This window comes from Rutilus rutilus, assembly GCF_951802725.1.
Source record: "Rutilus rutilus genome assembly, chromosome: 17".
NCBI classification, from domain to species: Eukaryota; Metazoa; Chordata; class Actinopteri; order Cypriniformes; family Leuciscidae; genus Rutilus; species Rutilus rutilus.
In genome coordinates this window covers 22,929,008-23,042,651 of record NC_140230.1, presented here as the reverse complement: position 1 = coordinate 23,042,651, position 113,644 = coordinate 22,929,008, and the positions used below count along the sequence as shown (strand labels likewise).

Sequence of the window (113,644 nt, the reverse complement as noted above, 5' to 3'; positions counted from 1 at the left end):
GCTTTACAGAAAGTGCATTTCAGAAATGTACATAGAGAAATACAGTTAGTTAATCATGTATTGATTTAGGGCATAAACATCGCCCGCGTCGAGTCGTCTCAACTGTAGTATAAAATGTAAGTATTATGTGAATGCCTGGCTGAAGAGATGCGTCTTTAATCTAGTTTTAAACTGGGACAGCGAGTCTGAGCCTCGAACAATATCAGGAAGGCCATTCCACAGTTTAGGAGCTAAATGTGAAAAAGCTCTCCCTCCTTTAGTGGACTTAGATATCCTAGGAATGACCAGAAGCCTCGAATTTAGTGATCTTAAACAGCGCGATGGATTGTAGGGCGATAGAAGTTCCGTTAAATACACGGGAGCTAAACCATTTAGGGCTTTATAGGTCAGTAGCAATACTTTGTAATTGATACGGAACTTTATAGGTAACCAATGTAGAGACGACAGAATTGGTGTTATATGATCGTATTTTCTTGATCTAGTAAGAACTCTAGCGGCGGCATTTTGGACTAACTGTAGCTTGTTTATTGAGGATGCAGGACAACCAGCTAATAAAGCATTACAGTAATCTAGTCTCGAGGTCATGAATGCATGAACTAACTTTTCTGCATCAGAAACAGATAGCATGTTACGTAGCTTAGCAATGTTTCTAAGGTGGAAAAAGGCTGTTCTTGTAACATATGAAATATGATTTTCAAAAGACAAGTTGCGGTCTAATATAACACCCAGGTCTTTTACTGTAGAGGATAAAGTAACAGGACACCCTTCTAAATTAAAGTTGTATTGTAAGAGGTTTTGTGGGCAGTTTTTTGGACTAATAAGTAATACCTCCGTTTTATCTGAATTTAATAGCAGAAAATTACATGTCATCCAGTATTTTATATCTTTAACACACTCTGTTAATTTAGATAATTTAGCGTTTTCATCTGGTCGTGATGAAATATATAATTGAGTGTCATCAGCATAACAGTGGAAATTAATTCCATGTTTTCTTATAATATTACCAAGTGGCAGCATATATATTGAGAATAGCAGAGGGCCTAACACAGATCCTTGCGGTACACCGTAGTTTACTGACGTTATCTTCGATTTTTCCCCATTTACGCAGACAAAATGGTAACGGTCTGATAAGTACGATCTAAACCAGTTTAATGCCTGTCCCTGAACACCAGTGTAGTTTTGTAGTCGGTCTAAGAGTATTGTGTGATCTATAGTATCGAACGCAGCACTAAGATCAAGTAAAACTAGTATTGAGATACAGCCTTGGTCAGAAGCTAGAAGTAAATCATTTGTAATTTTAACAAGCGCAGTTTCAGTGCTATGGTGCGGCCTGAATCCTGACTGAAACTTTTCATAGATATCATTTTCTTGCAAGAAAGAGCACAGTTGAGCGGACACCACTTTTTCTAGTATTTTAGACATAAATGGAAGATTTGAAATGGGTCTGTAATTTGCTAGGTTATTATGATCTAATTGTGGTTTCTTAATAAGAGGTTTTATAACTGCCAACTTGAATATTCTTGGAACATGACCTAAGGATAAAGACGAGTTAATAATATTGAGAAGAGGCTCTTCCACTACAGGTAACACTTGTTTCAGTAGTTTAGTTGGTATTGGATCTAATAAACACGTTGTTGGTTTAGATGCAATGATAAGTTTATTTAACTCTTCCTGTCCTATAGTTGCAAAGCGCTGTAATTGTTCTTGCGGGGTGATAATTGAGGCTGAATCATAAGACACCATTAAAGATTGTACATTTACAATTGTGTTTCTGATGCTTTCTATTTTCTCAGTGAAGAAATTCATAAAATCATTACTACTACACTGTGACAGAATATTTTGCTCCGGTAACGTCTGTTTATTTGTTAGTCTAGCGACGGTGTTAAATAAAAACCTTGGATTGTTTTGGTTGTTTTCTATTAGTTTGCGGAGATGCTCAGCCCTGGCTGCTTTTAGGGCCTTTTTATAACGTGACATACTGTCTTTCCATGCGATTCTAAAGACCTCTAGATTAGTTTGTTTCCATTTACGCTCTAAATTACGAGTTTCTCTCTTTAGAACATGCGTAACACTGTTGTACCATGGTGCTTTAGTTTTCTCTCTAACCTTTTTTAATCTAATTGGTGCAACGATGTCTAATGTACTAGAGAAAATGGTGCTCATAGTGCTAGTCATTTCCTCTAGTTCATCTGTTTGTTTGGGTTCACTGAGCAGCTGAGACAGATCAGGTAAGCTATTTGAGAATCTATCTATAGTGGTTGGAAGGATTGTTCTGCCTGGTCGATAACGCGGCGCAACATGACAAATTTCAGCGGTACGTAGTATGCAAGTGACCATGTAATGGTCAGTGACTTCATCACTTTGCGGTATAATATCTATATCGGTTGGATCGGCTCCATGTGATATAATTAAATCTAGCGTATGATTAAGACGATGAGTGGGACCAGTTACGTTTTGCTTGACCCCAAAGGAGTTTAATAAATCTGTAAACGCAGCCCCTAAAGCATCATTTGAATTATCTACGTGTATGTTAAAATCTCCAACAATTAATGCTTTATCGACATTGACCAAAAGATCTGAGAGAAAGTCTGCAAACTCTTTTAGGAAATCAGCGTAAGGCCCAGGCGGTCTATATACGGTAGCCAAGGCTAGAGATAATATGGATTTCTTTCTTACATCTAAGAGAGTAACATGTAGCACAAGTACTTCAAACGAATTAAACCTGTGACCTGTTTTCTGAGTAACAGTAAGAATATCTTTATAGATTATAGCAACACCACCGCCACGACCAATCAGACGGGGCTCATGCTTGTAACAGTATCCAGGAGGAGTAGACTCATTAAGACCGAAATAATCATTTGGTTTAAGCCAGGTTTCAGTAAGGCAAAGTACATCAAAACTATTATCTGTGACCATTTCATTTACAATAACCGCCTTAGGTGTAAGCGATCTGATGTTTAAAAGACCTAGCTTTATAAATTGTTTTTGTTCACTAATATTGAGATTTTCTGGTTTAATCACAATTAGATTTTTCTTAGATCCTGCAGTAGATTTATTATTTGATCTCACTAAACGAGGAATAGACACAGTTTCAATATAATGTTCTACATTGGTACTTATATCAATTAAGTTTGGACAGCAAAGAGTGTGATTTGGACTTTGACTTACTAGTCATATGGTGTGTAGCGTCTTGGAGATGTTGTCCGACAGAATAGCCGCTCCGATTCTGCTGGGGTGAAGGCCATCAGCACGGAAGAGCCTAGGTCGCTCCCAGAAAAGATTCCAATTATTTACAAAGAGCAGTCTCTGTTCATTACACCATGACATTAACCATTCATTTAGAGCAAATAATCTACTGAACCTTTCGTGTCCTAGTCGGTAGGTGGGAAGCGGTCCAGACACGATGATCGTTGTTTCAGGCGATGTGCTGCGTACCGTCTCGATCAGGCTCCTGTAGTCCTTCTTCAGAACCTCCGACTGCCGTAGCCTGATGTCGTTCGTTCCCGCGTGCAGCACGACAGCTCCGACGGGCTCGTCACCGTTCAGAATCCCGGGAACCTGTGCAGCGACATCGAGAACACGAGCACCAGGAAAGCAGTGAGTGCGAACCTTACCTTTACCTATGGTAGCACGGACATGCCGGACGATGGAACTGCCGATGATCACAGCGTCGCATTCCGTCTCGCGTAGAGGGGAGAAGCGGTTCTGGGTGGAGATCTCGAAGGCCGGGAGGGGCGGAGAGGTCCTAGCTCTGGTCCTGGCCCGCGTCTTCCGCAGTGGAATCATCCAGGGTCCATGTTGTTGTGTCGGTGCCGGAGTGAATGAAACCAGGGATGATCGCATCCTGGGCAGAGAAACACATGGAGTAGACGAGGTCGGAGTCAAAAGGTTACTAACCACTGACTTTTGAGCATCGGCGCGTGATGTTTCAAGCGCGAAACATCGATCTCGTAGCTCGGCCTGTCTCTCTAGTAGGTCGCGGATCTGCTTCTCCACGGATTCCAGCTCTAACTGCACAGAATGCAGCTCGAAGGTGTCCTCACCTGCACTCAAAGGTAACGTTAGACACACATCCGTTATATTCGCCATTATAGCAGATGTGCTATAATGGCGAATTATAGCTTTCAGTGATACGGGTGTAAATAAGTCGATCGATAGGCGCGACCACGCGTGTAATGCTAGCGGGCTAAGGCTAGTAGCGGAAGTTCGAAAGGTTGGATATATGTAGCGATATCAGAGCAATCCGATTGTTTTTTAAGGAGAATAGTATTCCAGATATGTTCACACGCTATAAAAATGAAAAAGTTCGTTTGTAAAAGAGTGTAAAGAAGAAAAACAAGGTTTCTGAATTAATTCGACGGAGCTCCAAACACAACAACGCACTCAGTCGTCATGCTGAGAGGCTCATTATATTTCCTGTGCATGTGCAAGCATGACAGTCAATTTACAATGCTTAAATGGAGGCTTAATGTATACAGTATAAAATGATGGCATGACATAATTCTTAAAATGGATGACTGTAATTCTGGGGATCTAAATTAACGTTTCTTGGAGTGCGTGTAATATCTGCGATAGCCCCTGGTCTTTGACCTCTGACTACTAGGCCTCTGTTGCTAGGTGACTAGAGCATTTCTGATGGAGGTTTGGGTTGTGGGGTGACAGTGTAAAGGGGGGGGTCAGGGGGCAGTGGTCACTCTAAACCTCTCTAGGGACGCTCTCACACACACACACACACACACACGCCAAACTCGGAGAGAGCTTTGAGCTGAAACACAAGCTTGCATCAGTGCCAGAAATATGATAGGGCTTCTGTTATATCAGAGATTTCTGGAACATGGCACTTAGGCTTTTTCAATTAGTCATTAATAATTCCAAGCATGTAAAGAAGCCTCATTTGATGGGTAAAGCTTAATGATACCGTATATGTAGAAATAAGAAAACTTGTCTTGTACCTTTTACTTAAAGGGATAGTTCACCCAAAAAAGGAAAATTCTGTCATAATTTACATGGCTTCGAAATATATTTTCTCACCTATTGACATATTTAAATTTGTGTTCCACTGAAGAAAGTCATACAGCGACATGAGGGTGAATAAATGAAGACAGAATTTTCCTTTTCAGAATTTTTCAGATATTACATTAAAGGAATATTCTGGGTTCCAGAAAATATATATTTTGACTTGTCCCTCCCTTTCATTAAAAACAATGGAAGCAAATGGGACCAATCTATAAACATTAAAAACAACTCACTGTTTCAAACGTTTAGCCACAATATGTAAATTATATGCGTTACTAAACTTGAGTTGAAAGTTATATTCAATTTTACAACTTTTTTGCCATGACAGAATGCCTAATACCCTAAAATGGCTGTAAAAATAACAAGAACAACTTTACAGCTCAAATAATGCATAAATTTGACCAGAATAATTTATTTAAGTGCTTTTATAAGATTATAAGCTTCACCTTTCTGCTTTTAAATCCTCCAAATTTGCCCTATCTAGTTATATTGTAAGTGTTTTACCATAACCATGAGTTTTGCTTCTTTTAAATAATAAATTAATTAATAAAGCAAGAGACGAGTTAAATGTGTGTGTGTGTGTGTGTGTGTGTGTGTGTGTGTGTGTGTCAAAGTCAACCAAATGCAAACATAAGAGAACTTTGAAGTACTCTGCTGTTGTTATTTTGTGCTTCATTTGGAATGATTGTGCAATGTAAAAGTAGGCAGAATCATGCTAAAGTGTAAGTTCAGTGTTGTGAGGCAGAATTTTTTAGCATTGCTTTAGATCGTGTGTGCTTAACTTGCATTGAACAGAATATATTTTTTTAAAAGCGTTGCCTTTTATCCTGTATCAAAAAAAAAAAAGCATGCTACATATTAGAATGCAAGAAAAACACTTTATCTTTAGAGGAATGCACAATCTAGGTACTCTGATCTGGCAGCACAACATGCAAACAGTCAAAGTCAACCAAATGCAAACATAAAAGAGAACTTTGCTGTGTACACACTGCAAAGAAACTACCATGAAGGAAAAGCAAGACCGCAGGTCTGCAGAATGTCAGCTTTAAAGGCCATTCAGTGTTTGCATGTGTGTTTAATGTTTCCCCCCCCAAAACACGTTCTTCTGTGAGGGAATTCTCTTTATCCTCTGCCATTTTTCTCTTTCCGCCCTGCTGGATTTGGCCATTTGTAGTAGAAGACCTTACCCTGGGGTGAGGAACACACATACTCACTAAGAGATATTTTTACTCTTGGTGTTGATGTTAGGATTCAAGTGTATCGCTTTATGCTTTGATATAAGGGAAAAAATCATTCCTTTGTGTTTGCGGAACCCTCACATTTAATAAAGCAAATTCTTGAATTCCCTCTGAAATACCCATTTCAGTTCCCTTTGCTCTTCAGATTCCTTAAAGATGCCAGTATCAGACAAATCACTGGAAGATGACTGAACTAAAACTAAAGAAAGTATTCTCTCATCGTAATTATATTTATTTCTGTTTATTGTAGCCTCTGTGCTTGTGTAGTGTGTGTATGTGTATGTGTGTGTGTATGTCAAAGAGAGAGGGGAGGGAGGCTGAGATGGTATCAATCGCCAGGCCATTGAACGTATTGATTAGTTACCTTTCTTATTAACATGCTGATTAAAAAGAGCAGGAACAGAAACCGCATCTAGCCACACGCACACTGAGACAGAGAAGACACCACATCGCTGGGCAGGAAAGCAAAATGGATACAGGACGAATTGTGTGGAAATAGATGGACACTGAGTGGGACTTGCAAAACGGGGGATTTCTGGGGTCTGGAGAACGTTGTCTTATGATAAAATTGGAGATGTGATGGAGAAGATGGATGCTAGCATCTGCAGAGAGGAACGGAGAAACAGAAAAAAAAAATGGATGACAGAGGGGCAGGGAAAAGGATGCTAACCGATTGCAAGGCAATTTCAGACCCTCCACCCACCCACCGAGCATCTATTAGACTGGATATACCCTTGTGCAGAACACATCTTATAAACACACAAACAATGCTGTGAGACCCTCACTCACAATCTGAGAATGTGTGGCTGTTCTGCATGGACAAAAAGCAGATCATTGTGTTTGCATAGATGTGTATTTATATTGTGCAATGCATGTGGGTGTTTGTTTGAAGTACTCGGCTGTTGCTGTTGTTATTGTGTGCTTCAATTGAAAGTGCAATGGAAATGTAGCAGAATCATGTTAAAGTGTTTGTATGTTCAGTGTTGTGAGGCAGAGGCAGGGATTTTTTTAGGCATTGCTTTAGATTGGAAATGGCTGCTCCTTTAGCCTATTTAATGCTGCTACCTTTGATTTGGAGAAGGCCTTGCATCTTAAATTATTTTAATAACTAAAATGTAACGCTATTTTTATTATTATAATTATATAAAATAAACCTAAATTTAAATGTTGTTAGATTATTTAAAAATGATTCAAATGTATTTTATTCCACTCTGATTAATCTGGATTGCATCATCGTGTTGTGTCAAAATCTAAACTATAAGGGCTAAAATGCTATTTTGTTTAATGCTTATAATTTTAATAGGTTCACTTGAATTTAAGCGCTTTGCAGTATGTAAAAAAAATATATATATATTTTAACAATTTATATTAAACGTGCTGTATTATATGCAATGCCAGTTGTTATACTCCGATTGCTAATAATTCACAATAGTAATAATAAATTGCCATCCTGCATGTTGGCAGCACGCCCACGTTTACCAATCGATAAACAGAACCAAATACACGGGCGCGCGCCCATTTGAATGCGGCTGAACACTTGCTGTGGCTCAGAGGTTAAATCGTAAAATCATAGAAAAGATTATCCTTTAACACTGTGGCTGAGTTTGTGAATGTGACTAGTGAAACGTTACTGAAAGCTGAATATGAGCATGACCTTAATAATAATTCAGCAGACTCTCTTAATACAGTCTTGTCATTTGTGAGAATTATAAATCTCTCAGGGTTTGTCTGAAAACGGATTTCTCTTTATATTGAACCTTTATAATAAATACCTTTACATAAATAAAATAGGCTAACTACATGTATAGGCCTAGGTTGGCCTATAATATAGGCTATTGTATTCTTTATATAGCCTAATTGTGAATTCTAGTGAAGAATTTAATTTCATTATTGACTTGCGGGACAAAAGCATATGTATGGCATATGACCATAATCATATTATTTTTCTAAACAAAATAATGCATCCAGTGGACATAAACACCGGTATTGTAGATGTAAGATCATTTTTAATGTAAGATGTACTGTACATAGGCCTACATTTTATTATTATTTTACAGTTAAAAATAAAGATTTACACGTCAACTTAAGTTTAAACTTTAAAACGCAAATTCAAGCAAAGAAAGTTAAGTGCAGCCTATACGCCTTTAGGTTCTTGGACACCAAGAATAATTAATAAATTCCTGTACTTTTTTTTCTGATGCAGTTTGCTAATCTTATCTTCCAGAAAATAAAATAAAATACAAAATAAATAAATATATAATTTAGAATATTTATAGATGTATAATTTCACATTTTTAAAATGTTTTTTTAAATAATCCCCGCGGTTAGAAGTTTGTAATTGTAAAGTTACAGTGTATCATTACAGTCAGGCGCACAAAGTTTTATTTTTCAAATTATTTTCTTTTTCTGTTTCATAAGGCCCTGCTCTCCGTGAGGTTGAGAATGTTAATTGAGTTATTGACTTTTTTTATCGATCGAGTTCTTTTTATTATTCACCATGCGTCCTATTATTTTTGGACGAAATTAATTTCTTTACCCCCCTTGCATCTGAACGCACGGTTTAGGTTGTATGATCGTTTTATTTCATTTATTCGTACTATTGGCCTGTGCTTCCGAAGCCAAAATATTAATATTGATATAAAACATGAACACTAAAACAGGAGATAAAAACATATGATAACAAATATTGCTGAAATGTAAATAATGTTGCTCACAGTTAGTGACCTAAACACTTCTAAATGAAATTGGTTATAATAAGCGACATAATTGTAGGTTAACAGTAGTAAAATATTTGTTTTATTTTTTTAAGCTTGTTGCACAATTTCATGAGTTGTTTTGCACGACGCATTCATCACAGTGCATGAGCAGATTTGTGTTAGTTGTTTTTAATTTGTTAGATTGCTTATGGTTTTTAAAAAGGGCTTTGATTAACTGTAATATTTTTTTCAGGCTTTATATTATAGTGCCTTAGCGCTGCAATCCGAGGACAAACAGAAAAACTTGGATGGAGATGAAAAGCTAGATTTAGCTAATTATACACCTGTAAAGAATATTTTTTATTTTTTTTCAAAACAATGTTATTTAAATATTTTTTTTTTCATGATATCTGCAATCAGGCTATAAACACTGGTCTCTAATTGTCTATTAAATATGTATATAAATATTTCTCAACATATATTGTATGTCTTTTCACAAAATAAATGAACAAAAAAATCTTAATATTCTGACACAAAGGTTTCAAGAACGACACAAACAAGACAGTTTGCAAATGTGATCAATAGCATTTATCTCCATGAGATTCATCAGGAGGCCGAAAATCCCAAGCATGCAAACGGATCTGCCTAAAGGCAACCTCGTAATGCAGATTACATTTTGCGTGTTGCATTGAATTGTAAAAATATTCCGTAGAAACAATACAAATATAGGCTACGTGTGTGCGTGTTTATTTTTTTCTGCAACAATTGTGGTTCTGTCGCATGTTCATTATTTAATCTATTCCGTTTTACGCATTTAGGCCACTACATAAAATAATATATAAAATATAGGTAATTTTACTGACGTTATAGGCCTACTGAGTGATATGAGCTAATTACGGCGTCTGAAAGACGAGATAGCGGGCCTAACATTATGACGTGAAGGGGTTAAACTCTGCAACAACTTTCCAAGAACACACACTGTTAGTATCTGTCTGCTTAGCTCTGTACGTTTAGCCTCATGTACGTGTTAACCTGCAGGCCTCCTGATACACCACTCGGGAGGAGGACGTGGCTCGACCAAAGGCTCAAAGAACTCAATAGACGGGTATAAATAATTTACCAACTCGCTGGCCGCTGTTTTGATTTCCACGGTTTGTTTTGAACAATGTTTGATCATTGATACGCGTCCCAGACAGAGAAAGGGAAAGAATAGGTGAATAATAATCTGCAATGCCTTACATGTTGCTCTCAGATAGGCTCTTTCTAATTCATGCAAAATCTCAAGAGCATATATAGGCTACATGAAATTATATTGAAATAATATTAAAAATAAACCTTATTGATGCCCCGGGGTAAAAAAAAAAAAATGTATTGAGGAAATGTCACTGTAACACAATGATGAGGATACTGATGATCATTGACTATTGTTTAGCCTATCTATATTATTATTATTTTTAATATTAGGCTATTTATATCGCGAGCGTACAGTAAGCTAGCCTATATAGCCTACTGACACAATTGAATTTTCCAATTTAACCCTAACGCTATGCTGCTTTTTCTAGATGCCCTAAAATGCATAAGAACATTATTAAAAGGTTTAAGGGAAATTTGTATGTCACTATTATGAAAATTACAAATTATGAAGGGTGTAAAGGGTTATCAGTGCACTCTGGGTCAGGTTGTTTTCATTCGAGTGTTCTATCTTCAATCAAGCTCTCCAGCCGCAGTGAGTGAACTTTCACCTCGACCCTCAAACAGACCTTTTTTGCGGTAAGGGCTGACCATTTTACCTCCAGCCACACACTCTCCGCACGCACGCACACACACACACACACACACACACCCCTCCCTCCCTCCCTCAGCCCTGCTCGGCGCGGATCGATAGTGCAGCATCTGCTGCGGGAAGACAGCGGTCCCAAATCGCACTGGAAATTTTTTCAAGCGCTAGAATTGCTCATCTCTAAAAATTAAACTGACAGACAGATATGATTAATATTCCAAGTTTCAAACACCTACTCGCTTCAACTCCCATCTCTCTCTCTCTCTCTCTGCCTGATACACACAAACTCACAGCGTATTAAATGCCTTTTTTTAATGGAAATATGACAGAAGTGTAATTTTGTTGTGTATTAGGTCGCGTGTTTTAGGAAAGGTCGCGTGTACTCTCAGAAAGAGGGTCATAGGTGCGCATTGGATCAAGTGCATTGATCTTGTTTAGCACTTCTGTGATTGAGGAGCAAACTATTATTTTAATTGTCCACTACACTGTAAGCTGACAGCTGATAAGAACCGCTCTCAGGCCGTGCGCTTTGTTGCTTCAGTTAATTGCCTTCTGCTTGGGAAAATAAAAACGTAGTTAATAGTAGCCTACATAAACGTTTTGGCCTTTTAATTGGATTAAACTGTGTTCGATGTAGCATATTTTCCTGTTTAGCCTATTTAAAATGATAAAAAATTCTAAATGTAGGCGAGGCTATTAGGCTATATCAACAAAATAAAATAAACCTGATAAATCATTGAAGTTATCAGTTAACGTTAACAGTACGAAATACAAAATATTATAGTAATGTCAAAATTTAATATTTGGCTTCAAAATATTGTTGCGCCTATTTTCAGTAGCAACTAGCAAATTCAAAATCGCGTTGATTTTAGGGGTAACCATAGCAACAGTAGAAAATTGACCTAATACTAGAAAACATAGAAAGCCTATCCATCAGTTTATTAAATAGCCTACATTACAAATGACAAAAGGTCTTTTGGGTTACTCGAGAAACTCAGCAGATTGCGCCCTAAAATGTTCTTATTGAAATCATTTTTAAGTCAACTAACTCTGAAACTATATAATTCGTACAATGTCACGAGCTAAGACAATGGCTTCTTGAGGTCCGCAGGAGGGAAGGAGTTAACGAGGGTTGTAAATTCACCCCACATCTGTCAGATTTTAAGAGTGTGACGTACAGAGGAGGGGGGCTGGGGGAAGAGAGAGAGGAGAGAAAGAGTTGGGGCCGAGATCGATGAGGATACAGAAGGGCAAAACCACAGAGATAATGACAGCGACTGAGCGCGATGCTTAGACATAGATCGGCGCTTATTTTTGACACGATTGCAACATAGCGAAGTCCGGACATAGGACGAAATCATACGGCCTTACGCATGCATCATTTGTGTTGCATCCTCGGCAGTTGTGGTCCAGCGAGAATCTAGCGGATAACGGCGGTGACGGACCGGACCGAGCCTTTGCTTCTTCTTCTTTTTTTCTTTTTTTTTCTTCTTCTTTTTTTTTTTTTTTAACACTGAAATGTGCTGATGACACACAGAAGTCGCTGTTACACAAAGCCGATTGTTGTGTGATTGTAAATTCGGAATTTCTGCAGGTGTATAGAATATCCCATCTCATTATCGTCTTTTGGTTGCGTTTTGGAGAGGCTGATTCGCTTCTCTCTATCTAATCGGATAAGCTGCGTTGTGAGGTAAGCAATTGTAACTTAATTCTTTTCCACCTTTTTTTAAACGTCGATATGATTGTTGAAGTTAGTTTGGAACTGAAAAAATTTTATTAAATAGATAAGCTATAATAAATAAGTATGCTATTAATAGACAATAAGTTATTACTTAATAACGGAATTAATCATCAGGGTGGTTCAAGTAGCTATTTTAATATTTGTAACGAATCAATACAGTTGAATAAATTATCAATAACAAATCAGTGATCATGGTCCTGTCTCTTTTTCAGCATTGGTCGCCAAGGCAAAAGCAAGACTCACATGGATAAATATAGATGCATTTATGGAACACAGAATTTGCTTGCATGACCCAAGATGGTGCCACTGTGATGAAATGTCTCTGAGAGTACACTGAAATCAGAGTTTGAGATATAAACAGCATCAGGAACTGTTTTTATATTATATTACAGTAATCACACATTAGACTGTTAGAAAAACACATCAGCTGGAATTTAAGGAAGAAGTGGAGTGAGGAAGGTAACGACATGGATGGTAATATGGGTGAGATGTCCGTGCACAGCCACGTAGAGCTGGCGCACAGTCAGGACAGCCGAGCCATGCTGCACTCTCGCGATCTCGCGGCTGCTTTCCCTCGTCCCTCTCTGGGAGGCCCCGCCATGGGCCTGGAGTCCGACCACCAGAGCTCAGCGTACGACCACAGCATGGCAACTCTGGGGTATGGTAGGGATGCACCAACCAGCTGTGGTAGCACCTACACCACACTGACACCCCTACAACCCTTTGATGACAAATTCCACCATCATCACCACCACCATCCCTGCCTGCCTGTCAGCAACGTCATCGGCAGCTTCACTCTCATGCGAGAAGATCGAGGTCTAGGAGGAAACTACTACACGTCGTATGGAAAAGACTTTGGTTTGGGACAAGGTCTGTCTCCACCTCTGGGCAGTGCGGGCCTGGAGACCGCCATGCATGGCTATGGTAGCCTGGGAAGTCAGAACGGACACAGTAGCCAGATGCTTCCAGGTGGCCATGAGGTCCATATGGGCAGCAACGGGGGGAACATCTGTCGAACAGCGGCAGACTTTGTGAGGGAGATGTCACCACCCTCTTTGGGGGGCGAGCATGGGGTCAGCCACCAGCTAAACAAAATGGATGCCCATCAGCACACTCCCACCTACCACCCCCATTTATACAACCAGAGTTATCAGCACCACCTCTCCAGCCAACAGGCTTCCAAGCTTGGGGAGCTCCCTTCTTCTTCCCCTTCCTCCTCTGGCTCCAGCCTGGGAAGAGAGGGCATGCTGGCTGGCTCACAGAATGGCGGCGGAGGGGAGGAGATCAACACTAAAGACGTGGCTCAGAGAATCATCACTGAACTGAAGAGGTACAGCATCCCACAGGCCATTTTTGCAGAGCGGGTTCTGTGCAGGTCTCAGGGCACTCTGTCAGACCTGCTCAGGAACCCCAAACCTTGGGGGAAACTCAAGTCTGGCCGCGAAACCTTCAAGAGGATGTCCCGCTGGCTACAGGAGCCAGAGTTTCAGAGGATGGCCTCCTTACGCCTGGAAGGTAAAAGAGCTTGTTCAGTTGAATTGTAGTTTAAATGTATTGTTGTTGTGAAACAAAACAAATGCCCAAAATTAACAAGTCGATCTGGACGAGTATTGTTTAAGACAATAACAATTGGTACATATATGATCAAAGTAAAAATTTCCATTACAGTTAGTCAGTCACAATACATGAAAAGTACCACAGGTACAACAGTATTTTTGACCAACATTTGATCAAATTACAGTTAAAATGAGCATATCAATTTGTTGCAATAAGGCTAAATAAACATTTTTGAGAGACATTATTGAGAGATTTCACCTCAAACCCAGTGCATCTTGCCGTGTTACAATGTTTTGACATTGAAGAGGCTGAAACTTTAACTGTTGTCCAAAGCACACAAAGAGATCTAGAGAAAAACAGTAACATGAGAATGGACGATGGTGGGGGGGGGGGGAGGCGGTGCGTTTGGTGATGCAGGGATGGGGCGGTTTTCAAAATGTCGGCTGGCGTGCTGCAGCAGCCACTGAGGATTGTGGGGTGGGAGACAAACAGACACGCAGATTCTCCCGAAATCTTTCCGAATCCCAAGCGATCAATCACCTAAGCATGAAATACGCTTCAGAATGAATTATTCTGCTTGCATTACCACTACAGATATTGATTGGTGACCACTGTGTCCTCAGTCGTAGGGGTGTTCCATGCAACGAAATACATGGAATCAATCAATGCCCTGTTGGCCTGAGTGGTACCATGTCCTGCTGTTGTTGTTTTTTTGTGGTAGTCGCTAAACATGCAATTGTGGAAATCTTCGTGAAATGTTCATACAGGATGATGAATGTAAACAGTGTTTTGTTGGTTTCTTTTTGAGTTGAGTTTTTTGTTTTATTTTCATGCATAATTCAGGCTTGGGTTGATTTTTCCTAAATTTGAATTGATATGGACTGAATTTTCTGTTGGCCAATTACTATTTTATGGATTTCTTCTTGAGGCTTTTTTCACAGCTTCTATGCACAAAAGCATAAGTGGACACCTCTGTATTTCCCTATATAACCCACTTTCCATGAGTGTTGACTTTTCTCACCATGCCCTTTGTTTAATTACTAGCTGGTATTGATTTCCTTGGGAAAGCAACGCAGAAGGCTCCTGCACACACCTCCTGTGAATAAGACGGCATGAGCAAACATTAGAATGCATGCGGCTACACGCCTCCTCTCTCAGAGGCAGCAGGAGTTCAACTTACCGACACATTTAATGATGATTCAGCTTAATGCAGTGTTTTTAACCAGTATTTACACAACAAATACCCATCCTTTAAAAATCCATCAGCACTTTTCAGATACTTGTTATAATTAGGACTCTTTTTTCTTTTCTTTTTTACAAGCTTTCATGCATATTGCAAACAGGGCCTGCGATCACACTGCATTTGTTGTACAATAAATGCATCTTTCAATATTTCATAAGCAAGATTTATTGACCTAAAATGAATATCCTGGTTTTTGGAGATATCACAAATCTATTTTCTCTTTCTCTCACTCAGTTTTTCCTCAGGTCTTTTGTGTGGATGTGTTCTGTTTGTTTTCGCAAACTGGCTGAGCTTTGATTGGGAGAGAGATGAAAAGAGAGAAATTCAGTCGCAGGGCAGGGTAGAGATCATTACTCTAAAGCTCGGTGTTCGGACAGCATTGGGATTTCAAACACAAGCACTGAAGCCTAAAGCTCTTGTCTTAAGGAATCACAGAGATATAATCGGCTTAAATAGCAGAGGCTCTTTCACTGATGCTGTTACTTTTACATTTTTAGCCCCAAACTATTTTTATATAAAATTGCATAGTTACGTTTAGATCTCTGCCGCCCTGCTGAGATTGACAACAAATGTTGTTTGGCACGCAGAAGCTCCCCTTTCATCCAGCACTAAAGGGGTTAAAGCTCCTCTATAGGTCGGGGAGTCTGAGCAGCACAGATTTAATCAATAATTTCTATCAGCCTGTGGCTGAAAAAAAATCAGCAGGGGGGTGGAGTAGGCAGGGAGTACGGCTTCGGGGGGAGAGAGGGGTGATAGGCAATTGGGGGGGTGGGGGTGGTTTATGAAAAAGGCTTTCGATCACGTTTCAGCTACATGAGACAAGTGGTATACATCATGATTAGGGCCTGCTCCCACGATCATAAGAACTCTATGGGGGGAGGTTTATGTCTCAGAGTGTGGTGGATTTATAGCATGGTAATTCCTACCTTTTACACATGATTACAACATCAGGAAGCATTTAGTTAATGGTCGCCGTTGTACTGCCGAAAGCAGGTTGGGCCGATCGAGAGGATCGGGAGTTGCTTGAATAGGAGACAGGGGTAAAACGCTGAATTGAAACATTCAAATGTGCATTTTGAGGACAACAGACTTTCTTCTGGTTTGTTCGCCATCTATTTGATATAGATGGTTATTGTTCAGCACGTTTACAGTCTTTCTTCATATCGCTTAATCTCCCTTATCCTGAATTTCCACTCAGGAATCAATAAAGTACATTTATCTATCTATCAAGTTGGCAGTTGTCTGATAGAGACTCTCTCTGGTTTTCAGGCAATAGTCTGGTCAACACCCAGTGCGGTATTTAATTAAGCCGTGTATTATATAACAATAATAGCTGTATATGATAATTATATAACATAAAAATGCAGAGTATTGACAACATTAGCTCTAACTGATCTTTTGCATCTTTTTTTGAGTGTGCAGGACTATTCCGTTTCATTTGACATGCAATGTTTTCTTTTGTAACGATTTTGAGACCTTTTTAAGCCTTTGACTGTCATTTCCTGATTTTGTTTGCAGATTTTAGAACTTAATCGTCATCACTTGTCATCAATTTTAAAATGTTGAGATCTTTAACATGTGAGATTTTTTTTCATCTTTTGACTATATTTTCACTTGCTGAAACTGCAGCCATTACTTGCTCATCTTTTTTTTCTTTCCAGTTTGAAATTATTTATATTAATGTTAAAGACAAAAGCCACTTGTTAAAAAATCGACACTGAAAGAGGCGCTCTTTATTTTCTCTGCGATTAAGAAAGTGTAGAGATTAGATAACAAAGATAAATAGCCAATAATGATGAAAAGACCTAGCCTATTCATATTTCCAGGTCTTTTTTTGTAGACTAATGTTTTTCTCTCTCTGCCTCTTTTTTTCCTAGCTTGTAAGCGTAAGGAGCAGGAGCAGTCCAAGCTAGAGCGCAACCAGGGGCCCAAACGCACCCGGCTAGTCTTCACAGACCTGCAGCGTCGCACTCTCTTGGCCATTTTTAGAGAGAACCACCGACCGACCAAAGACCTGCAGATCACCATCTCTCAGCAGCTGGGCCTTGAGCTTTCCACCGTAAGCAACTTCTTCATGAACGCTCGCCGCAGAAACGTCAACCGCTGGACCGAAGAGGGCCGCCCATCCTCCACCGGCTCGTCGGGGTCCAGCACTGCATCTCCAGCTGTGACCTGCTCCACGGCATGATGGGAAAACGAGCCGTTTTCCGCTCTGCACAGCACAGGTTTACCTGTAGCTCCTAGAGTTTTTAATCAAGGGTGTTTTTGAATACAAATCAACAGCATTTGAAACCAAAGATGAAGTCTTTAAGAGGGTGATGTCCGCAATGTCTAGATGAGACAGGCATTGATTGTAGTTTTAGCGTTGGTTATTTTAGCTTTAATCGTGAAGGACGAGCCCAACACTTTAGGGCTTATGAAATCATTCACAAATCAACATATTGAGGGTTATGAATAGATATGGAAACGGTTTATTTTGTAATTTGTTACAACGTCTAAAATCAGTGCAAGGTCCAAACGTTTCTGGTTTTTCTTTGTTGATCGTGACAGACGGAAAGTGGCAGAATGATATTTTTAGGGTTCTCGAGAGAGATGATTTTGCAACAAATGGACAATTAATGACCAAAGAAACCAAGAAGGATGCAAGCGAATATTTCAGAGATTCATTTAAAGGGAAAAACTACTGGACAAAGAAGCTGAAACCAAAATATGAACATTTTTCGAGAGCTTGTTTTCTTTTTATACTCCTTCGTTACAAAATGCACAGGATGGTGTCGCATCCAGACAACATTAGGAAGAACTCAAAACAAGGTGGTGGGGAAAGTGCAGCCGTGACACTTTTTGCAACAGACTTTCAACTTGTTGGTGAGTTTCTGCTGACAGAATGGCTGCAAAAAGAATCCAGAACGCTCTCTTCTCTTGCAAAATCTGATTTCAAAAAATGATTTCTTAGATATGGAGATGGAGAAATCTGGTTTTTGTTTGTATTTTGTACAAATTTCAAGCACACAATCTGGCCGATGGCTGTTCGTACCGGAAAAAGCTCAAAATCTCAATGATCCTGATGAAAAATACTTACAAAAAGCTTGAATTGAATATGAAATGAGAACCACTTTGTGTATTTATAATTATTTATGTATTTATTTCTAATCTTCTAGCTATTTATTTTATTTATTTGCTAATTACCGTCAGTATTTATTTGTTGTTTGTACGTGAAAAACGACCCTATCTCTGATAGGAGTCCCAATACCAAAGATGAATATTTGTCCTCCCTGAATGTCCTACGTTTCTTGTCTCCTGACCGCCGTGTTAGTATCTCGATAGACAGACTAGCGTACCCATCCATGTTCATCATTCACATGCTGCATGTTTAGACCCTTTAGGCCACATCCTGACTGAACAGATCGAGACTCAGCGTGATCGTACAGCGGCACACAAGTGGCTATGAAGTCGAGATGCTTCTATATTTAGGCTGTGTTGAACTGTGATCTCCTCACTGCAGACCACATTTACTGTACGACGATCATACATGCTGCGCTGAAGTCTCTCGGGATGGGCAGTCGAGGGAGAGATCGTCCCCTTTTCAATGCTCTTTCTCGTTCCCCTGTGTTTAACCTTTGCAGGGCATGTAGTGAGGCCCCTTCGCAGCACGCACTTGAAAGAGGGCCCATGAAAGAGGCCATCGACTTTTGCCGACTTCAAAGAGGCCCTTTTTATCTGTGTTCTCTCGGTGGCTGGGGCCGGCGCTCGGCCAGGCCCATGGGCTTAGGGCGTTCACCAGGAGGGCAGATCAGAGGAAGGGGAGGGGTGGTGAATGGGAGTTTGGGGATGGAAATTAAAGTTTAATGAGCGACAATTGTAAGCGTGCTGCGCGCAGGGCAAAGGGTGTCAGCTTGTGCGTCTCAACTCTCCAGGTCACCCTGTTGCAGCGCTAGTAGTTAACTGGGTGGGCCTCTCTTTTCGTAGAGATGTAAGGATTTAGGTTATTATAATTTGCAAAATTACAGCGGTAGATGTTTAGAGATCACTCGATGACCTGTAGTGTCCCGAAGATCACGTTTAGCAGATGATGGTTGACGTACGTTAGTGTTTGGCGCCTCCTGGTGGACACATTGTTCACACAGACTTATTGTCAATGAAGAGGGGGACACATAAATAGCGGCATATTCTCGTAGTTTTTAACCTCTTCAGATATATTTGGAAGAGTTACTACAGCTTGTAAATCTGAAGTGATAGTTCCATTCCGCTATCCCACCGAGGGGAACCCGTTTGGCCCTTTTTGTTCTACCCGACAGCTCTAATTTCATCTACCTCAACTGTGTGTGATGATGTGTCGTGTAGCTGAGATGTAACTGTACCAAAGATCCCATCCATTCAGGGAGCGTCTACTCTGTGCGTTACTAAGTTTTTATAGCCAAATGTGCTGGAATCAATCCGTGAACACAACTAAATCACAGCCCTACCTGCAGGCAGAAAGAACCTTGTTTGTGTGTTGAGCTTGTGTGTGTGTGTGTGTGTGTGTGTGAGAGAGAGAGAGAGAGAGCGATTGAAGAACATTTATCAATTTAAAGACCAAATGGGAATGACAATCGGAGCAAGAAAGGGGATCTTGCTGATCTTATGATTGCTTATCCCTCCAAAAAGAAAAAAATAACCAAAGTGTTACCGTGTAAAAGTGATAGAGACCAAAATAAATGTTAAATATGTTTGTCTCTACAAATATGATGCAATTATGTTCTAGCTGTATCATATGAATCACCCAAAAATATATATGATTTTAGCAAACCTGATTGGATCACAACATAAGCTGACAGAATTCACTCTCAACGCTTTTTTTGTTTGTTTGTTTTTTTGCATATGGGGATCCACTTATTGACGGTTCAGATAAGCAGACTGAAAAGGTAGCAAGTGTTTTCTTTTTTCATTTACCAATCACTCATCTGAAATCTCTTTCTGCTGGTGTGAACATCTGTGTCATTTTATGTCATTCTCTCCCTTGTGTTACCTTATGAATGTGGCTAATCAACCAAAGGTGTAAAAATCACAGCAATCTAAATGTCAATCATAACTGGACATTGTGTGCTGATCTTGAAAAATCCTTTAATACCTCATGTGAAACTGTTCGTTGTGATGTTGCACTGAATAAAACCAAGTCATTTGTAAACATACTGAATAGAGTGAAAGCATATTTCCTTTAAAGTTTCAGAAATAGCCAAAGAAAACATTTACAATTCAATATTTATTTTGTAAGATACTCATAAGATACATTTGGGATTTTGTTTAAAAGAATAATAAAAAAAACATAGAACAAATTTACTGATAAGAAAGTAGATTATAAAAATGTGCATTTCTTGTTTTGATATATTCATATATTTCAACAGGGTTTCATTTACATAACCGGGTAGCAGGCGTATGAGGCGATGCCACACATGTTGTTCTGGTTTCTGGCCATACGGATGTAGCCACCTTCTCCAAATGTGGTACCCCAACTGTTAAAGCAAAAGAAAACAATCAGCATCTGCATTTATTCATCTAAGGCCTGGTTTTACAGACAGGGCTTAGATTATGCTTTAGTTTAATTAAGACATTTAAGTAGATTTTTATAAACATGCCTTAGAAAATAGCATGACTGGTGTGCATCTTGAGACAAAACAATGGCTCTGACATATTTTCAGATATGTCAGTGCAAGTTGCTTTCAGTTAAATCCCCCCCCCCCCCCCCCCACACACACACACACACACACACAAAAGAACCAGTCAGGTTATGCCAACAAAATTTCACAATCATACTGATTGTACTGCACCTGTTTTTGACCAGCCAAAAGTCCTGCCCTGCATTTGCACCGTATCCCACAGCCAGCACTGCATGGTTTGTATTTTGGGTGCAGGATGGATCATTGTAAACTCCTATGGAGAGATATGAGATAATATCATAATAGTTTCCAATAAAAATAAAAATAATTTCAACCTTCAATTTCCAATTTAAAATCCTAATCTGGTAATCGTTATGACTGAAATGTGTAGGAAAGAAATACTCACCACTGTGATACAGTATAAACTTAGGGTGGGTGGCATCAATGGCCACTGAAATAGGTCCGACACTGGCCACAGCCTCCTTCAAGGCCTCTTCATCTCCCTCAGTGACAGAATAGTACTTGGTGCAGTTTGCTGCACGCTGGGATGGATTGTATCTGCACTGCCCTTGCTGTAGGACATATTTATTTATTAGATTATACTCATAATGATAATGTATTGCAGCTTTTAATGTGCCAAACACTGACAAATCCAGTGATGTATTGTGACCTGACATGTATTGCTAAAATTTAGCAGTAACAGTTATTGTCACTTCTAATATGGATTGTTTTTTCATATTCTTTATTCTGTAATTATCACTTGTTTTTTCTTCACTTGGACCCACACAAACAACTTACCACTGCTTCATATGGGTAAGATGAATCTGAGTCTATTCCGCCATTATCAATGACGTACTGGAAGGCCTGGTCCATATAACCACCATTGCAGCCCAAGTTTCCATATTTGGAGGAACAGTCCACCAGGTTCTGAGGACTGAGGTCGACCAGCTTCCCTGTGGTCTTCATCAGCTGACCTTCAAGAGCCCCAACAGAGCTGAACGCCCAACAAGAGCCACATGCACCCTGACAGCAGAGAGAAAAGCATGATAAAACTACTAAAACAGGAAACACATGAACTGAGAAATAGTTTGCCTCCATGCTACATATAATGCATTTTAGGTTGGATTTATGAGAAATACTACAATGTGAAACTTGACAATTTTAAAATTGCTTTTGTCTCTTGTCTATCAAAAGAAACAAAAATAGCTGTCCAACCAAATAAAAAGGCTATGCAGACACAAATCTAAATGACCAAAAATCAGATTGTATTCTCTCAAAATGTACGGTATAATACCTGTGTCTTCACACTGGAGACATATCCCTTCTCTCTCCAGTCAAGAGAGTCTGGGATAGGAGCCCCAGAAGAGCCCACGAATTCTGCCGTTTGCCTCTTAAAGCCAGGAGGAACACGAGCAGTGGCTAATGTTTGCAGGATCTCCTCCGTTGTCTGTGTTTCAACATGACAAACAGAGAAATGTGAGTTTTAGATGATGAATATGTTGCTTGCTTTGCAGAGCATATAGCCTATGCAGCTATCACCCTGTAGCACAAGACTGGTTGCCCACTGAAGCTAAGCAAGGTTGAGCCTGGTTAGTACCTGGAAAACTAGGTTGCTGATGGGAGAGGTGTTAGTGTGGCCAGCAGGGGGTGCTCACCCTATGGTCTGTGTGGGTTCTAATGCCCCAGTATAGAGATGGGGACACTATAATGTCAAAATCACAATCCTTCGGATGAGACGTTAAACCGAGGCCCTGACTCTGTGGTCATAAAAATCCCAGGATGTGCTTCGAAAAAGAGTAGGGGTGTAACCTCGGCATCCTGGACAAATTTGCCAATTTGCCTCTGTCCATCATCATGGCCTCTTAATCATCCCCATATATATATATATATATATATATACACTCACCTAAAGGATTATTAGGAACACCATACTAATACTGTGTTTGACCCCCTTTCGCCTTCAGAACTGCCTTAATTCTACGTGGCATTGATTCAACAAGGTGCTGAAAGCATTCTTTAGAAATGTTGGCCCATATTGATAGGATAGCATCTTGCAGTTGATGGAGATTTGTGGGATGCACATCCAGGGCACGAAGCTCCCGTTCCACCACATCCCAAAGATGCTCTATTGGGTTGAGATCTGGTGACTGTGGGGGCCATTTTAGTACAGTGAATTCATTGTCATGTTCAAGAAACCAATTTGAAATGATTCGAGCTTTGTGACATGGTGCATTATCCTGCTGGAAGTAGCCATCAGAGGATGGGTACATGGTGGTCATAAAGGGATGGACATGGTCAGAAACAATGCTCAGGTAGGCCGTGGCATTTAAACGATGCCCAATTGGCACTAAGGGGCCTAAAGTGTGCCAAGAAAACATCCCCCACACCATTACACCACCACCACCAGCCTGCACAGTGGTAACAAGGCATGATGGATCCATGTTCTCATTCTGTTTACGCCAAATTCTGACTCTACCATCTGAATGTCTCAACAGAAATCAAAACTCATCAGACCAGGCAACATTTTTCCAGTCTTCAACTGTCCAATTTTGGTGAGCTCGTGCAAATTGTAGCCTCTTTTTCCTATTTGTAGTGGAGATGAGTGGTACCCGGTGGGGTCTTCTGCTGTTGTAGCCCATCCGCCTCAAGGTTGTGCGTGTTGTGGCTTCACAAATGCTTTGCTGCATACCTCGGTTGTAACGAGTGGTTATTTCAGTCAAAGTTGCTCTTCTATCAGCTTGAATCAGTCGGCCCATTCTCCTCTGACCTCTAGCATCAACAAGGCATTTTCGCCCACAGGACTGCTGCATACTGGATGTTTTTCCCTTTTCACACCATTCTTTCTAAACCCTAGAAATGGTTCTGCGTGAAAATCCCAGTAACTGAGCAGATTGTGAAATACTCAGACCGGCCCGTCTGGCACCAACAACCATGCCACGCTCAAAATTGCTTAAATCGCCTTTCTTTCCCATTCTGACATTCAGTTTGGAGTTCAGGAGATTGTCTTGACCAGGACCACACCCCTAAATGCATTGAAGCAACTGCCATGTGATTGGTTGATTAGATAATTGCATTAATGAGAAATTGAACAGGTGTTCCTAATAATCCTTTAGGTGAGTGTATATATATATATATTGATTGGATGCTGGACATTGATGGATGCTGGACATTCCCCCCTTCCATATGTAAAGCTCTTTGAGTACCCAGAAAAGCACTATATAAATGTCACAAATTATTATTATTATGCTTATCTTTATGGCTGTATACATTCTAGATACTAATACAAATTAAATCTAGAAATTATTGTAAGTAAAACATAATAAATGAAGAAGAAAAAAATTAACTGCAAAAAATACACTTAATCATTGTATTCGGATGATGTATATTGTTCCCTTATTTAATAAACAATGCACACAGTAGTTTAATGCTAAAAATATAAACAAGGAAATAAAAAAAGTATTGCATGCCAGGAGATTTTTGTCTGACAAAAATCATGAACAAAAAGACAAGGCAAAAAGGTTAATTGGACTCATGTTCTCACCATGTCACCCATGTGGTTCATGGCCAGGTCATATGAATGCATGCCCATGGAGGCCTCCAGGTTATGAAGGGTGATAATTTCAAGGTTTTTCTCCCACAACTCCCTCCTGCCCAGATCCTCAACCTGCCAATATGAACAAAAGACTATTCAACAATTTAATGCAGCAATATATGAAACTACTGACGTCAAAAATGTATTAACTATTTATATAAGTCTCACATGAATACAAATAAATGATCTATCAAAAAAGCCCATGAAACAAGCTTTACCAGTTGGATGAGTATCAAGGAAGAGTTTGTTTTCCTCATTGAACATGTGATAAACAAATTATGATTCTAGCAGTGGGTAAAAGATCAGCTGTGGGATCATCAGATGGATGCTTATGAAACTCATGTTCTCACCTCGGTGGAGTAAAACTTGTCATGCGTCTTTTTCCACAACTCCCAGTGCTGGTCTAGATTTGAGTTGAAATGGGCCAGTGCTGCGCTACAACACACGGCAAACAGCAAGCTCCCGAACATCATGGCCTGAGTGACAAGAGCAAACCGGTCCATGAAAGTTACTGGCATGCATTAAAACATCAATATTTTTTCTGTTAATACTGTATATGCTCACACATCAACCACAGTATGAAGAGATTATTTCATGAAGGAGACTTCTGAAACATGAACTGAATCATGTGTCACTGAAGACTGGAGTTGAGTAATGACTGCTAAAAAAAACCCCGCTTTGCATCACAGAAATAAATTACATTTTAAAACATATTACAATAGAAAAAAAAGTTACATTAAATTGAAATAATATTTCACAATATTACTATTTTTCAGTATTTTTTTTATTCAGTATTGGTGATCATAACAGTTTTCTTTCAAAAACATGAACAAATCTAACCAACCCCAATCTATTGAACAGTAGTATTTATATAAATAAATACTTATAATTATATAATACTGAACATATTTATATAAATATATACACATATCTATAGAGTGAAACACAAATCATCCTGATTTTTCTATAAAGGAATCAAATCCATACAGCGTCGTTTTAACTCTCTTATAAAACCAATACCTCAAAACTGAAAGAGAAACCTTTTGAGAAAAAATATCGGAAAAGAAGATACATGATACAAAAAAATATACATACATATTAAAACGATACATGAGTGAATAAGAAATGAACTTAGATGTGTCTCGTCTCACCTGTAGTGTACACTCTCGTAAACTGCACTTCTTTGTCGTCTGTAGAGGAAGTGATAATGAATCGGAGTTCCTGGTTACTTTGCTTTTATTTTGTTCCATCACGTGCTATTCTCTGCCCATAGTCATATGGCACAGTCTTAATTTTTGCTTAGCCCTGTTACATGAGTAAAAAAAAAAAAACCTATTTAATTAAAAGGAATAAATTATTGTTGTTGGATCACCACAGAATTCGCTCTCTCCCCGGAAAACCATCTAGGCTACATTTTTGGCATCTTGAGATCCACTTAGTTGAGATTAGACAAATGAAAATGTAGTTTGAAAAGAGTTTTTTAACTAATCTAAAATCTCATTAACTGATGTCTAGTAAAGTCAAGCTTTTCATTAAATCCTTTGACTTCGGCCATTTAATCATAAAGGCAATTTTTATAAATTGATAGATAAATGGTCTTGCATATTTTTTTCTGAATAACATCGGAAATGGCACATCAATTAGTGATTTAAACTAATAACATCGCTAGTAAAACTTATAAAACAATATACATTACATACACGGAATGTTTTTATCCTTTTTGAGGCGGTCTGAACAGCCACAAGCAAATTAAATGTAGGTGAAATGCCCCCATCTAGAGGTGAACTCAGTATTAGCATCAACAAATCAAATCAAAAAATATATATACAGTAAATCAATTACCAATTTTGATTTCATGGTGACTTTGAGGTATGCTAGTGGGTAAGTTGAACACTTTAATTAATGACTTGGGCTTTTTACACAATTACTATCAATACATCTCTGAATCAAAGTGCGCAACTTACCCACAAGTATGTCTCATTAATGTCACCATGAATTCAAAATGGACAAATTTAGTTTATGCAATATTGAAGTATTTATCAATGATTTATCTGTGCACATCTTTTTTTTTTATTATTCATGTGGTTGGACCCTCATAACCTTTAATCAAAACAACATTCAGAGACTTGCAGAGACATCTCATCTCTTCATCAATGACAGGTTTACTGGTGCAAGAGTGTGGCTACCTGTCACTCATGAGGTAACAACAATAACAAACCACAATTATCCAGTCAAGTCCCAACGAAAAAATTCAAGCCACACCCTAGATTTGTTTCTTGTTCGTGAAGCAATTTATGGGACGACTAGAGGTCGCACATCGGACTGAATCCTTCCATGCCACATGGTTTTCCATTAAATTAATTGTCCCAAATCAGACAAGGTTTTACAGTCTGTGTTTTTTAGTCTTTTTACAGACAAGTTTATCTTTCTGTGGATTGACATGAGTATATAGATTTAAAAAAAATATATATAATAATAATAATATCATCATCTTATTATATCTTACTTTCAAATACTTCCATTAAGCTTTTTTCCACCCCTAACAGCAAATTTCGACGCCACTATTCATAAAGTAAAAATTTTCCTGCAAATAGTAGATTCACCGTTTTGGACTTAAGCACACAAGTGCAGAATGACACATAACATATGCGTTGTCCTACCCGCATCACTGCGCGGAGTTTCAGAGAAACCCTTTAATACCTCATATGAAACTGTTGTGATGTTCCACTGACCAACAAAACACATTAAAAATTCAATATTTATTTTATAAGAGATAAAATACATTTGTATATTTAAAAAAAAAAAAAAAAAAAAAAAAAAAAAAAGACAAATGGAGAAAAAAACCATACAATTACGTCCAAGAAATCAGACTATAAAACAGTAAATATCTTATTTTGATATGTTCACACATTTCAACAGGGTTTCAGTTAGATAACCGGGTAGCAGGCGTATGAGGCGATGCCACACATGTTGTTCTGGTTTCTGGCTATACGGATGTAGCCACCATCTCCAAATCTGGTACCCCAACTGTTAAAGCAAAATAAAACAATCAGCATTTATTCATTTCATTGTTTTGACAGAGACTGTCTGCTTTTACAAGCCTTTACAAAAATGTCTTTCTCATGAGTGGGTACATTTCCAGAACCAGACCATTTATGATCACAAAACTTCACAATGATTCTGATCGTACCTGTTTTTGACCAGCCAATAGTCCTTCCCAGCAATCGAACCGTATCCCACAGCCAGCACTGCATGGTTTACTTTTTTGGTACAGGTTGGGTCATTGTAAACTCCTGTGGAGAGATGCGAGATAATGTCACATGATCCCTAACAACAAGAATTTTATCTGATTTAAAGGTAAAGAGAAAGAAGTAATTACCACTGCGGTACAGTATAAACTGAGGACGGGTGGCATCAATGGCCACTGAAATAGGTCCGACACTGGCCAAAGTCTCCTTCAAGGCTTCTTCATCTCCCTGACGGACGAAATAGTACTTGGTGCAGTTTGCTGCATGCTGGGATGGATTGTATCTGCACTGCCTTTGCTGTAGGACACATTTATTTATTACATTACACATTAGACCTAGAATGACAATGCATTACAATATTGCAGATTTTTTTTTAAAACACATGCTCCATCAAACTCTGACAAATGTAAATCAGAATCTGCGGTAACAGGCCCTGTCAACTCAAATATGCAACCAAATATTTGTGTGCTTAAAGTTTCTTTAAGTGTAATTATTAGATGACAATTTAATTATTAGATGTAAATGTTTCTTTTTCACTTGGACCCACACAAACAACTTACCACTGCTTCATATGGGTAAGATGAATCTGAGTCTATTCCGCCATTATCAATGACGTACTGGAAAGCAGCACTCATAAATCCACCACTGCAGCCCAAGTTTCCATATTTGGAGGAACAGTCCACCAGGTTCTGAGGACTGAGGTCGACCAGCTTCCCTGTGGTCTTCATCAGCTGACCTTCAAGAGCCCCAACAGAGCTGAACGCCCAACAAGAGCCACATGCACCCTGCCAGCAGAGAGAAAAGCATGATAAAACTACTAAAACAGGAAACACAAACTTTTGGATCACAAAGGCTTATGAGGCAGCAGAAACATCGGTCTGACAATGCGGTTGGTGGTTGCTGATTTTTTTGGATTTCCAACTCATTGTAGGAGGAAGTTACAAAAAAAGGGGAAATGAAATTCCCTCAGACACTGACAGGACAATAAGAAAAACAAAGGAAGTGAAACTGTTTTTTTTTTTTTGGTTTTTTTATAATGTATGTGACAGTTCTCTGACAGAGAATGGGGCCAATTCATTTGACATCATGAGAGCTAAACCACAATCAATGTCTCAGCCATTTTCCCAGGGTTGTGTACCGAAACCCGGTGCCAACATGTAACTGGTATGTAATCGGACCGAATCAAAAACGAATATTTGGTGCCACTTAAATGCCGGAGCGGGCAATTTAAATATTTGCCCTCTGGTTCTCCAAAACGGATGTAAGAAGCATCATCACCGCATGTGATCGCTAGTTAATCCTTTGAGCGTACAATCTATCACACCGGTGTGATTAGAACGTTCGCGGAATCATCAACTGTTAAATTCAAATGTGCTTTCGCGCGCTGTCATACATCACAGCTATTCAGTGTCTCCAACCACATAAGATTTATTTTAGGTTTCAGACATTTAAATACTCATAAGTACTAGCAACACAAGACATTTTATAGTTTGTAAAATACACACTGATGTCTATGGAACAATCCTTTCCATTATAAATTGATGACGTGTTTAGATACACATTGTGTAGACAGCAAAAAAATTACTCTGTTCTTCTCACACTTCACTGGCCATTTACTTTCATGTATTTTGGGAGAAGTGGATGAATTGACATGTAAATCTGACAGATGCAATTCTCTGAAATGCCACTAACATGGTGCCAATCGTGCGTTATAGATCAACTAACATGAATCATGATCATTATAAAGGTTTCTTAAATGACAAAACACATTCACTTACATGTATTTAAGAATAAAAATATCAGCCAAGGACTGACATGTAACGCAACCGTCGCAGTCCGTTTTATTCCGCGTCATGTTTAGTGTGAAAATGTAAAGTCGACGTCCCTAAAATAACAGACCAGCGTACATCTAATAAATGAATCATTCAAGAACATTGTGCAAGTTCACTGCAACAATAGAGCCGCGAACTTCAAATACTTTTGAAAATCCAGCATTCAGTTGATCCTTATCAGTGCTTATTGTCTCAGTTGTAAACATGACGGCGTTGTTCTTCCACAAGGGGTTTCGGGTCACGGCATTTAAGGTGATGCATTCTAAAATAACGCTCATCTTGAGCAGGACATGCAATAGACCAGGAGAGGAGTCATATTTTGCCAGAGAAGGCAAAAAATGTGTTCATATTTCTGCAAAAGAATTGTTACAATTTAAAGCTGGTTTGCTGTTATTAGCACTGTAACTTATTTAGTGTTACATTACTGTAGTTAGGTTAGGTGGCTTAGGTTATGTAAATTTGTTGTGCTTTGTATTTAGGCTACTTATATTTATATATTTAAGTATACTTTAAAATTTTAATATATTGTTCAATTTCAAGAATCTTTTATTCCATTTTTTTTTCCAATAAAAAAGCTGTTCTTTAAATGTCATTCACCATAGTTATGTTTTTTTAAAGGGCCCCTATTATGGATTTTTGAAAATGACCTTTCATGTAGTGTGTAACATAGCTCTAAGTGATGGCGCTTTTCCACTACACAGTACCAGCTCGCCTCGGCTCGACTCTGTTTGGTTTTCCACTGTGTAAAAGTTGTACCTGTACCTGCTTCCAGGTACTTTTTTTCGTACCACCTCCGGCGAGGTTCTAAGCGGGCTGAGGCGATACTAAAATGTGACGTGAAAACACGGCAGACTGCTGATTGGTCAGAGAAAATCGTCACTATTCACTGCGTCATCATTGCACGCGCCAGACGGAGTATCCTGAATAAAAAACAGCAAAAACAAAAACATCCAAAAACAGCATACACTCAATTTCCTCCTTTGCCCTGTGTGTGTGTGGGTAGCGGGTGTGTCTCGCGTAAAAGATTAAGTCACGGCAGTTTCCTGCGGCGTCGCTATGACGTCCAGGTACTATTGTGGAGGTACTATCTGCAATGGAAAACGGAGCGAAAAGCGAGCCGAGCCGAGCTGAGTCGAGTCGATACTGGTAATGGAAAAGTGCCATAAGTGAATAAAACATCCTGCAAAGTTTTAAATCTGAAAGTGCAGCGTATATAAAGTTATTGTCTTTCAAAAGTAAGAGTCGACTCCGTGTCAATGAAATTAATCGTTTTTCAAACGAGTCATAAGCCGTTTCGTTGTGACGTCAAGACGAAACATTAGCATATTGCCCGTCCACTTATTGCACGCGCAGACACCAGGGAAAACTTGAACCTCAAACCAGCAGCTGATTCCTGTGGATACTGGATAGCATCATGTCGAGAATACGCTGTGCTCTATAATGTGAAGGTAAAGCCAGTTTTTTTTGTTTTTTCATTGCCCAAGGACGAGCACGTGAAGAATCAGTGGTTAAAATTTGTTTTTACCACGATTACACAGCAGTATAATCCTAAACTTTTGCTGTGTTCCCTTTATTTTACTGACGACTGCTTCACAAATCTCAGAGTTCAATGTAGAATTCGCAAACCGTTTGCTCTTGAAAGATGGTGTTAAAAATACTTAGTTTTGGGTTTTATATTGTGTAGGTCTCCTGCTAACTGGTTAACTCACATTATTACTGTCTTACTGAAATGCTTCTGCTAATCAGTTGTGGGCCACTATTACCTAAAACTGTGTCTATTAATGCAGAATGTCTGTCATTCTCACTACTTTGAGGAAAAATTAAACATGGAGCAAGATTTGTTTTACCAACGTTTGTTACATCAGTCATTCATGCTGGAGCTCGGCAAATGTATTGCATACTTGCACTGTTATTGATACAGTTTCCAAGAAAAATACTCAGTAAAGAAATTGGCACAAGTAAAATAATCAGTTTGTTGATGGACATTCATTTGTTAATGGTGATGGTGAGGAATTGCATTTGCAACATCTCATAATGTACCTCAAACTGAGTAGATCCTTGCGATGGAGGTTCGGTTTGAATAACTAGTTCTTCCAATGTTTCATCATCGCGCTCGGATTGATATAGTCAAATCGACGTCATTGTTCGCTACTGTGTTTAGTTTACGGTGTAGGAAGCCTCAGGACACGTAGGGCTGACGTTATGGCAATGGGCGTTTTTGTTTGACACGCGCTGTATGCGGTAAACCAATCACAACAGACTGAGCCGTCTAGCCAACCAGAGTAGCTCGCGGAAAGGTGGGATTTAGAGAGAGATTGATTCGTCTGACGAGTTGTTTGAGAATCATTGAAAATGTGGTGATGTGCAAATGTATATTATGAGAAAATGAAACAGTTTTTTTACCTTTGATGAATGTAAACCATGCAAGACTCCAAAACAACATTAGGAAACTTTAAAAATAGCATAATAGGCCAACTTTAAAGTATCAGTTCAGGCACCGGTACAGTTTTAAAAGTATCGATTTGGCTCCGGTATTGAAAAACACCCAAACGATACCCTACCCTATTTTCCTTTGGCAAACTTAAAATGTAGTCAGTCCAGAAGCTATATAAACTGTCTTCATGGCATGCTACATAATAAATTTATATAGATGAATAGCAAAGCAAAGGAAATTGAGCAGAGATCATACAATCATCTAGTACATTAATACCTGCATTTTCACACTGGAGACATATCCCTTCTCTCTCCAGTCAAGAGAGTCTGGGACAGGAGCCCCAGAAGAGCTCACGAATTCTGCTGTTTGCCTCTTAAAGCCAGGAGGGACACGAGTCGTGGCTAATGTTTGGAGGATCTCCTCTGTTGTCTGTGAATCAATGACACAAAATAGAAATATTTGAACAGGAAGAAGTTACACTATAGCTGTACAATCGAGTAAGGAAGAAATAAAGTTGATCTTACAAATCTTATAATCTCTCATTAGCTTCATGCTAGATAAATAAAGCAGTATCACATGCCAGGAGAGATTTTTTTCTCTTGTGAAAACTGAAGAGAATCTCTCTTGCGCTCTCTCTCTCTCTCACACACACACACACACCATGTCACCCATGTGGTTCATGGCCAGGTCATATGAATGCATGCCCATGGAGGCCTCCAGGTTATGAATGGTGATAATTTCAAGGTTTTTCTCCCACAACTCCCTCCTGCCCAGATCCTCAACCTGCAACACATATTACAGGGATCACACGTGTGATACGTTTGTGTGAGACTACCGTCACTGCATTTATTACAAATATCCTTTGTTAATACTTCCATTTTAAAATCATTCATATTTCAATATATTTACATAAATGTATGGATACCATCTCCATCATTTTAAGCTAATCATGAAATGATTAGTCTCACAAGAACACCCCGGATAACCATTATGAAAATGAAGCTGTAAGTATTGTAAATGAAAGATCAGCTGTGGGATCATCAGATGGATGCTTATGAAACTCATGTTCTCACCTCGGTGGAGTAAAACTTGTCATGCGTCTTCTTCCACAACTCCCAGTGCTGGTCTAGATTTGAGTTGAAATGGGCCAGTGCTGCGCTACAACACACGGCAAACAGCAAGCTCCCGAACATCATGACCTGACAAGAGCAAAATGGTCCATGAAAGTTACTGACATGCATTAAAACATCAATATTTTTTCTGTTAATATACTCTCATTGAATTATGTTGACACATGACCTAAATGTTCAACCACAGTCAGAAGTGATCAGTTCAGTGAAGCAGACGTCTTGTTTATTTGTTTTATATGTATCCAAGAGAAATGCTGTCATCCTGATTTTAGGACGGAAGGAAACAAATGTAGCAGAAGTGGACCAAAGTTAAAGAAAAATCAATGGAAAATAATACTAAAAAACGTTTTAACCAGTTAGATTAGGGAGGCAAAAAAGGCAATTTTACAAGATAACCACATAAACGGAGTAAGAGAACACATGTACCAGTATGAGGAAGAAACGGAAATTAAACTAAGATGGGGGTTTGATCGACTTCAGCTGATCCTTCATTCAACAACACAATTTAACTCTAATTTAAGCAAGCATTTTTTAGCGTTTAACCTTTAAACGCAGTTACTACAGACGACCAATAAAACACTGACAACATTTCAAATATTTGAGGAAAAGCGCTCATAAAACCACAGTAACCACCTTGATTAAAACCGAAAGAGAAACATTTTGAGAGAAACCCAAACTGCTACAAACACTATAGGGTACGACTTTTATCAAAAAGATACGACGTGAAAGTGAACAAGAAATGAAATGAGATGTGTCTCGTCTCACCTGTGCAATCTCGTTAAGCTACACTTCTTGGCGTTTGTCGAGTAGTCGATGAGCGTCTGTAATTTCCTGGTTCCTTTGCTTTTATTTTGTTCCATCACGTGCTAATCTATGCCTATTGTCATTTTGGCACAGTTGTCTTAGCTTACTTTTTGCTGCCCTGTTACATGTTAGATGTTACATGTAGGGGAAAAAAAGATAATTTAATGGGGGGAAAAGTTATTAATAAATAAACATAATCGGCTATTAAACGTTGGATTAATACAATGTATGCTTATAGTTAAAACAACTATCCCTTATTTTAAAATATATATTTTTTTAATATTTTTTTTTATTAGGCAATGAATTAATCCTTATTTAAGTGAATTATATAAAATAAACATACTTTTAATAAATGTTAAACTAATATACAATTAGACTAATTAGATATAGATTAATGGTGTCTTATGCAGTAGGCTAACCTAAAAATGTGTCCGATGTGCTTTATTTGATTATAGTTTGATAGGGGTTTTCCAACAGCGAACATCTTTTACTCTGAAACTGTTAAGGAAATACCAGTAGTTTACAGCTGAGCTGCTTAGATAGGTGTAATCTACGTTGAGTAGAAGAAATACTTAGCATACACGTCGATGTCGGTATCAAAATGTTGTCTAGGTAGGCAGCTCACTATAGGTTCTAAAGACAAGAAGGTTTTTATTCTATTTTCTCATGTCGTGTTTGTGTCGCCATCTAGCGAAATTAGTATTAAACACCGGAAGAAGATAGGTCTACTCGAGTGTCTTCACTTGACGCACAGTAGGCTAGCTATTTTTGTTTCAGACAAGATATAGAACACTTGATAACAACGTGGTAGTTGAGGCCTAAAGCCATAATTAGCATGTATTACATGATATATGAAAGTACACTGAAAACAGGAAGACAGCCAGAGGAAATCATGTGGTTAAAAACACCATCATTTGAGCACACAAGCATAACATAAACACCTGTTTGGCTTGTTTCAGAGAATGTGGGCTATTGGGTTCTAGAAGAACATGTTTTCTTACCATTGCCCAAATGCTAAAAAGCCACATAACCACAATAGGAACAATGAGACCTATTTTTTTTTTCCTTTCATGATGCATTTGCTGATCACTTACAAAATGAGTCATCGTCATGATTCAACAAATATTTGTGCTGAACTGGTGCTGATTTCGATGGAATGAAAATAATCACATTTAAAAGTAGCCTATTAAATGTGTGTTGCTAAGGGGTGCTTTAACATTAATTGAACTTACAATCCAAGCTGAGAGATAATTAGTATTTGTCTCTCAGAAAAGATAATTTAGTATATTGTTATGGTGTTTTCAGAACATTTATCAGCTCAGGTCACATTTATCTGTGGTCTGTGGTTATATTTTGGAACAAAAGCTTTATGGAACATTGTGAAATTTTCTCTGAACAATGATGACTGAAGATTTCAGTCATCCAGAAAGTATAGGCTAGGCTTAGTTTGCAGAATTGTGGTGTGCATTCACCCTTTTTAATTTCATGCCATGCAAAACTTCCTGAAATAAATTATTAAATGAAAAAATATCCATTAATGCCTCTGACAGACAGAGCCCTCGTGCTAAGAATCACACAGAGGCCTGACACTTGAAATGTGGCACTGCACATATTGTACCAATTGTATCTAGACAAACTGACCTTAAATGTGATTGATTCACTTTTAGCAAATGTGAAATAGAATACATTTTTTAAATATAGTTTATCCCTCTTTAGCACTATATAGTGGCATGTATTACTATGTATGTATATGTATTACTGAAGTTCTGATGTTGTATTCTTTGTTTTCAGGTTGAGTTTTTAAATAGTCAAAGTTCAAAGATTTTAAGTTAAAATTACTAAATGTGAACACAAAAGGGGAAAGCTGGGTCATTCATGTGACGAGGAAGTGGTTCAGTTATGGTCATATGATTTCTTACTACAGAACATAACTGTCATAATTTTTGTTTAAACAGCATAGGATAGTTTAGCTCTTGATTCGACTGTATGTGCTATCTTTGATTTCTTTTCTTGGCTTCTCTTGGTTTCAGCTTCCACAAATAAATTCTCTGATGCTTTCTCTTCCACCTCAGCAAAACTAAAACTAAGCCTTCATAAACACAGGAACGTCTTACGGTTACCATGGTTTATAGAAATGTTCTCAGAATTCAAAATAAAGGGGTTGGCACTGATGTTTTATTCTCTGAATTTTAATTTACATAATGTTTCATGTACATTGACGTGTGGTATTGACTTGAATTTATTAAAATGTTAGTAGTGTGACCTTTTTTACATTAGAATTTTACATTAGAAAATGATCATTTTGAGGTAAACAGTAAGATACCTTCACCCAAGTATGATGTACTCAAAATTAACAGTTTTATTTAATATGGTAATAAAAAGCCCTTGGTAATTTATATAATCAAAACATAAAACAGAGATCTCAGATCCCACCAGGGGAGTAAGAAAAAAAAAAAAAAACACATAGCAGACTGAATAACACAATATCAAAACTTCCCTTTTGAATTTCAAATATTGCACAAAACAGTTTCGACTGCATGGGATTAAAAACAAGACATATAAGACACAAGAGAAAAAATACACAACCTTGTGATATTAAAATGAATTGTTTCTTTTAGAGAGTGTTTCCCAATCATTATTATATGTTGGAGCACATTGATAGTGATAATGAGTCCCTTTTATTATTGGTCAGCAGCATACAAGTTCGGTCCCTTGTGAGCTCCCTGCTTCCAGCTCTCACATGACTGGGTAACTGGCAAGGCTGGCAATACCACATGCATTGTTACGGTTACGAGCCATCAGGACATACCCCTTCTTTCCCCAGTCTTCACCCCAACTTCAGAAGCAGAAAAAACACACAGATGGATTAGGAGAAGACGCTAAAAGCACATTTATTTATTTTTAAACAACTATTTATTTTGAACAGATTTTTCTCACCTGTTCTTCACAATCCAGTACTTTTTGCCTTTCGGTGTGACTCCGTAACCAACAGCTAGCACTGCATGGTTGACATCATCCTTGTTGCAGTTGGGATCATAGTACACACCTAGAAATGGACATAATAAAGGTCAAGCTTTTAGTCTTATTAGTAACCTTTATTTTAACACAAATCAGACAATATAGATGTAGATGTTAATTACCGCTTTTGTAGTAAAGGAAGGAAGACTGCATGGCATCTATACCCACTGACACAGGTCCCACCTTTGCCACAGCAGCAGTCAGTGCTCTCTCATTACCCTGAGGAATCTCTTTATACCCTTTGCAACTGGCTGCTCTCGCTGAACTGTTGTAAGCACATTGCTGATCCTGCAGGGGGCAGTAGTGAGATGAACAAAATTATGACTGTCAACAGGTAAATCATTGGTTGGCTGTGACCTTAATCCAATAATTTAAATTAATCATTGAAAAAAATATATATATTTGCTTAGCGACACGAAAAAATAATTTGCCTTCTAAGTCAGTTAGCATAAAGATGTGGTCACATTTACCGTGACTCGGCGAAATTTTGCAGGTGAAATACAGTCATTAAAATAGGAATCAACACGATTGGAAGTTCCGCATGAGGGCGAAAAAATTCCCAATGCAGATTACGCTCAAGTTGGTTACGTGAATTTGCTGTGCTGACCAACAGAAAGCTGCTTGGTTTAAAAGTGTGTGAACAGTGCTTCATATGTCGCTACATTCTTAAAACAAAAGGCTCTATACAGAACCTTAAAGGGTTCTTTTAGACACTTCATAGAACTTTTCAGGGTTTCCCATCTTTGGATCATTTTATGGATTTAGTTGTAATTAATTAAATTTTAATTCTTAATTTTAATTAAATTTGATGAATTAAAAATCTCATAAACATAAACTGAAATATCCATTAAATATTCATATCCATATCCATTAAACGTGAAACATAAAGAGGGAAAGTTATTCTGATAAAAATACGAGAGCACATGGATTTAAAAAAAGAATGATGTGCATTTATAACAAATACTGCAATATACCATAAAAAAACAAGATTTGTCAATTTTGATTTCATGGTGTTTTTAAGGCTGACTAATACCGTTCCAACATAGGGGTAGGCCTCCTCTGAATCAATGCCTTGGTTGTCTGCGACGTATCTGAAAGCATTTGTCATGTATCCTCCACCACAGCCGTCATTGTCAGTCACACAGTCCACCAGGTTCTGAGGACTGAGGTCTACCAGTTGACCTTTGGTCTTCTTCAGCTGACCTTCCAAGGCCCCAACAGAGCTAAACGCCCAGCATGAGCCGCACGAACCCTGAGGAGAGCAAGAGAAAAACAGCACTTTACTAAGAAGCAGACTAAACTCTACTGATTTAAAACTATAAGCTTACTCGTTTTAACCACTAGATGGCGCCCAAGTACAATGATAACTGTAGTTGGTTTGAAATTTAAACAGATGATTATAATGATAACCCTCATTCTGTGGAAAAAAGTTTGAAAGCACATTTCTTACAACCAGGAGTTAATGTGAGGATGATGATTCTCTGAATGAAGAAATATTACTGGAATATTTTGTAATTTCCTCACTTGGTTCTTGACAGAAGTGACGTATCCCAGTTTACGGTAGTCAATTGATTTGGGCAACTTCTCCATTGTGTCACCAGGCACGAACGTGTTTGTTGAGTCCCGGTCCATGGGCATTTGGAGTCCCATCACATTCTCTGCCACTTCTTCTAATGTCTGCAGAGAGATAAGAATTGGACAAAAAGGATCTCACTTCTAATTCCTGATTAGTCCTCAAAAACGTTAACAAGTTAGATCTAGTTTCAGTAAACAGGCTTTTAAAATATATATTTTGTTGATGAAACATTCCTGTTGTCATTCCTGCCTTACTTATCAGCAAACAGGTTTAGCAAGTAAGATAACAAAACAGCAAAACAATGTTGAATTTTGACAACTTAATCTTAAGCTGGGCAGTTCCACACATACACATACACATACATATATATATATATATATATATATACATATACATGGGTTAAATATTTCACAGCAGTCAAATATTAGTATACCGATATACTGACCATATCTCCAAAATGGTTCATGCCCAGATCATAGGTATGAATCCCCAGTTCATACTCTTTGTTATGGGCCTCAATAAGCAGCATGTTCTTCTCCCAAATCGTCCGTCGAATAGACTCTTCATCCTGCCCACCATGAAACACACGTGTAAATACTTGACACAAACAATGAGTAATACCGAATCAAATTATTACTGTAGAGCATGTAAAAACAAAGCCCCATCAGAAAGGGACTTAGCCAGTACATTTCAATCAATGTAGTCATAAAAACAAAACCGATACAAACTAGCTCACCAACCTAACTCAAATCCCCCTGTGGTGAAAATCAAGCTTTTAATTTATATGACTATGTGGTGTTTTTAATATGCTTTAACACAAACCATGTACAAATGCATAAATCAAAATAATTGCTGAGTATTTTCTCCTTAAAACTGTATTGAACCAAAGACAATCTCAAAAACACAGTTTGAAATCGCTGGTGTTTCTGTCAGTCACAAACAGCTGGTGTGAGTGAGTGGAGATGGGACTAATTTGCATATTCATAGAACCTCATACATTAAATGAGGCAAGGGTGTAGAGTTACATTCAAGCTATTTTAAGGCATGAAGAATTTTTTTTCAAGGAAAAACATTTAAATATAATTTTGGTGATCAAAGATGAGTTTTAAGGGATAAAATTGTTGAGTACAGGGGAACTTTAACTCTTATTATCATCCTGAGGAAACATAATTTGACTTTTTTTTGTTAGTCTTTTTAGGATGCTACTCACCAGGCCATTGTACTCCCTCCTATGTGTGATTTTCCAGCTCTCCCATGCTTCATCCAGTGAGAGATTGTCCAGAGTGTGAGCTAGTCCACACCACACCACCAGGAGAATAGGAATTCCACCAAATGTATACATAGTGCCCTGAAAAACAGACACACAGCAGATGTCTAAACCCACTATACTATAACATGCTCGTGCAACTTACGTGCGTGTTAACCGTAAACCACAAGCAAAAACGACACCCCCACTGCAACCTATTTAGGTCAGTTTAGAGAAGTAAGGATTGAGTGGTTATATCCGATGAAGAAAATTACTGTCTACATTCACAAATAGCGTTAAAAGGTTTTCATTTTAAAAGTTGCGTAAACAAAAAGAAAGCGAAAGTACAGCAACAAAGCTGCACATAAATCTTCAAATGTTTCGATTTTTAATAGCCTATTTTACGAATGTTAAATCATATTAACAATGTTAACTCTATTTAAGATGATAGAAAAATAAACTACAGAGTGACGGTGAGGAACGGTTACCTGGATGATTTCCAGAAGTTCAGAACAAAAGATAGATGCTGGTTTACAACTGGTTACTCGACGAGACGGCGACCTTTTTATGTGCTGGAGTTTTGAGGAAGTTACTCTTGTTGCGGGAAAGGGAAGAAGTCACGCTGCATCTGGAATCGCTAAAACACGTACCAGCCAAGAGCGATGATGTCAGGTGTCGAGTTACAGTTTTAGGAAAAGTGGGAAGTTGGGAATAGTGTATCCTACCAAGGTCGTGAAAAGGAGATTTAAAATGGAATGAAATTCAAATGTATCTAACACCACCACCACTAACAACAAGATAATATTTTAGAGATCCCTTAATCATTAACTAAACCTTACAGTTGCCAGATAGATAGATCCATAATTTTACACAAATAAGAAGTTTTACATGTTGAATTTTGTGCAGCGTTTCCTAAAGTTTTGGTAATTGCTTATATGTTGACGCCAGTTTTTTTTCTTTTTGCCATTGATTTTCATTAGCATTTATACTTCTGCTGGGCTAGTCATAGGCCTACTAACAAAAGAAACAGTCACATCCAGCTTTTCAGGCAATTACATTTCTGTTGGGGATCCTGCAAAAGTATGGATGTAGTGAAGTAATGCACATTTTCTCATCTTAGTTCATAACCTTCTTCAGTAAGTTCATCTTCAGTCATCTCACATTTCCAGTAGGTCAGGTTGTTTTTTTTGCTGGAAAACATATGACTTAAAACTCAACTGATTTGATGGTATCAATAAATAGCACCTCTTTCTGAGCATCATTCTCATGTGGCCCTGTTAGCTTGTCATGAACACCTCCTCTTGTTAGTCAACAACCTGAGTTCCCTGCACAATGTGTCAGTGTATGAGGTCTACACGAAAATTGACACATGATGTCCTATAGGCATGCGGTCAGCACTAAGATATAAATGTATGTCGAGGAAAGTCCCATTAGTGTTAGTTGCTCGTGCTATGTGCAGATTACTCACAAACATACAAGCAAATCCATAAATATCACAGGCCAAAAGCATCATAGCCTGCTGACATGGTGACAAGACTGAGCAGACTAAGAACTATTTCAGCTTTTGTATATGGGGAACAAAAAACATGTGCCAGATTTATTCAATCCACTTTAAACAATGATTAGTTAAGTTTGCACAAATGTTTTGTGTAGTTGCTACTAATTTCAATTCATTGAGCACTTCCCAACTGTAAAACACAGCACTTCTATGAACTCAACACTTTTTGTAGTGTAACAAGACTCTCTTCCTGTACCTTTTTCTGCATTTAAGTAGAGTAAGATTAATGTACACTAAAAAGAAACTTTCGGATATCTTGTTAAATGTAATTTCTTTGGTCAAACACTGTTGAATTAATTTGATATTATTACATATTAACAATACCTGGAAGGAAGGATTGACTTTGACCCAGAAACATTAAATGATTGAAGCATTTGTCAGTAATACACACCTGCTCATTCATGCGTTCACAAAAAATGTGACTTTTTTTTAATCTGATCCTGATCAGAGCCTGTGATGGTGTGTGCGTGCTTAAGTGTCGTTTTTCGAAAGCATTAAGGATTAAGCCTTATATTTCTAAACGTTTTGTGAGTGCAGATATTGTCGGTGTGAACAATTAAATTGTTGTGAAATTATTTCATGTACAATAAACATTATTTTTATTATTTCTATATAGAATTAAAAAGCTCTACGCTTCACAACTGTTGAGTCATGTTACACAGCAAAGATACCTCCCTCCGGTAGCTGTTAGCAGCAAACTCAACATCTGTTTCCTATTACTTTGCATTCCAGTCTAAACACACAGCCAAAGAAGCCCAGAATGCCTTGCTGCAGTCATGTGTCTGTTCCCATGACTATCACGAGACTTTTGATTCAAAGTTTTTTTTTGCAGATTATTGTTCAGAATGAGAACAACAGAACCATGCGTCAAGCTTCCCTTTTTGTATACACGATTGTATATGGTTTATACACTACCAGTCAAAAGTTTGCACACAACTAGCTATACTTTTTTTTTTACATTTGAGAGAAACAGTAAAGTCCTCAAAATTATGAAATAACAGAAATGCAGGTGACCGAAAAATGTTAAACAAATCAAAACTATGTATTTAAGCTACCTCGAAGAAGTCAACCTTTGTTAAGCTTTACACTCTGGGCTTCTTTCAACCAACGTCATGAGGTGCATTCATGATTTAATATTAAATATATAAATATAATATTATATATTATATATTTTAAATATTATTTTCTTTTCTTTTTTCTTTTCTTTTCTTTTCTTTTCTTTTCTTTTCTTTTAGTAAAAAAAAGTGCTGCTGAGGCATTCCATTCATTAATCCCATCACTGGAGCTTGCTTTTGTTTTCCAGTGCCGCCACCATTGATGCATAGATGTGCACATGCTGGGGATTAGAGTTGAGACACAGACGGCCTGGCAAACTATACATTATTGTAGTCTTTGAAGAGCAAGAGCACATTCACAATTTCACAACTGTACCATCTGCCACGTGCACAGGGATCTGAGGGTTTGTGATGGCAGGATTTGACCAATACAAATCAGTGTGCAGCAATTCTAAGCCAAGGTCAGTACAGCATTTGTGAAGGCAGGTCAGAGAGAGTTGTGTAAATGGATAAACAGTAAAAGAGAGAGAGAGAGAGAGATTCTGCTGGGAATGATGTAGATTTCAGAAGGTTGTGCTGGGATAGGAGATAAACATCCTTTTACAATCCTTTTTAAATGTACAATAAACAAAAGCGAATAATCCCAATTCCTGGCTGAATACCAAGGCAGTGCTGCAGAAGACGTGTTAGAAAGGAGAAAACGCTCTGAATGAGAAGTAATTCATTAAAGGGCTCCCATGCATTTTCTGACAAAGCAAACTAAGACAGTGGCAGACAGTACGACATCTTTGGATATAATTAAATATTTCAAATAGATTAATAAGGATAAGGTTTAATATTTTAAAGCTAAATATCTCCATAAATATCTAAAGATAGCTATGTCTGTTAAAAAAAATGTAATTTTCTGTCAGCACCCACTAAGAAAAATGATGTCCGAAAGACGTCTTTTCAATGTCTTTGTTACAAAAATCGGACGTTGAAATGACGTCCACTGAGGAGCCAGAATGAAAGTTTTTATGACGTCTTTTTTTGACGTGTTCTGCACGTCCGATATAGACGTTCATCGAACCTTCGTACAAGGTTAAAACTAGTTCAGATGTGGCCATTGTGGACATATTTCAACATCATTTATGGTCTCATTTAGACATAATTACTTTGACTATTGCTGTCAGATGATCTCAGTGAGAATTAACAGAGGTTTAGATGTTGATATTTGTTTAATTTGAAGTGTCACCATTGTGGTGATCAGTGTTTGCTTTAGTTGGGCTCTTGGTCCCCTTTCTTTTTACTTTAACTTTTATTTGGCTGCTGTAACAGTGTGTTTGTGTAACACAATTGTTGTGGCAGAGAAAGCCTAGAAAAAGTTTGAGGTGTTATCTGCTCAATGTTGATGACGACATAATCATCACAAAATGGGCCTTTAATATTGTGTTTAAAGTTTTGTGTTTATATTTGGCATTCGTAACCACCAACCTTGTGGAACTGCATTATTGGTGCCAAAAGCATTAAAATGATCACTTATTTGAAGGTGTATAAAAAGCATTTGCACATGATGTTTAGAGCAAGTGTATCATATAGTCACACACAGACATCAAGATTGTGCATATGATTCACAACAACGGTGACAATCAAAACAAAAAAGCTTGGGAATTAAGGATGAGTTTTGTACTACGAAAGCTACCCATCATGCATTGCAGCATGAAGCTTTTTTTTTTTAAATTGTCACCATTGTTGTGAATCATATGCTCGCATCAAGTTCAAGGCATTGACGCTTGCTTACAGATCTATCACAGGCTCAGCTCCCTCCTACCTTCACTCACTCCTACGAGCCTACATCCCCACCAGACGCCTACGATCAATCAACAAGCGACGTCTCGTGGTTCCATCACAGAAAGCCACAAGATCACTTTCCAGATCATTCTCATTCACAGTTCCATGCTGGTGGAACACTCTCCCCACCCTCATCCGGAATGCTGAATCCCTGACAACATTCAAAAAACAGCTGAAAACCCATCTCTTCCATGAGCACCTAAACTCATAAAAAAAAAATAATAATAATAAAAAAAAAACCTTTCCCTTAAAATCCCACTTATCATGCTTATGCTACTCTGAATAATGCCTGAACTTCGTATTCTGAACACTTCTTGCGTTGTTGTTGTCTTTTGCCTCTTCATGATGACTCGCTTAATTTAGTCCTGATTTGTAAGTCGCTTTGGATAAAAGCGTCTGCTAAATGACTAAATGTAAATGTAAATGTAAATGTAAATATGCACAATCTTGATGTCTGTGTGTGACTATATGATACATTTGCTCAAAACATCATGCTGTTGAGCACATGCTATTTATACACCTTCAAATAAGTGATCATTTTAATGCTTTTGGCACCAATAATGCAGTTCCACAAGGTTGGTGGTTATAAATGCCAAATATAAATACAAAATTTTAAACACAATATTAGATGCCCATTTTGTGATGATTATGTCATCATCAACATTGAGCTGATAACACCTCAAACTTTTTCTAGGCTTTCTCTGCCACAACAATTGTGTTACACAAACACACTTTTACAGCAGCCAAAGAAAAGTTAAAGTAAAAAGAAAGGGGACCAAGAGCCCAACTAAAGCAAACACTGATCACCACAATGGTGACACTTCAAATTAAACAAATATCAACATCTACCCTCTGTTAATTCTCACTAAGATCATCTGACAGCAATAGTCAAAGTAATTATGTCTAAATGAGACCATAAATGATGTTGAAATATGTCCACAATGGCCACATCTGAACTAGTTTTTAACCTTGTACGAAGGTTCGATGAACGTCTATATCGGACGTGCAGAACACGTCAAAAAAAGACGTCATAAAAACTTTCATTCTGGCTCCTCAGTGGACGTCATTTCAACGTCCGATTTTTGTAACAAAGACATTGAAAAGACGTCTTTCGGACATCATTTTGCCTATTGGGCAGTTTCCAGGGAATGTCTATTAAAAACTGAAAATACATCTGAGTTAAAAACACAGATAATAAAAAAAAAAAAAAAAAAAAATTCACTGTTAATTGCCTTAAACCATTTAAGTTCAAAAACTTAAGTTAGTAATGTGGGTGCATTATTACTATTAACTAAATTAAATATTTTAGTAATTACTATTAAAATTAATGCAAATCTAGTACAATAAATAAAGAATGAAAAATATAAACTAAACAATGCTACTTTGAGTATCTGAAACTCAACTGATTTAAACAGAACAATTAAACCAAAATAAATCAATTTAACTAAAATATCTTGGAGTTAACCATAAGCTATAGCCATAACACATGCATGAGCTAATCACTGCATTGGCAACTACACAGTTACCGCCTTTAAATAAAGCAACATGCCGTCCTCGACCTAAACACAGGCTCTACTCTTCTGCACAATGATAACCTCACAAAACAAAAGAAACACTTTAAATCTCAACAGAACAGAACATTAAACACTAACAGATCTCCCTCATATTCAATAAGGGAGAGTTGGTATAGAGCTAAATTTAAGTGTATTAATGACAAAACACTTTTTAATTAGTACAAAGACTTTGTGGGATCTGAGAATTATACCACTTTATGATGATATCACCATAAAAAATAGCCAACATAACCTTATAAACTTTGAGTTTAGCTTCCTTCGCAGCAAATAATGTTTTTTTCTTAAACACAATGTTAGAAACAGAGAGAAAAAGCTAACAATAAGACAAGGGTCAAGAGCCCAATTAAAGAGAACACTGATCACCATTATGGTAACTTCAAATGAAACATTTTCAGTAGCACATCTAAACCTATGTTAATTCTCAATAAGAACTTTTGTAGATGTATGGCAGAAATAAATTCAAACTGTCCATCAATACATTCATAGCTTTGGAACCGCAAGCTTAAAGGTTGTATCAGCGATTTCAGGCCCAAAAAAGGCCCAAACACAAATGATCACATTCATCTAATCTAACGATCCACTAGCTGCCCGCCCCATAAGCAGGCCGTCAAAAAAACGCGTCTCTGTAGGCAGCCTAGGCTCTGAGATCTGCACACAAAAACAATTGGTTTCACCAACCACTCAAAACCAAAATAAATAGTGTTCCAACCAATCACCGACAGGGGGTGGGTGTTGTGAGGTTTTGCAGCCGTGCACGAGCGGATCGTTAGGAAAGATTAGATGAATGTGATCATTTGTGTTTGGGCCTTTTTTGGGCCTGAAATCGCTGATACAACCTTTAAGCCGAACATGCAAACATGCAAGGACAAACTTTCTGAAACTAACGTGCAACACATAACAACACACATAGACATTTTAAACCTTATTCCGCCCCCAGGCTTTTATCTCCGCGCCCAAAATCTAAACCATCTGTCCCCAGTGTCTGAGGCATTTAATTCAGACAATTTGATCATATTACAGTATCTCTATAGTTGATAACACTATAGTTAGACAGACAGTAACATGAAACGACAAAGGGTTTGGTAAAATAGGCCAGTCTTGTTGTGATGGATTACTTTCGTGAAGTTTAAAGAACTTAGAGCTGCTTAATGAGGATAAAGGTGAATGCTTCCTATATTAGAGACTTTTCTGCACTCAGTCCCTTCTTTCATTTGAAATGTTTTCCCTCTAGTGGCCAGATTTAATTAAAATCTTACAGGCAATGTGGAGAGTGTCACTGTTCTCCCAAACCACTATCTGCTATTCCAGTGCAGATATCTCTGTTTCTATTTTTCTTGCGCTATCCATGGATTGTAATATAAGTAAATAACCATGTGAAAACCTGTTGTCATTTAGGAACATCCTTACTATTATTTTGAACAAATGACAATAACATGACCTGCATGATTCATTGTTTTTTTAGACTAAATATCACACCCCTGTTATGTCATTCATTCATGGTTCATTGGCTGTACAATCCTTGTCATCCTCACTAAAAAAATTGAATAAAATAAAGGATAACATATCATTTTGGTGCTGGTTAATGTTGTGTGATGTCCATTAAAAAGGCACTGAAGTTAGTTAAGAATAAATGCATTCTGAATGTTAGCGATTATGTGGATACTCATGGTTTTTTTCATCATGAAGGGTAAAATCTAGCACAGTCTGATTAACCACAGAGATGTTTTAAGGCAAGTTATATAACACTGTTGTCTCTCCACAGATGGTGAACTCCAAACTTTGTGTATTATAAAATGAAGGTGATTGGCTGTTCTTAAAAATCATTTATTAAAAGCTATTTTAGTTCCTGGGAGATCTGACCCTGATTAGAGGATCTTGTTTGCAGGCCTGCACACATCTGACTTAAAGCCTCATGAAAATAAATAGTGTGATTTATCATTATCTTATCTGCACTGTACTTAGCAAACACCATAAAAAATATAGTTATTTTAACCAAAAAGTATAAAAAAAATAAAGAAAAACCTTATACAGTTAAAAAATATATATTATATTTTAAAAGACAATGAAAATGATTTTTTTTACAAAAAATATTGTTAAATGTATTAAAAGTATTAAAAAAATTCTAATATACTGAGAGAATGTACAAAATACAGTAGGCTATTTAACAAGGCAATAGGCCTACATACTTTTACAGTGCAACATTTTAATATATAAGAGTAATAATTAATAGCAATAAATAATAGGCCTTTTTAAATAAGTAGGCTATATGCAACAAGTAGCCAAGTGATTGCATATTCATGTGGAAATGGGTATTCCCAGAATTCCCTGTGGAACCACTGCAAAGCAAACAGAATTTATTTTAAATGTTGGTCGCCCATTTTTAGACAATTTATGTGCCCTGTTGCCTTTTAGTTGATGTTTATAGCATGTTATGACTAAATCTGAGTCATTCCATAATTCTTGTAATATTGTCACATTTTTACAGTAGGCCTAAAGGTCTCTCAACCACGGATGCCAGCCTTTTACTTTTTTTTTTCTTTTTTTTTAAGTAGACTCATTTCAGTTTGGGATTTTGTTCTCTTTTCTACAAAATACCAAGCAATTAAAACCAGTTTACCACAAAAAGTCACACTGTGAGCATTTGTATCGAATAAATCGACTAAAGTAAACATGTGTCCCATGAGATGTTTTCAACCATCCACAAGCCACGAGTCTCACTCAGGCAACCATCTGCTGCTTTACCTAAATCCGGAGATTTGGCCAAGCCTCACAAATATCTGTCATTCTCTCAGAGTGCCCTCACGAGTGTTATCCTTCATCAGCTCTGCTGAATAGACCAGTAAACACCGATCTGCTCTTTAAACCGCTGGGGTTTGGATGTTCACTCGTATTGAAACGGGCAGGTGGGAGTTGGAAGTTAGAGGAGCGAGTGCAGAGGAGCGTCAGTACGGAGAACAGCCTACCTAAATTAAGGTTACAATTATCCTACTAGACCCCGGAGGGATGTGTCGTAGACAGGAGGAATTAATGAAGAAACAAAGCGATTAAAAACATTCGGGTCTTGTCTCAAGACAGACTCGTCGTCTTTCTGAGCACGATGTTAGAGGACATTATGCAGAAGTGAGGAAACTGCGAACCGAGATGGACAAAGACTTGGAGAGCTATGAAATCGCTGCCATGCAGATAATGTGAGGGGAGCGGGTGAGTTCCGCTTTGTGTTTTCTTCTGATAGTTTACTTTATATTCAAAGTAATGTTTGTTTGGTGTTCTTCAAGGTTATGACTAATTTTGAAGTTTGGATGTCAAAACATAGCCCGTTGTCTATTACATTATTTTAAGCTGAACAACAGACATTAAAGTTAAACGACTCTTGCTGTAGACTCTTGTTGTAATCACAATATGTGAGGAATTTCATTCTAACACTATGGTTCCCAATGTAAAGACGATATTGTGGATGTACATGGTCAGTTTGATGTGTTCTTATACATAGGCTGTTAACGTTTCTTTAAAAAACAAAAAAATATGATTCAAAATCATTTTCTTAAAATATCAGGTAGTGTGTAAAGCTGGAATAGTAAATTGAGTAGAGATGGATTGATTAATTAGACTCAATGACTATAGATAGATAGATAGACAATGACAATAGATAGATAGATAGATAGATAGATAGATAGATAGATAGATAGATAGATAGATAGATAGATTGACCAATCAGACTTAATGACAGATAGATAGATAGATTATTGATTGATTGATTGATTGATTGATTGATTGATTGATTGACCAATTAGATTCAATGACTCTAGATAGATAGATAGATAGATAGATAGATAGATGATTGATTGATTGACTGACCAATTAGATTCAATGGCTCTAGATAGATAGATAGATAGATAGATAGATAGATAGATAGATAGATAGATAGATAGATAGATAGATAGATAGATGATTGACTGACCAATTAGATTCAATGGCTCTAGATAGATAGATAGATAGATAGATAGATAGATAGATAGATAGATAGATAGATAGATAATGACTCTAGATTATATATATATATAGACTAATTGATTGATTGATTGACTAATTACTCAATGACACAGATAGATAGATAGATAGTTAGATAGTTAGATAGATAGATAGATAGATAGATAGATAGATAATGACTCTAGATTAGATATATATATAGATAGACTGATTGATTGATTGATTGACTAATTACTCAATGCCACAGATAGATAGATAGATGATTGTTTGACTGACCAATTAGATTCAGTAACAATAGATAGATAGATAGATAGATAGATAGATAGATAGATAGATGATTGTTTGACTGACCAATTAGATTCAATGACAATAGATAGATAGATAGATAGATAGATAGATAGATAGATAGATAGATAGATAGATAGATAGATAGATAGATAGATAGATGATTGTTTGACTGACCAATTAGATTCAATGACAATAGATAGATAGATAGATAGATAGATAGATAGATAGATAGATAGATAGATAGATAGATAGATGATTGTTTGACTGACCAATTAGACTCAATGACACAGATAGATAGATAGATAGATAGATAGATAGATAGATAGATAGATAGATAGATAGATAGATAGATATAGTTGTTTCTTAGTTTGTTTAAGCCCATTTGATAGGGCCAGATTTTTTTTGGGAGGCAAACAACTAAAAATAGCAGTCAGGGGCACCATGGTCAGCTGGCATTGTGTGCAGCATTCGCATTCCCGCATGGTCACTGAGGTTTCAGAGGCCCCTGGCAGTCATGGCTGTCTTAATTAGAAATAATCAATCTGAGCAAGTTCTGTCTAATGAGATTTCAAACAGGATCCCACATCCCGCATGATGTGCAGCACTGTAAATTCCTGTCGTGCACTCGTGAACCAGCACTGAAGGAGCGCAAGCTTTGGGGCCGGTCCAGACGAGCACTTTAATCAGAAGCGTTGTAATGCACAGCAGGGCCTGATTTATCACCAGTTGATGGGGCGGAGCGGTAAAAGCACTTACTTGATCACTGGTTTGTTTTGCTTGGTCACTCGACATTCTCATCATGCCCTCATATATCGGCATGTGATTTATGAGGTCTGCCGCTATGAAGTCATTTTGGAGTGGGGTTTAATATCACTGAATAGGTGCAGATGCCCTGTCTTTTTAATAATGCACAGCAGTTACATTTGAACTAAATTTGAGATTTGTGGCCCTGATAAGTCCGCCTCACATTGTGAGCATCATCCTGGTTCTTTGTGTAATCCTGCTGCCCTAAAACGGACCTATTTAGGACCGCTTAGACAGTGAACTATCCAGGCCACCATATGACCCTGCTAATGGGTGTCCTGTATTACAGCACACAACCAGATGAAGAGATCTCACTGGTGAACTCTCCCTACAGACCAGACCCATCTTTTAACTAAGCAATAGCCGTGCTGTTTCATTTTTTTATTTTTTATTTTTTTAAAGAATGTTTCATTTAAGAGCTGGATCTGTGACCCTGGATGGTAGGCAATCTGTCAGCACTACTGGGTTTCAATGCCAATTGATGGATTAAAATCTATGGACGTCTAATACATGGGCGAAGCAGATTCTGTGCTTTTCACAGATGACATATGAGCTTAAACCACATCCATATGTGTGAACTCTCACAATCACACAAAAAATCAATGGACTCGTATACTTGATTTATACTCTCTGCTTCAAGACACGTTGCATCAATGGAATGAAATCTGAATCCAGGCCCTCACTAAACAAATTATCTCCATCCCACCAGCATGTCCATCTACTGAATTTCAGATGCTTTTGGCGCTGCATGTTTCACAGGTTTATATATATAGTATAAATGCATATGTTTGTAATCTTTTGTCTTTTAAAATGAACAATTAACTTGTGCAATGCACATATGCAGTGACCTAGTTACATTAATGCATTCAGTTTAGCCTGAAGTGACCTCATTTGTGTGTCCTTGAAAAGTTACTGTTAAAGTCATTTTAAAACACTCATGCACATACAGTATGTGTGTTGCCTTCTGGCAGGCAGTAACATGTGAGATGATGATCTCGTGTTCATTTTTCCATAGATACATTTATTTTGCTTTACATTTTAATGTCTTTGGGTTACACAATGTACACGCACTGAATGAAGTGACCAGCACAAAGCTGAATTATCATAATCTGTCCTTCAGACTGTTGTTATCCCAGCGTGACCTCTCTCAGCTGCTCCACATAATCATAAAAAACAGTGAAAGCATGAACATTTTTATTGGTTTGACCAAGTAAAATATACACAACATATTAGATATTGTTTTCTGTGCTAAATACTTATAGCAATTATTTGTCTATAATTGTCTATCATTTTTAAATAGTTTTATTTCTGATTTCTGGCGCAAATTTAAATAATGATTATATTACAATAACAATACATACGCATAAAAATACACAATAACAATACAAATGTTTAAATTCCAAAATAATCATTTCAAGGGATACACTGAGATAATCATGTTCATGTTATGGCTGATAAAAGATAAATGTTACAATATCAAAACACAATTTAATATTTAATACTTTTTTGTCTAAATAAATAAACCTAAAAGACCTAAACATTTTAAATGCTACAAGTGGATTTAGGCATCACAAAATTATAATGTACAGTATATGAAAATCTGATATTTTTTCATTTTAAACAGTGTTATTAAATGTTTTTAAAGTTTAACTTAAAGTGAGCATTAGATGATGGCAAAGGCAATCTAAATGTAAAAATAGGGAAATGAGCAGGCTCATTATCTTTAAAAAAAAAAAAATCGAAGTTGTTAACCATAATTCAATCAATAGTTTAATAATTAAACTAGTAGTGTGCATGGTGGTTTGCTGTTCCCAGGGAAACTATAATCTGATAAGGTGTTAATGGTGTTGTACACAAAACCAAGACATTGGCAAACAACCACCACTAAGGTAGCAAAATCAGTCACACTTTAACAGAGGCTGAGACTATAAATGCTTGTTTTATATGCTACACATGCAAACACACAATGGATATGTTTTGTAAACTTTCAGCAAAGGTGGATTACAGAAGGATGAGCAGAAGCGTCTTGTAAATTCACTGTGGGCTTGAAATGCAAACACTTTGAGGAAGCATCTGTGTTTTGTGCATCCAAGTGTGAACCTCACCTTCTCTGTAATATTTATTTTTCCATTCCCCGGGCAAGCTCGAAAGGGAACAAATACTCCATGTCCTGAAGATCTGTCATCATGTCCCATAGCTAAACAACACCTGTTTCTGAAAGCTTTGAATACTTGCGTTCATTCCCATGGCTTTATTCTGTGGCGGGGTTGGAAGGCCAGGGGCCATAAACAGCCTCTTTCTCACTTTGATGCAATTGTTGCTGTGAAGAACTGATGTGAGGAATTCTAATTGGAGATTGGAGAGTGGCTCAGGGTAGTTTCCCCCCCGGCTGGGACGAGAATAGCACGGGCTCCAAGAGGCAGGTGAACCACATTCCCTGGCTGCACTCAGAGGTTAGAGGTCATGCTAAACATGCAGGTTGGAGACCTCTGATATTGTCACTGAAGAGGTCCTGAAACTTTAGACACTGTTGTAAGGTAAAATAAAGGGTAAAAATAAACTATCTTGTGGTTTTGGCTGACATTTTGTGAATATCCTGTAATGTTGAAAGTTAATTTTCATTTCAAAATGGCTGGATTCCCTCATCCTTTTGCTCTGCGCATCCTTCCCTTGACCTTTCTCAGTAAAATACACAGTTAAAGCTCAATAATACTTTATTTTCTTACTGTTATAAGCCCTTCTGCATGCCTAGAGCCAGTGAAGTGCAAATTGGAGTCTGTCTGCAGAGGCTTTAAGTGTTGTGTTTACTAATGGAGTCAGGGGAACAGCTACAGCAGCAGTGGAAAGCTTTTGCCCCCCTTTTATAGTATCTGGCAGATGTCCATGTCAGTTATTGTAACCTAATGAAGCCTGTCTGACCCTGATGAGTTTTGACTGTTGATGTGAAAGTATGAAAATCCGGCCTGAAATGACTAAAACAACACATTATTCGGGTGTGTTCAGCTTAGTGAGGGCTGGCTAACTGTGATGACATTGCATCAGATCGACAAGGGCACACTCAATGTTTGGCAGAGTGTTGATTGTTAGATAAGAGCATTGCCAAAGCTGGAATGTAGGACGGTCCTGTATGTGATTATGCAAAAGGCATCTTATTGGGTTTGGGCCACAAATTAGAATTTTAACAATGTTAATGAAAAAAAATATGTGCATGGTTTAAAGGGGTGGTATAATGCCCTTTTCACAAGATGTAAAATAAGTCTTTTATAAATAAGTGTGTATGTGAAGTTTTTGCTCAAAATACCCCACAGATATTTTTATGAAGCATGTTAAAAGTCGCCACTTTTTGAGGGTGAGCAAAAACACACCGTTTTTGTGTATGTCCCTTTAAATGCAAATGAGCTGCTGCTCCCAGCACAGAGGGCGGAGCTTCAACAGCTTGTGTCCTTTTGCCTCACACAAACATGCACTGGAAATTTCAAAAACTTTTAACCTTTTATGTTCAAACCGAAGTCAGAAAGATGAAATGACTACATGTAGACAACATTTCTGAATGGGTAGTTATGAATTTGTGTAGCTTATGTGTAGTTATCCTCTAGTCATTAATTAGCATATTCTGTCTTGATAATCTATAAATCGCATTCCCGGGGGCGGGTTTTATTTAAATTTTAGGGTTAGTGATGTCACTAACCCGGTAGGAATGTTGTGTAGTCCCTACCAGCCATTGTTGTAGTCCTTAAAAAGTCATTTCTTTAAAAGCAAATATCTCCCTTTGCTTTGAACTTTGTGCGTTGTAACTTTGCAGATGTTGTTTATGCTCAAACAGCAACATGATACACTAACTAAAGTTAAAAAAGTGAAATCATATTCAACCACCCCTTTAAAATAAATAAGAATATAAAATATTTATATTTTATATAAATGTATATTAATGTATTTTATAAATTAATATGCAGTAAGAATAAAGCAAAATATAAACACACAATAAATACACACACACACATATATATATATATATATATATATATAAAAAAAAAAAATTAAAATATGGATATTTAAAATTTTTATTTATTTTAAAACACAAATACAAATAAAGGCATAGGAAAACGGTTTTACTATGAGGCATCTTGGGTTTGGGCCATCAAAAAGTAATATATATATATATATATATATATATATAAAAATATGAATAAAATATAAACAATTTATTTTAACCATAAATGCTATATATAGAGATTTTGTACAGAACAAGAAAAATATTTTTCATTGAAAGCAATCTCAAAGCCAGCTGTCGAGATGTTTTAGCATTAAAATCATGAGATCAAAATCACTTATGCTAAGTTTTCTTGCTCTTATTAATAGCAATCAAGATGAGCTTAGTTGTCAGACAGTGTGAAAATGCCATATAGGCAAGCAGCAAGACACAGAGCAAGAGTTTTGTCACCTCCATGTTCAGATCTCCTACACCTGCTGCACTGTGTCTTTCACAAGACGACAGAGAGGGATTCACACCCTTAATTTGTGTAAGCCAGGCTCTCTGCTGTGTGGAAAACCAATATGGTGTCAAAACAGCCAAGCCAATAGTGATTCTCTCTCCCTCCTTTGGCTATAGATACGCCATTATGAGTCAGCTTAGCTGGCCAGTATAAGGCCTTTGTGTGGAGACTGGGGACGACACTGAACTGGAGAACTCAGAGAAACAAGTCAACCTCATTTAAGTGTTTTTTAGCAGGAACAGGTTCAAAATAGAGGCTTTGTGTGTAAACAGGAGAACAAGAAAATCCCAGACCAATGTGAATAGGCTATATTAAGCAAGCAAGCAGTGGGAGAGGTGTAATGCAAGGCTGGTAGGACTTTGTCACGACAAGGTAGGAGTTTGTACCCATTTCATTCAGTTAATGCGTATGCAAAAATGTGTACAAATACTGTGTATAACTATGATATATTAAGCATTTTAATTCCAATTTAGTTCTTCTGTTAAACACAAATAGAAGATATTTTGAAGAACCAAGCATTTTCTGGTCCCCGTTGACTTCCATAGTATATATTTTTTTTCATACTATGGAAATCAATGGGGACCAGCAGCTGTTTGGTTACCCACATTCTACTTTTGTGTTCAACATAAGAAAGAAACTAATACAGGTTTAGAACAACTTGAGGGAGAGTAAATGATGACAACATTTTCATTTTTGGGTGAACTATCCCTTTAAGTAGTTTGTTAATTGTCACCTTTACTGAGGTTTATGTGTGAAGTATTGAGGTTGTATATAATAAATTGAAGCATCTTTATGATGCAAAATGTTTTCTGAGGCAAAGACTCGCAAGCTGTATTTCCCTTTAGAGGTGATTCATGAATAAAAACTGCATGATAAAGATAAATAAATTCTTGTGCTGCTTATTGACATTTGACAGGAGACATTTAACGTCCAGTGAACAAACAAATCCAAATAGGCTAAATTACTGAGGATAACTGCACTTATTGAAAGAACAAATCTCATTCTCATCTCAATCACGTTGCCTTGATTTCCTTTTTCAGTACAAAGCTAAACATCCTAGGTGTGTAAGGTTCTCTCAAAACCCACATTGCTATAATATTACATTATATTTCAGATAATGAATTACTCTTGATTTAGACTGCATGTTGAATTCAGTCCAGTGTGTGCAGTCCAGTGTTTTTCTCTGGGCTCTGATGGGTCGTTTGGCTCAGCTCAGTCCATTAAACTGAAGCAGAGTCAACGTCTGTCCATGCTGAGTGGGTAATTCCTAATTTGTGTCTAGGTCTCTGCACCTGCGCCCTGTGACATAAGGTTAAGCTGGACTATAGTGAAAGTGCCCTGCACACACCTGTCCTCTCACATCAGACCCTCTAGAGAAGTAAATGCAGAGGGCTGGAGCGAAATAAGCATGTTACCGTGCAGCTGTCACCTGTCTCATCATTTCTATTTACTGTCAGGGTTATGTTTAGGTCTGTTTAGTTTTGTATTCAGTCAGTTATTTGTTCCCGTTTTGCCAGTGTTCTCTGTTCCCTAATTAGTTTCCTTATTTGTTTCTACGCACAGTTCTTTCTGTTCAGTGTTCGGTCTCGTTTACGTTTACGTTTAAGTGTGGTTAGACTTGTTATATCTCCTGTGGTTTTCCTGAAGTGATTGTTGAGTTTATTAAATACTATTTCCTTGAATCTCATTGTGCCGTGCGCCGTGCGTGTTAAGCCACACCGAATCGTTACATTTACCTAATGAGTGCGCATTTAAATGACACACATACATTTTGCTGTCTCGTACTGTTGTCTCGTCACTGTTGTCCTTCATCAGAATTGGATGAAAAGCTGTTCTACAACTTCAGTTGTGTCTGGATCAGTCGGTCTGTCTAAAAGCAGAGGATTAAAGAGATTGTTAGCACAAATCATCATAAATCAGTCTCAATATTTCTTGCTGTTTTTTCTCTTCTCTCTGCTTTAGGCTTTTGGAAGTGTGACGTAATGTCTAAATGTGACTAAATGCATCTCCAACGAACACTGAGCCCGACATAGATACCATCCTGAAAATATCTGGTTATGAGAACTGGCACTACAAAAGTCCCTTGGTAAGTATAACTAGACAAATAAAAAATATGAGTTATGGGTAAAGCAGCAACGTTTGTCTTCTAATTCAATAATTTTACATCTATAGCTCTTGAAAATGCTTATTTTAGATGCAGAATAATACTTAGTAGTACTTACAATAGTACCGTTCCATTGTGATTGATCAAGATGCATTTGGGTCAATAACAAAACACTCATTTTCATTTTTTTTTTTTTTTTTTTGGATATCTATTAATTTATTCAAAAAACATTATAAAAAATTTCTAAAATAAACATATTATGCATCTCAAACATACAATTACTTCTCTTCTATGATGAGCATATTTTCAATTTCTGAATTTAAATTAACACTGATATTTTGGGGAGAGATAAAGTCAGATATGTCAGGGTAATAAAACGTGATGAAAATAATGTCATAATGAAAAAAAGCCTAATTAAAATAATGAAATTCTTGAAAAGAAAACCTTATATATCTATTGCTATTCATTTTTAGAAAAAATATTTTAACAAAACTGATTCAATACTTATTAACAGTTAAGAAGATCGTTTTTAACTTTGGTGAGATTTTTTGTGATATGTACATTTTTATTAGCAGTCCTTAAGGATTGTGCCTTTTTGTATGCTTGAAACAACCAGATATTTGTACATTAGGTAATCAAGCATTGTTCTTATATTTCAGTGTTTGTATTCTATATATTTAAAAACGTTTTTGAAAATAGCAATTAAAACAATCAGTACATTTTTTTTTCAATTTAATGACTTGTGTGACCATCAAGTATTCCTTTCCTAAACTTCTTCAGTGATTCAAAAGGTTTTTCAAAACCCCATGAAACCAACAAGAATACACAGATTACAACTTGACATTATGATTTTAATTGTGGACACACTTATATGTCATTTTCTTTTTTGCAGGAAGGAGGTAAGATGTTCATGGATCTGTGTGGCCAGCGGGGCGCATGGACAGTCCTGCTGCTGTGGTGCCTAAACCTATCAGCTGCTGACCTCACCTGCCCGCAGAAATGCACTTGTTACCGTGACACGTTGGAGGTCAACTGCTCCTCAAGACACCTGACGGGTGTGCCTGAGGGGTTACCCAACAATGCCAAACGCTTAGACCTTTCAAGAAACCAACTGAAAACGCTGGCTAGGCGTCAGTTCTCCGGCCTGTCAAAGCTTGAGGACCTGGACCTGAGTGAGAACATCATCTCCATGATTGAGGTGGAAACATTTCAGGGGCTGAAGAACCTGCGATACTTGAGGATAAAGAACAACCGCCTGAAGATCCTCCCGGTCGGGGTCTTCTCCGGCCTCTCCAACCTTCAACGTCTGGACATCAGTGAGAATGAGATCCTGGTTTTCCTGGATTACACATTCCGGGACATGACTAACTTACAGCAGCTCGATGCAGGAGAAAACGACCTGGTGTTTATCTCGCAGCGGGCTTTTGTTGGGCTGCAGGCGCTGAAGGAGCTGAACGTGGACCGCAGCAATCTGACCTCCATCCCCACTGAGGCTCTGTCGCAACTTCAGAGCTTGACCAAGCTGCGCCTGCGCAAGCTGACCATAAGCGTGTTGCCCAACAATGCCTTTCGCCGACTGCACCAGCTGCGCACATTGCAGATCCTCCACTGGCCTTCTCTGGAGACGTTACATAGCAACAGCCTGGTTGGTCTCAACCTCACCACTTTAGTTTTAAGCAACTGTAACCTTAGCTCTGTACCTTACGCTCCACTGCGCCATCTCGCTTACCTGCGGTACCTCGACCTGTCCTACAACCCCATCACCTCCATACAAGGCAACTTGCTTGGGGAGCTTCTGCGGCTGCAAGAGTTGCACCTGGTAGGTGGGAGCCTGTTACGTATTGAGCCAGCTGCCTTCAGGGGTCTGGTCCACTTTCGTCTGCTCAATGTGTCCTCGAATCGTCTGACGACATTGGAAGAAAGTGTCTTCCACTCGGTAGGGAACTTGCAGACACTGCGGCTGGACAGAAACCCGTTGGCTTGTGACTGCAGGCTACTCTGGGTTGTGCGACGACGTCGGAGACTGGATTTCGATGGCCGCCAACCCACCTGTTCGGCTCAGAATCAGCACAAGAAGGCATTTCGTGACTTTTCCGAGGCTGATCTTCCGGTTATATTTACGTGCAGACGAGCGCAGATTCTGGACCGCCAGCTGCAGGATGCGAGTGTGTTGGAGGGCGTGAGCATACGGTTTGACTGCAGAGCCGAGGGCTATCCGTCGCCTTCTATTACCTGGCTGTCAGCCCAGCAGACTGCACTTAGCTCTGTCGGGAGAGTACGAGTGCTTGCTAATGGAAGTTTAGAAGTGCGTTATGCCCAAGTACAAGACAGTGGAACGTATCTGTGCACTGCAGCTAATGCAGCGGGGAACGACAGCATCTCCGTGAGTCTGCAAGTGGAGGGGCTCCCACAAAACCGCACCGCATCGTATTTCTCAGACGAGGGATGGATGGAAACTTCATTGCCTCCTTCTACTAACTCCTCCACACGAGTGTCAAGTCCTTACCCGTTTGATGCTAAAACTCTCATCATTGCTACCACCATGGGATTTCTCTCTTTCCTCAGCTCTGTGGCGATCTGTTTCGTGTTTATGTTCTTCTGGAGTCAGAGCAAAGGACAGATAAAACACACTGCCACTATAGACTTTGTGCCACGATCATCCATGGGTGGAGGTGGAGATGGTGGGGACACTGGGAGATTCACAATGAAGCTTATTTGAGCTGGAATAGAGAATAACTGGTCATGGTTACAATTAGTTGAGCCTTTAAAACTGTAGTAACTCTTAAAGTTGCAGCTTGCCATCACAGCAAGGTACAAAGCCTTATGATGCCTGGTTGACTTTCATGTAAATAGGTACAGTATAGTAACTCATCTTTATAATAATCTCATTCATATTTGGACATTAATGTAAGTAGGTTTAACTTCTCTTTTTTAATAATATTTTAGCTGAAAAGTTAGATTATTATCAAATTTAAGATAAGTAAGGTAGTATCGTGGCTTGAGCAATTCCAAAGTCTGAAGATAAACAACAAACAAATTTTCTTACTGTCCGATAGTAATAATTCGTTTCTATAAAATATTCATAATAATAATAATTAGATATAACTTTTATTTACTATTAACTATTATTAATAGTAAATAGTTTTAAAAATGTAACTACATTTATTTACTAATAAATGATATATAGCCTATATACACACACAATCACACATAGTATAGTGACTAATAAATAATTAAGCAACTGTTGGATATTATTTTGGTGTGCCCTCGATTTGGTTTGTCATTTTTTTAGGCTCACAGCTCTTAGTATAATGAATAAAATCTCTTCCTTTGTAAGGCCTCAGGCACAGTTAGCCTTTAGAGATATTCATTTCACTGCCAAATTAAACCAGAACACGCCATGCGATGATGCATTTCACAACAGTTACAATACAGTTTTAGAACTTGTAATATTGTTGCACAAATGTATATGCAAAAGACTGAAAAAACCCATAGATCTATATATGTCTTAACAGCCTATTTACATCTATTGTAGTTTGTAGAAATTAAAACATTGCAACAGGAAATAAATGAATTTAACTAATAATAATTTTTTTAAAGTTAAGGATTTTAAATGGACGATAAGTTATTGAAATGGACTGCTGTATTATATATTGTGTGTGATATTGTACATTACAGATGTTATATTTATAGGTTGCAGTAAGATTACAAAAACTTTGCAAGGTCATTCAGAAATGTCTTTTATGCTTCTTCTTTTTTTCATTTTTTTTTTAAATAAACATCATCAAGTGATGTTATGCCATGCCAGTGACTCTTATGGCTATGCACAAATGGCTATGTCACGATTGCACACACACATGGTTATTTACCTAAGATGCTTTGCAATTTATGTAATGTTATATTTCCACATTTTGATGTTTTTGCTAATGCATTTGTAAGTTACAATATTTTGCATTGGATCATTAAAGACTATGCAAGTCTGCCTGTTCAGAAAACCATCTTGTCTCACTATTTTTACTCCACATGGCTCCATTTTAAACCTCCTCATTAAAAATTCAAGCACATTTCTAGGTAAATTTCTGAGTCCTGAAAGCCTGAACAATTTAGATACTGTGATCATATCCCTTTGTTACTCTGGTGCATGCAGTGTAAAATTGTCCAGATGTAAGCTCCATCTGTTTCATCAAGGCAGCACCTATAACCTTGAGTGGCTGCAGTTTTTCTGTAGCTCATCTGATTGTGGAGGATAAATTACATGAGATTATCTGCATCAGTCACTGTCTTGTTTGTTAAACGGAGAAATAATTGTCTCCTGCTGCCTCTCATCTGATTACCTACGATTAATGTTTTGATTTTACACAATTTATGCCATTCATTCAGTCTAATAACAAAGTCAAATTGATACGTGATAGGTATGTTTTATTACACTGATGACGGATTATTGTCTGAGAGTACAGGAAGAGACGGGGAACTCGCAGTGGTGTTTTAGTCAGGCTGTCGTTTTGTTGGACAGACAGTTCTCAAGCTTTAACTGGATTCTGCTGAGAGAGAGAGAAAGAGAGCGAGAGAGTGAGAGTAAATAATTTCTGCTGTTGCCCAGAATAACCCAGAAAAAAAGATGATAATCACGTGTATGACCAGTGGTTTAAACCCTTTAGGATTACCTCTAGATATCTCAATCTGTTATATAGGTCTGTCTGGCTACGGGCGTACTATGATCAAATAAAAATGCGTTGCAATTAAACTACAACTAAACTAAATAATAATACAGTTAAATAATCATTTTATTAAGATGAGAATGTTGTCACGTTTTTGTAATATATATATACACACAATAAAAAATAATAAACATACTGCACAGATATGAAAGTGTGTGTGTGTGTGTGTGTGTGTGTGTGTGTGTGCGCGCGCACACACTCGTAAATTTATTCTGTACAGTATGTTCCGATCTTCCTGTTCTGTACTCACTGATGTGAGGACTTATTTGTGCCACCACTTTGACCAAAATATGTTGCTTATGCCTTTTGGCCACTAGCTGGAGCCAAAGAATGACATATAAAAGAGACAATAGCCTGTAGGCTAATATACAAAACTGCACCAGAAGCTTTAAAACTGATGTCAGTTTACACAGACATAATTTGATTTTGTGATAAATGTAGGAGATTTTGTGGTGCCAAATAATCTACAATGAATGGAAGAATGGAAATATGTTTCCCGGCCCACTCTGCCACTGATGCAGTGAGCATTGGCTTGTCTGAGCTCCAAGAGTATTGATGAACCTGATGAATAGGACAATAACATGGGCAAGATGCAGAGTGAGCAGATTCTTATAGCTGATTCTGTCAAGATCTGACAAAGCAAATTTAACAGTTCACTGAAAAAAACAGATAATGGATTACTCGGACAGTGTATCACATGCATCTTAAAAGCATCTGTAACAACAGTTCCCACAGAGCCATGGTATTGCTAATGAACATGACTAGGCCTACTTTGTTACAAATTTCATTATTTTATATATATATATATATATATATATATATATATATATATATATATATATATATATATATATAGGATTCTGAGATTCTTACAAATATATCCAAATTTGACCAACTTAATGGCAATTATTGCAAGATAATGATTATTATTACACATATAATATGTATACACACCATCTGTCAGAATACTCGAATGTGATTGGCTGGGAGGTGTGGGTTCAAATAGTGTAATGCACAGGTAGTTCCAGTCAGTCAAACCACCATTCTATATTAATGCACTGCTTTCATTGAAGCACACCACGCACACTACTGCACAGACATACGCAGCACGCACATTCTCTCTCTCTCTCTCTGAGATATATCTTTATATTCTATAAATTGCCATTAACTTATATGCAGGATATTTTTTTGTGAAGGTTAAAATACTGGGTATTTAACATCTCCCCAGAAATGGGGGGACATTGGCCCTATAAACATTTCTAAATGTTTAAATGTTATAATGTTAGTAACACCCCTGTCTAAATGTAAATTATAATATGTAGGCTATATATGATCTACAAACTGAAGTGTATTAAAGTGGAATGTCAACGCATGAATTAAAATGCATTAAACTACTAAATAAAGTGTTTAGCTCACTGTGTGGTTGTCAATCCGCGTGAGCGCATGTCTGTTCGCCCTTTTCTCTCTCTTTCAGAAGGTGTGACGTGAAGGCAATTACCGCTCAGATTCTCACAGAGGTCTGAGGGACAAGGCAGCGACCGCTTATCACACACACTTCAGGCAAAACAACACCATCCTTATCTGAGACGAGGCTTATATTAACGTGTCGTCACTCTAATTGAAGCATCACTCAGCAACATGAATCAACTCATACTGGCGACTCTGTTCTCTGTGGTTTTGGCCGAAAAATCACCCCGGCTGAAATTTACCGTGATGGGTAAGGCTTTATTTTCTTCAATGATATAGTTTAATTCTGCTATGGATTCTGTGGAGAGCTCTGGAATTTTCTCGTTCTCATGTTCTGATGTCATGCTTATCCTTACTGAAGCAGAAATTACAAATCTTATTTTCCCCTCAAGAAAAAAATGCTGCGTATTAAGTCGGGAAGTAGAAAAAAAAAAAAAAAAAAAAAAAGAAGTCAAATCGCAATGTTAGTAGGCCTACATTGATGCAAGCTAAGATGAGGCACTGACTGCTTTACATTGCTGTTTTGAAAACAAACAAAAAACAATTGAGGCTCACATGCACGTCATGACTTCAGATCATGACGTATGTGTGATATTAATCATGGTTAAGAGTACACAAGCCTAGACTACAATGAAAAAATACAGCAAATGCGTCGCGTTAATTACTGACGTTGTACAAATTAAGAGTATAGTGCCGATGCCAACATATAGCCTATGCAGCCTGTTACTGATGGTTCATACAATGATGCTGGAAAGATTTCTGCCTGTGTAGTCATAGTAACATCTCCTGAAGATATGTTAATGGTGTATGGGTTGGTCAAGAGCGAGTGGTCTGTAGTAAACAAGCACATGAATCTTTCTGGAGGCTACTGAATAAGTAATTTTCTGAAACGATCTTTCGCTTTCTATCTAAACTTGTAAATGCATTGAATGACATTGCTGTTTTGAAGCAATTTTCCTGTTGAATACGCAGCAAGTGGGTTTGTTTTAAGAAAAGCATAGGACGCAATCTACAGAGCTGCAATGCAGGTGTGTGAGCTAACGGGAATGATGGCACTGCAGCAACTGATGCATTTCCAAAACACAGGGTACAACATGCGATCTAGGGAAAAACACACTCGCATTTGCAGGATAGCCCATGGAAAATTCCACGAAACCCACCGTTATAATTTATTCCAAGCACGTTCACAGACTTCTATGTCGATACAAACGGTATGGGTCATGTATTTGTTTAAAAACATCAACATGTCTCACGGCCATCCCCTCAGTGTTACGGTATACTAAAACCTCTCACAAATACACATAATATGAGAAACCGTGAGAGCCCAATATAAGACACCATTGAGCTTGTTGGTTTTGACCGCCCACTTCAGCACCACGGACAGCGACCTCTTCAATTCAGCGCACGTCTTCAGCAAGGATGCGATCGGGAGACAAATTCTCTGATGAACTAAAGTGTTATGGAAAACGAGAGCTGTATATGCAAATAGAAACCGGCTCAGACTGGTCTGCAGGCTTTTTCGACCTCTTCAGCCCCCCCTTCGAATAGCCAGTTATTGATTGTGCTGAAATCTACCAGCGCAGACCGAGACAAACACCTGTTGCAACATGCATCGTGAAGTGAAATAATCGTGAAGCTCCGCTTTATATAATGAAACAATTATTTCAAATTACAAAACCATTTTAATTTTACGGTTACCCCTGACAACCACATTTGACAGTATTCTCCAATTGGGTATAATGAAAAACGCCCACATTAGCGGCTAAGGCATTTAAGCTAATCATTTAAGATCTGTAGTTCTCAACTGGTTTTGCTCTAAACCCCAGATTTTACTGTGAAAATCAAGTGATAGCATTTAAATAATATGATATAATATTTAACATAACATTTAACAAAAGCACAGGTCCAACAATATGCAAAATGATTTATATAGAACAGTCTAAAAGGAAAATTGACAGTTTTGTTAATGCACACAACAGCAAAAATGTGATGACCAACACCGGACTATGTTATACTGAACTATTACTATAAAACCAAGTGATGATTGGGACCAAAACACTATAAAGTCTGGATGCACAGCCTTTGATCTCAACAACAAAAGATAGAGGAAGCATTTATTGCATTTACAGTGGCTCATAAAAGAAGCCATTATTTTTTATTATTTCGCGTTTGCTATATTATATCGCGTTTACACATTTTTCATGGCTAATTTTGTTATTTGTATTGTTTTTTCCGTGTGGCCAATTTTTTAATTGCAACCCACCCGCTGAGAACCACTGATTTAGCAGATGTACATTATTCATTTGTGCAATATGTGAACATATACAACATGCAAATGTCCAAATCCCTGTTTATACACTGCATTTCTGCATTTCATTTGTCTTTAGAATCCCCTAGGTTTCGCTTCATGAAACCGGAGAACTACACGACGGTTTACCACCAACAGGAAACTGATGTCCTGTATGTGGGGGGCCAAGGGGTCATCTATAAGCTCAGCTTCACTGATAAAGGAGTGCATGACAAGCAGGTAGGGAGGATGACACCATAACCTGGAGCTAAAGTAGATCTATCACTGCTCTAAATCCTGACCTAGATAGCTGGTACTCGGCAAGTAGCAAAACTGTGGTATTATTTATGGAGCAGAACAATGTCTTATAATGGAGGTAATACTTGTGGTTGCATAAAAGCAAGCTTTTCTTTGCAGTGGGGGATAGTTATAGCTTCTTATCATTTTACTGCAGCCATAACATTTTATGTTCTGTTTTCTCATTGTAATTATAGAATATACAGTAGCTATAAAATGAACGAGAACAATTCATTCCTACATTATTATGTATGCAAGGCTGCATGATTAGTAATGGTGTTGATGTGCTCACAGATCCCTGTGGTAATGGATGAGAATGCAAAAGCGAAGTGTCTCTCATCAGTATGGAAGGTAAGAGAGACAAACCCACAATATTCAGTCAGTTCAGACCTCAAGCTGGTTGGCATTTCAAGCAAAGAAAAGGATTATCTTAACTCATTTAAACCGTGCGATTATTTTCACTCACATATCTTACTGTGCACAAGAAGTGACACACAGTTATCCATTTCTCATAAATCCACTGTGTGAATTACACACATCAGGTTAAGCTGGATTATAATAAACAGTGAATTCTGAAAATGACTTTAATCAGAATATTTATGAACATATTTCCCAGACGCTCCTCAGCCTGGCTGGATTCACTGCCCTGGTTCAACATCTACAGAAATAGTCATCCATGCTGAGCAGGTCATCACTCAGAGTTGACTGAATGAGGCTATTTTTTAAGGGTAATGGCACAGACAGAAAGCCAACACATGAGTGATGGGCTTCTTTAAAATCAAAATAAAGATAGTTGTTAGGGTGTTTATGCTGAAGTTACAAATGCAATTAGTACAGAAAAAGGAAAAGGAAAGAGCCTCTCCAAGCCCACAATTAGATGCCATACTGTATTTAGCAACTATATTCTTTCTATAATTTATAATATATGATGTCTGTATGTTTTGCATTGACACATATCGTGTTTTTCATCTTTCTATAGCAAGAGTGTGATAATTTCATCTCAGTCATTGAGAAAGTCGGTGATTCATTCGTGGTGTGTGGGACAACAGCGGGTTCTCCTAAATGTTATCTCCTGGTAAGATGCCTTACCTGCCATTGTATATGCAACTCTCACAGTCCAGAAGCAGTTTAAAGTCTATCTGTAAGCAAACCACAAAAGTGTTTAAGATTAGGACATGTTCCTCTTTGATCATTTTTAAGATACAGTCTAAGGCCCTGTTCCAAATGGCACCCTAAACACTCGCTCGCTTCAGTGTGGGCTCGGCATCGAGGGCGCATATTGGCTGCAAAGGGGGCGCTCGTGAGCACCATACTGAAACCTAAAATAACAACCTGCGGTCTCATGAACTTAATGGACATGTGCATGTGGCAGCCATTGCAGGTCAACAAGACTGAAAGTACAAATGAAGTATGCCATTTGGAAAAAAAGGGCCTAAAATTGCAGAAACAAACAAAAAAATAGATGTGCACACCACACCTGCTTTATTTAAAATAATAAATTATGTTGCGAAGACACTTATCAAATATTACTCATAATCTATTTCATTCGCTTTAGCATTTTCTGTGGTTACATGAGAAAGCGAAGGAGATAAGACCAGTTTTCCTTCTGAGCTCAGCTGCTTTGACAAATTCCAGGCTGTTTATTTAACCACTTCTGTATTATTGTGAACATTTTTATAACCTTTGTGTGTCTCTGCCGTGGGTGTGATTTATAACCGAATCAACATGAGAGACGGTGCTTAGATTAAAATGAGAGAACTGAAAGTAGTACAATAAAATGTGCGTTTGACATCCTGAAATGTGGGACACACATTTAGTGGATGAATAATATTATGTAAAAAAAAAGTGTTCTGCTAAAAAGTGGTATGATTTGTGCTCCAGTGCTCCAGTAATTACTAAATAATCACATCATCTCTCTCATCCAGGTAAATGACAGTGTACTGACAGAAATGCCGGCGGAAACAGTAGCGTCTAACATCTTGGCACCTTTCCCTTCTCAGCGCTCCATCAGTCTGTCAGCAGGTAAATAGAGAGAGGAGAGGAAGGGAGGAAGGGAAAAGGAAGGAGATAATGCAGGAGAGAATGTTTTGTTCATATTTTTTATTTAGTTCTTTCATTTGAATAGGTATTTGTTTCTGAGGTAGAGCAGACTGTAATGTGACATGCTCAAAGCTTCAAATCTTGTCAGATCTCTGTGAAAATACAGTGTGTATCAGAGGAAATGCAAAAGAACAAATTTCAAAAAGATCAACACTCCCTGTAGTATATGACAAAAAGAGATCTTGCCCTTTTCTTTAGTGTTTTAAATGTCAGATACAAAGTTGGGTATTTCATATGCCATGTAAGTTAGCAGAGCTGAAAGGTCAACACTGATTCTGAAAGAAATTGCATGTCTCAACAATGTCTCCATTGTCAGAAGGAAGTAGTTCGCAGTGCGTTGCAGCCCTCTTTTTTTACTTTGAGTATCAAAGTATTGCAAACATTGCTAAATGTAAATCAAAGTTTCAGAATCTTTGATTTGACAAGACTATAGTCACAGAGGTTTGACTGATGGATATACTTATCTCTCTCCTTATTTAGATGGGAATCTGTACTCTGCTCTGTCAGCGGTTGCAGGACAGACTGGCTCTATCCGTCGCACATATGGCTCCAAAAAACAGCTGAAGTCAGAGAATAAATGGCTACAGAGTGAGTTGACTGTTGTTATCTATACTGCATTAGCAGTTTGGAGATTGTCTTGATGGACTGAGCTAATGGATCCTATGGTATGTCAGCTTAAAACAGAGTTTGTTTAAAAACCTGACCAAAAGTTTAAAACAAGTTCCTTATGTTCCCTTGTGTAAACACAGTAATATTGTGGAATATTATTACAATTTAAAATATTTTTTTAATATGTTTTAACATATAATTTATTCCTGACTGTGATGGTAAAGCTGAATTTTCATCAGTCATTACTCCGGTCTTCAGTGTCCCTCAGAAATCAGTCTAATATGTTGATTTGCTGCTGATTTCTTATTATTATCAATGTTGAAAATGGTTCTAATGCTTCATATTTTTGTGGAAACCATGATTTTTTTTTTTTTAAAGAACAACATTTGATTGAAAGATACTTTTTGTGATAATGTAGAAATCTTAACTGTCAAACTGAATCTTATGTCATTCATGCAAATTATTAATTATTTATAAACACTATATATATATATATATAATCTCATGAATGGCTTACTTAAATCTCTTTTAAACATCCCAAAAAATTATTTCAACTAAGATAAAGGTTCAAAAACTAATTCTTTATATACAACACAAAGAGTCTATGAAAATACTAAATCTGCTCTAACCCTCTCGCTCAGATCCCCAGTTTGCAGGAGCCGCTGTGATACCACACAAAGAGAAACTCAAAGATGAGATCTATTTCTTCTTCAGTGAGGTCAACAGTACAGCCAATCTAGATGAAGAGCCTTACAGGGCTCGGATAGGACGAGTCTGCATGGTAACACGCTCTTATTCCATTCCTGCTTCAGATACACTGCTGTCAGGACTCTTTCTGATAACCTTTGCATGTGTGGCTCAGGTTGATGAGGGAGGGCTTCAGAATGTGCTGCCAAACTCCTGGACCACATTCCTGAAGGCACGTGTGATGTGTGGGAAAGCTGGAACTCCTGTGCAGTACAACAACTTCAAACAGGCCTTCGTTCTGGCCTCTGATCTCCGCACTGGGTTGATATATGGCCTCTTCTCCAATGCCTGGTAGGAAGACATTTGACATCATGCAGTTGGATAATGCCTTTGGCAAGACCACAAAATACATCTCTATAGATTTTTTACTCAAAACACTGATTGTCAGTTGTGCTTACTTCAAGCTTTCTGTTATATAAACCATACTGATCAATATTACATTTCTTTTTTCTGTTTTTCAATTTATCAGTTGGATATTTAATTGTGCATGCTCATTTCCCCTATTTTTACATTAACATTTACTGAAAGCTAATCTTTTAAAACATTCATTATTTCTTTACACTGATAAATGTAATCTTTAACAGATCTCAGAATGAATATCCATACTTGATTAAAATCTGTTTTTCATGTTTATGTCTTTCTACAGGAATACCACTGTGGTGTGTGCGTACTCCATTGAAGACATTGACAAAGCCTTTTCTACATCCAAACTGAAGGGCTACAACTCACCTTTAGCGGCCCCTCGTCCTGGAACGGTACAGCACACCGAAACATCAACCAACGGCATAATTATGTGCCAACAGATTCATTTTGTTATTCATATTATAACATTCTAAACATTTATTAAATTAACTTTGAATGTATTGATAAAATACTATCCTACAATTTCATAACACAAAGGCACAACCTGATTTTTCATTTGTGTGGTTCGCCTTTATCCAGTGTGCTTTCAGGAACAACACTCAGGCTCATAACCAGAAGATCCTGACTGTGATCAAGGATCACCCTGAGATTGAGGATATGATCTACCCGGTTGACGAAAATCCTCTGGAACTGCCAGTTCATGACCACTTCACACATCTTGTGGCAGACACAGTCTTGGCTGTCAATGATGAACACTACAGCGTCATTTATCTGGGCACAGGTATTCTATTCTACATTATCATATGCACTGATATTGTAATATCGGCTGATACTTATAAATAGCCGATTTTAACACTCTATACCAGAAAGAATAAAACATAATTTATTCTCATTCTATTATTGTTTTTCTATCTTTTCTAATGCTATTTTTCCTGTGTCTCCTGTACAGAAAGGGGTAAAGTCCTGAAGGTGCTCCATGCCATAGAAGGAGCCTTTATCATAGCACAGTATTCTTTATTCCACGATGATAGCCCCATCATTAACATGGCAATTGACTCTAAAAAGGTACTGACCTACATTTTAATGATGTGAACTCACACTAAAACAGGCCAATTTTAGCCTGCAGTGGTAGGACATATTATTCCACCGAAATATAATTATATATAGCTTTGAGTAACTATTTGCACAATACAGTGAGAGAGTAATTCAAAGGCTGTTCACATAGATATTTAAAATAGAGTTTGATAGGATCCAGATGGCACCTTTCACCTCTGAATTCTGCTTTTTACCAGGGTCATCTCTATATTGGCACAGAGCTTGAAGTGCAGCGCATCCCCCTGGCTGACTGTGGTCGCTACGGAGTAGGCTGCCGGGAATGCATCCTCTCACGAGATCCATATTGTGCGTGGGACAAGTCCAAGAGGAAGTGTACTGCAATCCCAGCAAACTACAACATTAGCACTGGGTACATATGCACTCACAAATATCACACAATGATGCATTACTGTTTTTCCTGACGAAGTAACCTAAGTTGAAAAAAATGTCTCACTATTTTGAAATCAGGACCCTTATTCAGACCCTTGACCACTCCAGTGCCTCGGTCTGCGGCGATGCTCCAGGTAAGTTGTCTTTGAGACTTTTAAAGGTGCCATTTTTCTTGTTGTATCTCTGAACCCTTTATGGCACTTAAGAATTTGAACGTTTTCAAACCAGTTTCAGCTTCTTCTTCCCAATGATACCCATTTTTGCAGTGTTTTCTAAATATAGTTTTTTTTATTCATATCACTTGCCATATAATATTTTTTTTCTGGATTCACTGACTTAACAGTATTTAATGCCATTGAATTTTTCTTTTTACGAGATACAGTATGACAAACAATTAAAACCCTAAGAATAAAAAAAAAAAAAGTAGCCTATTTGTAACCCTGTAATAATAGTTAAGAAGTGTTCTGTGTTCAGAAGAGACAAACATTAATAGTAGTATCATGTCTGCAGTATATTAATATTTTAATAAATATTTTTACATTGTTACAAAAAAATATTTTTCAAATAAATGCTGAACTTTCTACTCATCAATGAATCCTGAAACAAAACAATATTTATTTCCGTTTCCATATAAATATTAATCAGCACAACAGGTTTCGACATTGGTAATAATAAGAAATGTTTCTTCAGCACCAAATCAGCATATTAGAATGATTTCCGAAGGATCATGTGACACTGAAGACTGGAGTAAGGACTGATGAAAATTCAGCTTTGCCAGCGCAGGAATAAATTACAATTTAAAATCTATTAAAATAGAACACAGTTACTTGGAATTGTAAAAATATTTCACAATATTACTGTTTTACTGTATCTTTGATCAAATAAATGCAGCCTTGGCAAGCATAAGAGACATAAAAACATTACAAATCTTACTGACCCCAAACTTTTAAACAGTAGTGTATATATGAAATAAAAGTATTTGGTTACACTTTATTTTAAGGTGTCATTGTTACAGTGTAATTATATATTTAAGTACTGAGTAACATTAAGCAACTACATGTACTTACTATAGGGTTAGGGTAGGATTAGGATTTGGTTGAGGGTTAGTTGCATGTAATTATGCATAACTTACTGTTATTACTATGGTAAGTACACGTAACATATGTAACAAGGACACTGTAAAATAAAGTGTTACCAAGTATTTTTATTAAAAATTGTTTCAAATATACTAAAATGTTTTCTATAATTGTGGGATACAGCTCATAAGGCAGCTAGCACCATCCCCAAACCAGTTTTAGTGGATAAAGATGGACCGGTCCTGCTACCGTGCCCAGTGCGATCCTACCATGCCACTTACCGCTGGGAGAAAGACAAATGCATCAAGGAATATCCTTGCACCATCTCTGGCTCCTCCTGTGTGCTGGCATCCACCCCTGACCTGCCTCTGAAGGAGGGTGTGTTCCGCTGTCTGGCGGAGGAGAACGGTCTGCAACAGGAGGTGGTGTCCTACAAGCTAGTGTTCAACGGTGGACTCCTCTCCACCTCGCTAGCCTCCACCCTGGGGTCGGCTCTGCTGCTGGCTGCCGCGGCACACTGGCTCCTGTAGATCCAGTGAATCCTGAGGGGTCGGAAGGAAAACGAGTTTTAAGCTAAGGTCAGCGGAGCATGAGTACCTAGACCGGTCCAACTAAACTGCAGGGGAGCAGCTGGTCTCTATATAAACTGTGTTTCTTGTTTCTTATTCGGAGCAATTCTTTTCTTTGAAGGGCCGAGAAAATGCCTGAAATTGTCTCATTTTGCTAAATGCTTTATCATACCAAACACCAGTGTTATGTATTACATTAACTTATGTAAGTGTACTGTTTCATGCCCATCAGCCTAAACGCAAACATTTAGACTTATATACTGTATATTCAAATATCTATTACATGAGATGTGTACATTGCTTGCAAAATGTTAGTGCCATCTTTCAGATGTTTCAGAAGACTGCTTTGCTAACTACACTTAGACATGGAATCCAGATCAGTTCTTTAACCTGGTTAGTTTTCTCGTTAACACTTTATAGAAAGGTTCAATTACTTTAGTTGATGCATTGGGTATCATGAACTAACAATTAACAAAAAAAATTACAGTATTTTGTTAACTAGGTTAATGTTAATTTACAGCTGTTTAACATTTAACACACTGTAAATTCATGTTTGTTCATAATACATGAACTGCTGTTCATTTATACAGCTTGAAATGCTCAAAATATATTAGTGTAAGAAGAAATTAACTTAATGTGTACTGATCATTGTTAATTCACGTTACCTAATGATTTAACCAAATTGAACCTTATTTTAAAGTGTTACTTTTTCGTTGGTATGTAGAATTACCGAGGTACAAAAGCGAGATACATGCTGAAACATGAATATGCTGTTATAAATTTTTATTTTTTTCCATTGTGTGCCATTAGAACAGTTCTGAAGCCTTAAAACAAGGATGAGTCCCTTTAAGCTGTAAGGGTCACATCCTAAGCACAACCTGCAAACTGAGCAGAACCTGCAGAATCTGCTGGCTTTGTCTTTCCACCTGACACAGAATGTTATTTCAGCATGATTTCAGGAGTACATACAGCTGATTTGTTTGTGCCTGTTTAAGAAGTTTGAAATCACGTCACTACTAGAAATGTGAACTGCAAAAACGATACCGATACAAAACCAATACAGATTCAACTGCTTTTGCTCAGTGTGAACAGGAAGAATAACCAGAATCCATAAAACCAGATAGTTTATCTCGGTATGTCACTGTGTTTAACAGACATAAACTCTCTTGCATCCTTGATGCCTGTAATTTTCATGCTCATGACATTTTTACATTTTGCATTCAAATAGCCTAAGCTTCAGTACATGTGGTATGGAGTTGCATTTTGCAGTTGCAGTGTAAAGAGGCTTAATTATAATGTTGTTTTAACTGTAATGCTCTGCATATGCTGTTTTTCACCATTGCTGCCTATGGGAATAGAAAGCATTCCTGATGGATCTAAACAGTCATTCTGCACTAAGGTGTTCTGAGTGTAAATCTGTCACCATTTTACGTCATATCATTTTATTTGATCATCACTTCAGCGATAAAACTTTATCTTATACACATTACAGAAAGGGAAAAATAAGATGCTCATACAAGAACTTTCTAACTAGCACATAATCGTCTCTAATTGTCATCTGCACCTATAACACACACACATGCACCTCACCACTATTTTTGTTTCTTTCTCTCTCTCTCAGAGCAACTGACCCCAAATGCCAAATTTGTCTTTAACCTTGTTCTTTCCACACTGTATTTTGGGAGCAGGAGTGAAACAATGGTGTTATGAATGAATTGATTACTAATTAACCAGAAGTGCATTGTGTTTTCAGAAGATGGACTATTTTTTTTTTTATTTGTAGTTACGTCTTGTGCCATTCTGTTTCTTGCTCTACTTGTGACATAATCTGCCAATCTAATCAAAAGTTTGTTTTGTACTTCCATATGGATCTCTGGGTTGATGTTTGGGCATCACGAGATATTTAAAAAGTTTCATACAAGCCATGTAAATAGTCCAGGGACTGCCTGCAGTGTTGCTTTACACATTACTTATGCTAGCGTGTGCTACCTTTCTGTTTGCATGCTGAATGCCACAGCACTGTTGCCCTCTCTGTGTACTCGTCTGTCTCTTGGCCTAATGTGCTACACTGCACTAAATGCAGGAACGTTCTAGTGCCAAACCAATGTTGTGTCATTTTCATCAGAGAGCTTTTCTAACTTTTCCACTGTGCTTCAAAGCCAAACGTTTACCTTTCTGAGACACGTATAGGAGAATCTAGACACACACACACACACACACACAGACACACACACTCTAAATTACTTTTGGCAGTGTAAATGACACAGGGTCTTTCGATGTAGATCACACAAAATCAATACTGTAAACAACTGTTATGTTTTTTTTTTTATTCGTTTTTTACTCTGTAACTGGTGTTGCGAGGCCACTGTGTTTTTATTGTCTGTCATTTGCTATGCATTGTGTTTTTTGCCCGAGACTTGTGGCAGGGAGTGTTTTCTCATGTAGGGACGCTCAGCACGGTTTACTGCTCAAAGCATCTTGCAGTTGTGTAAGCTTGCACTTAATAATTCATATTTATAACTGGTTACCAGAATTCAGCTATTTTTTTTTTCTAAAAGGGTTGAAGACATTGTAAAATACAGAAACGTATAATTATACATTAAATGTTTCCCTGAATATGTGCATTAAAATAAATAACAAAAATATCTACTGTATTTATGTTTTTGATTGTTCATCAATGTTTTTTTTTTGTAAAGATATATGTATTTACTATTTTAACATGTACAGTACACACTGTGAAAAATGATCGCTGTGATTATTTATCACAACTTAAAATTCAACATTAGAATAAGAAGTAATGTGTTGTTTCAACTTAAAAAAGTACTTGTTTGTGCTTGACTTAAAATAGTAAGTTTAGTTAACTTTAGTTTAGTTGGATATTTAAGTTATCTCAACAAATTTTAAGTTAAGAATTGCAGCTACATTTTTACAGTGCATGGAACAAACTTGTTACTGTGCAGTTTGCGCTATTGTGGTTGTAAATGTTGCTTTTCACCAAACCATTCCTTAAAAATTATGAAATGTAGTCTAATGTAAATATTGGTTTAATCAACAGAATGATCTTTTTTTATTTAAATGGTAAACATGGCAAGATGGTTTCGATTGTGAAAAGCATTGTAAAATTTGTAAAATTTATACAAGGTTTAGTATTTCTTTATTAAACACACATTGAGTGTAGTAAAAAATGGTTTTGAGAACCATACTAAGTCAGTAGAAAATGTTCAAACAGGATTTTTTTTTTTTTATTATTAATTAAAAAAGATTTATTTTGAAATTATTACTAAAGCAGTTTGACTAAAGACTAAAAATACACCACTGATTTGTAAAACAGTATATTAAAACTATTAAAAACGCTGTTAACTTTGCAGCTGCATATTGTATAAGGCATAGCCTATCAATTTGGGAGTTACCTTGGCAAGAAGCACACATCATGTGTCAGCATGTTAACACAGAGGTATTTGGCAAAGGCAGACAGTGCACTAATTGCAGTGACATCTTCTGGAGGCCCCTGAGGCTGTGTAGGGCTTAGGAATTGAAACCAAGTACACCTGGCTGCAGCCTGCAGATCGGGGCGGGGCTGAACCTCCTGCTGTGGATAAACCAATTCATTTTTTAAAATGTTGTGGGGTCGTTGTACGTTAGCCTAAAGACCAGCTTAATTTAACAAAACAATTTCATGGATATTGCGAGTTACAGGGGGAAAAAAATCTTATATAACCAGACCAGAAACAGACTGACAAATGAGATCAGAGTTGCTAAAAGAAGCTTCTCTGAAAAGCTGAAAAACCAGTTTTCAGCCAACGACCCGGCATCAGTCTGGACAGGCCTGAGGAACATCACAAGCTACAAGTCACCATCCCCCGATCTGTGGAGAATCAACAACTTGCTGATGATTTAAATTCTACTGATGCAGGATAGAGTGGAAGGTCCATGTTGTAATGGAAAATTTTGATTTTCATTGATTTTCAGTAGACATTGCAAAGGAATGCCATATGTTTTTATCATCTATAGTCTGTGTGGGAACAGGGAACTTTCTGTGATTAATGTATGTTTATACACCTGGAGTGCGTGAGCGAGACACTCGAGAAGTGACAGGTCAGAGGTCATTTAGTATGGAGGGGTCTTAGGGGTCTACTAGCGACAGATCAAGGCTAGTAGCCAGGGACCCTTTTGTCTGTGGAATGTGGAACGAAGCTCTAGGGAAGAAGACCTTAAGATAAAACAGTATAAAAGTTGCCCGGCTCCTTATGTCTGTGTCTCACTCACTCCACAGAGGTAACGTCTGTGTGGTAGACTGAACCTTCTTGCAAGAATACAGTAAATACTTTTAAAAGACCATTTGATTCAGAGTGTCTCTAACGCAAAGATGATTGTTTAATGAGAATTTTTGCCACAACGATTTGGTGTCAGAAGAGTGGGATTCCTTGGATGTGCCCTTCGGACCCGAGAGCGGATGGTGAATTGGCCTCCTGGACTCAGAGTCACAGCGCTTCCCCGAACAGTTTTGAGGGACGAGGGGCCGTTCTGCTGGGGTCCGGAGGAAGCAACCACTGGAATTAAGTGAAAACGAACCCGGGTGGCAACAGAAGTTTCTCTGGTAAAAGACAGCTAAAAATTCTTTTCTTTTTGATATAAAAGTGAGTGAACCATAACAGCTGAGTTTGAGGCTATATCTGTGGTGCGGGTGCAAAAGCTCTCGGGGGAAATTGAGACCTCAGGGCAGGTCAGGAAATTTCCAGTCTGAGACTATGTGCTCGCAAAGTGGTTTCAAAAGAACCGCACAAAATTAATTAGGTGAACTAAAAAAAATCAATTGACCGCTGGAACGTACTCCAGGGAAAGATTTTGAGTAAACCATAATTAATTAAGCACTGTGCTACCCCTGTCCGGGGTCCGACTTCTGTGTCTCTTACGCAGTGATGATTGTTTAATGAGAATTTTTGCCACAACAATGTCCACATTCCACTGGAATGTGCACAATACAGCAAGAAATCGATTCAACCAGGCAATAGCCATCTTAACTTGCCACCCCCCCCATTTTCACTTCCATCTCTTCTTTTCTACTTTTCTCTTCTATCTGTCCCCATCTATATCCCTTCTTCTCTGCATATGCCCCTTTTTCCCTTTTTTTTTGTTACAATAAATAATAAATGATAGCAATAACATCACACAAGCACTACTTTATAAAAACACACATTCTGGAAGGAGAGACGTGCAAGGTGTCTATGTATATATATGTATGTAGATGTGTATGTGTGTATGTATGCATGTAAGTATGTATGTATGTATGTGTGTATGTATATGTGTATATATGTGTGTATGTGGAGATACGTATGTTCATCCATATTGCTTTATGTATTAGGTTGTTTTTGTATGTTTGTTTATTGTTTACCCATTGGTTTCCTTTCGTATTACGCATTCTTTTCTTGCTTGTCGTCAACAAGCTTGTCGTATTTGTCTGATACTTGCTTTTTCAACATATATATATATATATATATATATATATACAGACCCTTTCCAAAAAATTGGAATATCATGGAAAAGTTTATTTATTTCCATTATTCCATTCAAAACGTTAAACTTCCATAGATTATAGATTCAGGGCCCACAACTTAAACGATTTCAAGTATTTAGTTGTTTATTTGTACATAATTTGAGCTTCCAGCTCATAAAACCCACGAAAACAGGATTTCAAAAAATTAGAATATTACATGAAATCACACAGTAATTACACAGTGATACCATGGTCATTGAACCAGGTTTGGGTTCTTTTGGCAGTGTGGGCAGGTGCAAATGAAGGAAGCATGAAGTGCTCTGAAAATGTCCTGGTAGACGGCTGCGTTGACTCTGGATTTAATAAAGCACAGTGGACCAAAGTCCTCTTTTCTGATGAGAGCAAATTTTGCATCTCATTTGGAAACCAAGGTCCCAGAGTCTGGAGGAAGAATGGAGAGGCACACAATCCAAGATGCTTGAAGTCCAGTGTGAAGTTTCCACAGTCTGTGTTGGTTTGGGGAGCCATGTCATCGGCTGGTGTTGGTCCACTGTGCTGTCCACTCAACGCAGCCGTCTACCAGGACATTTTCAGAACACTTCGTGCTTCCTTCAGCAGACAAGCTTTATGGAGATGCTGACTTCATTTTCCAGCAGGATTTGCACCTGCCCACACTGCCAAAAGAACCAAAACCTGGTTCAATGACCATGGTATCACTGTGTAATTACTGTGTGATTTCATGTAATATTCAAATTTTTTTAAATACTGTTTTCGTGGGTTTTATGAGCTGGAAGCCCAAATTATGTACAAATAAACAACTAAATACTTGAAATCGTTTAAGTTGTGGGCCCTGAATCTATAATCTATGGAAGTTTAACGTTTTGAATGGAATTATGGAAATACATAAACTTTTCCATGATATTCAAATTTTTTGGAAAGGGTCTGTATATATATATATATGTCTGTATTTGGTTTTCTTGTTATCTTTATGTACTTATCTGTATTGTATTGTTTGCTTAATTAAAAAAATAAAATAAATAAAATAAATACAAATACAAATACAAATAAAAGCCTGCGCTGACCAACTGGCCCCAGTCTTCACGCAGATCTTCAACAGATCATTGGAGCAGGGTGAAGTTCCCTGCTGCTTCAAATGCTCCACTATCATTCCGGTCCCCATAAAAACCAAAATCACTGGACTTAATGACTACAGACCTGTTGCTCTCACGTCTGTGGTCATGAAGTTCTTTGAAAGACTGGTGTTGGCCCACCTGAAGGACATCACTGGACCCCTGCTGGATCGCTTTCAGTTTGCTTACAGAGCAAACAGGTCTGTGGATGATGCAGTCAACATGGGACAGCATAATATCCTGCAACATCTTGACAGACCTGGGACTTATGCAAGGATTCTATTTGTGGACTTCAGTTCGGCCTTCAATACCATCATGCCTGATCTTCTCACAGCCAAACTGACTCAGCTCTCCATGCCATCCTCAATCTGTCAGTGGATCCACTGACCGGCAGCAGCTAGTGAGACTGGGGAAACTCACATCCAGGACTCTCACAATCAGCACTTGCGCCCCCCAAAGGTGCGTTCTCTCCCCACTGCTCTTCTCCACATACACTAATGACTGCACTTCTAAAGACCCCTCTGTCAAGCTCCAGAAATTTGCAGACGACACCACTGTTATCGGTCTCATCCAAAACGGTGACGAGTCTGCTTACAGACTGGAGGCTGAACAGCTGGCTGTCTGGTGCAGTTATAACAACCTTGAGCTGAACACACTCAAAACAGTGAAGATGATTGTTGACTTCAGGATGAACAGCCCAGCACTCCCCCACTCACCATCATGAACAGCACTGTGGAAGCAGTGGAGTCTTTCAGGTTCCTGGGCACTACCTCAGGACCTGAAGTGGGACAATCACATTGACTCCATAGTGAAAAAGGCCCAGCAGAGACTGTACTTCCTTCGCCAGCTGAGGAAGTTCAACCTGCCACAGGAGCTGCTGATTCAGTTCTACTCAGCCGTCACTGAGTCTGTTTTATGCACTTTCATCACTGTCTGGTTTGGTTCAGCTACCAAATCAGACATCAGGAGACTACAACGGACAGTCCGGACTGCAGAGAGGATTATTGGTGCCCCCCTGGCAACCCTCCAGGACCTGTACTCCTCCAAAGTGAGGAAGAGAGCGGGTAAAATCATCACAGACTCCACTCACCCTGGACACCACCTGTTTCACCTGTTACCATCAAGACGGTGACTCAGATCGCTGGTCACAAGAACATCTTGGCAAAGGAACAGTTTCTTCCCACAGGCCATTTCCCTTCTGAACAGTTAACATACCTCCCAAGGCATATGCCTGTTAGTGCAATACTCCCACTGCTTACTGCAATATCTTCTAAACTCAGGTGATATTTATATTTATGCATACCGTTCAAAATACAGTAAATATGTTCATAATCTGTAAATGTTTATTCTGACTAAACCCAACTATGACCATATACTTTTATACTATTTTCATATTTTTATATTTTATACTTAGAATTTGTATTACAATGTTTCTTGTTGTATTTGTATATGTATATGTGCACTGGAAGCATCAGTACCAAGAAAAAATCCCTGTGTGTGCAAGCACACTTGGCAATAAATGTTTTTTTCCCCTTCTGTGCATTATAATGAAGGCTTTGTGAAACTGCACAGCTTTTCCACTTTTTTTTTAATTACATACTCCATCATTCAAAACATTTTCTATCACGTACGCCAATGAAAGACATTTCTGTTCCATTGGTTTGCTCATCTGGTTTGTTCCACAGAAGAAAGTCGTTGAAATTAAAAGGAGGTTGCAAAAGTCCTTTCTTCCATATTATGGTGTAAGTGAAACGAATTCTTGAGCAAGAAAAAAAATGTTGGATGGAACTTTTTTGATTGGAATTTTGTCCATTGGGAGTTGAATTAAAGGGGACCTATTATGCAAAATTCACTTTTCCATGGTTTGGACATAAATGTGTGTTGGCAGTGTGTGTACACAACCACCCAATAGTGATAAAAATCCACTCACTCCTTTTTTATTAATCCCCATAAATCATCAGCAGTGTCTCCCAATGAGCTGTTTTCAGAATGCGGCTTTAGTGACATCACTAAAGCCACAGGCCCCGCCCACGAGTGTTGACAGACACTGCCGTTTTAACATAGACCCGCCCTGCTCAAGTTCACAGCGAGTTGTCCACATCCGCCATTTCTGCACTGAAGAGAATGTCTCCCAAGCTGTGTTGTGTGGCTGGATGTATTAATTCACATAGCTCTCTCTATTTACTCCCGAAATCTGATGCAGCCGCTGAAGACGAGGTGGAATTATTTTGTTTTCAAAGAAAATGCTCCCTCAACTGACGTTTCATCTTTTGTGTTATGTACAAAAAACTTTATTAAACTCATCAGTATATTTTTGGCCATCATTCGGATGGGGTCTTACAGCAGGCTTGTATTAATAGTGGATATAAGCAATGACAAATAGGTTATAACCGTAATTAAACTGAACAATACCTGTTCCATCTCCATACAGAATATTATCTGACTCTGTAGGCATTATTGTCCGACTCCGGGTCGAAATGAACACCTTTACTCTGAGTTTCTGTTTTGATATTATCATCTTTCCGTGAGATGATATTGTTCTGACACTGAGTGCGAGCTCGTGAGGCTCCGCCCCCTGTGCTGTGTAGCAGCAGCTTATTTGCATTTAAAGGGGACACACTAAAACGGTGCGTTTTTCTCAGGCCCAAAAAGTGACGATTTAAACATGCTGTAAAAAATGATCTGTTGGGTATTTTGAGCTTAAACTTCACATACACACTCTGGGGACATCAGAGACTTATGAATTTTAATGAAATTTATGTAAAATTTTTACATCTTGTGAAAAGGGGCATAATAGGTCCCCTTTAAATCGCTGTGGATTGCCATGCTGTGATCTCATGTGAGTGACAGGTTGTCCCGCCCTCACGCCAGTAAACACGGTGCAAGAGGTAGCTATTTTGATTAAAGATCTGATTATGATTATGATTATGTTGATTATGATTTCACTTTTCAAACTTTAGATAGAGTGTGTTGCTGTTTGAGCATAAACAACATCTGCAAAGTTACAAAGCTCAAAGTTCAAAGCAAAGTTAGATATTTGCTTTTAAAGAAATCGGTTTTTAAGAACTACAAAAAATGGCTGGTAGGGACTACGAAAAATGACAAAACCAAAATCAAATAACGGTCCGATTTTGTTTTTTTGAAATTCCTTTTTCCATTTTTCCGTTTGAAGATCTACATTGAAATATAGACAGGTTGGCCACGTGACCCAGAAGTAATAGTAAATATGGCCTATCAAAATAAAAGCCAAGCTTTTAGAACGGTCATTTTATTCTTATGAGCACTTCATGGAAAAATATGGTATTGATACATCTCAAGAAGAATTCGAAATGGTGATTGAGTCTATTCCTGTTAGTCTTGTTTCTTTAGCACAGAGCATACAGACAGATACTTCTCTATCTGTAACAGTCGGTTGTCCTGCTATTTCTGGCATTCCACTTACAGATAATAGATGTAACAATACTTTTATTAGAAACATACTTGATCCTACCAGTACTCCTATATCTAAACACCGATGGACTTTACTGGTCAAGAAACTATGGAACATGATCTTCCTGCTACCTCATCAGTATATTATTGTAAATAAAATCAAAGAAGTTTTATTCAAAATTGTTCACAGGTATTACCCTTCAAAAGCAAACATCTGTACTTTTTTTCCAACTGTGTGTAACATTTGTACTTTCTGTGGCTGTGAAGGAGAAACCATTGAGCATGTTTTTGTTGATTGTCCCTTTGTAGCTTCCTTTTGGTCCCATTTACAAAGATTTATTTCCCAAAAGATAAAAAAGAATATTTCTCTAAGCAAATTTGAAATAATTCTTATAGTCACTGAGCCATATTTATCAGCCAATGAAAAATATGTAATTAACTTAATTATTTTAGCTAAATATTATCTGCACAAAATGATTTGGCAAAGAAGCAAACCCTCCTTTTACAATTTCAAAATTACAGACCTTAAAAAATATTGGGACAGCATAAAAAAATAAAAAAAAATAAAAAAGAACAACAAATTAAACAAAACAATCAAATTATTTCATTATTTTAACTTTAATGCATAAGCAGACCCCTAAGTGTTTTTCATTTATGTTTCTATGTGTTTTGTTATTTTATTTCTATTTTCTTTCTTTCTTTTTTCTTTTTTCACCTTGTTAAGATCAGATATATGAAGCTGTATATTGATTCAATTTCGTATACGTGTTAAAATTGTAATTTGACAAAATGTTAATAAAATTTGTAAAAAATAAAAATAAAAATAAACTACTGTTGTTAACATATTTATTCCGGTCCAGGTTTATATAAGGCTATTTATTAATTGATTTTTCTTCCTTTAACGTTACTCTGGTATAACATTAGCGCTGAATATTATGACCGTTCTAAAAGCTTGGCTTTTATTTTGATAGTCCATATTTACTATTACTTCCGGGTCACGTGGCCAACCTGTCTATATTTCAATGTAGATCTTCAAACGGAAAAATGGAAAAAGGAATTTCAAAAAACCAAAATCGGACCGTTATTTGATTTTGGTTTTGTCATTTTTCGTTTTTGGATTCAGAACCAAAAACGGGAGAACGGCTCTTTTTTTCACCGTTTCTTTGTTTTTTGGTTTGAAACGACAAACGAAAAACAGGTGGTTTCTCGTTATTTTGTTTTGTGTTTCAAACGAAAAAACAAACTATCAAAACGTACACGGACCCGGTCACATTTGTGAGTCTGCTCAAGCTGTCGCACATGCAATACAGTAGCCTAGGCTATACGCAACATAAACGCAATAGCATATCACTGTATGCATCTTAACCCTTTGATGCGCACACTATGGATACCCCTTCTAATGCACAACATGGGTCTAAAAAGACCCGTATTCATTTCCTATGTTATTTCATGCATGGCTTGGCATTTTTTTTTGTTTCACCTTTTGAAATCACTTTATTTGAGCATTTACTATTTCATGATCTATTAATTTCATGATTTATGAATATAATTTTTATTTTATTTTATGATCACAAATTCATATTTTAATATTTTTTTATAAGTTTTGTGTTAAAACATCAAGTTTACACATATGGGTCTAAAATGACCCATCTATGCAAGCGTGATAAAACAAAAGAATAAAGAAAACTTTTTGTTAAAATAACCAATGTCACAGTTGTTTAGATCAACACATTTACTGTAACACTTGAAATATGTTTATTGGCCACTTTGTCACACATAACACGCATATATGCCTAACCGATAACACTGAAATTGAACTGTAGTGTAGTGCAACTGTAGGGGGATCTCCTCAACCACCACCAATGTGCAGTATCCACCTGGATGATGCGACAGCAGCCATAGTGCACCAGAACGCCACCACACACCGGCTTATGTGACCGATAGCATTGATTTATGACCACAAATAAAAATGAATAACGGTACAAGGTTTCTGCCCAACAGCGACAATATATACTTTTATATATAACTTTCTATTGCAAATTTTATTTTATTGACCTAGCTAACATTAGATAAAATAGAATGTCGACGCAAGCTAGCTAATGGTATTGGACATGTTTCTCTTTCACACTAGTAATGGTTTTCAAGGTCAAGGTAACCTTAGCCTACAAGGCTATATCTATATTTTTCTGTAACAAAAAAGTGTTTTAAATAAAACTTACATGCATGAAAAATACAAAAGCAGCCGTGTTGAATTGTGAAATGTGTGGCAGATGAATAGTTTTCTGCAGTAAATATATTTATACATATCAAAGGTTCCTATACGGGTCATTTTTGACCCATGTGTGTAAAATGGATGTAGAAATACAAAAATCGTGTTTGTTTATAAAGTAAGAAAGGAAAAATAAACATAATGATTTTTGAAAATCAAAATCAAGATATTTAATGAACACCTGGATTAATAAATTATAAAATACATTTATTTCAAAGATTCAGCAAAGAAACATGAATACGGGTCTTTTTAGACCCATGTTGCGCATTAGAGGGGTAGTGACACAAAAACCATTTTTATTCGAAAAGTAAGAAAGGAAAAATTTAAATATTGATTTGTAATGATCTAAAACAAGTTAATTGAGGAATACCTGGAATACTGAATGATTAAATAAATTTCTTGCAAAGATATAGAAAATGAAAACTCAGTCGGGTCTTTTTAGACCCATGTTGTGCATCAAAGGGTTAACAGAATTCCCACAGGAGCGATTTTATAGATTATCATGACATAATAAAATGCTAATCAAAGACTTCAAGTTAGGCTACTCCACATCAGCAACATAAATTCATCAACTAACCATTCAGAAACGTCCTGTTGCATTCTACATGTTGTCACTTCTTCTTGAGTCTCGCCATCATTGTCCGACTCCAGTTAAAACATAAAAGAACAGTTTCTAACATTTTAGTGCTTGTCTGCGTGAGGTAATCAGAGCTGCTAACACACACGAGCTGTTGAAGCTCCGCCCTCTGTGCCGGGAGCAGCAGCCAATTTGCATTTAAAGGGACAATTTTAACATAGTGTAAAAAAATAAATATCTGTGGTGTATTTTGAGCTAAAACTTCACATACACACTCTGGGAACAACAGAGAGTTATTATTCATATTGCAAAAAGGGGCATTATACCACCCCTTTAAAGATTACAAGGGCTCATAAATAAAAACAATCAATGATGAGCACGGATCATTTATAATAACCGCAATATTGATTTCATGACTTTAAGGCTTAAATAGTTCACCCCCCCCCCCCCAAAAATTTTTTTTTACATAAAGATATTCTGAGAAATGTATCGGTGTGTTTTTGTGCACTGGAAGTCAATGGTATCCAAAACATTCTTCAAAATATCTTGTAAATATCTTCCGCCAAACACAATGACTTGAGGGTGAAATGATGGCCCATTTGATTAGCTTTCCAACAATCGTTTGTGTTTAATATACCGCACAGATGAATAACTGAACCATTAACTGGGCGGTTCATCACCGCAGTACAACTTGTACTGTCTGCAGGCTACAACCAGGCACAGAGCCACAGACTGAAGCGAGGAGCTCAGAGACAATTGATAGGAGGATGTGCTCGAATTTTCTCTTTTGACACTGATATATCTTCCGTGTCCACTGCGGAAACTTCTGAGGTAAGCCGCTATTTTTCTTTAATTTGATAAGAGCTATGATGTAGCCTACATGTGAGGATTATTCATAAAGCATGAAATCAGAACGATGAAAATCGTGTATAGCCTGATCTATTGCAAAATTAGCTACCGATTTTAAAACCATCAGTCTGTAGGCTACACACCACCTGTGTTTGTTTGTAGTAGGTGTGCGTATGTTTGTCTGCAAACGTTTATCAAATTAATCAAATCTGACGACTCGTGTACTAACGGAAGTAACTTTATAAACATCATTTTCTCCCTCGTCACTCCTGCTCATTTTTATTGCCACAATATTTATAGTGTCAGTGAGATATATGACCTACCGCTGTGAATAGCGAGTTTTTTTTTTCCTCTTTCTTTTTTGCACGTTTGGTATCTCAAAATATCTCCAAAATACTTGTTGACTGCTTAAGGATAAAGCCCAGGGTGTACTTTTTCCCAAACTTTATTTGTGTTTGCTTGAGTAGCCTACCTACATAGCCGAGTAGGCTAAAAGGAATTTCAACATGTTTTAAAGCTTTAGATGTTTTATAGGTGTCGTATTATTGTTAGCGATATTGCTTTATTAAATTTGTAATGACATGTATTCACAAACCTTTAAATTTAGACCAATGTTTAATTATTACTTTTATAGAAAACTGTGTAAATTGAGACATGCCTGAAATTCTTGAAGTATTTAGTTTGGTTTGCCATTCTGAGATACTATTGAAACTGGGATTAAGATAAAGTAAACCCACGTCTGGTAAAATACAGTTTCTCAAAGTGAAAACCTATAACCTATTTCAGTTATTTTGCCATTCTGAGAGACTATTGAAACTAGGATTAAGATAAGAAAAACAGTGGGTTTTTCTGTTTCAAAAAAAAAAAAAAAAAAATTCCTTGACCTTGTAGAGTTTATATTCTCCAAATACATGGGAGCAAGAAAATGCATTTATGTAGGCCTATTGATCAAATGTATGTTAATTATTTAGAAGGGTAATTTCTATTACACCTCTTTCTGTTACTCTTTTTGGTCTTTATTCAAAATATAGCCTTACTTTGAGGAACATGTTTTAGGAATATATGATTTCATAAATATATGTCAAGTGTTTAATCAATTTACATTATTTCAGAACAGAGCGCTGTTTAGAAAATGCCATAAAATATACTTTTTAATCTTTTAGAATATCTATTTATTCAGTACTCAAAACATTATGTTGAACCTAGTGTTTATGGACAGGAAGACTCTCCAATGGTAAACTTGTGAAAGGAAAAAAAGGAAAATCCTGCTATGCCGGTGAAACATTGAATCATTTAATGGAACTCAACAAGGAACTTGAGACAATAATGAAGGGTCTGTTCTACTTCAGGGAAGCATGAGATTAGGTTAATCATTTCCTCTTTCTGACCTTGGCAGAAATATTCACTTGAGCATTAAATCACATGGCAAAAAGATGTATATTTATTGCTTGAGCATTGCACTCATTGGAGGGTTAATTGTGGATTCCTGCTTCTGTCACAAACACAGACTTTGAAAAACTGCATGTTCTGAAGTAAAAGGTAAGAAGTATTCTTAATTTAGTCGTTTTTTAATTTGTGGTACGCAATGTGATTTTTATAGCAAAAATAAGTAATGTAAATAAAGTAAAAGTACATAATTTTGTATTATGGATACAGGATATTTGACATTTTCATATTGTTTACATAGCAATTGATTTTTGAAGATCACATTTAGAAGTTGTGCTTTAGAAAAAAATATTATATATGTCGAAATACGCTGAAATAAGATCATTTCATTTTTCCAAGAACTGAAAACTGACACTATGATATTTGTAATGTTCTGCCAACAACTCTTTTCTCATTTCCTCTTTGTCAACCATACTTACATATATGATTATAGTTATAAAAAATTCTCCTTTCAAGGAATATTTATTTATTTGTTATTACAAACATATTTTCTTTTTTTTTTTTAACTATAACAATATAAAATACAGCAAACCAAAACAACAATGAACCCCCCCCAAAAAAACAATACTTATTTAGCTTTTTATTATATAATGATCGTGTTATTATTATTATTTTATGTGAAGGCAGCATTTAAATAAATAAATTCTGATCTTGATTTACTTGTTGAACCTTGTCCATGTCATTAAGCCAAAGCATCCTTCTATTCTTACAAAATTGAAAAGATGGGATCCCAATAACTAATTTTTTTGTCTCAATCCTCTGTTGCAGATCTAAGAAAAGCCTGTGAGAATGCTTTTTTCGCTGGCTCTACTTCTCAGCTTCCAGGCATTTCTGCAAATTAAGCCAACTAAAGCCAAGGATTCCTGTACAATAGCATCTGAAGACCGTGTAGCTGACTGTAAAGGTTTACGACTAGATAATGTGCCTGTAACACTGCCTGACTCACTGGAAGAGCTTGACTTGTCTTTCAATACCATACAGGTCATCCGCAAAGAAGATTTTTCCAAACTTAGTCATCTGCGAGTCCTCAAGATTAATTTCAACAACATCTCTCTGATTATGGATGATGCCTTTCAGGGAAACCCTCTGCTGGAGGAGCTGAGCTTATTTAATAACTCTATGAGAGAAATTCCCTTTAAAGCTCTTGAGTTGCTCACAAATTTGAAGATTTTAGAAATGTCTAATAATTTGTACACACAAGCATCTCTGGGTGTTGTTTTTTTGAATTTCACCCAGTTAAAAGTGCTGTCCATTGGTGGATCTCTGGTCACTAAATTAGGAAGCCGAGACATTTTTGTGCTGGAAAATATCTCATTGGACAAATTTGCTATTAAAACTGGTTCTGGTTTTAAAAATTATGAACCTGGGTATTTCTGCAACCTTAACACAAAAAACTTGTGGCTCGATATAGCTATCGACAAAAACCCAGATGTGCTTCCAAAGATATTGAAAGACATAGCAAACAAGACTTTTGATGTGCTACGTTTTCGAAACCTTTTTGAATTTCAGTACTATACTGGTAAACAGGATATTTTTTATGGCCTGCAATATGTACAGACTCAACGCCTAACATTCTATCGAGGTAAATTCAATGAGGAAGTTATGAGAATGGCTCTGGTAAATATGCAAATCAGTCCAATCAAAGCCCTGGAACTGCTGCTCATCGATTTTGCTCGTTCACTGAATAAACCGCAGGGATCCAGTGTGACAAACTTGACATTGGAACAGCTGGTTCTCTCGTAAGTTATATTAACTCCTGTTGATTTTTAAAAAAAAATCTCATCTTTTGAAATTCTCATCTTTTGGCAATGGTATTGCATTTCTTTGTTCCAAATATTTATACCTTAAAAAGTACACTGAAAATTGTATATGATATATCGGCATCGGCCAATATATGTTCATTTTTAATGTTTTCATTGTTGGCCCAATAAGAAAATCTGGCCAATAAATAATGGTTTGTATAAAATAAAGTTTGTCATATAAGCTACATAAAATTATAATGAGAGCATTATAATTGTGTGCTTGGGACATGACTTTTAATGGTGAGACTTGCTTTTGTAATCAGGCTCTCAAAAATGATATAAAAATTTCGATTTATCGGCCAATATATCGGTTATCGGCTTTCAATGATGAATTATCGGTTATCTGTATCAGCTAAAATGTTCATATCGGGGCATCCCTAGGACCTGTTGAGAAATCAGAATCATTTAGAAATTGGAACAGGAGTCACTAAATTGTTTACAATTCTCATTCCTACTTATAAATCTTCTCATCTATAATTGTTATGCTCTTGCTGTTTTGTTCTATAGGGACATCAGTAATCCAGATATAATGCGCTTCGACTGGAGCTTTACCTGGCTTAATAATGTACGCCAATTCATTGTATGGAATGTAAACTTCAACAGTGTGCCGTGCGACTCGTGGCCGGAGATGAAAAATATTGAGCTGCTGGACATCTCTAACAACCAGCTGAGAGACAGTTATCTTTATAACCCACTATGCGAAACTAAAAACAATTTGCACAAGCTCGAAACCTTTAACGTCAGCCGTAACCGACTTACCAGCCTAAGTGACTTGGCTTCTCTGACAGAGGACTTTGTCAAGCTGACAACAATTGACATGAGCCACAACCAGCTGCAATACATGGGGAACCGCATCTGTAATTGGAGACGGACCATTACCAAAGTAATCGCTCATCATAATAGTCTGACAAGCGACTGTTTTAAATGCCTCCCCACTTCTGCAGTCTTCCTCGATCTTTCATACAGCAGCCTAGACCAGCTGGACATGGACTATTTCAATAAGGCATCCAACCTTACAGAGCTTCTCCTCAGCGGCAACAAGATCAAGTTCATCCCATCCGGCTGGAGGAATCCATATTTGAGGACACTCGCTTTAGATGGAAACTCATTTGGACTTGTTAGCATGACGTCTTTTAAGGACATGCCTAGTCTACGTGTCCTGGCCGCAGGCAACAACCCTTACCACTGTATCTGTGATCTCTACACCTTCATACAGGAAACCACAAGCAAGGGGAAGGTGACCATCACAGACTGGCCGGACAACTACAAGTGTTACCACCCCGAGCTTCTTCTCAACACAAGGGTATCCCAATACTTCCCTGGTCATTTAACCTGTAATATTACACTCGTTATTATCATCTCCGTGTCAACAACGGCAGTTGTTGTCCTAGCTATCATGCTTCTGTGCTACATTTCCAATGGTCCATGGTACATTAAAGCCACATACCAGATCATCAGAGCCAAGTACAGGGCCCATAAAGAAGGTTCAGGTCAGACTGTGGACTACACCTTTCATGCTTTTATTTCTTACAGCCACTCGGATGCAGAGTGGGTCCGAGACCAGCTGCTCCCTTGTCTAGAGAATGCTAAGCCTCCTTACCGCCTCTGCATCCATGAAAGAGACTTCATTCCAGGGAAGTGGATCATTGACAACATCATTGAGAACATTGAAAGTAGTCGCAAGGTACGTACACACACACACACACACACACACACATTTATGTTCTTCGAAGATGCCTTTTTACAAAAGATACATACAGTGTCAACAATTCTGAAATAAATGTAATACAAGCCCATTTGGATAACAAGGATTAGCCAGAATTTCTTATAGAAGAGGCTGCACCATAAGGCTGCATTTGTTTGTTTAAATATACAGTAAATATTGTGAAATATAATCATTTAAAAGAAGTGTTTTCTACTTTAACATATTTTTTAAATATTTTTCAGCAGCCATTTCTCCAGTCTTCAGTGTCACATGATCCTTCAGAAATAAGTTAATGAGTCAAAAAGAACATTTAATAATGATTTTTTTATTGTGATGTGGAAATGGGCTTCCATATACAATAAACAATTTTTATTTATTTTTTATCAAAAAGTCAAATCTGAAGTGCTGAAGCATTTTATAAGTTCCCAAAACTGTCAAATATGTTAGACCAACACAGACAGCATCCTAACTTGTTTTCTCATTATCAAGGTAATCTTCGTGTTATCGCGGAGCTTTGTGAACAGCGTGTGGTGCAACTACGAGCTCTACTTTGCCCAACAACGGGCCATTGGAAAGACGTTCAGTGATGTGATTCTGATCGTGAAGGAGCCCATTGATCCCACTTCTCTTCCCAGTAAATTCTGCAAGCTCAAAAAGATGCTCAGTACTAAAACCTACCTGGAGTGGCCCCAGCAACCCACAGAACAGAGCTTTTTCTGGGTCCAACTGAGGAGTGTTTTGGGGAAACCAAACGTAATAAGACAGCGCACAACCAGCCAGCATAGCCGTCTGTCTTCAGTGAGATCGATTTCTCTGATAGAGCTGCCGCAGAACCAGAATTCTACAGATGAAGATGGCCAACAGGCCAGCGATCAGCTCTTTAATAGATGTCAACAAACTTTGAGAGAACTTGTTTGAAAGACATAAATAGTGTTATCTGTGGCCTGAGATGACCTGATTTTTTTTTTTTTTTTTTTTTATATATATATTCAGAATATGACATGCAGTATAGTAACAATGACTGTTCTGCAATGATGTTCAGCTAAGGTTTGTCTAAACCGGTTTGTCTGACTCATTGGTGGCAGAAGGACTGGAAAAGGTACATTCTGACTCATATATCAGTCAGTGAGCAAAACAAACAACCAGATAGATCTCTAGACAGTGATTTACTGGCCTAGTTGACCGTGGCATACACAACAACACACAAGCTCACTCTGATAATCAATACGGTTCTATTTACTTTAGTATGCAAGTATACTTATCTTGATTAAGGTAGTGAACTGCAATACTGTTCAATCACCTATGTCTACTGAAACAAGTCATTTATTTCAATAAAATTGTGTTACTATTGGCTCAGAAAGTATACAATTGTATCAGTATAGAATTATTTCATTAAATCATGTTTTAAGATTTAAAATATTTAAATTAATTTGTAAATACAGACTATATTCAGTTTTAATTCCTCTATTTTCATCCCTTTTTTGCCAGACATTTTTTTTATACACCCATGTCACACTACATAATGATTGTATGTCTGTTCTATCTAGCTGTAAAGCATTAGTCATACAATTTATAAGACTAAACAGATGGATGCTTGCAAATAAACAAGAAGCTATGACACAACCACGTTATCCTCTTTGCAGCCTCGCACGCCATTTCTAGCTTCTTAAGTGCATTTTTTTTTTTTTTTTAGTGGAAACATTCAGAGCAATAAAAAATGTGCTGGATGTTTAATCATCACTACTTTGTGTGTGTTGTTGTGGTTGTTACTGCGTTTATCATCCTTTTTTCTCTGCAGACTTAAAGAGTTACTGATTTAAAATTTTAAATCAGTATTGGAACCGGAACTGTTCCAATTAAATTGGAACTGAATACAATTTAAGATAGCATTAATAGATTAATTCTAGTCATATTTATTTGATAATGAAATACCAACTTGTGCTGTCGCAATACTGTACTTCACTCCACCTCATAACATACAACATCAGATTCCTTTAGCCTGACAGAGATATAATTTCACATGGAATAAACCTAGACTGTAGTGAACGTGAGTTATTTTTACGCTAGTTAGATCTGAGATAGAATGATGCCAAGAATTCACCTAGTTGGCCTCAAGAGAGAGCCAGGTTTCAAGTTTCAGCACATCTTCCTTGACAAGTCAGGAATAATCCAAATCAATGTGAATTAATTTGATATTTTTCTTGATTAGTGATACCAGTCAAAAACATTTTGTCAATACAAACAGAAGAAACCCCTAGACAGGGTTTGCACTATATATATATATATATATATATATATATATATATATATATATATATATATATATATATATATTTCAGGTTGATTGGGACACAATTATTAATTAAATAAACGTGAGATATCGCATGATTTATTTGAGCAGATCCTCATGAGTAGACCTTCGATTGCATGAGCGTGCGTGATGACATCATACGTGCGGGCTGCGGTTGTAAGAGGCTCCGCCTCCGCCTTTACTAATTGCCCCGCACAGGTGAATGGACGCTATTTAATGAGCACGTCTTTTCAAGCGCTGGGTACCATTTCTTCTTGTTTAGGTAAGTTAATTACGTTAATTGTTTGGTTTTATAGACTTCAAATGTTATGCTGATTACAATAGCTTTATGAAAATAAAATGAGACGTTTAAGGTTAAAATCCTTAAGATTATTATTTAATGATGTCAAATTTCTATTTAAGAATTATTACTTAAAACATAAATAACTCTCAATGTTTTACGGATAAAGCAGTTTTTGTGTTTTTAGGAACGACATTTACTGTGACCAATGAAGGTGAAAGTGGTTCTTGTACCAACTGTAGACTAATGGGATGGAAAGTTACAGTTCATTTTAAAGTTGCATTTAAAATGAGTTGCATTGTTTTAGACAGTGATCTGATGTTAACTTATCATGTTAGTGTTAATGTCTGCAATATTGACCGATTGTATGCTAGACCTAATAGCTGTCTAATATAAAAAAAGATTGGGTCTACATGGCTTAATGGTGGATTAACAGTCTCCGAGCCTTTAGTTCATACAAAAAGCGAATTGAATAATTTATGCATACCTGTCTTCCCCTCTCTCTAATGATCGTCATCAGCCTGCCAGTGCCAAAAGGCCTGTTTGTTCAGATATTAGATCCCTCAGTGCTGTGTAACTCCAGTCTTTGGGGTCCCGTAGGGGGGGTGAAGGGGCCCCTGCGGTCAGCAGTTGTCTGTGCAAATGCATTAAAGAATCAAAAAGGGCTATGCTTTCTCACAAAACCATAATTGTGTGTATTGGCATATTTGTTGGATGAATGGACAATGCACTTAAATTAACATGGTCCACACCTGCATAGATCTACAGGTGTTTAAAAGTGAAGTGTTAGACTTGGATTTTGCATTATTATTATTATTATTATTATTATTATTATTATTATTATTATTATATATTTTTTTGTGTGTATTTTTGCAGAGTATACTTTGTGAAACAACATGTCTTCAAAACTGGAAAATGCAATGGAAGGCCTCATTAAAGTCTTCCACACATACTCTTCCAAAGAAGGAGACAAGTACAAGCTAAGCAAAGCCGAGCTCAAGAGCTTGCTTCATGGAGAACTCGGTGACTTTTTAGCAGTAAGTTCTAGCCACATTAAGTAGCATTCACATTATGGCTGACATGCATAATTGAAATAATTGTCTGTCTCTGTCCTGTTGTAGGCGAGTAAAGACCCCTTGGTTGTGGAGAAGATCATGTCTGATTTGGATGAGAACCGAGATGGAGAGGTGGACTTTCAGGAGTTTGTTGTGCTGGTGGCTGCTCTCACAGTGGCATGTAATGAATTCTTTGTAGAGAGCATGAAGAATTAAATGTTCTTCTATGTCTCCCTTCAGCTGCATTTTGTAAGTGTCCTTCATCACAAAAATAAATGGTGACACGCAGACTTGTGTATGGAAGCAAACTATCAAGAGTGTACAAGATGCAATGATTTGTTCAGAGTAATGTTTCTCAACCGGGGGGGGGGCATAAGATAACTTAAAATAATTTACAGTAATATGAAATGATAATTAAAATAAGCTAAACCGCATAAATATAAAAATATAAACCGGCATCGACCTTTTTACGAATGTCATTCTTACCAGCAGGATTCCCAGGAAAACCTTGATGAGGGAATCTTGAAAGTGATTTCTGGACCTGAGATAAATGGAAATAAAATTCTAAAAGGTCAAGCAAATTTAATATGTTATTTGGAGTTAACATTATTAAATATTTTGGTAGAAATTGATATTTGAGAGTATCATTTTAAACCCTGTAATCACAAATTGCTAGGAAGGTCGTGTAAGAGCATAAACCCAGAAGAACATTCAGTTATTGAAACTTTTGGAATTATGGGACTAAATTATATAATTATTATTTGCAGTTATAACTTAATACATTGCCACTCCTAGTTTCTATAAATAAAGTATGAAAGTGAGCATCTTTATTACAGCATAAATATTGTCCTGAATTTTGTCTTAAGAGTGCCATCTATAGGCTATAAAAAGCAATGTCAGCCTTTTCATTGAAATTGTTTTATATACATGTACAATATTCATACACTTGTCTGATATGTCTTTTGTAATAGAGGTGAAGACATCAGATGATAGCAGCTATTTCCAGTGTGAAATAATCCTGTGCCTTCTAAATGGAGAAACAACCTTGTACAGCACATCTATTTGATAACTAAGAAAAAAAGCACATCAGTTTGAGTGTCATGTCTTTATTTTTAATAACAAAATCACATATTACAAGATTAGAATTTGTAGTAATTTCACTCTGTAATTCAGACAAAAATAATTTAAAATGTGACAACTTTTGCCTATGAGTCAAAAGTATGGGAGGGGAAAAAATGACTGAACAATGGTCCATTAATGGGTCACTCTGGAAAATGGAAAATCAGACCTGTAATTTCAGTTCCCAAATGTCTAATGGTTTGTGTGGCAGTTCATTTATAGCCATTTCGTTCATGTTACTGTAAATCTAATTATGTGGTGATACAGAACGTGGGTTCGAATATCTTGGTGTGTTATTTCACTCAGCCTCATGCTTCTTTGGGCTTGACGGCCACCAGTACCAGGTTTCGTGGGGAAAAAGCAGCATCAAAGAGTGGGATGAGTTCACTCTTAAAACCTAAATGTGAAAATACAAAGGTTTTACCTGCTCTGTAAAAACTATAAATAATATAATCCAATATTAGATTTTTAATTATGTAACCAAAAATGTTAATAACCAACATAAAATAAAGCTAGTTTGATCATTAGACCATTTTCTCATGAGTGACTGGCTCTGCGACACATACCTCTCTCCTGCAGGAAAATCATTCTGTCCAGTAACACTAGAGTCTCCACCACAGGTGCCAGGAGAAGAACCAGGCTGAAATACACCACCACTTTACCCTGGTGCGTTAGCATTGTTTCCACACAGACAGAGTCATACGGGAGATCTGCGGGTAGGCCCACCCGTGGCAATGCCAAACGAGCATACCTGTGATAAAACACAAAACAATAGTATAATGCGACAGACTAGTATCTCAGATGTATTTTCAAATAAGAGTTTAAAGTATGATTGAGATTTTGACTTTAATTTAACTCTTTATTTCTTCCTGTTCCAGGAACTGAAGTGCAGGAGTGAGTCACAGATTTGCCAGTTCTGTAAAGATATGAATATTATCAAATGTCATGATAAAGAAAAACTAACTCAGAAAATGACAATGCGTGGGCTTTCTTAACGGTCTGAACTCCCGGTCTGCGCATATCGGGCCTCTCCGCTCTGATGATGCTTTCTAAAATGGCTCTATAGCAGTGTGTCCGCAGTAACCCGCTCTCCTCTCTCAACCGCTGGAGATAGTCCTCTATTGCATGACACGCTCCCTCTCGTGCCTTGTAGGACAACTGGTGCCCTGGTAATCCACGTACCCAGTCGCTCATTGGATAACTGTATTCTGAACAGGAATCCGCCATTGTGATTTCTGAAGAAAACGGGGGCTGGAATACCCCTGGAGGGTTTGGGTTCTCCTGGGTTGAGATTTTCATGTAGCAGCAAGCCACAGACGTGATGACCTGAACCTGAGGGCAGTTGGCGAAATGGCGCAGAAGTGTGGAGCTGAGGTCTCCACAGGCGTGAAGACCTGTAAGGACAAAACTACCCAGTTCTTTGGCACCACAATCAGTAACTGGTATGCTTTTACAGGTAAGAATTTCGGTTGCCATTCCTGATGGAAAAGCCCCAGTGTTTACTTGGGCTACAGAGTCTGAAATATTTATGTGAGTTTTTTTAGCCTGAAGAGTATTTTGTAACTCTGCTTTGTCCTCTGCTTTTGTTTGGCATGAATGAGGCTTCAGATGCAGATCTTCCACCTTCTGTTTCTTTTCATATGGCCCAGTGGTTGGTCCAATACTACTGTCACTTTCACTTGCTGTCACAAGTTGCTGAACGAAGACATCCCATGAAGCATGTGGGTTGACCCAGCCCACCACATGACGAGGAGAAGGACCAGGTTCAGAATGCAGACCTTGAGCTTTTCCTGACTACAACAGAAACGCAGATTAGAAATATCACAGCACATCCAAAAAACAAACAAACTGTGGATCACAGTAAGACAAAAAATAAAATAAAACATGGTCTGAGTGAGAATACAAGCTGAAAAGTAATATCAATATGAAGTAATATCAATATCTAAAGAGGTTAAAGGAACAGAATGTATATCATTTTAAGGATATTTTTTAAATATAATGTAAAATATAATATTTAATGAGGGTCTTACCCTTTGGTTCTCTTTCGTGAGTGCCAATAGGAGCTGTCTATCAAATTTGTTAGCCATAGAAACAAGGTTGGGATCAGCCTCAATTCCAGTAACATCTAGGCCGAGTCCAAAAGACAGAAACCGTGTCAAATGGCCCTGGAGGGATGGATCTAATTAAAGTAGGTCATTTGCATAATCAAAATATAAAGATTGGCATATTTAAAATAACAAAATGAAGCAAGACGTTACAGTACCTGTCCAGACCCAACATCAACCACACTGTTACAGTTAGCCTGATCACACAACTTTTTAACCAGCTAGGAGAGAGTACAACAGAAGAAACATTTTCAAATAATCTTTAGTGTATCAAATGATCTTATTGGAGGGCTGTTTCTTTCATAATGACATTCAAAATCTTTCCACATTGACATCACATGCATTATATTGTACCCACCGTGCCTAGGCGGCGGATTTCGTGCTGCTTCTTGGGCTTGACGTGTTTACGGAAAATGTGTCCTAACAAAGAGCTCTGACTCTGGTTGGACTGAAACTCTGGCACTGCTGCACCTGCGTCCTGACTGTGCCCACCTGGTGCTTTACGTGGAAACGACAGCACATGTGCTGCTGTCCGCAGTGCCAGTAAAGACAGAGGCCAAACAGACGGGTACCTAAAAGACAAAATACCCTTTTGAAATTACTTCCATTAATGGATTTACTCTATAAAATAAATGTATTAAAAATATTTATAAAAGTTAATATGTAAAAGTTAAAAGAAGTAACTTATTTTACTCATGCAGTTCACTGTAATATTAATTCATTTTAATGTTTGATTTGAAGGAATTTCCATTTGTTTTTAAGGAGTTTACATTTGTACAATACAGGGTTATCATAGTTATCTAAAAAATACTTATAACTAAAACTGAAATAAAAGTTAATAAAAACTATACAGACATTTTAAAAACTAAACTTTAAAACTTTAATTTACATTCAAATGAGTATAAAATAGTACATCAATGATACTAAGTAACACTCATACAAATAATGTATGAAAAAATTATGTTTAGCACTTGATGTCCAATGTAAAATATGGGACAAAAAACAAAACCAGTTTTGGCAGATGCTTTCATCCAGAGTGACTTTTCATTGCATTCCAGATACATTTTATCACTTCATGCATTCCATGATAATCAAAACCATGACCTTGGTGTTGCTAGAGGCATTTTCTGCTGTTTGAGAACACTGAAATATGAGACTTTCCTTTTCAACTTCTACATTTATTACATTAACTACATATTATTATTTTGATGACTTACTGTTTTAAGATGTGTGAATAGTCATATGTTCAAATCTTTAATAGTTGTTGTATAACTACATCTGTTAATCTCAAAGCATTTTCTAAATGAAAATGCTCTTGATATATTGCAAAGCAGTGTTCTGACTTTGCCTTAATATTTGCCTAGATAACCGTACAATGTATTGTTAACAACTACAGACAGATACACAGTATAAACTCATTTTACCGCCTGTCCCTAATCTCTTTATCCAGCAGCAGATCAGCTATCTGTGGGGGTGTAAGATCACCAAGGGCTTCCTGCCAGCTCACAGGCAGAGTATCCCACAAACTCTCACTGAAGAACTCCTGTGTGAACAGAGAGAAACACCGATACACTTTCACATGTATATTTCAGTATACTCGCGCATGCTCAGCTGACAAAAAACCTACGGCTTAAATGTGCGGGATTATTCGTTTACTGTTACACTTAGTCACTCACACTTGGAATCTGGACAAACGTTAAAATTCATAACATAGAAGTTCATAAAGCACAAACACTAAAAAAGTACAATAAGTTGTTGATTCATTACTATTATGTAGGAGTCTGATATGCGTCTGTAGGTTGACAGGAGCGATGTCAGCTTCTCGGCTAGTTCTCTCAGCTCCTGCTCTGAAAAAGTCGCCACAAACATTTTTATAACATTAAAAAATATCATGCAGATTAAACTGGGTGCCCTTCAATACTACGAGTAGTCAGTGAATTGAGAAACTTAATTGGAACGTAATGTGAGTTTTCTGTTTACATGTAGCAATCCGACCACACATGTTCGCGAAGAGCACCGCCTACCAGTGATGTCCGATTCGTGAACAAATCAATGAATCGGTTGAACTGATTCAAAACACAGGCCTGAATCAGAGTTGAATCGTACTTGATTGCGAAACCGTTTGCGAAAATTATGTTGTTTTTAATTCTTTTATAATTTTTTCACAAAAAATACATAATGTATATAGTTTATGTTTTTTTTAAGTTTAAGCTACTTTAGTAAATTAAGTTAAATTAATGAAAATGAATAAATGTTTCCTTGGCAGCTAGCTGAAATTAAATGTTATTTTTAAAATGTATTTGATTTCATTTAACGTTTATTTTATTTCAAGTAACGAACATGTTTTTTATGGATTTAGCAAAAACCATCAAATGTAAATGGCAGTTATGTTTAGGCTTACTGTTAAATCCAGCAACAAACTGAACTGGGTCATATCCAAAAACGTAATAAACAGACCAATATGTGCTTTCCATGACATATGGCTTTTTTTTTCCGGAACTTTCTCTAATAGTACTTCATCACTTACATTGAATCGCAGAATCAGGTTTGATCCGGTTCTTTAAAGTGAGTTGTTCGTAAGATTCGAACTTCCCATAACCCTCCGACCCGGAAGTGCACATGTATTCATGCGGTGTGCTTGGCTTGAACACGGGAAGAGGAAAAAAATATCAAAGATCGCCTTTCTGGGGCAAATAATGGTATGTATCCGGCAATTCTATCCGTAATCGAGTCGCACAATTTATTTCGGTGTAAGTTACACAGTGCGATACTTAACTTAAACTCGATCATGGAAATGTGTTTAAGATTTTGCTAACCTGTCCCCCTCAATTTACAATACTCGTGAATCGTGATTGTACAGTTGAGTTAATCCATTGATTACACGGACTAAAATTAGTTAGAACAAAAGTGAAAATGTCACGTCTATCTAACGTTACCTGCTTATTAAAATATCATATCTCCCCGTTTAATGTATGTTTATCCCATTATTATGAAGAGATGCTAGTTACTTAAAAAACATTGTTTATAACAGGGGTTATTATTAATATATTTATTATAATATTTTCTATTTTGTTAGTTATATCTTATGTTTATTATTTATTTATGTTAAATGTTTATTTAATACTGTTTTTCCTCTGAACTGTTCTACAGACCCCGTTGGGAGTCCCCAGACCCTAGTTTGAAAACCCCTTGTTTAAGATCTTAAACAGACAAATTATGTTATCAAAATCATTTTGTGTGATCCCATTACAACATTGTTAGTTCTTGTCTTAACAGTCATTCATTGTTCTTTTTTTTTCTCTATTTAAGAGTGACAACTTCAAGAAGACACCTGTTATAATCAACCTTTGAGAGTGAATAAGAATGTCAGGAATAATGTTGAACCTGGTTTGTGAGTCTGGTCCTGGAGGCAAATCAGGTAAATACAGAGGAAATGCCAAACATGATCGTTTCCTTGGAAGGAGACATTACATGGAGCACAAGGGTTTGTTAAAAGAGAAACAAAATAAAAAACGAAACAAAAAGATCCAGCAGCAAAAGAAAAACAAGTCAAAAAATGCACAGCTCAGCGGAGGAGATAGATCAACCCCAGGTGCTATTTTTCCTAAATTTACCTCTTGTCTGCCTAACAAGACCAATGAGCTGCCTAGTACTGCAAATACATTTTCCCAGCAGTCCACACTTTCATTTCCATCCACTGCCAGCACATCTCAGAGGGACCCGACACACCAAGCAGCACCCCGCACTCTCGGACCATTAAAATACGTGGCATTGGACTGTGAGATGGTGGGAACAGGACCGAAGGGGTGTAACGGTGAACTCGCACGCTGCAGTATTGTTTCCTACGACGGTGATGTTATTTTTGATAAATTTATCAAACCCGTCAATCCTGTGACAGATTTCCGCACTCGCTATAGTGGGGTCAGGAGGCAGGATTTATCCAATGCCACACCCTTCCATCAGGCACAAAAAGAGGTATGAAATAACATCTGTACTCAAATGATCATGCGAATATGCATTTATTTATATAGTAGACAGACACTTTTAATCAAGCAAATCAACTTTTTTTTTTTTTGCCATTCTTAAAGGAACCGTATGTAAGAAATGTATTTCAATTAATCATAAAATGGCCCTGATATGTCACTAGACATTAAGAAATCATGTTCGTTTCAAATACTTATATCACTGACAACAGTAGTCCGGCCAGGATATTGTCATTTAAAAGTGAAGTTGCAGCCCTCAACTAATGTTGATGTTGTCATGTTGTGTTTTGGCCTGAAGCGCCACCCTCTACCTATCTACCAATCACAAAGTCAGTAGTGTTTCGGCATCCGGGTTGCCAGCTCTGCTCTAGTTATCACAGCTGCAGCTACAAACGTGTCGGATAAAAAATGTCTAACTCTGGCAACCTCAAGTCAGGGGGGAGGGGGAGGGGATACACCGCTCTACAGTAATTTGAAAGTGATTGCAGTACCAGTTTTGGCCACAATCTTACATACAGTTCCTTTAAGCTACATGAACATTGCAGCCCACCAAATATATGTTATGAAAGCTTTTATATAAAGTCAGGCTTGCTTTTATTTTTTTAAATCGCAGAATGTTATTTGTTTGTGGACATATTATATTCCTAGTGGATCTTCATAAAAACGTATCGAAAGGTTAAAATCGTTTTCTGATTTAAAATTATGCATGCGCAATATCTGTAGTAATAGTACCATATCAGTTATCAGCCAATATCAGATATTTTTTAGTTGATTGGTGTTGTCTATTTAATTGTTCATGTACATTTCCCCTATTTTTACATTTAGATCACCTTTGCCATCTGATACATTAAACACGGTTTAATGTAATATTTATCAAATCATATTTCAAAGCATTTTTCATACTGTACATTATTATTTTGCTATGCCCAAATTCATCTGTAGCATTTAATTGATTTGAGTTTTTAGTGTTTTTTATTTATCTTATTTTTATTTATTTCATTTCACTGACTGTAATATGAAAATAATTATCAGCTTCTCATTATCGGCCCAAATTTTCATATCAGTTAATGCCTAATTGAAATGCTTAACTAATTGCATTACATCTCATTTATTCAGCGTGCTTAAAATAGACAAACCGAGTATTGACAAACCAGTAATAGTCTGATTAGTCTTATATATGTTTTGCACACAGATCTTGAAGATATTAAAAGGGAAAATGGTTGTGGGCCACGCCATCCAAAATGACTTCAAGGCCTTAAAATATTTCCATCCTGCTTGCCAAACACGAGACACAGCGCGGATTCCACTGCTAAACCAGAAAGCTGGACTGCCCGAACATCAGACTGTGTCTCTGAAGAGGCTCACTAAAGCAATCTTTGACAAGGACATACAGGTGGGTTTAACTCCGCACAGAACGTTGTAATGTGGCACAGTGGATCATGTCATTTTCACCTGTGCCACAAAGAGTTCTTTGAGGAGTTCAGCTGTCAGACATTTCAGAGTAAATCTGGAGTCAGTTCAAAAGCAGCTCTTGAATCCTATGATTGAGAGTCAGACTATTTTTATATATGAAAATAAGAACAGGCTTTCAGTTTTTTTCCACTGAGAAACTCTTCTTACGTTTTCAGACAGGGAAGAGAGGCCACTCGTCAGTAGAAGATGCCAAAGCCACCATGGAACTGTACAAAGTAGTGGAGAATGCATGGGAGCAAAAACTCACAGCTCTCAGCCTTTCAGCTAAAGCAATGGATCTAGCTCTGAATCAAAAATGATTAGATTTTTTTTAAAGATGCTGTTTTTAACTTGACACCTTTTATATCAGCTAAACTGAGTTGAAATACCACTAGGGGGCTCTATAGTTTCCGTGTATAAAAAAGGTATTTTAAGTTAACTTTATTGGTTCAGTTGCTTTGAAGAAAGTGTTAAGTGGCAAAAGATGTTGGATATTATGCTAACTGTACACATTAATTTCTGTGTTCTGTTTAGAACCTTTACAGTAAGTAAAAAGAAAAACTGCTCTCACAGTTCCTCTCTCTGCCTGTTTGTCTTTCTGAAGCCTTACGAACAGGACGAGTCAGCATTCGTCTTCTACTGTGAATTCAACACCACCACATGAATTACTGCTCCTCCTGTATTTAACTGTCCAAATGTACAGGGCCTCATCTGCCATCCTTGAGATTACAGTCAAAGCTCTTTTCCCTCCAAACCCACTCAATCATCAGTCAGTCTGTGTTTAAGGATCTGGTCGCACCACTTTGGTGATGTTTGGGAAGCAGTCAGATCTTCCTTGCCCACCAGTTTCCCAGCGACTGACAAGCTTGAGATTTCCAGCCTTATATGGGATTCTCTTTTGCACAGGTCCTTAATAAAACACTAAAGCAAACGCACACCATCTGTGGTGCAGGTCAAAGAAAACAAATTTGTTTAAAGGTTTTGGCAACAAGCCTTTGTCAAGGTGAGACAACCAGAAATGTTCTTACATGCTTAAAATACTTCAAATACATGCATAACCTCACTCTTTTTTTTTTCTTTTTTTTGTTGTTGCATGATTAAGAATGAGGATTCTTGGAAAAAAGCTTAAAAAGAATTTACTTCTTTTTTTTTTAACACATTTTTCAAAGAGTTTTTCAGATGTCCACTTGAGTGGACGGTATGCTTTTGTTTTTTTACTTAAGAGATACTGTATTAAACATAACACAGTAATGTATACAAAAAATATAATACAGCTTCAATTATTGCAAACGCAATTGATTTTGTTCCCGTTTGGCCAGCAGAGAAGAACTTCATACAAGTTGAGCTTCATGTGTATCATAACATGAGGACGTGACTTCCTCAAAAGATCTCTACAACCGATGAAGGTACAACTCTGTGGAAACCCAACTCTGACTATTTTGAAAACGCTCACGCTCCTTCTAGTCTACCAGAGTACATCGATTTACCCTTATTAGACCATTATTAGATGGTAATTCATATTATATTCAAAATGGACACATTTCTACTGTAGCTCACCTCTCTGAGAAAACCTCAGACTGAAATCTACATTGATCTATTGATGTTTTCAGACTGGATAAACTATTGTTCAGGTGTTTTCAATCTCTTCTGAAATGAGCAGTGTTGGGGGGTAACGCATTACATAATCAATTACTTTTTGATCTAACGATTAAAGTAACGCATTACAAGTAACGTGCATTACGCAATCAATTACTTTTTGTAATGAGTAATGCATTACAAGTAATGCACATTATGTAATCAGATTACTTTTTTTAATGCAACTGCAAATTACATTCTAATAATGCAAATTACATTCTAATAACACAAATACATTTATGTACAGCCGAAAAAGTTACTGCAGTTTTAAGTATTTTCAAGAACAACAGTCACATAGTATGAATGAAAAATAGCTAGTGATGCATGATGTCCTATTTAGTGGACAGATGATAAATCAGAACTTCCTCCCAAACTAAAATCAATACTTGGAAAATTTAACAATGATATGACTCCTTAGATGTTACTTGATGTTACAACATTGATTTTTTATTTTTATTTATTTTTTACCTGCAAGAGGAATGGATGGATATTTGTTTGGAGAAAAAATATCCACATTCAACGGTTTGCCAATTGGTGGCAGTGTATAGGATGATGCATTAGTGTCCATTTTAGTTGATGGGCAACTATGCCATCAAAGCCCATGTATACGCAAGAAAATGGGGTTTTGAATAGCTGTCCACTGTAGTGACCTCTATGCGGCGAAAGGGTTAATATCAGGAATGAGTTATGTGGCTTTTAAATGGAATTTTGATCAGTAATTAATTAACCCCACCAATCAATAAAATCTGTGTGTCTATATAAAATACGTTTTTTATGTTTTATTATGTGATGTGAGGGCAAAGCTGAATTTTCAGCATCATTACTCCAGTCTTCAGTGTCACATGTTCCGTCAGAAATTATTCTAATATAATGATTTGGTGCTCAAGAAAAAATTCTCATCAGTATCGAGAACAGTTGTGCTGCCAATGCTTAATATGTTTTTTTGGAAACATTATATAACATTATATAATTATGTAAATAACTAAAAACATTATAAGGTTACATTTATATTAGTTATTGCAATATCTATAGACCCCTTTCCAGTTAGTAAACATGGTGACGTTTTTTGTGGGCGGAGCTTAGGTGGAGGCAGAACGATTCCCCTGGCCGCTTCACTCACTAACGCTAGTTTGCAAGTTTTGTTAGCTTGTTTTTTAACAATGACTGGAGAAAATCAGATTTGATCTTAATGTGTAAGGTCACTCACTGTCCAGGACCGCGATTGTTTTTTGCAAAAGTTCATTTTAACGGACATAACCAGATTGGCTGACCCGTACACGCTCATTCAATGGATGGACGATCTGACAGGATTAACGTTAACACTAACGTTACCACGGTTGAGTGGCCTGACTTGACTTCTACACCTAAGTTACCTGATAGAGAAACTGAGCGTAAAGAGAAACTGAGGGCATATAAGTCTTTAGATGCCTATAACTATGTGCTGAATGGTCACGTAACTTACGTCTTTGTGTGGCACGATCCGAAGACGACCATGTAAAGAGTGACATTACAGTGCAATTTTAATGATGTGAATATTTTCTAGAAATAAAAATTCCAGATACAGCGAATTCATTTTTTAACTATGTATTTGATTATTCTTTCTTACCAGGTTCTTCAAAAAGTCGTCACAATCAAACACAACAATGTAGGCTATACGATTCACAATCGTTTCGAAAACATTAAGCGAGACATTTTAAAACTGGAGCCTGTAAGTTACTCCGTCGATTCTTGCACCCAACAACACAACAAGATGACATTTAATTATAATAATAATATTTTAAGCTCCTTATTATGTGGCTGTCTCCAGTTTTCCCTTTGTTTTGCCTCCAGCTAACGCCGTGACGTAATTGTGACGTCGGCGCAAAAGGGGTCTATATAAATAATACATTTTCAGCATTTATTAAACTCTACATTCTAACTCTAAATTCTATGTACAAATAAAAAAATGACATTTGAAGTTTAAGGAAGGTATAAATTAACATTATTTAATGTATCAGACAAATATGAATTAATAAATATATAATAGCTTTTAGATTTAGTAGGCTAATATTAAATATTTAAAATGTGCATAATACGCAATAAGATGATTAAATATCAATAAATGCTATAAATTGTTTATAAATTGTTTATTGTTAGTTTATTATTGCATTAACTTATCTCAACAATGTGAACTTTATTGATGAAATTGGGGTTAATGTGCTGAGGAGAGATGGCAACCAGTGACTTCATACTTTCCCACTTGTGGCTTGGATGTGGATGGTAGTAATGTCTGTAAAACGGCTCAAGTTTTAAAATCCTCAATGGTTGGCAGGCTGAGGTAATCTTGTGGTGCAGAAATAAGTACCCTTTGCTCATTACTAAAGGATTACCATAATGCAAGAGCCAATAAATAATGTACTGTAGTTTTATGTAAACTGTTTTTTTTTTTGCATATAGTAATTTCCTGTAGATGTTCAGAGTGATAGTACCTGACTTTTCATCTTCTGCACAGAGTATGAGACAGTCAGCTGTGTTGATGTTAAATTCCTCTTTTATATGACAGTATTAAAAAATATGTGATACAAAGCCATATTCACCCTCTTCTCTCTGTGCAGAAACAAATTACCTTCTATCATCAACGCCTCATCTCTAAAAGTTACCATTTTAACAGGCTAGACACTGTGGTCTGTTGCAAATGCGGTTGCCTTCACAGACATGACTCACAAATGGATCGGATTCAAACTTACAGATGTGAATCAGCAGTGACTCATGCCTCTAAACCATTTCAGACTGGTAATTTCTCTGAATAAGCAGTTGTCTCATCATTACTGAGGGATCTAGTTATTAAAGCTCACCAATCTTGACACTAATTTCCCTTCGCTTGGAGAGTCAGCTGAGCAAGTCACGGAAGGTGTACGCTGGTCCAGAATCGTGCAGCTTATATTTGACCATGACAATGTTTATTTAGCCAGGACATGTGCAGAACTGAACGCATACAGAACCATCTAATTCTCATTTACTGTGGTGTTGTGGTCTAGCAAATGAGTGAACCTAAGCATTCATTGTGGCTCTCACCCCTTGGACTCTTGCTCAATACAAAGTTGATCATCCCTTTAAATAGGAATACTTATTTTAAACAATGGGTAGATTCAGTGAGAGTGAATGTATCCTCCATGTAACAAAATGATTAGCCTACATTTCCCACATAACTAAGGGGAGTAGACTAATGCCACAGCTTTCATTCTGTGTTGAATCTCTTGAACAAACATTAAGACAACACAAAAATGAAAGCTGAAGTTTTTAGATAAAAACAGATACATTATAATTCATGAGTGAATTATAATTAGGCCTAATTCATGAATTATGTTTATTTTAGAAAAAAACTAAAATAAAACTCGTAATAGACTCGTCATTTTCTGAGAGCTAAGACTTATACCACGTGACCGTTGTACCACGCGACTACTGCCGATTTATTTTGGAGTTAACAATGCAAGAGAAACGTATAAATCCTTATCCGAGGACGTGAAAAGCTCCCTTGTATAGGCTACAGCTTCACGTGTTGTCGTCTCTTATTTACGGTAATTACAACATGGCGTGAACGTGTTGTCTCACATAATTATGTTTATGATTCATAGGGCTACCATTTTAGTATTTTACACTTTTAAAATATATTTAATCACTTACATAATTAGATACTGAAACAAAAATTGGCCCATGTGGCAATTTGAACTTTGTTTTATCATTGAGAAATTGAAGTTGTCTTCTACTTCGTTCCTCGACATGTTTTAATTTTGCTTTATGCTTTGACTGAATCAGTAGGCTAAATGTCGGCCAAGAGAACAGTTTCCCAACAGTTATGAACTCAACAACTGACACCTGAGCTAAACGCTAAACCAACAGAATCGTTTTCTTTTCGTTTCGTTTCTTTTCGTTTCTTTTCTTTTTGTGCGTTAAACAATGGCACGCATAAAACCTGCATCACTTTTCTCTAGGATACGAGCGCTCTCTCTCTCTCTCTCTCTCTCTCTCTCTCTCTCGTTCTCTCGTTCTCTCTTTCTCTTTCTTGTAGCTCATTCTAATTTAGGACATTTTAACTTTTTTCTCCGTCCCTTCCCACTTTCTTCATCGGGCCAAGGGACAAATGGGAAAATGAACCCTGTTGGTTAAAGAGAGTGGGTTGATCGGAGATCCTTCCTGCGCCTTTATTCCTCCTCTCTCTGTCATCCTCTCTCTCTCTCTCTCTCTTTCTTCTCCTCTTCTGGACGAGTTCACAGCATCCATCATCTCCAGTCTCTGCACTTGAGACTATACAATTCTCCATCTAAACGGGGGCTTTTCAATAGGAATCCATTGGAATGAGGTATGTGGCTTTTAAATTGGCTATAATGATTCTGTAATCAGTTGCAACTTAGAAAACTGCTTTCATGGCTATTGGATTTTAACTTTTGAGGATCATTTTAGAGAATATTTTCTGCCCTGCATGGTTTCAAGTTCACAGCATAAGATTCTATGGTGGACATTACAATGCTGAATATGCATGTTGCATCATCCCATGTGAATTAGTCTGGTAGACTAATGCAGAGTGGTATCTATTCAGAATATTGTAATAATATAGGCTAACTTTATTTAATAGGTGTTAATTGATAAAGTGTGTCTTAGAATACTTTCTTAAATACTTGTCCTTCATAAGAAATGAAGAAAATATTTTTATGAATATTTTTTGGCTGCAAATGGGTCTTTGAGATTTAAAGTCTTGATGTTTCATTATAGGTTCTTGAGATCAGTTTATTTGCATCTGGATTTTTAAAGCACCATCGAGTACAGTTTTGTGTGTGTGTGTGTGTGTGTGTGTGTGTGTGTGTGTGTGTGTGTGTGTGTGTGTGTGTGTGTGTGTGTGTGTGTGTGTGTGTGTGAGAAACTAAAAAGGCTCTTTAATGGCATCAGGCTGTAAAGCCCTTTTCATTTGGATCCGTAATTTTGAGCGTGTATCTATTCCTGGAGTGCTTGTAGTGAGAATTAATTTTAGGATTTGTTTAGAATGTGTTTGAAAGCTTGTCAGTGTTGGAAGGCGCATAAGTGTTCTTCACAGACTTAGCCTTCAAAAAGACGACACCTGCTCTTGACATTTCTAAGTGAATGTCTGTCTTATATGTATAGAAACTGAGCCTGCAGTCGAGATAAATGAACTTGCAGCAACCGTAGTAAACGATCAACCTGAAAAAATAAAAAATAATAATAAAAAATCCATTACCTAAAGATAGAATTACTGCACAAAAATAGTCAGTTATTTAACTCTGCAGATAATATTTTTCAGATTACTGAGTGCTGAGAAGAACTGCTAATGTAATCATGAACAAAGTTTGTTCTTGTGTATCAGATCACATATTAATGTTACGTTGGGACATAAATCTAAATCTATATAAACAGTGCTGGATAGTAACAGATTACATGTAATCTGGATTACGTAATCAGATTAAAAAAATTACACAAATGCAGTAAATAATTCATAATATATAGATTCTCCCTAATTCTTATTTTTCATGTATCACTAATTCATACATTTTCCTTTCTGAAAAAGCATATTGCTTATGTACATTTACAAAGTCTTCTAGTTTTGTGAATTTACACACACAGACCAGCCACTAGGTGGTTATAATTACATGGTAACATTTTTATTGTTTTTATATCAAAATGGTACAACATTATTCTATTCTATTCAATGTTATAAACAAGTTAAATCAAAAGTAATCAAAATGTAGTCAGATTATTTGACCTAAAATGTGTAATGTAATGAATTACATTACTAACTACATTTTTACTAACTACATCGTAGGCTACGTATGAACGATTCAGTAAAGAACTACAATTTGTAAGTAATCTACCCAGCACTATATTATTGGATGTGGATATAAGGTTGAATTGAGTCTTGTCAAATGCCATTTTAACACTGTGCTGATTTTAGTGACTCCAGCAAATCTTAACATGGTGCCTGAGACTAAAGGCTTTGTAAACACAAACATTAGAGGTGGTTGTACAAATGGGGAAGAGATATCTGCAGCACACCTGCTGGATGATTTTGCTTTGTGGAGCAAACTAAGCAGAAATCCAGGTGCCAAATGTAGCATGAGAGACATGATTCATGAATACCTGTTTGGTCTACATTTGCAGTTATTCCAGTGCTTACACGATTGACCTTTATTCTATTGAGACAGTGAGTGGGAATGTCTGCAGTGTGTTTTCAGATGTAAAATTACAGCACTTTATTCAGCCTTTAATCTTCACGGTGGCTCGGCTTGTTTCTTAACCCATCGCTCAAATAGGTGTAACAGAGCTGAAGTCAGTCGATGTGTGAGTGTTTTTCAAACGGTTATAGGATGAAGATCCTTTATACCATCTGTCAGATTGTTAAACTGTTTGAGTCCTGCTGTGAGGCATCCGGGCATCTTCTTATCCACTGCAGCTTTTCTTTAAAGACGTTGTGAACAAATATATACATTTACGCCTTCACTTACATTTAGTATCTCTTTTGGAATAAACAATTATTTTGTCAGTTCCTCTCAAATGATTTAGGTGTTCTCTTTCAATCACCAAATACTCGCCTGAACCCCCTGCAGGACACATCTGACCTAATTTAACTGTACAGCACTCATGTCCCGTCCTGATCACCCCAATGTGAAGAGTAAAGGGTCACTTGTGATAAACCACTGAGAAAGTAATGCAGGATGGGATTGTTGCAGATTCCCAGAAAAAAGATTTGATGTTGCATATACTTTCTTCATTTGATTCATACATTAATGTCACGGTTTCCCCTTAAATGTTTTTGTTATTTTTTATATGAATTATGTTACTATATGTTCAGATCTGAGGAGATTATTTAAATGATTTTGAACATGCATCTTAATGTAAAGCAAATTTAGCTTTTGCAGCCATTATTAACTTTTATTGATTTAAGTATTAGTATTTATTTAACTATTATATTATATTATATTATATTATATTATATTATATTATATTATATTATAGTTTCTTTAAAAAAGTAACACTTTTATTAATTTAGGTTAATGGCAATATATACTGTTCAAAAGCCTTTTTTTTAAGAAATGAATACTTCCTTATTCAGCAATCCTTATCCTTACTTATCCTTCTTCAGCAAGGATGCATTCAGTTAATCAAAAGTGACAGTAAAGACGTGTTATAGTGTTACAAAGGATTTCAAATAAAGACTGCTCTTTTCATCAAAGAATCCTGAATTTTTTTTTTTTACAGTTTCTACAAAAATATACGCAGAATATTGATAAGAATAAATATTTCTTGAGCACCAAATCAGTATATTAGAACAATTTCTGAATGTTTAAGTGACACTGGAGTAATAGCTGCTGAAAATTCAGCTTTGTCATCACATGAAGTTATTTTTAATTGTAATAATAATTCACAATATTACTGTATTTTTTATCTAATAAATGCAGCCTTGGTTGAGCATAAGAGCATTTTAAGAACTTAAAAAAAAAACTTTTATATGGTAGTGTGTGTTGTTATTCATTGAAAATTTATGTTTTTGGTAATAATAATGTATATGTAATTTGGTAATGTAGCGCAAATTATTTAACCATTTTGTTATTCTTCCAGTTATATATCAGTTAATGAATCAGAAGTGCCCACACATGGGATTAAATGGCTTGCTTCTGCCTTGCTACATAAGGTGAATATGTTTTGTATCCTTTATTTTTATGTTTTTTTTTCTGGTTTAGTTGTGAGGCTCAGTCCACTATTCAGATCCGTTCTCTGCAGATTCTTACAGAGCTCAGAGAATGGCTGTATGCTTGACTAAC

General features: G+C 37.2%; 10 protein-coding genes across 15 annotated transcripts in view; 7 read left to right on the top strand and 3 right to left on the bottom strand.

The window, feature by feature from the left end:
• Nucleotides 1–11,969: 11,969 nt before the first annotated feature.
• Nucleotides 11,970–20,439, top strand: onecutl (one cut domain, family member, like). The gene is made up of 3 exons (XM_084435631.1): nt 11,970–12,420; nt 12,684–13,986; nt 17,149–20,439. The coding sequence occupies exons 2-3, from the start codon at nt 12,939–12,941 to the stop codon at nt 17,457–17,459; spliced, it is 1,359 nt and encodes a 452-aa protein (XP_084291757.1). The 5' UTR covers nt 11,970–12,420; nt 12,684–12,938; the 3' UTR covers nt 17,460–20,439.
• A 52-nt stretch (nt 20,440–20,491) lies between these two features.
• Nucleotides 20,492–34,037, bottom strand: LOC311276391 (uncharacterized protein). Its single transcript, XM_084386026.1, has 16 exons — nt 33,906–34,037; nt 33,084–33,209; nt 32,671–32,793; nt 32,287–32,439; nt 28,305–28,529; nt 27,876–28,041; nt 27,687–27,789; nt 27,430–27,523; nt 25,648–25,752; nt 24,847–24,972; nt 24,446–24,568; nt 22,199–22,351; nt 21,703–21,927; nt 21,311–21,476; nt 21,076–21,178; nt 20,492–20,760 (listed from the first exon to the last, which is right to left on the bottom strand). Exons 2-16 carry the CDS (start codon nt 33,204–33,206, stop codon nt 20,661–20,663), a joined length of 2,088 nt encoding a protein of 695 aa, XP_084242152.1. The 5' UTR covers nt 33,207–33,209; nt 33,906–34,037; the 3' UTR covers nt 20,492–20,660.
• Nucleotides 34,038–36,165: 2,128 nt separating this feature from the next.
• Nucleotides 36,166–40,458, bottom strand: LOC311306970 (cathepsin K-like). The gene is made up of 8 exons (XM_084435632.1): nt 40,273–40,458; nt 39,749–39,886; nt 38,984–39,106; nt 38,487–38,639; nt 37,996–38,214; nt 37,085–37,250; nt 36,882–36,990; nt 36,166–36,780 (listed from the first exon to the last, which is right to left on the bottom strand). The coding sequence occupies exons 2-8, from the start codon at nt 39,878–39,880 to the stop codon at nt 36,681–36,683; spliced, it is 1,002 nt and encodes a 333-aa protein (XP_084291758.1). The 5' UTR covers nt 39,881–39,886; nt 40,273–40,458; the 3' UTR covers nt 36,166–36,680.
• An 8,061-nt stretch (nt 40,459–48,519) lies between these two features.
• Nucleotides 48,520–61,472, top strand: lingo4b (leucine rich repeat and Ig domain containing 4b). The gene is made up of 3 exons (XM_084385210.1): nt 48,520–49,002; nt 57,336–57,459; nt 58,370–61,472. Exon 3 carries the CDS (start codon nt 58,382–58,384, stop codon nt 60,194–60,196), a length of 1,815 nt encoding a protein of 604 aa, XP_084241336.1. The 5' UTR covers nt 48,520–49,002; nt 57,336–57,459; nt 58,370–58,381; the 3' UTR covers nt 60,197–61,472.
• A 2,197-nt stretch (nt 61,473–63,669) lies between these two features.
• On the top strand, nt 63,670–76,123 carry LOC311306876 (semaphorin-7A). Its single transcript, XM_084435488.1, has 14 exons — nt 63,670–63,912; nt 66,050–66,189; nt 66,541–66,597; nt 67,226–67,321; nt 68,172–68,268; nt 68,827–68,934; nt 69,597–69,736; nt 69,818–69,993; nt 70,349–70,457; nt 70,645–70,846; nt 71,015–71,130; nt 71,358–71,530; nt 71,629–71,684; nt 72,810–76,123. Exons 1-14 carry the CDS (start codon nt 63,834–63,836, stop codon nt 73,154–73,156), a joined length of 1,896 nt encoding a protein of 631 aa, XP_084291614.1. The 5' UTR covers nt 63,670–63,833; the 3' UTR covers nt 73,157–76,123.
• Nucleotides 76,124–86,801: 10,678 nt separating this feature from the next.
• On the top strand, nt 86,802–93,539 carry tlr18 (toll-like receptor 18). Of its 2 annotated transcripts, XM_084385406.1 has the most exons (6): nt 86,802–86,925; nt 88,340–88,482; nt 89,158–90,128; nt 90,699–91,308; nt 91,408–91,875; nt 92,386–93,539. In XM_084385406.1, the coding sequence occupies exons 3-6, from the start codon at nt 89,179–89,181 to the stop codon at nt 92,812–92,814; spliced, it is 2,457 nt and encodes an 818-aa protein (XP_084241532.1). In that variant the 5' UTR covers nt 86,802–86,925; nt 88,340–88,482; nt 89,158–89,178; the 3' UTR covers nt 92,815–93,539. The 2 variants fall into 2 exon arrangements, with proteins under 2 accessions (XP_084241532.1, XP_084241531.1); XM_084385405.1 differs by having other exon boundaries at nt 90,699–91,875.
• Nucleotides 93,540–94,386: 847 nt separating this feature from the next.
• On the top strand, nt 94,387–95,853 carry s100a1 (S100 calcium binding protein A1). Its single transcript, XM_084385043.1, has 3 exons — nt 94,387–94,469; nt 95,364–95,524; nt 95,609–95,853. Exons 2-3 carry the CDS (start codon nt 95,384–95,386, stop codon nt 95,756–95,758), a joined length of 291 nt encoding a protein of 96 aa, XP_084241169.1. The 5' UTR covers nt 94,387–94,469; nt 95,364–95,383; the 3' UTR covers nt 95,759–95,853.
• A 781-nt stretch (nt 95,854–96,634) lies between these two features.
• On the bottom strand, nt 96,635–100,797 carry mettl25b (methyltransferase like 25B). 4 transcript variants are annotated; one of them, XR_014624981.1, is made up of 9 exons: nt 100,534–100,797; nt 100,191–100,309; nt 99,125–99,338; nt 98,925–98,987; nt 98,692–98,826; nt 97,658–98,455; nt 97,518–97,577; nt 97,228–97,412; nt 96,636–97,058 (listed from the first exon to the last, which is right to left on the bottom strand). XR_014624981.1 is itself a non-coding variant. In XM_084385041.1 (8 exons), the coding sequence occupies exons 1-8, from the start codon at nt 100,657–100,659 to the stop codon at nt 96,970–96,972; spliced, it is 1,761 nt and encodes a 586-aa protein (XP_084241167.1). In that variant the 5' UTR covers nt 100,660–100,797; the 3' UTR covers nt 96,635–96,969. The 4 variants fall into 4 exon arrangements, 2 of the variants coding, with proteins under 2 accessions (XP_084241167.1, XP_084241168.1); XM_084385041.1 differs by lacking the exon at nt 97,518–97,577 and having other exon boundaries at nt 96,635–97,058; nt 97,626–98,455; XR_014624982.1 differs by lacking the exon at nt 96,636–97,058 and having other exon boundaries at nt 97,323–97,412; nt 97,518–98,455.
• Nucleotides 100,798–101,366: 569 nt separating this feature from the next.
• Nucleotides 101,367–104,773, top strand: isg20l2 (interferon stimulated exonuclease gene 20-like 2). Its single transcript, XM_084384962.1, has 4 exons — nt 101,367–101,465; nt 102,076–102,741; nt 103,942–104,142; nt 104,378–104,773. Exons 2-4 carry the CDS (start codon nt 102,130–102,132, stop codon nt 104,519–104,521), a joined length of 957 nt encoding a protein of 318 aa, XP_084241088.1. The 5' UTR covers nt 101,367–101,465; nt 102,076–102,129; the 3' UTR covers nt 104,522–104,773.
• Nucleotides 104,774–109,976: 5,203 nt separating this feature from the next.
• Nucleotides 109,977–113,644, top strand: part of bcan (brevican) — a 22,039-nt gene continuing 18,371 nt past the window's right edge. The window contains exon 1 of one of the 2 annotated variants that reach the window (XM_084384713.1): nt 109,977–110,175. In XM_084384713.1, coding sequence (XP_084240839.1) covers nt 110,171–110,175 — 5 coding nt within the window. In that variant the 5' untranslated portion in view covers nt 109,977–110,170. The remainder of the gene's footprint in view (nt 110,176–113,644) is intronic. The other variant, XM_084384712.1, reaches the window with a different exon arrangement.

Bases quoted from the DNA above. Each gene is read 5' to 3' on its own strand.
- onecutl (XM_084435631.1), top strand. From the start codon at position 12,939: ATGGATGGTAATATGGGTGAGATGTCCGTGCACAGCCACGTAGAGCTG. The intron at 13,987-17,148 runs GTAAAAGAGCTT...TTTTTTTCCTAG, and splicing joins GGCCTCCTTACGCCTGGAAG to CTTGTAAGCGTAAGGAGCAG.
- s100a1 (XM_084385043.1), top strand. From the start codon at position 95,384: ATGTCTTCAAAACTGGAAAATGCAATGGAAGGCCTCATTAAAGTCTTC. The intron at 95,525-95,608 runs GTAAGTTCTAGC...GTCCTGTTGTAG, and splicing joins AACTCGGTGACTTTTTAGCA to GCGAGTAAAGACCCCTTGGT.
- mettl25b (XM_084385041.1), bottom strand. From the start codon at position 100,659: ATGATATTTTTTAATGTTATAAAAATGTTTGTGGCGACTTTTTCAGAG. The intron at 99,339-100,190 runs GTAAAATGAGTT...TTTGTCTTTTAG, and splicing joins AAAGAGATTAGGGACAGGCG to GTACCCGTCTGTTTGGCCTC. The intron at 98,456-98,691 runs GTAAGACCCTCA...TTTCTGTTGTAG, and splicing joins TCACGAAAGAGAACCAAAGG to TCAGGAAAAGCTCAAGGTCT.
- LOC311306970 (XM_084435632.1), bottom strand. From the start codon at position 39,880: ATGTATACATTTGGTGGAATTCCTATTCTCCTGGTGGTGTGGTGTGGA. The intron at 38,640-38,983 runs GTCAGTATATCG...ATCTCTCTGCAG, and splicing joins TGAACCATTTTGGAGATATG to ACATTAGAAGAAGTGGCAGA. The intron at 38,215-38,486 runs GTGAGGAAATTA...TGCTCTCCTCAG, and splicing joins TCACTTCTGTCAAGAACCAA to GGTTCGTGCGGCTCATGCTG.
- LOC311276391 (XM_084386026.1), bottom strand. From the start codon at position 33,206: ATGATGTTCGGGAGCTTGCTGTTTGCCGTGTGTTGTAGCGCAGCACTG. The intron at 32,440-32,670 runs GTGTGTGTGTGT...ATTGATTCACAG, and splicing joins TGAACCACATGGGTGACATG to ACAACAGAGGAGATCCTCCA. The intron at 21,179-21,310 runs GTGAGTATTTCT...ATCTCTCCATAG, and splicing joins GTTTATACTGTATCACAGTG to GAGTTTACAATGATCCATCC.
- lingo4b (XM_084385210.1), top strand. From the start codon at position 58,382: ATGTTCATGGATCTGTGTGGCCAGCGGGGCGCATGGACAGTCCTGCTG.
- LOC311306876 (XM_084435488.1), top strand. From the start codon at position 63,834: ATGAATCAACTCATACTGGCGACTCTGTTCTCTGTGGTTTTGGCCGAA. The intron at 66,190-66,540 runs GTAGGGAGGATG...ATGTGCTCACAG, and splicing joins AAGGAGTGCATGACAAGCAG to ATCCCTGTGGTAATGGATGA. The intron at 70,847-71,014 runs GTATTCTATTCT...TCTCCTGTACAG, and splicing joins CGTCATTTATCTGGGCACAG to AAAGGGGTAAAGTCCTGAAG.
- isg20l2 (XM_084384962.1), top strand. From the start codon at position 102,130: ATGTCAGGAATAATGTTGAACCTGGTTTGTGAGTCTGGTCCTGGAGGC. The intron at 102,742-103,941 runs GTATGAAATAAC...TTTTGCACACAG, and splicing joins TCCATCAGGCACAAAAAGAG to ATCTTGAAGATATTAAAAGG. The intron at 104,143-104,377 runs GTGGGTTTAACT...TTACGTTTTCAG, and splicing joins TCTTTGACAAGGACATACAG to ACAGGGAAGAGAGGCCACTC.
- tlr18 (XM_084385405.1), top strand. From the start codon at position 89,179: ATGCTTTTTTCGCTGGCTCTACTTCTCAGCTTCCAGGCATTTCTGCAA. The intron at 90,129-90,698 runs GTAAGTTATATT...TTTGTTCTATAG, and splicing joins TTGGAACAGCTGGTTCTCTC to GGACATCAGTAATCCAGATA. The intron at 91,876-92,385 runs GTACGTACACAC...CTCATTATCAAG, and splicing joins ACATTGAAAGTAGTCGCAAG to GTAATCTTCGTGTTATCGCG.